The sequence below is a fragment of the Poecilia reticulata genome, linkage group LG9, assembly GCF_000633615.1.
Source record: "Poecilia reticulata strain Guanapo linkage group LG9, Guppy_female_1.0+MT, whole genome shotgun sequence".
Taxonomy (NCBI): domain Eukaryota; kingdom Metazoa; phylum Chordata; class Actinopteri; order Cyprinodontiformes; family Poeciliidae; genus Poecilia; species Poecilia reticulata.
In genome coordinates, this window is record NC_024339.1 from 17,401,109 (window position 1) to 17,528,563 (window position 127,455).

At 37.6% G+C, this 127,455-nt stretch overlaps 1 protein-coding gene and 1 long non-coding RNA gene across 5 annotated transcripts in view; one reads left to right on the forward strand and one right to left on the reverse strand.

Annotated features, from left to right (window-relative positions):
• The window catches only part of efna5b (ephrin-A5b), a 115,738-nt gene extending 76,282 nt beyond the window's left edge, over positions 1–39,456 (forward strand). Inside the window, exons 2-5 of one of the 2 annotated variants that reach the window (XM_008418319.2) lie at positions 12,423–12,715; positions 30,202–30,267; positions 30,628–30,693; positions 33,850–39,456. In XM_008418319.2, coding sequence (XP_008416541.1) covers positions 12,423–12,715; positions 30,202–30,267; positions 30,628–30,693; positions 33,850–33,974 — 550 coding nt within the window. In that variant the 3' untranslated portion in view covers positions 33,975–39,456. The remainder of the gene's footprint in view (positions 1–12,422; positions 12,716–30,201; positions 30,268–30,627; positions 30,694–33,849) is intronic. The other variant, XM_008418320.2, reaches the window with a different exon arrangement.
• Positions 39,457–53,375: 13,919 nt separating this feature from the next.
• Positions 53,376–121,465, reverse strand: LOC103470134 (uncharacterized). 3 transcript variants are annotated; one of them, XR_534455.1, is made up of 4 exons: positions 121,350–121,465; positions 117,146–117,268; positions 116,412–116,479; positions 53,376–55,416 (listed from the first exon to the last, which is right to left on the reverse strand). It is a non-coding gene; the product is annotated as an uncharacterized LOC103470134 (long non-coding RNA). The 3 variants fall into 3 exon arrangements; XR_534456.1 differs by lacking the exon at positions 53,376–55,416 and adding an exon at positions 107,138–107,711; XR_534457.2 differs by lacking the exon at positions 53,376–55,416 and adding an exon at positions 113,958–114,573.
• Positions 121,466–127,455: the final 5,990 nt, after the last annotated feature.

The following is a 127,455-nucleotide window of genomic DNA, read 5'->3' on the forward strand; positions in this document are numbered from 1 at the left end:
CGCATATCAATCGGCTGTTTGCACAGGTATATATAATTACAGCATTGCTCAGTAAAGATGAATAACACACTTTTATTCTGAGAACGCCTGGGGACAAACAGGATCAAGGAACCATGGGAGGGTTCAAACATCTTTCTGTCTGTTTAGCAAATGTAAAACCCTCAATGTTGCACTTCACTCCACTCTTGTAATGCCTAAAGACAGCATGTACTGCAATATTAATGCTTCTTGTATCCTCTCATTAAGTGAATTAAGTGAACCTAGAGAAAAGAGTTTGTAGTAAAAGTCCCGGGAAGCTTTCCTAAATAGTTTTAACTTAATGTGAAGGGTTCTCAGTTTATAGCAAAACATTTCCAAACAGTATTTTCTCAAACTACTCTTTTAAGGCTAATTTGAAAATATCAATGGGAATAGAGACGGAGATCAAGTAATGACCCTGGAACTAAAAGCATCTGGTAAAGGGCGAAATACAAAGATGGGCTTTACAAATGAGGAGGCATCTAAATAAGAAGTATGTGTTGCCGTTGTTCACATAAATGATTCACATAAATGGACGAGAATGACGTTGCTGAACTAAAATTGAGTTTCTAAGGACTTTTGGTCTTGCACCATTTTTATCTTTCTTCTGTGTGTGTATCCAGAGCCAGATTATCATTAATCATGGCATGCGTTTGTTTGGCATGCATTTCGACATAACACAAGTTAAAAAAAGAATCAAGTTATTGTTCATAATAAAAATATTTCTTGGTTCTATACTGTAATATAGAAGGTAAGGCCATCAGTCATTAGGTTGTTCGTTGTTTTTCTTTATCGGAAGCTTCAAATCCTGCCATAGGCAATAAAAGGAACCCTATTTTGTTCAAAGTGACAAAATAAGTGAAAATTCTAGCATTTTAAGATGATACATTTTCTCTGATATACATGCATGTGAATATTTAGTAAATTCATTTTCAACAGAGTAATATATTTATAGTTAAAATTTGTCGATGACTTGCGTTAGGACCAGTGATGAAAATCGTGGTGATTGAATTTTTATATCGACTATTGCCATCATTTCTAAATCCAACATATTTTATCGCAGACAGAGATTAAAATCTTAAAGGGTTTTCTCAGGATGAAATGTAAATCCCAGACAGAGAACTGAAGGGAGAAGAGAATTGAGCAAACTTCACAGGAAGACAATGGCTAGGCTATTCTTCTTCACGCAATGACAACTCCCAAAAGAGAGTGAGGTTTGACACCATGGTCTAGTAGTGCTTATTGCTTGCTAATCTAAAAAAATAAAAAAATTGAACATTATTCTTTTCCGATCTGCAGTCAATTTCTTGCCGCATTTGTACAATAAAGAGATGGTGAGATAAAAACCAAAAACAGATTTTTTGACTTCCTACTGTTCCTTTGCAAAGTGCTGCTTAAATTCCTCTTTTTAAAGCTTCTGCATCCACCGAAGGCCTCACACGCCTTCTGCAGAAGCTCACATTTACAGTAGTGTAGAATATATCACCAAGGGTTGAGAAATATGAAAAGAGGGCAGGGGTTTCAAGAATGCACCGCTTTTATAACATCTTGTTACAGCTCCATGGCAACCCTCCGCGAAGGCCAGAATGTGTGTAGGGTATGTGCTCCTTTATGTGTTTATGGTACAGATATTACGTGAAAAGGACATTTTAGAGTACTCTATATGTCTACTTGATCTGTACAGTGGGTTTAATAAAACAAGGAAGACTCTAGACTCATCCTCTTATCTTGTTTCCTGCACATTTACCCTAATAGGTGTGTTTGGTAAAGTTGACTTTTGTAAACTTTACATCATGTTGCAATGTTATTCGCTCATCAAAAACATACCTGGAGAGTTGCTTTGATTATTCCATGCATTTTTGAGGAATCTTTGACTCTCTTGCGACAGCCATTCTGGGGTGTCTAAACACTTGCTCTCACAAAGTGTTGCCTATTAATACAAAGCTCCTCCTTGGAGCTGCTGTCTCTGGTCGAGCTTCTGCCTCACAGCATCGCTGTGTGTTTTCAGTACGTATCATTTGAAATATTTCTCAGTCCTAAGAGCAATTTTTAAGGGCATAGTGGGAAGGATTGCTGTGATGACGTGCTGAAGGTGTAGTGTCGGAAAGAGAAGGAGCTTCTTAAAGAAATAGAGGCCTAATTTCATAGCACCATATTATGAAGTCAAATTTCTTTTCAGTCATGTTTGATATTTATATATAAAACCTTTTTAGAACTGATTGGGAATATCAGCGTTTATTCTACTGAGCTACTGAAATCAGGCCATGGCCAATTCAACCACAGGGAGGAGGCAGAGGAGCTGGATGTTTTCACAGATTATTTATCTTATACTAACAGGACAGTGACAGTTTTAACAAATATGTAAAGAACACATTTCTATGAAAAGTGCCTACTTTAGCTGATTTATTCCTTTTTTTTATTTAGTATATACGTTACATTTGAAAATGTATTATATTTCTGTGAAGTAATCACAGTGTGTATCACAATTGCTGTGTTTTTCTTTCGGTGGAGTCACTGCTTTTTTTTAAAATTTCGTTTTAGCTTTTGCACCAAGGACTTTATGCAACGTCGCTCACTGTTCAAAGAAGCAAACAACCTCAACCTGAGAATGTTTTTTTTTTCTTTGTGCTTCCACACATGCAGTGCACCACATCAGCTCTAATGACTGCTTCGCAGTGGCAAGTTCAAGCAGCTCTGTGCTTTTTGTGTGTGTTTATCCAAGCTCCTGTAATCTGTTCAAAGTAAGATGGTCTACTTCCAATTCAGGTCTCGGACAAAGACTTCAGCTCCATTCATTTACATGGGATATCACCCTCTTCTTTTTTTATCCTTTCTCTCTTTCTTTGTTTTCTCTCCCTCTTTCTCAGAAACATTAGGAGGACATGTTACACGACTCAGAGCTGTTTCATTGCTGCTGTTCTGTCCAAGCTGCCAAACACCCTGTCACCATAAAACAATGAGTTGTGATTAATGGCCGTCCCATCTCACCACTCAGTGATACATGACTATTAATTGATGCTTGCTGCCCGTGTATGACCGTGGAGAACTCACATGCTTCCAGAGGAAAGTGGGCCTCCACTCAGGTCCCAGTAAACATGTCAAAGTGAACGGTATTTACAGAGGGATTGAAGCGGGTTTGGGGGCGGCCATGATTCAGAGGAATGGCCCCAGGGTCTGACAGGATGTTGGGTGTGTGTGTGTGTGTTTCATTTTTCCCCCAACTCCCTTAGTGATGAGGGAAACACATAAAGAAATCCTTTTACACACAGATGTACACCATGTACACACATGCAGTGGTTCACACTCCCAGAGTGAGCGCACATCAGTGTTTGGCAGTCCAGCAAGTTCATGAGCTCAGAGGAAGTATCCGTCTGCCCTTTTTTTCCTCCCCCCTCCTGTTTTGAACTTAAGTTTCAGCATGCTGAAGCCCACTACATCAAACACTTACATTTCTGCACGTCATTCAGCACCAAAAGCAGAACAAGAACTTGTCTGTCACTGATCTTAATTCAGTGTCTCCCTTGGGCAAAATGAGCTTTGACAGACAGAAATGGTAGAAATGAATATTGTAAGATCACAGTCAATGGTGACAGTGACAGGATAGAGGGTGGAGGGGATGTTGAAAAGATGGAAAGGCTTTTGATAGGGGGGGAGAATGAAACGGATTTGAGAAAGAATTTCCCTCCCTACAGATACTTTGTTATACAGGGGTGACCACCTGTTTTAAGCCTCGAGGTACACCATCCATAAAGCTACAACAGATGGACACAATAAAATGGACCGTGACCGGCAGATGTGTCCGTGTTTGTGCATTACACCAGACAAGCCATATAAATGTGAAAATATGCCCTATATGCATCTTACATACAGGCTGTTAGATGCATGATACTCAATAGCCCTGATGTTACCGTGTCCTGTCCCCAGACCCCCTCCTGACGTTGTAAGCCCATCGGCCATTTAGCCAGTCAGGAATGTAGCTGTCAACTAATACAACGCGGTGACATTCTCACATGTTCCTCCCGTGTCTGATCTCTTTCCCCCAGTAGCTGTCTCTCTCTGTCTCCATGCTGTACTCGTCAAAATTTATGTTGCTTATCCAATCCTCATGGTTTTAGTTTCTCACATAAATATATTTTGTTAATTTCCTAGAAAGTTTTCCAAAAATAAGAAACATTTAAAACTTAACCAAACTTAACCTAGATAAAGGTTAAGTTTTGGCTAGTAACTATTTTCTTGTTACTAGCCAAGAAAATAGTTACTTGGATGTAAAATAAGCGTTTCTTTTACTCGATTGCCATTTTCCACAACGCAACTTAACGATTTTTATGCTTAGATTTTTAGGTAAGTAAATTAAGTTAATTTTCAGAATTCATGCATGTCTTACCTACATTTCTTTCTGCTGATCACTAAAACTTACAGAAAACTCTAGAAAAAAAACTTCAATTTTTCTCTTTTATAGATATTTTACAAATTTAATTTCTAAATGTGCTATTCAAGGTTGCCTCAATAGTTCTAAAGTATTTATTTACAAATGATGCACATTCTATCACACTTTTAGACATCTAAACATGCTTAGCGTCATTCAGTTCACTATTGTTTTTGACCACACTCCATCTCCACCAGTGTAATTAAAAAGCTATGCATATCACAGGAAAGTGATTTTGACACTTTCCCTGGAATTTTCTGCTGAAACAGAGAAAATGTTTTCTACAGTCAAAAAAATCTGAAATCGACTGATGGTGGAAATGTAATTTCGCAATCAGGATGATTGCGGAGTGGAAGTTTTATGGCGCAGTTGTCAGTTATTTTTTTTCTCCACACTTTTCTTCTCTTTTCACCAACACATTCCTTTAGCATCAGTAATCAAAAGATAAATATATGTCAGGAAGGTTAAGTCCCTTTTTCACTAATGAAATCAGGAAAATAAAGATTGACAAAGAGCAACAGGTTCTCTCCTCTCTCCCTCTGCCTCTTTCCGTCTGTCAGTGCGTTCTTTCTTTTAGCTCCCCCTCGTTTTCATCCTCAGACCCAGGCCAATCATCTGCAATTAGACAACTGTGCAAACTATATAGAGAAGTGTTTGCGATGTGTGTTTGCAGCGTATGTGTTGAAAGGTCATGAAAAGACTTTTTCGTGTGCATGCATGACTTGGGTTCAGTTGGAGTTCATCTGCTCTCGGCTAATCTTGTGTTCCCCTCTGGATCAAAATCAACAAACGAGTCTTTATTTTAGCGGCATGTACACTTGCATGGAAAACCGACACAAAAACTGGGAGTGAAACTGCAGTTTTCCGCAACTAGGTTTCAATGATTTTCTAGTTCGAGGTTACTGAGATTTTATGTATCGGCCAGCAAAACGATGCCTGAGTATGTACGAATTTCAACGGGGAGGGCAAAACTGTAGGCAGATCTTATTCAGGGTCATGAATTGAATTAAGAAGTTTATGAGAAAATGAAAAGAACAGAAAAGGGAAGGGAAGGGGCAAAAACATGACGGAAAACAGGAAAAGCAGCCACATTCACAGAGATAATCTCCTTTTCTGAAGCACTCATGGCAGTTTGTAATGCAAATAGCTGTCAGCAGTGCTTAAGTGCTCATGTCTTGTTCTTGTCAAAATCTCTTAAGAGCATGAAGGAGTTTTGTCATAGTGCATGCATCAGTTGTCCACTTTGAGTTCACATGATGTCATCAAACGTTTGCTGCAACACTGACAAATATATGGCTCAGCTTAAAAAAAAATCAAGAGGTAACCGTTTACATGGATGTTTTAAAAGTGGTTCCAACTTGATTAGGCTAACATTTTAGTCTTTTTAAGTTTAACTAACTTTTGCAGCATTAGAAAAATAATCTGACCATTCATATTTATTTTGGATTCCAAACCTGGTTGGATTTGCCTCCGGAAAAGTCCAAATGTTCTATTGCAAAGAATCGACACGGTGCCAGAAAGATTCCGTAAAAATGTTGGCATCACACAGCTTTTGTCAGATTTGTCTGAGAAATGGTATTACATGTTGATAATCTCCCATTCCACCAGATCCCAATGATCCTCTGTTATATTGAGATCTGATGACTGCAAAGGCCATGGCATTGGAGTACAATGAACACATTGTCTTATTCAAGAAAGCACTTTGAGATCATTTGAGCTTTGTCACACAGTGGATTATCCTTGAAGTAGGAATACAAATGTTGAGCACCAATACTCAGGTAGCTTTTGGGGTTTAAACAATGATCAGCTGGTTTTAGGGACCCAAAGTCTAAAAATAAAATGTACCCCACACCATTATACCACTGTCAACAGCAGCAGTCTAATTTGTTCATGCAAGGCTGGATGGATCCATGATTTTATGTCATTTGTACCAAATTCTGACAAGCTGACTGTAAGTCAACATATTTCCAAACTGTCTCAGTTCAGTTTCAGTTTGTCCCTGACATGAGTGGAATGTGGTTTCTGCTGCTGCATCTCATCTGCTTCAGTGTTGTTGAGCTGCACAATAAATATATTGAACCACAATCATTATCACAGTTTAGACATGCACAGAGTTGTTATTTTTTGCTTTGAAGCAATGGAATACATACACTGAAAACCAAGCTACTCAAAAGCTACAAGTTTTTAAGTTAAAAGTAGCCTCCCTTCATATTGACTGACCTTTTAAGATATTTTATCAGCTCAACAGTATATGTTCACGCATTAAACATATTTTTACATTTACAGCTCTTAAGCTTTTACTTGCCAACTCCCTGAATGTGTTTGTAGTGAAGAGTTTTTGCAAAATAAAACAAATAGAAAACACTTTTTTTTTCCGATTAATGTATTAATGGTTGGTGTTAGAAGGTGGTCTACATGTGAGTGACTCCATCGAGTGGTGGTATTTACAGTGATACTGTGCCTTGGCAACACATTGTGAAGTTCCTCTTCCTCGTCTTCGTTGAATCTCACTTATTCAGCTGGTTAGAAGGCTGGAATTGCTCCCCGGCTCTGCCTGCCACAGAGCTCCCCCGTCTTTCTCTTTCACTCAGGTTATCTGTCTTTCCCCGTCCCCCTCGCTCTCTGTCTCCAGCCACCGATGTTCGGCTCGGAGAAGTAGCTGATGGTGCCGCGTGTGAAGCGCGGAGGCCCCAGTGTGTGTTTGTCTCTGTGAGTGCGTGTGCCCCTGGTGCACGCCCTGCAATGTCACTGGGCTGTGTAATTGAAATGGAAATGAGCCAATCAGTGACTGCAGTGGTGTGCCACCTTTCGCTGCATTCACTCCACTGTTCCAGCTCTGCCAGACTCACTGTGTTTGTAACTCTGAGCAAGTTTGTGTGTGGGAGCTGACAGTACTTAGCTCCTGAGTTTTCACCAAAAAGGCCCTGTAGAGAAAATGCCACCATTGGTCGATAGAAAGGATGTCCCCCTCACCGACAAACACACACACGCTGCGTCCAGCTGATTTTTTCCATCTTTGTGTTGTGACCTACAGCTTATTGGGCCAGCTGTGGCATAACGAAAACATGTAATTATCACCATTTGACAATTAGCCTCTCATCCAAGTTCTGCCCCTAATTACCTATTTAACTGCTTGAGGGCGTCCGCTGTCAATCTCTGCTGCTACAGTTTCTCACAAGAATGCGAACAATTGCTGCCAGAAGTATGCCGTAAACTCCAGAGATCTGACTGTGGTTTGGGTGGAGTGTGTGCATGTGTGTGGCGTTAAGGGGGAGAAGATTGGGTAACTTTGCAAAAAACTCCACATGGACTTTTTTTTCCCTCCTTGAACGTACTTTAGTCCTGTCTCTAATTTGGAAAGCTCTTTTTTCCCTGGACTGAATCTCAGGCTTTTTTTTTTTTTTGACAATACTCAGAGGAGCTGTTTTTGAAATAAGGGAATACAAGAATAAATCAGACTGAACACTTTTATGGACTAAAGATGAAATTGGCCATCATGACAATTTGGGCCATATAAAAGTGGAATTTGGGAATTTTCCTCCCAAATTCCACTTTTTTTATTTTTTATTCACTCTTTCAGGCATTGCTCCCTGTCAGAAAAAGAAAGTATTCTAATGGCAATCTTTCAAACGCTTGTTGAAGTCTCAGGGAGAGAAAATCTACACAACAACTAGTTAAAGCTTTTTAGCTGGCCGTGCTGTCTCGTCTGGCTAATCAGTTTTTTGATCATAACACTTTAGCGTCTTAAACCTTGCATGTTCTGGAGATCTTATGGACATAACGACATAACGAGGAAAATAAAAGATTGTTTTAGCTCAATAAAGAGTCATAGTCGGGGTCAGTGAGTGTATGTGAAAAGTCAGACACCTGAGGCTTTATTTCACTGCAATCTTAACATAACTCCTTTCTGAAAGTACATTTGAAATGCTACATGCAGCACGTCTGTTGAGTAACAGACCCCGGCCTAATTATATCACCAGGTAGTGGGACTGATTAAGCAGCTAAAATCAGATTGTTATATTCCTGGATTTATATTTTATTGGGTTTCCTCAAGTTTCTGTATAATCTGAGCAAATTATTAGAAAATTTATAAAAATTGGATTCAGTTTTCTTATGAATTTTAGATTAAGATTATTAAACATGGGTCACGTTTTAGTGGTTTGTATGTGCAACACAGTGGCTGTTGTATGCTTGAGGAGCTTTTCTGTTTTTGGGTGAAAAACAGTTTCTTCTCTCTGCTAAAAAAGCGGGGAGTGTTTGTACAACTGCAGCAGCCGATTATGTCTCAAATTGCTACAGATGAGACATCGGCTGCATCTGAAACTGCCACATTACAACCACCATAACAAGATGTTTATGGGAACAATGAACAAAACAAATCCATAACATGCTTGATTTTCTCTAAACGGACTTGACTGCTCACACTATCAGGCCATCCATATACAGTTTCAGGGGGAAATCTCCCAAAAACGATGAATGTACGGTTGGATAAATCCCGCACACATATTCACAGAGAGCCTGGCAGTGGAATCAGCAGTATTGCCGTCTCCTCTGCCTTGTCATTTCGGACCAGATTCTTTCATTTCTCCCCACCTCATGTCATTTTCCCACTCTCACCCTCTTTCTTACTTTGTGCCATTAGCAGCTTTTGGCTGTCTCACTGCTGCTCCTTTGCCAATTTTATTCATTTATTTTCCTGGCAGTTCATTCAACTGATAACACAAACCCGATGCATGCTTGTGAATGCTCATCAGGTGTAAGGTGGGTGTGTTTGCCGCATAGGTGTCACTTTGTGTACGTGTTTGTGAGGCATGTTACAAATGCCTGTCCTGTCCCTTTTTATGAGCTCACTCACCCAAACATCCTCTGGCTCATTTGCAGTCAGGGCCACCAGCTACTATTCTGACTGCTGAGGCACAGAGAGAAGGGCAGCTAAAACATCACACAAACACACACACATGCATTCTCGCTGTAATTCTCATGCCGTCTCTTACACACGCGCACACGCGCACATACACACAAACAATGTGTGCACTAACACAGAAGCTGGGCCAAGCGGATGGGAGGATGCGACCATCAAGTCGGTGACATTTTGAAGCAGTGAGAGAGATGCATGGCTCTTCCTGGACCTCCACAGACATGTTTTAAATGAAATGTTACAGATGAGTTCCTCACTGCCTCGGCTATAAACACCCTTACCCTGGTATTTACCCTAGACGGGTAAACAGAAAGGGGAGAAAAAAACAACAACTTTTTAACCTGGCTCATGCTCATATATACACAGATGTGCATTAATATACAGAGCAGGGCCTGAGGAACTCGCATGATGACAATAATGAGAGATGGCTTGGCTCAATTTGTAGATTGATTGTTGCATTAAACATTCCATTATCCAAACATTCAGCTGAAGTGACAAGTGAGCGCACCCGGCCCGTATTCTGCTCAAATTGCCATTTGATCTTCAGAACAAGTGAATTTGGGTCGTGCTGGATCTCTGCACTGGAACACGCTCGCGCCGATCCGCAGCCTGCATCCAGAGTGGTTTTACTTAATGTTTGTTTAGAAAGCCAAGAGGACATTCTGTACACTCACCAACTACTTAATTAGGTAAAATTTACAAATCACACAGTCATATGGCAGCAATTCAGAGCATTGGGGCATCTAGATGTGGTGAAGACAACTGGCGGAGCATCAGAATGAGGGAGAAAGAGTATTTATGTTGTTCTGAATGTGCAAACCACATTCATGGTTTGCTCATCCAATTCCTTGTTGACATCAGAATAGAATGGACTGACGATTTCAATGTGATAGAAAGGGAATATTTCCTCAAATAACTATCTGCTACAGCCAAGTTTGCAGGGTACAGTTTCTGGGTGCACCGCATGTCAAACTTTGATGCAGATAGACGACAGCAGAAGGAGACCACACATGACTCCACTCCTGTAAGCGTAGAACATGAAACCTGAAGCTACATTTGAGGCTCAGCGAAACTGGACAATTACAGATAGAAAGACATTGACGGGTCCAATGAGTTCCCATGTCTGCTGCATGTTCAGGCGGCAGGGTTGGCGTTTGCCAAGAACCTCTTTCACCAAGGAAGGAAGGACTGTTAACTATAACAAAAGAATCAAAAATAAAATCTTGATATACAAAAACTTTCCAATTTCATTTTGTTTTTGTGGGGGGAGGGGACTCCAACAGCATTTTTTAAGAGTAATTCGTTGGTGTCAGAAGTTGGACATTTCACTGAAACAACATAAAGCAAATAAGTGAAAGATGAAGGAAATTATGACATTATAATGTATATGTTTTTCACCAGCATCTGAGGATGTTTGAAACATTTATTGAAAAGTCAATAAATCTTTTCCAACCCTCTGCTGTAATTTTCACTATCTTGTGAGGACTCATTAGCAAGCCTTAGATCTTTATAACCACAAATCTTGAAGCTCTGGAGTTTATAGGATAACATTATTTATGTCTCTTGCTTGCTCTGCATGTAATTAGAGCACTTGCAGAGTTTCTTAAGAGTTTTTTGAACTTCTTGTAACCTTGTTGTGTTATAATGTCAAAGGGTGGGTCTGAAATATTAAGTCATGTCCCCTGCATGGCTTTCAGTTAGTCACAGATAAGAGAACAGATATATGTCTCTTGAGATCAGAATAGCATGGAAAAGCCTTTTTTTCAGCAAATAAATTTGAGAAGTGAAACATATAGATTCATCCCATATTGCTATGTCTCAAATATGTATCAGTTTTCTTTTTTATGATTAGCCATTGAAAATATCCAAATTTAGTTTTTCAACAAATAAGAATCTTGAGATTGAAAAAAAATATATTTTTAATATAGAAATCTCAGCCTACTAAACAGTATGTTCATATACCAAACAGAATATGCACTTAGTACTTGCTCTCCAACAAGTTGTTCCTTTTAGAAGAATTACTGCATCAATGGAGTGAGGCTGTGTTTTTTTCTGTTATTTTTGCTAATTTTCTACTGTATTTTTTCCTTCCACCAAACATTCCATTAACATGCTGCAATACAGCTCACCATAAACCACCAGTTTATTCAGCCATGACCACACGAATAAAAGTGAACAAAAATACATGTAATATATTTATCATGGTGTTACTTAATCTTTATAGTAGGCCTATATGAATGTTTAATTTGTTGCCATGAACATGAATACTTGGCTACTGTGTACATACAAGCCTTAGTGTGCATCAACATTACAGTCTGAAGAATTTCAGATGTGAAACATTTTTTGCTTAGTGAAGCCCCTGACCAATAAATGAAAAACTCTCCTTGATAAACAGGAATGCGATCAACACTGAAACAGCTCTAATGCGGCCCACAGATGAGATGCCCGTTTGATGGGTGACAGAGAAGAAATAGTCTCTGTGTGTGTGCTGACGGTGACGGCGTGTGGCCTTTGATGAAACTCCCTGTACATATTGCAACCCTGTGACCCTGCACAGCCTGTTCTAGATCATTGCTGCTGTAAAGATGCTTCGCTGCACAGCCCTCGGAGACAGTTTGGCTTCGCATTTTTCCTATCGTGACATTTACGGTCTTGCCGTCCTGAAATCCTGTATCCTTCTAACCAGGTCTATTTTACACTCACTTTTTTTTTTTTTTTTGCAGTAGCATATCCTCAAGTAAACGTTTTCATTTTCTTGAGAGATCTAAAAATCTGTTTACTTGCTAGGATATTTTCTCTGGGCCAGATCCTCGTTTGCTATGATTTAGATGGAATGCGGTTGGTATGTGTGAGTAAATATGTATTGCAGGAAAAAGATTTATAGATAAACCAACTCATCTAAAAGTATTGGACCACGAGTGTGCGTGCGCTTATAAATTTTTTCAAGTACAAGGGGATATAAAAGAAGTTTGAGTTTATTCTGAATTCAAATGAAGTTTAAAAATGTTCAGGCAACTTTTAAAGCACATATGAACCCTTTCTGTTCTCCTTCTCATCCAGGTTCCACCGTGGTGATTATCACATCGACGTGTGCATAAATGACTACCTGGATGTCTACTGTCCTCATTATGAGGACTCCGTGCCTGAGGAGCGAACAGAGCGCTATGTCCTCTACATGGTGAACTACGACGGCTACAGCACATGCGACCACACCGCCAAGGGCTTCAAGCGCTGGGAGTGCAACAGGCCGCACTCCCCGAACGGGCCGCTAAAGTTTTCAGAGAAGTTCCAGCTCTTCACTCCCTTTTCTTTGGGCTTCGAGTTTCGACCAGGCAGAGAATATTATTACATCTGTGAGTACCTGTCATCCTTGCATACAGAGCTTTGACAAAGGAAATGTAACATTTTGTCACACTGCAACCACAAACTTCAATGTATAATTAATTGTTCATCTTTGGTAGAGAAACTCAAATTAGAGCATTGATTCGAGTTTGAAGCACAAGAATACACACAGATTTAGTGAACAAACAGCATCATGAAAAAACATACATTTATAGTAGTGAAAAATATGAAGTAATATAACGTAGCTTGACCTGACTGACAACGTTGCACCATTTTTCCCAGACTTAAGTTTTCTCAAAGGCATACTATTCCTCAGCCCATCTTTCTGTGTGCTCAATGCAGAGCATTGAAAGTGGTGTGGCAGCGATCCTAGCAAATACTTAAGCCAGGCTTTTCACACCATTCCTGTTGCTCACAGAAAACTCTTTTTCTTCCCTAAAATGGATGTGGAATTCATAGGGGAGTCCAAACTGAGACGGTTTGAATGTTACAGCTCACTTTCTCCCAGCTGCACAAAACCACATCTCAAAAAGGAGGGCCCGTCTGTCTGTCTGTCTGTCTTCTGCATTCATCCTCTGCCTCCTGCTCTGCTCGTGGTATATGTTACGTCGTCTGCTTCTTTGACAGTGGAACTGAGCCAAACTGAGTTCATCTAAAGTTAAAACCCCAGGGAAATTAGGTTTTATCAAAGCCAGGGTAATGGAGTAGAATGGAATGGAGCTGTTTTTTCTCCACCACAGACTACACCCACGGTTAGCCATGGGAGCCACAGTCAGGTGATGCGTTTGCTGCCGTTTCTTTACAACACATTGGTCTCAAGTATATCCTGATTATTGCAAAACAGATGTAATGCTTGGTTTTAGAGCACATGTGTCAAACTCAAGGCTCACGGGTCAAATCCAGCCCACTAAAGTTATTTAAATAAAACTTTGAGATAACAGTTGTGTACTAAAGTATTAAATTATCAGCCAAATAAAAGTTTTATTTGTCTAATTTACATTAATCTGAAAGATGTTAAATATCATTTAGTTTTACGAAGCACTGAGAATGCAGATAAATTTATATATTTTAACAGTTTAGTCAGTTTTATTAATACATTCTGCCACAATTGGCCCCTAGAGAACATTAATAATCTTAATGTGACCTAAATGAAAATGAGTTTCACACCCCTGACATGGACAAAGTGAGAAAGAAAAGCTTTATTGCACCTAGAAAATGCTTCTCTTTACAAATTGACTTCTGCTATACATTTTATTAAGGAATATCATAGTAAAGACAGCAGAATACAGATGCAAGAAACATTTTCAGATTGTTATTCTACAAAAAAACTCAACAAAAAAAGGGAAACCCATGTATCATTTTACTTCTGCTCCACACTTTGTCTTGGTCTATCATGTTAAATCCCTATCAAGTATGTTAACGTTTGTGGTGGCAATTTCACACAATGTGAAAACATTCAGGATGTATGGCTACTTTTGCAAGGCGCTGTGGCTCGATTTCTTGCCTGCTTCCTTCGCATTTTTCCCTTGCTATTTTTGAAAACTGAGCCAAACTCTGATCTGCTTTATAAATTGGCACCTTTCTTTATGAAGCAGTTAACCTGACAACCAGCCAAGAGCTCTGCGCTGTATTTATTTCATGTTTTGCTCTTTGACCATACTCGGCTGTAATTCATAGTTGCGAGATGAGGTGTGCTAAGTACATCAAATCCCACAGCCCTCTCAGTGGTGTCTCTCCTGTGTGTGCATACAAACCAGTCTCTATCTTTCGTCTCTGTCCTTTTAACAACCTGATGTTTGCTCCATTTGTCTGTTATAAGGTAACCAGATTTTCTTTGACTTTTACAGCCAATTTGCAATCCGCCAAAATGAGATGGGGGGTGAAATGAAAGTCTCGCAACTTGGGAGCATGGATGGGTGTTAGTGTACAGTTATAAAATGTATCCCCCCCGCCCCCCAAAGTCTCCAACATTTTTTTCCCATTTCTGTTGAGAGATGCTTGTCCTAAGGGCTGGATTAAATTACACTGCGACCGACAGGGTTTCCATGGAACGCATCCATTTTGCCATAGTGTGCCATATTGGTTTAGTGGCCTGCGGCTTCATTGGCTATTGAATGATTCTAGTGTATAGCCTCGCTGGCTACTGTTGCGGATATTAAAGTCATCCACCATGAAGCCATCTGATGTGATATTCCACCTGCCTTTTTGTCGGACTTGGTTCCCCATGAAAAGCAAAGGAGATAAATCTGATGGATTGGACAATCACTTTAGAGGACAAAATGTAAAGCTGAAGGAGGAATATTGGAAGGAAATGACATTACTGGATCCGCCAATTCATCTGCAGGTTTTATCTTCATCATCCGCCACCTTCATTGTCAGGCCTGCTCTTGTAGTTTATGAGTGTGTTTCATCACCTTACATAAACCCAAAACCCAATATTTGCATACAATGTCTGTCAATATATCAAGCTAAATGTTTCCCGTTTTAGATCAGCCTGTAATCAGTAAATGCAATTATTTCTATTTGCTAAATACGAGAATAACCAGAGACGGAAAGTTTTTAAAGTCAGTAATTTACATACATGCCATAGTATTTGGTAGACTTGCTTTTTAAACTGAATAAATGAGCTCAAACATATTGGTTATCTTTCCACAGGCTTCTCTCAAAAACGTGTTGATGTTTTGGTAAATTCCTCCTGACAGAACTGTTCTGAGTCCAGTTTGTAAACCTCCATTGCTCTCTCAGAGCTTTTTAGCTCTGTCTACATACGTTTTATAGGACTGAAGTGAGGATTTTGTGACGGTTGCTTCAAGACAGACTTTATTGTCTTTCAGCCACTTTGTAAATAGTTTGCCAGTATGCTTAGGGTCATCATACATAAAGACCAATGTGCACCAAGCCATCTGATGTCTTAAGTTGAATTTTTCCACATGATGTTTATGCCTCTCGATACCATCAGTTTTTTTTTTTTTTTTGTTTTGTTTGTTTTTTTAAGTACACCAGTCCTTCCTGTACTAAAACAATGAGACAGCATGATTCTGCCTTGGCCATTCTTCACACTTCGAGTCATTATCATCATTAGTTTTACAATAGTATCACATTTAGCGAATTTAGCAAACAATTTCAGTATTTTGAATTAATATGTATCCATTTTCAATTGTACATGTTCTCTCTTTGCAGAGCTCACCAATTATTAAATTACTGAAAAGGATCAAAATTCAATTAAAACACTTTTTTCCAAAAGGGAAATATCTGATTACTGCATAATATTAATCTGTCTAATCTTTTCAGGGATTACATATTTGGCTTGGTATTACTATAATAAGGTTGTAAAGAACTCAAAGAACCAAACTGAAAACACTGACTCAGACTCAATTATCTTTTGTCACTAATCCTACAAAAGTGAGGATGTCATTTTTTCTGAGATTATTTTTTATCATTATGTCTTTTTTTTTAAATCAGAAGATTTTGTTAACGAAGATTTCTGTTGCTTTTAAAAGTGAAGATAATGTGATGGTTCAGAAGGCTACTAAATTAATTTATATTACATTAATTATAGTCAAGTTTATGGATGTACTTTTAAGGCACACCTCAAATACACTTCTTCATTGTGGACATCATAGAAAGAGAAAAACAAATCAGCCAGCGTACTGGAAATAGAATTGTGGTCATCCACGCGTTTACTTCATCATGGGCACAATTTCCAGAATGTGCTACATTCATCTGTTCAAACAATTACATGCACTAGAAACACCACGGAAATGTCTATTCATTATGTAGTTCAGCTACTAGATTCTCTGTTCCAGAGCTGACGTGTTTTGTTGCAAAATGTGAGTTTCTGCCCCAAAACAAAAGACCATTGACTTAAATCTGTAAGACATTGTCATTATCCATAGTAAAACACGCCTTGTACCAAAGAGTCAAAGATAAGCCCGCAAAGAGAAGAAGAAAACAATCTGTACTCAATTACACCCATTCTGTCGAGAGAAATGGGACAAAATTCAAGGAAGTTAAAATTGTAGAGGAATAGCCAGAACATATTGTTACATAGTATAAAAGGCAATTCTACCAAATAGAACATTATTGTATGTGAGCTTCTGACTTTGACATTTTCCTGCCAATCAACAAGTATAACTAATGTAAAACATGAAACAGTGAACTATAAATATCTAGTTTGAACTGACTGCACATCATGCTGAATTCGCTGCGACTTGCTGTGATCCCCCAGTGGCACATTCAGATTGAAAATGTATTTAACAAAAGTTTAAAAGTGCATAACGTATGAGTCTTCCAACATTTTTCCACACGTTGGCATATGAAAAGTAAAAGCAACCTAAACAATATAGAATGAAATAAAAATCCATAGCAGTTGAAACAGATATATATTCTTACTACATCTCATTTGTTATGATGCAGTTGAATTCATTAGCCGACAAAACATATCATATGCTGCCACAAATCAGTTAATTTTTCTCCTGTTGCTAAAGATGGAAAATGCATTCAACGTTCCTTATCTTTTAGTGTAAGCTGTGTGTAAGTGCATATGGAGCAGCAGAGCCTTCATTTAACCAGAGCTGATGTTCACTGTCAGGACATTCATCTTTTCCTCATCTATATCAACTTTCTGTTGCCAAATGACTAGGGGGAAACGGAAAAGTGAAAACTTTGCCCTCCCTGACATGACCGATTAGCTGTCTTGTTTGTCGATGAAAATGAAGGCATCAAAACATTTTCCAGCAGAAGAAAAAACATTCACTAATGCCGTTTTTGCCCCACGAGTCTGATGTGATTTGTTGTATCTTAGACAGAATTAGGGAGAAAGGGACAGGGCTTTGTTGTTAATCTGCTGCAACAACAAAAAGCGGCTTAATCAAGGAGTGCAGGACACAGGAAATTCACACAAATGGAGGTCATAATTTTTATTTTTTTGTTCATGTCAGCTTTTCATCTTTGTCTGAGGCAGCTAATTGGAGACAGTAAGAGCGATAGAATTGGATCGGAGCCTGGATTTCTTGTGGACAACACTGGTTTCCCGTTAGATCAATGCAAAAGGGAGAGACTAAACAGAAAAGTCCACAAAGAAGGTAAAATTTGAGAGATTTGAGGATATCCAAAGATGAAAGTAATCTGGTTCCATATGCAAGTAATTCAGCAAATCGCAGCATTAGTCGTGGGCGAGTTACAGCTCTGAAGAGTCTGTCCACATCAGAGACAGATGGGATATGTGAGGACGGTGTGAGAACTTGGGTCATAGTTCACAGTGCATTCTCGGTTTAAGTGAAATCCGCCTTGCAGAACGCTGACGGGAGCACATTTTTCTAATACGGCCAGAATCCACAAGATTGTATTTGAACGATTTTAATCTGAAAAGGGCAGAAATCCAATATCAGTGGCAGCTCACTGCGAGGGATGAGTGAGAGGAGTTATGGCGTCTTTAGGCATATAAGATTTGTGGAAAGCAGGAAACGACTTGCTGTGATCCTCCGGTGGCAGATTGCCAGCTGAAAGCGTGTTTTCTCACTGACTGATTCGCTTGCCCGCGTGGACTGGAGGTGCTTCTGGAACAATCAATAACACCCCTGTGTACCTACGAAGTCCCAGGGATAGTCTGAGGCTGAAACCAAATGATCTCCTTCTAAATGCTCATCAAAACCCAGAGGGCGGTGATGAATCTGCCCACCTTAGATTATAAAATGAAAAAACATTCAGTGAGGTTTAAATCACTCCGGAGATGACTGCGGGCCAATATCCCTGTTGAAGAGGCATATGCCAGGCGTCTGATGGTATAACCTTGAGGAAAATAGCACAGTTTCACTGTATTACGGTATTTAAATAAAAATGTGAAGTTAAAATGTATGACATGTATGACAAGGCTTTTATTTTAGCCTTGTTAGAGTCATCATGCATCATTGGCTGTACTTTTGTTTTTCCAAACATAGTACTCCAATGTTCTGGAGAAATATTTATATAGACACAAATATGTGTCTGTTTTGTCGTAGGTTTCTCTTGATTGTGAAATGCTAATTTGCGAAGGATGACAAAAAAAAAAATCCTGCAAGAAACTGGAGCTAATATCAGAGTCTGAGTTTGATACCACTGACGGTGTACATCGAGGTGTAAAAAGACAAAGGGCTGGTTTATTCTAGAGGTAGTGATTGTTGAGCTGAGGTTGTTGAGGGTGATACGGATGTTAAAGTATCTGAAGACGTTGACGAAGCTCAGGAAAGGTCAGCTGACAGAGCTCATAGGCAAAAGCAGGCAAAAATAACAACCCTGAAAACTTTAAAACAACTAGTTTGTTAGTATCAGAGCCGTGTTTTTGTGTTTGTTAGTTGCACAGACAGATTGTTGTAATTAAATGTTGTAAACACTTCAGTTCCACTCATGAGCAGATTCTTTTGAACACATTTATGCACAATACTGATCTTAGTCTCAGGTCACACTAAGCTTTTATGGCATTTCATTTTCTAAAATTATGGGGAAGGTATGATATAAAATTCTGCTAGTGTTGAAATTGTAACTTTTTTAAATCTCGGAAAAGAAAACCTTCTTTTCTTTTCTTCTTTTCTTCATGAATACTTTTTCATGAGCTCGTATTAAGCTTCCACAAAAAAGCTCAGACGTCTTCTTCAAAACAGAGACTAGAGCTGTTGTTGATCATAAATCCTAAAATGTTCTTTGCCCCTTGAAGCTGCTCTCGAGGGAAGAAACAGGTAGAGGATGGAGCAGGGAGCAGCAGAAGGAAAATGGCATTAATGGACAAATGAAATAGAGGCAAGGGGGGGATGGCGTATGCAGCCCTGTGTTTTGTCGGAGCTCTGGGAGGCTAGCTAATAATGATAAAGAGTCCGAGCTGCTCCATTTGTGGTCCGAGGAGGGAACCTGCATATGGACACCATCATAACTCAGGCCTTTCATCCGTTCAGATGAAAAATCTACCCTGTCATCAGCACTCGGAGATGATCTGACTACATGGACACACTCAGACGGGCACACATGCCCTCCTTTTATTGTACGTATGTAAGCGGGCACATGGAATCGCCACACGCCTGCCTCGAAAGCCTTGTTGTATTCCCAATAGATGGATAGACTCTCCATCACCTTTGTTGCCCCTGGTTACAACACCATTACTTGTCCTGTGTATTCATCTCATCTCGCTTTGAATGTTAGGAGAGCTTTTACAACTGTAAGGACTGTAAATAGAACTGAACATATAACAAAATTTGACATCAAGCTGAAGCATAGAGAATGAAGAGAGGACGTTCTAAATAATACATCTAAACTGTTGCATTTCGTACTTTGGAAACCAGTGTTTGCTAATAACATTCAGTGTCCTGGGAAAATAGAGCATTGCAGTAAATTAATGGATAAATTAAACCAACAAAACTGTAATTTAAACATTTCATCTCTTAATACGTGCGTATTTGGAACGGAACGTATTTGGGTGGAGAAAAGTCAGCAGGCATTAAACAGAAGCCTTAAAAGTCGAAACTGGTTTTGCACAGAAAGCAGCAGGTGACTGTTGATTGTGAATTAGCAGCAACACAGAGCCCATCAGGACCTTTTGAAAGCTGTCAAATGTTATTAATCTAGGAATAGTTTCCACAATATCCAGCACTTCTACAAAACAGCATGGATTTTCCACCAGGGACCATCATGAGTTTTTGAGAAATAATTGGTACTACAGACTTCCGAGTCCAAATTCTCCCTGGCTACTTTGCTCCAAACATTAACAGAGCACCATTCCTTTAAACTTTTTCGAATGTTGTCTCATTGCAACTGCTAACTTGTATTTATCTTTGGAGATGTCATGTAATTGACTAACTCAATGAACCACATTATTGTGAGGTGTAAGAAAATGAAATATGCTTTTCAAACATTTTTACCAATAAAACTCTGAAAAGTGTGGCATGCATTCATATTTACCACATTTTATTCTTATACAGCTAAATACAATTGGTGCTACCAACTGCGTTCGCAGGTTATCTATTTACCAGTAGTATGGAGAAACTCTGGAGGACCTGCAGAGACCCACAGCTTCAGTGGAAACATATGTTGTTTGGATTACTATTAGTTGTAAATTGATTTTGAGCATAAACATGGTGTTTATTATAGAGTGGCAAGAAAAAAGGATGACAGACATGCAAAGGAAGGTTCTCTGGGTGAAACAGACCAAAACTAAACGCTATGGCCTTCAAACGTAGGATCATGTGTGCATTCAAAACGTTATATATGGCAGAAAACTAATATCTAACAACCTTGAACATGAGCAAACACCATAATCAAACCAAATTAACACATTAGAAAGACTTTTTAGCCAAACAACTTAAAAATACACAATTAAAAGTAAACTTTCAAAAGTATATCATATTCATATTTGCTAAGACTAAATATCATTATGGCCGTTTTATGCATCATGCAAAAACCATCTTAAATTTGTTTATGCATATTGTGTTGCTATATTAAGAATTCAAGTCTGAGAGGATCTGAAATAATTCATTTAGAAAAGAATCAACAGTAAGCTGAGACCAGGACAAGCTAATTGGAGTTTTAAAAGTCTCTTATTTGAAAAAATTAATTGGAAACATTTTTTTTCTAGGGTTAATCCAATAAAAGACCATAAAATAAGTCATGGTGCACTTGTTGACAGCACTGTTGTAGCCAGGCAAGAGAGAAAACTCTCTAATCAAGTTGACTGCCAACATAGTAGTAATAACTCTGCCTGCCAAAAAACCAAAGCGCTATGAAGAGCTAACAGATCAGAAGAAAACTGGGGGCTGCTGAGGCCAAGGTTCCTCTCATGCTGTTATGATTTATAACATACAGCTGATTATCATTAACTTCTGCATAAAAATATATGTACACGGTCTATGTGTTCTTTTTGTTGATTAAACATTTGACACAACAATGAATGCAAACATTTCACCACAAAGATGGGGTGAGTATGCTTCCATTTCGTTCTGACATGGTTGCTCTGAGATCAGGACTCTGTGGGGGTGAAAACATGTTTTTTCAGAAATCCTTTTCTTGATTGTGAAATTCTGTTTATTTTTTCTTGATAGTTATAATTTTTCACATTTAAAATGCATCACAGACTTACACAAGTTTTATTTTTTACCTACTTATATTTAATTTGTTATGGGTTTTTTTTCTCCATATTTGTCCTCTTTTGCAGAACAGTTTTTCTCATTTATTTTGTGAGTGGATGTTTAGTTGTACTTTGATTCTGTTTGAAGGGCTCAGTTGAGCAATAAAATATTATTTACAATTACATATTATTGTGTGGTAGCCTAAAAAAAACAACAAAAAAAACTCTCCCACAGATCAACAAAGCAGCACATGCAATCTGAGTGTATGAAGAAGAGTGCAATGATGACTTTAAGAGGCCTCGGGCTTTCAATCACTCCCTTTTCAACTTAAGAATGACAAGACAAAGAGAGATTTCTAACAGTCCCATTATGAAGTCTTTGAGAAAATTATGATACTTTAACTACTGCGGCATAAAACCAAAAATTAAAAAATGATATCTCCTCACCGTTGCACTCATGTACGAAATAATGGTGTGAGAAAACTAGTGCAATTATTGTATAATAAGCCATTATCTAATGCAACTCAGTCCCCTTTCTCAACTTAGTCGTAATCGCTTTCTTTGTCGCTGCCTGTGACCTTCTCAGCCCCATGTAGGAGACGTAAGAAATTAGTCGGTTACTTTCTACCGAGGATTGTGAAATGCAAGGAAAGAGCAGAAGGTGTGCAACAGCTGAGGGGACAGAAGTGGAGTGGAGGTTACAGATAATGTCTCTCTGATCTTCTTGTACACAGACGCAAACATGTATGACATGCCATACATTTTCATTAAGAGTGAAGTTAATGTCTTTGAAAGCTGTTTTGCTGATTATTCATATCACTCATATCGAGTTGCAGAAACACAGCGGTATATTTCTGCTAATCATTTTTGTTACTTTGGATGATTCAAGCTGCAGTCTGTGCCCTACGAGTTTCTACCATACTTACTTCACAAAGTCTTTGCCTGTTCATTTTTACTATTTTTTTTCCCCTTCCACATAATTTTTTATTGATACGATTAGATACGGGACTTTGTGAACAGCCAGTTTCTTAAGTGATGACAGCTTGTGGCTTGCTGTTCCTCTGGATGTTGTCAGTGGCTGAAGAGCTGTAAAGTTGGTCATAATTATGTAGATTATCACATGTTCATGATACCAAATTTATGTATTTATGTATTGTCATTTTCTGCTGGTTTTCTGAGAAGTTGAATCCCTGGGTTTTATTGGCTAAGCCATGATCATCAAAATTCTTGAAATAAAAATATATTTGAGTTCTACTTTTTTATTTGAATAAATAATATGAACTTCTTAATGATATCCTTATTGGATATTATCCTGTAAAGCAGAGGTCTCCAAACGTTTTCCTGTGAGGGCCACATCATTTTTTCCTTCTCTGGTGAGGGGCCGGAGTCAGTATGTAACAGAAAAGGTGTGATGATTGCAGGAGTGCCTAAATGTAAAAATGTATTGTTTTCCAGAAAGCGCAATCAAATAACCCTCTCTGGGTTCTTCACAGAAAAAAATCTAGGAAGGATTATAGTCCGTATTTTCCTAACTATGAGCCGCACTGGACTGTAAACCAGTAAACATACACATATAAGCCGCAGATATCTCTGCCGCTCCAGTTTTTCCACAGCGATGCAGCAGAGGGGGGCGGACAACCAAAATTTGAGTCATAACAGGTCAATTAAATCACATTTATTACGTTGAAAAAGAAAAGTTGCCACGTTTAGATTTAACTGAACTGATTACAGTAGTTTCCGAACGGTAACTGTAACAGTAAAAGTGCTGATCCTTCGTGTCCTAGCATGTGCTAAATGAAAATGGGCGCTTTCTTCTTCTTTAGATTTCAACGGCAGCTTGCATCCATTATTGTTGCACTACTGCCATCTACTGGATCCTACTATCTGTACCTCAAATTATCATAATGATCCCAGTATTATTTAAAAAACGACAAATCTTCTTTTTCCACTAAATGCTATTTAACTGATAACCAACATTCTCAAATTTCAATTCCCTATTAAAACCTAATTCTGTTTTAATGGGCGCTTTATTCTTTTATTTCCAATTTTGACTTCCAATGATTCACTTCCTGCTAAAGAGCCCCCTGGTGGTTGAAGAAAAATCCACATATAAGCAGCTTATAGTCCAGAAAATACGGTATATGAAAAAAAATCTGAATGCTCTCTGGTATTGTTCAGTGGGCCGGGCCAAATGTGGAGGTGGGCCAGATCCGGCCCGCAGGCTGTAGTTTGGGGATCACTGCTGTAAATATTCTATCTCTATAAAAATTGCCATAATTTGTTGAAGGTTGGATTTGGGATCTGTTCAGCTTCTGCCCAAAAGTAAAGAAAAAAAAAATTCCACAGGCTGCACAAATGCACAAATGCAAATGTGTGATGAAGATGGCATGAAGTTTTGGAAAAGAAACACTGTGTGTATTGGCTTTAACGTTCTTGGAAACGGTTCTGTGTTTGCTCAGAGTTCTGGACCTAAATTCTAACTTGGTTTGTTCGGTGTAATCCACATGAGTAATCCTGGTAAATAAAGGACAAGGCCAGCGGGCTGTTTCTTTTGTTAGCTGACAGGATTGGCTTACCCAGAATGCAGTAGTACTGGACACAGCACTGCTTCGTATTCAGTTAAGACTGGTTTCTTCCATTACCCGAGAATGGATATAAGGATTAGAATCCCATAATTAAGGCCATCTGACCATCAGGCTGATGTTATTCTACAGGCATTCTAATATGATGATCTTATTATATTCTCGCGTGACCGCATGCAACTCTCAGTAAGGCTTGAGCATTTTAAACTGGAACTGATTGAAAAGTTAAACATTAGTTTAAATAGCATGGTTTAAAATGGTCGTTTGTCATCAAATCTTGGCAGATTGGTGAGTCATTTGAGCATTGAGTGGGGTACCATAAATATGATGCACCATCACATCAGCCTGATACTGGATACACACCGATTACAGTTCTCTGGCTGACTTTTCTCTTTGTAAATCTTTACCTTAAGTTTTCAAAAAGGCAGACATTTTCTAATCCAGCATATCCCATGGCGGACAGACAGAAATTAAAAGATCAAAAGGATAAAGCAAAAGATCTTTGCTGTATTCTGTTTAGCCTTTTTGCTTTCTGCTGATCAACCCTCACTCTGCTACGGCCTTGAATGAATTACAGACATGTCCAGAAATGCGTTCTTTTATAAATAGCGTCTTACGCCTTTTATATTTCTTCTAATTTCAGTTTTTAAGTATAAATTTATGCTTAAAATAGCTTACTTGGAGTCTTCTTCCATATTGAGACTCAGGCTGCATTTTCACCAGTCCTTTTTTGTATACTGTAGTTGAATTGTTGTTTGTTTGCACACAAAGGTTCATTTTGGGAGGTGAGAATGCACAATCTGATGTGGACCAAAAAAGCTAACTCTGTTCCACCTAAAAAAAACCTTGGTCTTGGGTCTTTTGAAGTGAATGATAAGCGGACCAGAGACCAATCTGTAGTGCAGGGAATTCTGGGTAAATACAACTAAAACAAAAGCGTACATCTAGTGCTTGTGATCTTTCACCAAAGTCTAAAGAGAAATCTTATAACGATTAAAATCTTATTTCTCTTCATTTTCTTCTTGCATGTCGTGAAGGAGGAAGTTGCACTCAGTGTTTTTTAATTACATTTTTTTTTAGGTTTTTATCTGGATGACTAGTTTTTCAGAGAATCTATACATGCACCAGGAGAGCTAGCAGTTTCTGCATAACTTAATTAATTTCAACGGTGCACCCTGTCTACTGTATGTGCTATATTATTAACAGTGTATTAAATTTAGAATCTGTTTGGCATCAAAAACATCATCTAGTGTTATTATATTTTTGAAACTTAAATAATAGCAGGCAGTAAGATGATAATACTGTGCTGTGCAAAAATGTCACCTAATCTTGAGAAATGTGTTAATGTGGACATATAATGCTCAGCTAATTGTTGGACAAGTTCAATTCAAAATTTATCCAACAGCAAGTCAGAAAATTCAACCTCAAAATAAGGGCAAGTTTATCGAACATGAAACTGATGAACTTCATAAGAAAGTAGTAAAAGTGAAATCCATTTTATTTGGTCTCACTTCTGGAATCAAAGATTAAAAAGTCCCGTTTCGAACCTGATAATTCTGAAGCAGAAAATTGTAGATGAACGTGGATTTTATTTTTGCCAAATTATGCCTTTTTTTTTTTTTTTTTCAATCATTATTCCAGGCTTAAAATACTTTAAGAATGCATTTTTTTCTTGAATAATGCCCAGGTATGTGCAAGAAAAATGAAATGCAAACATCAGAGCTCTTGTGCTTTTCAAAGGCTGAACCGATGCTGATATCTTCATTCCAATTGATTTATGGTCATCTGCAACCAGTTACATTAGTCTAGTCCTATGATATATGGTGAGGAATTTGAACAGGGTGTGCAATATTGAAAATTGACCAGACTGTCAATGATGATCCTGTCTTGCTGAATATATCGCTTGCACAATTTTGGAGCCATGTCTCTTAAATCATCCATAAACAGTACAGAAGTTATACTCTGGTTGTCAATTTCTGAATGTAGCAGGCCCCAACTTCAATTTTTAATTCTCATCACGCAGACCTTGTTTTGTGTCTAGGATTTTAGCATGTGTTTTCTGCATGAAATTTCAGTTGCAATAAAGCTTGGCTTGGGCTGTGATTGAAACAATCCTCTGCCTAAGCTGCACTGAGCCCACCTGTTTGTTCTCCTGTAATTGGATTCTGCTTCATTCCATTTGCCTTAATGCTAATGCATAATGCAGTGGACCGAAGGAAGCAGCCACTACTAATCAGTGGACAAGGGATGGAGGAGTAGCCAGACCAGCCCCCCCCCCATACACATCCGACTTTCATTTCGGGACGTCTTATCATGCCATTTGTCCTTCAAAACAACCGCTTGTCCATGCTATGGCCAGAAATTCAAAGGTTGTGGAGCCTCAAGGTAGAGGGAACAGAAGGTGCTGAAACTGATCTGCAGTGTAAAATAAAACAAAATATAGGAACAGCATTCCAAGTAATTCCGCAAGCTTTAGTACTTTGAGCTTTAACTCATTTGCTATGAAATTTAGGAACAGAGGCGGCGTCTCACTGTGTGTATGGGAGCAGTAGCTGAAAAACAACGCTGTACTGTAGTCAAAGAAAGACTTACTGAAACTAAAATATTTGTCAATATTGCCTCAAAAAAGCCAAAAGCTGGTATTTTTATACAAATGTTTACTCATGTTAATTAATACACACTGTCCCTTAGCAAATAAATGCAAATTCCAAATGATTATGTCCCGAAAATTGACTGACTTCAGTCGTCAGCAGATTTCTTGTGCATCTTTGAAAAAATAAAAATGCTTCAAAAACTAAGAATACTTTTTCATAGGTAAGAAAGATCTATAATTAGGGTGAAATCCTAGACACACGGGCAGTTGTTCTGCTCACTTAGCTCTGTGCGTTTCTCTTATGTTGGAGTTAGAGTGTCATAGCTAAATCTATAAACATCACAACAGCTTCAGCAATTTGCTGGCTGGGGGAGGGACTCCCACATGCTCTCTGCCTATTGTCATCACACCCATCCTTCTTTCATGATCAGCAGCCTTTGCTAAGTGGCTGGTGTCGATGGCTGTGACTCAACTCAGCCCACAATGATGATGAAGATACAACATGTGGAGACGAGGTCTCTCTGTGTGTGCGTGTGTGACCGCGTACATATGTCTGTTAGGCACTTTATGGGCTCTCACTGCAAAGAAAAGAGTAAAGAAGTGGAGCACTACGAAAAGTGACATAAATTGCGTAGGTGCCAGGGTGTGTGACTCATTGGGTGAGCGACGGTCACCAAGGTTCATTAGCGTGTCATCAGCAGCCGCCACATGAAATAATAAGGATCACTTTCCCTCTGTCCCTTCTGTCGCCCCTGGCCTCCCTTCTCGCATCTTTTGAAGACAAACAGAGGCATGACAAACGGCATATCTGTTGTCAGGTGACTTCTCTTGTAGTGAAGGGAAAGATAACAACTGATGAAATGAAAAAATGTAATGACAACATGGGGCAGAGAGGGAGCTGAGTTGCACGAGTTAGATTTCATGAAATATAGGTAGTTGGATGCACAATCTGGTCTTGCTAAAACTGAGGAACACTCTGACCTTTTCCATATTTGCTAATCAATAATTTTCCCATTGCAAGCATTTAATGGTTGCAGAAAACATTTTTTTCAGAAGATCTTGCTTCTAATCTAAGGGTTAAATAATTGAAAATATCAAACATTTTGTTGGTAAAATGAAAAAGCAACTAAACATGTGTCACAGACATAAGTTGATAATTTCTAGCTCAGTATATTCTCAGTTTCTCAGTATACTCTGCTCTTGACAAGATCTTTTGACAAGGAGCAAAATTTTCTCTGAAATAGTATGGTATATGGCAAGTGCCCATTGCAAAAGCATTATTTGTTAGTGTTGGCATTCTTTTAACAAAATTTGCAAATTGAATAAACACCTGCTGATGCTAAATTGGATCAGCTAAAAAGACAAACTGCTGTGAGGCCTCCTTAATCTGATGCAATTATCCTTCAGCATGCTGATTTAACAGTTTAAAATCGAAATAGTTTCGATATGTAGCGTTTGTAAAATCATGGCATATATATCTAATGAACTTCATCAGTTCTGGCTGGATTATGATAACTTTTTTTTACATATTCTCATGCATCAGCGTAACAAGGGATTGTATCTAATCAAACAACACAATGTAATAGCTGTAAAGTGGAAGGTAGGTTTTCAAATTGACTCGTAAATAAAAATGTGAACTGTCAAATTAATCTGTAAATGCAAAGAGTACGACACAAACCCAAACCTACCAAAGTAAAGAGGTCCATAGTGAATCTGGAGGAGGAGSAGCAGCAGAGGCTGGCAGATAAAATTAATTCATCACAACAGCTGAAAGAGTCTACACTTTTCTCAGCTTGATACGAGGTCCTGAACCCAAACGCAGCAGCCTATAATTTCAAGACGGTGTACACTGCTGCAGTCATCCCCCATGTTCTACACTGACATATGTTTGACCCCTGTCCTGGTCTGCAGGAGACAGCACCTGCTGCCCCACCACAACACTATTAGTGGTCAACCACTCATACTCCCACATCTGTAACACTTGAGATATTTTTTTTGTGGATTTGACACAGTCCCCATGGTAACTAACGTTCTGGAGATTCACACCCCATGGACCTGGCAGGAAGGGTTCTATTTCCTGACATCAACCACAAACCATCCACACATGCACCACACACAGTTTATCCTTCCTCACTCTGGGTAGCGTGAAACCATGTTGAGGTTCTCATGGAGGGAAATACATCATTGTACATTGCACCTCCTTTGCACATTGCCTTATATATAGAACTTTTCACATTTTTTCTTATTGTAGAAACACAAACCTTTGTTATTAGCGGAATTCTATGTGAAAACCAACATGAAATGGTACAAAATTTAAAAGTTTAAAGAAACTGTTACATTTACAGATTTATTATATATGTCACATGCGTCTGTATTCAACCTCTTTCACTTTTCTGCCTCTAAACCAAATCCAGTATAAACAAATGCCTTCAGAAGTCCCCTTTTTATACTAAGTCCATCTGTTACATGACGGCCTCTGAGATTTGTTAGAAAACAAACAACTTCATGAGGACTAATGGACACAACAGAGCGGTCTTGGAGAAAACTGTGGAGAAGTTTAAATCAGTTTAAAAGGAAGAGAAATGAAACTAATTGCTTTGAAAGGTGGTTCTATAAAATATCGTCGCAGGAGTGCAGAATACACACACTTAAGATTTTCCCTTGTTCACAATTGTGTGCTGCTTTGCTATGGGCTGTCACGTGAAATTGCAGTAAAACACAATGAATTTGTTGTATCATAAAATGTTTAACTGTTGAGGGTTTTAAATGTTTTTGCAAGGTTGTGTGTATTTAACAATAAATTGCACAAAGCTTTTTCTGTTTTTGGACATGCTGATATGTAAATATCCTGGCCCTTCATGAGCTGCTACTGCTACATAGGTAATCTAAACTAGGGAAATTCAGCTGCAAGATAAGCTCTGTGCTGTTTTTCTGTAGAGTTTCCTGCACATCTGTAAATACTTTCAAGCTATAATTCCACAAAACCCATGACTAACCCTGTTTAATCCCTGTACCAGTCACCATTAACTATCTTAAAATGTTGTTTTCTGAATTACAGTATTTCAGAGCTAACTGCTGTATTAGATCTGATATGTATTACCTGACCTTTGCTATTCAGTGAATCTTTAACTGTGGAGTTCAAGTCCAAAAATGTTGCGTAACAGGCCGTTGAGTCTACATGTTGTATTAACAATATCAGCCATGTTTACCTGTGTCTGTTGTGATTTCTTTCAGCCTCCACCGTTGCTCCAAACGGGAAGAAAACATGCCTCAAGCTTAAAGTTTTCGTCCGACCATCAAGTAAGTGTTTGCATGCAACACAGGGCTTTATAATATAGCTTACCGAGGTACACTCTTGGACTGGAGACCAAAGCAAATTAGGGATGTATGGTTTCCTCACTTCCCCGTTTTACTGTTCAGTCATTGTTCAACACGCTCCTTTTATTTATCACAGACCTGCCTTCTAAGAAAATAATTTTATTCTTTTTGAAACATGAAAAAAGATGCTAGATTATCAAATCAATTGAAATCCTCTGAATGTTGCCATTAGCTTTGTTGCTCTGCGTGTTTGGGCTAAAGTGGAGGTGGGGGTACAAATGTCACTAACATATTTGTTGCATACCTGTAATGATTTCCCATTCTCCCTATTTTCTGTTGTAGACAGCTGTCTGAAAACAGATCGTGTTTTTGATATAGATGACAGAGTAGAAAGTACGTTACCAAGAGGTTAGTATGGCTTTTGGTCTTATTCACTGTGACCTCTTGCATGTGTCTCTTGTATGTCACCTTTTTTGTTGCTCTACACTGCATGTTTATCAAGCTTGTTTTCCACGTAATCATTTAAACATTTCTCCAAGATTCCAATTTAGAAATACTTTTTTGTGTAAAAAGTAGACAAGTTTCTATAAGTGTCTGAAAACTTCTTTTTTTTTTTACATAGACCACGATCAAATTATACTTAGAAATAAACACACTTAATGTATAAATCTATCCTAAATTATTTATATTTTGTGATTTATTTGAAAAAGAAATGATTATGAAATTCAGAATTTGAGATCATATATGCTAAAATCATACAAAATATAATTTCTTGAAATGTTTACGATTATTGTTTACAGATAATGGGAACCCGAAATTCAGAGTCTCCAAAAACATGAATATCATAAAAAAAGGCAATTAGTGGAAATTCACTGTTTCAGCGAATCAACTAAAAAAACACCTGAAAAAGTTTCCTAGGGTCCTAAGTGGTCTCTGAGTCTGGGTCAGTAGACTACACAATCTCAGGAAGAGTAATGCCCTAAAATATGTACGGAACACCATCACTGACACCCTCCAAAAGATGATTAAGTCACAAAAGGTTGTAGTTAAATAAGCTGTTTGCTCTCAAAGGTTTGTATTAATTTTACTCAAGTATTATCATATTAATCTGAAACACCGAATTTGAGGTTTCCATCACCAATAAGCCATAATCATTAAAATGGCAAGAAAGTGAGGCTCTAATCTGTGTAATTAGTTTTACTTTCTGAAATGGGTAGCAAAGAACTGTTGAAGTTGTTGATATTCAATATTTTTAGATGTATTTGTATATGAAAAATATTTTCTCGTTGTGGACATAAAAACTGCTGATGTTTGATGAAATATCAATTCGGCATTGTAATTAGTATGTTAGCTGTAAAAACCACAAGAAAAAAAAAATCATTACCTTATCTCTATGTGCAGAGTATAGGTATACATTCTAACAGTCTGCTTAAGCCTTCATTGACTTGCTGTTTGGCTCTGCAGCTCAGCATTGATTATTTGTTGTGCTCAGAATGCACAACATTTTATGTGTTTTACATGAGACCAAGTCAGTCACCAGGGAGAAACACACCCCACCAGCCACACGCTGCTGTTTCATTCTCAGCACCAGTTTACATTAAGGCCTGTGCCAACATAAAGAGAGCTCACTATAAAAGTATGATACAAAAGAATAGACTTGGAAGAAAAGTAGAGGAAAGTCTAAACTCAATATGAAAAAAAGTTTGCAACATTTTCACTAACTTAAGGTATTATAAGTTTTTAAAAACTTTTTCCCCCCCCAATAATTGAAGTGGTCCTTACATAGGGGCATCACCACGCATGTAAACTTTTAGGTGATAATAGAAGGCATTAAAGATGCGTAATTTATGATTTCCTATTAAATTTGATTGGTCTTTTTAATGTGTGACAGATTTAATTTTCAGATGCTGAAAGTCAAACTTTTTACAGTGTGGAATAATTGTAACTAACAGAATACATAATATAGGATGCTACAAGTTCTAAATGCTTATGCAGGTTTGATTGCTTGCCTCTTTGATTTGTGCTTGCTTGTTAATTTTGCTGTGCTGTTTGCATCCTTTAAAGGCTGCCTCTAATCAACAGAATCTAGCTCAGGTTTTGGCTAAATTCTATTTCATCATTTTCAAAGCCACTGAATTTAAACATTCAACCCCTCAGTTGTTGTTGCTCTGTCCGTCCAGTCTTTAAACTCATCTTACATACACAGTTGTGTGGTTATGTAAAAGTCTGATCGTCTGGTCTGTCTATCTGTCCTTGTGCTGTGCATGGTTCAGCTACTTTCCCACGGTGAAGCTGCACACAGATAACGATGCCAGACAGACACAGGCGGCCACTCACCTGGGAGATGAAACATTATACAGCAACTGAAGTTCAAATGGCAACTCAGACTTCATGACATGAATCTGAAAATTGTTGCAAACACTATTGTTGGTGAAACAAACCTGTGCTTCTTGAGTACAGGTTTGTTTCATATTAGAACCTCATCAAATAATTATGTTTTGTAATTGCATAATTACAAAACATGGACATCTATATGTCACACATTATATGGATTGTACACAAAGTGTTACATTTCACATCGTTATTTTGATTTTGAGGATTATGGCTTATACACAAGGAAAATCTGAAATTCAGTTATGTTAATGGCCTACATGACTGTAGAGCATGGTGCTGACTTGACAGCTGTGAAGTAGTCAGTCGGTTACATCCTCCACAAAAAGGTCTTTAATAAAAGGACAATCTGTATCCAGGAATATTATAATGGAAAGTTGTGTGGATGGAAAAAATGTAGAAGGAAAAGATGCACAACATAAACAGTTCAATTTTAAAGCACTGTCTTGACATACTTTAAAACTGTGCTAATTACAATTTTAGTGGCATTTGCCCATGTTACCCAGTTTAATTGGTACGGTATTGATGTCCATGATTAGCCAGGAAACTCACCTGACTTAAGCCCTTCAGACAGTCAGCAGGGTATTGTCAGGGGAAACATTATAAACAACAGGCGCAACAATGCAGAAGAGCTAATGTCCAAACCTGGTTTTGCTCGCAAACCAAAGCAACCGGGGCTTCCACCTATTCAAGCACATTAATCTGCACAAACAGAAATAATAACTTGGGAGGATTTTTAGGGAAAACCTATTGACCTCACTGCCATAACCTCATCACCTCCTTGCAGCACCACTTTGCTGCAGATATTATTCTGTTCATAATAGTGTACAGTACATGGGCATACTCTTGAGTAGAGTAGGCCCACCTTTGTTTTAAAATTTACCTTTTTAGTTTTTCTGTTTTTTCACTAATTTTACTTGAAATTGATTTAATTTATTGTAGGTCATAATCAGCACAACCAATATGAATGAATGCTTTAAATATATCAAGGTTTATGGTTTTTTTTATTGAATCAGTGAAATATATTAACCATTTTGGTAATATTGTATTACTGAGATGTGCCTGTATGTAAATAAAGTCTTTATATTATATTATTTAATATTTTATATACGTTTTATCATCATAACAGAGAAACCTATCAATTCATGCTGTATTTTTTTTTCTGTCCTTTAGATGAAACTAGCCATGAAACGGCTGCCCCTTCGCGGAGTGAAACGAACGCTGCGCGACGTCTGCAGAAGACAAGTTCTCTACTTGCTTTGCTGCTGGTCACCCTAGTGGGACTCTTTACTTTATAGCGCCTCCCTCTGTGCTGGAGGTCATTTACACCTAGCGTGGCCTGAATCTACCCTAGGCTGCAGGGTAGTGGGTGGGATTTGGGTGGATTGCATTTGCTTGATTGGGCATAAAAAGCAGGCTTCTCAAGAAAAAAAAAAACGAAAAAAAACTTTTTTTCAGAAGAAAAATTAAGTGGTCTTTCTCCTTCTGTGAGTTAAAAAAAGTTGATGTTAAAAGTGGGAGAGAAAGGAGAAAGTGGCCCCTCTTATACCTTCAACCAAGATGCCAAATCCCATTTTTTTGACACTTAGTGATTCTCATTTTCCCATGACATTTACCATCACGTTACATCGTATTTGTCATTGCAGCACTGATGTTTACCTATGAAAACTAAGTTAATGCAGTTCATTGTGCATACACACAGATGACACACCATTGCAACAATGCAAAAGCACATTCAAAAACAGCAGCCAATAGCAGTAGAGTTTTACATTTTTAGACAGTGGCCGTATACACAGTGGAGCATTGTAGATTCTAGGTGTTAGAAATGATTGTATATACGACAGATACATGGAACGTTTCCCTGAGACCTCTCAAGAAGCCTTCTAAAGCTTAGCTTAAACCAGAGATAGATGTAGTTGTTAAGTTTTTAACTAAGACAGAATTCAGAAATATGTGAAATATCTGACATGGAGCAAAGTGACTTACAATCCCTGTTTTTTTAAACATGGTGTCCTCTTTCTCAATACTATGATTAGGTGATGAACGTTCTGGACGAGCAAATCCTTTTCAAATCAGCAAGCAACTCTTTCTTTCTGACAAACCCAATAAACTTGGCCAATAAGACATTTCTAAAAAAAAAAAAAAAGGGTTCTGTTCACTCAAACTCACAAAGCCAAAACTAAATTGAAACTTTCTCTCCAGACACTTCGTTAACCACTGTTAAAATCGAGAATCAATACCTTTTGAAACTTGATAACACAATTTCACGGCAGCAGTCACAGCCATTTGTGCAATGTTTACTGAGCTGGGCCACAATTGTTTTCTCTGTTCCAGTTGAGCATTAGTCAATATTAACACTCCCATAAACATTTGCATCCAAAGCTATTTATTCCCTGGCTATTGATTGTTCAAAAAGGTTTACAGCTTAAACCGGGTGGTGTTTTTTTTTTCTTTTTTTCTTTTGCTAAACTACCAAGTTATTTGACTCATCAAACATTCTCTTTAACTATGCAGATAGTTTAAACTTTTTCAGATCCTGTCAAATGAGAATAAAAGATGTTTAATAAGACCCTTCACCTTACAGTACCACGCTTTTTTTTTAACATGATCATAGTTCAGTTAAATACTTATTAAATGCTTATCATGTTCAGATTGCTACAGCAGTTGGAAAAGCAGTGTGACAAATGCATAGGTCCAATTAGAGGAGTGTAAACAGAAACAAAAACCATATCCATTAAAATTAAGGCAGCTCTGTTCAGTTTGTTTATGTTACCACTTGGATTCAAAGTAATTTACTGATCAGCAGCAATGCTCACTTCCACAGAAACACAAGGGGAGTTTTTCATATAGGCAGTGTCTTATTTAAAGAAAGGTTTTTGCTTCCTTGAAAGAGGTAACCTTTACCAAAAGGGATAGCTCAGGACTTTTCTGTTAAAAGATCTTAAGCGGTTAAATATATTTCTCACAGTAGAGAACTCTTTGGTGTCTTCATTTGGTTAAAAATACCAATCAATCAAACCCAGAAGAAATGGCTTCAGAGTCTGGGTCGTCACAAATGGTTTTTTGTCGTTTCTTTTTTCACAAAAACTTTGCAAGTATTTAAGAGAGCTGATACTACAGTCAGTTCTTAACGGTTCTTATTCATTTTATTTTATTTTTTCCACAAGCAGTGAGTCAACGCAGAGCTACATCATTGCAACACTGTAAAATGTCTGGTTCTGCCGCATTAACTACACAAATATTTATCTACATTTTCCTGCAAATAGATTACCTAATATCACCATCTTAATTTACTGATGCTGTTTTAACAAGCAGAGTTTAAGACGGGGAACATCTGTCTTTGTACTGCTATTCCAACTTTTTGGTCATTTTGAGGCTCTGTGTTTTGAATTGCACAGATTGGACATGAAACTGTGAAGTTTGAAATTATTTTTATGTTTAAATTGGATGCAATCTTTTACTGGCTCAGCCACAGCTCTAGGTGAAAGCAGCTCTTTCCTATGGTTCAGTTCAAAGTTGAATAACAAGTTTATCTGTGCCAGAGCCAGAACGTGCAGCAATGGGGACAGAGACAAACTGTGAGGAAGACGCACTAGTATTAGTGTAACCTTGAAACCTGTTTCGGGTAAAAACCCTTAGAGGATCCATAAGTAAATTAATTTTCTTAAAGTAACATCAAGTCCATGGCAGTTTATCTGTACAGTGTTCCATGAACGCCTAAACTGTCCTTATATTTGCATTGGACAATAGCAGCTAATGATAAGAGAAATGGACATAATAGACAATCCCCTTCCTTTGTAAAACAAAATGGAACATGCCAACCATTTACAGTCAAATAACAACCTTATAGAATAGTAATGCATCATTAAAAACCTATAAAAATAGTGTGAATTAAGGCTATAATATTTTGACCAGAAATACTTTTCACACAGGACGATCAGTTGCAATGCCCTTCCATTTTTAGTTGTAAATAGTCGTCTTCTGTGTGGACGACTGCCCAGTAAAAAGAAAAAGTTACAGTGCTTTAAAGGTTCCCAAAAGTTGTATTAAGATTATAGCAATACACTTTGGTCTTGGCCCTTCTTTGACAAACTATTAGTCCCTGGAATGAGCTAATAATACGGATTTATGCTAAATTAAGATATTATGAGTACTTATGAACTTTTAACAGAACCTCACTTCAAAATTCTTTAGCTATGTCTTTAACTCTACTGAATCTAGCATCATATCAAAGCAGCAAGTTAGAAAACGGCTCGGAAAGATGGACAGAATGAGAGAAATAGAGCAAAAAAAAGGAGCACAGGAGCAATTGCGCGCCCACCTTCTGCTCCTACTGTTACTTGTTTAAGCGACCCCTTAATGAGGTTCAAAATGACAGGCACGCAGACCCCATGTTGTCGCAATGGAAGTTTTTCTGGTATTAAAAATAGATGACGGAAGGCTTAGTGGGGGCGTCTCGGAAGTGTAGAATTTTACTGTGGGGGGGTTTTAAAGCACCAATGACCTTGCAGTTCAAGAGAGCTGGCAAGTGAAGGAGATGGAGAAGAATTATATGCAGAGGCTTACACACACAAATGCATACAGGTTTAAAAAGATAGTCGATAAAAATGTGATTAGTGCCTAACAAAACACTTTTAGACAAAAGAACCTAAAAACTCATTCAACACTACAGGCCAAAAAACCTATTCAATTCAATGAAACATGCTGTCTAGCACCATTCAGCCTCAGAGGCATGCACTGTTTTGGGTTTGCTTTGTTTTTATTTTGTGACTGTTTTTTTTCTGTGCTTCTTTTATATATATATATTTTTTTTTCATTTCATTTCTGAAAAACAACGTTTGCCTTCAGCCATTTGTTCTTTTTATATACTGCAGTAACAATGCTATTACAGCAGAATAGCAGCTCAGCTACAAGAGTTAATATGAGACGAGGCCATTTAATGAGGTACTAATTTTCAGAATATCACCACGGGGATATGAGCACTGCAGAAGATTCAACATGGACGCTTGTCTGCAGGCTATAATCAGAAACCAGCTTCAGTTTTATAATTATCAACACTAATTGTCTTTTTTTTTCTTTTACTATCAATACCATAATTTTTTTTTCTGCACATAACCCAAACCTGGGAAATGAGAATCAACTTATATACTGGATACTGTGTATCCTGAGGTAGACAACCATACAACATAGTAGTGTTAGGTTAGTATCTGTTTTGTACCTTTCTGGAGGACAAATAAAAAAAAAAAATGAGATAGACCATTGTTAAAACTGTATAATTGTTATTATTGTTATGATGACAATGATTATGACTATTATTATTATTAGGAAAACTTCTCGATGTATATAGTGTTTGATATTAAAGTATTAATTTGGTTCTTATGTCTTTTCTAAAAACAATCAGATACCGTATTATCTCTGGGTTTTGCGGAGTGTGTACTGTTCTCAATGCATTGTGTGTGCTTTAATCCTCAATGCCTAAAGAGACTCTTGAGTTCAAACAAAAAGGGGAAACCTGCGGGAGCTGCGCACACCGTGCAGTTGGCTGGAACATTAGCCAGCGAGAGGCTCACCTCTTACATGTTTTAAACCAGTCACCATCTCCTCATGGAAAGATCCTGCCTCCGAAAAGAAGCATTTGGGACTTGATCGATGGCCTATTTGTACTTTTTCTTGCCTTCAGGATTTGGAAGCATTTTTTGAGTGGAAAGTTGGCTTTTTAATGGAAGGATCTCACCTGTTTCATTATGTGGCATGCGCATGAACTTGATAACATGTATAAAAAAGAAAAAAAAATATCAGAAGTTTTCAAGACTTTTTTTTTTTTTTTTGCTGATTTCTTTTTCATGCTGATGTATTAGATTTAATGGTCATTTCCATGTTGTGTTTTTGCATCCCCCATTTTCGAGTGATGTCAGAATGTGTACTCACACGTGACAAATGTACATACCACAAGCCATTGTTGGGAGATTTAAACTTGGGTTTTGTGAGGTGCTTCATTTTGTAGGCCAAAAGCAACTCTTACTTTTATTTTTCTAAACCTGACAGTCTGTAAGCATCCATGGTGTTCATCCTCAACTTGTTCCCTTCTTTTCCCTTCCCTCCCAGTAGGAGGGGTTTATGAGTGGATACATCACTGTAGACATTTTCCAGTGCGACACTGTGAGTTTTGTGCGTCTCTTTTTCTGTCGCCACAGTAAAAGCGAAGTGGCAACTTTGTTTGGCAATGAAGAGTGTTTCCCATGCCTTAGCCCCTCAGCCTCTAACCCATCTGTGTTCAAGACACTTTTTGCCATTGTGCTTGTACACAGAGCAGCTGCTGGCTTCGAAGAGAGTACAATGGGGCCCTTCAATTTTCTCTGTCTTTTTAAGAACCTCTAAATCACTTTTTCTTACTGTAGATGGTGGTCTTAGGAACAGTTCAAGGATTAGAGCGCCCCACCTAACAAATCCTGAACTGGATTGTTAGAGGGTGAACCCCATCATCGATCTATGCTCTGTGCGCAGGGTAAAGCTTCTCAGCTCTCCTCTTGCTGATAAAAACACTTGTTCGTTTTATGTCCTGCCTCCGTTCTTCTTGTGCTTGTGTAACTTCCACCTGCTGTCCTTTCTCCCTCACCTTTCAACTCCACTCCGGCTTTTCCATCAGTGGGGACTGTTTCCAAACTGCTCTTTTACAGTATATAAAATGAAAGAAAATTTGACAGGAAAATGATCTGTATTTGTATATACACGTGTCTGAGCAACTATGAGTACTACAATAAAACATTGCTTTGATTGTAACACTGTGTCCCAATTTTTATTTTCTGTGGAAAATCTAGGGTGTTTTTTTTATTTATTTATTTATCAAAAGCTTGAACAACATGTTTCAGATGTTTTTAGGGTTAGGGTTTGAATACAAAATAATACATACAAACCACTGTTAAAATAGACTTTGTGATGTGAAAATGAGGCCGGGGTAAATAATTTCAGAATTTTTTCCACCTTTAAAGTTGCACATAAGTTGTACAATTAAGCAGAAGTTAGAGATAATACAATGTGGTTGCTTCAGTTTGTGAACCTCTTTACAGTGAATGGGGATTTTGCTGTTTCCACAATTATTATATTGTATACTAGTAATTATACTTTCAAACTTAAAAAATATATGAATATGTGTATATATGCCATGGTTGTTAGTGTATTTGATTAACCCGAAAATAAATTTCAGCTGTTTTAATAGGCTTTTGCTCACATTTTCTCAGTCACATTTGGAAAAACTCCTAATCTTCATAGAGCTTCTCAATTATCACAGGAATCTGTTTGACAAAGGGTTTCAGTAAGGCAAAGGGAACAAATTAATCTGTGTGGTATTAGATGCACTTCGGACTGCACAGTAGCACAGTTGGTAGAACTGTTGCCTTCCAGCAAAAAGGCAGTGGTCTCAAATCCTAGCCTGTGGTCTTTCTGGCTGAAGTTGGCATGTTCTCCCTGTGCATGCATGAGTCAGACAGAACTGATTTTGTGTTTGGATCTTTGGTATGATTTGTGACGTTTGTCAAATTTTGTGCCAGACTTTGTTTTTTTGTTTTTTTTAGAACACCTTGGACTTGCACCTCGTGTCACTTAGTAATTTTTTATTTAAGGATCTCATCTGGAGTCAGTAAGCTTCAGTCATCCAAAAGCCAATGCTAAAAGAGAACAGAATACCCTGCCTGTTTAAAGGTGAAATGTAGCAGACAGAGGCAAACTTAACTATTCTTGTAGCTGAGAAAGATATAGAAACAGAGGTGGCAAAACCACCTCAGCAGAAATGAAGGTAGTTCTAGAAGAATGCATACTCTTTCCTGTTTTTATCACTCTGGGGCTGTAAATTGCTGAATCAAAAGTGCTTCCAAATCTTTGTGTAATTTACTCAGACCTGTGTTAGAAATCAGAGCACAGAGGCAGTCCATAAAACTTTCTTTTGATTCGTGAGAGATGAATAACTCTCTATAAATGTCAAAATTTCAATCTTTCAGGAGATTAAGTTTTAATACATGTTAACACTAAATGGTGTACTAATTTTAACGTAGCTTGCTCATGCAACATAATTAACACATCTCATGATGTGTAAAACTGTAAGCCACTATCATACATGCACACATGTTTTTTTAGCTTAGGCTTCTCCCTACTTGTCCCTCTACTACCTGTCTGCATCGTAAAATCCTTCCCTGCAAAGACAAACTGAAAGGAACATTATCCACCGGGATTGGAGTAACAACTTAAACCTTTTTCACATCAGTTGGACGCTAATGAGGACACCTAATGACCTTCTGTTGGACCCCATCAGTGCCATTTAGCTTCATCTTCCATTACCTCTGGTAATTAAGCTTGAGAGTCAGCAAGCCCAAAGGACAAAAGGGGAAGAAAGACGACCACGATCCACAAATGTTACGAAGTTCATTTCAATTTGTTCAAATAGCAGTTCATATTGTGTGAGACATCGGTATAATTAACCAGAATTAAATGGGAAATGGTGAAATAAAACAAACTTTTTTTTTTTGCTTTTGTGCATATGCAAAAGAAAAAAAAAACATGAATGCATGGCAACATTGTTTGGCTATTAGATGTGGGATTTTAACAGCTACACGTGTTGTAGAACAGACTGGTTTAATTTAAAGACGTGATTTGTGTCCAATCACAATATTATCCATCCTTCTTACTTTCCGTGAAAGGGATTACGAGTCGGCAAGGGCAGCAAAAATAGTTAAAACCGCTAATTAAGGTTTGGATTAATGGATGCTTTAACAGATTTTGCAGTCCACACAGACAATAGTTTAGCTTTACAATTGCTTCTTATGTAAGACCTACAAAGGTTCTTACAACTTTTGTAGTTTCTCTGATTTCTTTATTTTTTTTCAACACAATGATGTCTTAAGTAACACATTTCTCAACAAAAAGTATGATCAGTGTGAGGATAAACAATTTAGGATAAACAATGACTATCCTCAAGATGCACTCATATATCTTGAGGATAACTGGTTTGCATTTATGACACAGTATGATACATATCATACATCAGTCGGTGGATTCCAGGCTGATTTGCTCATATTAACCCTCTTGTGTGTTATATTTTTGGACAGTTTTGGACTGTATTTAAGCAAATGACATGTACATTTGCCAAGTTGTATATTTTCGGGAAAGATATTTTTTGTCATTTAAGCTAAATAGAGCATGAGACATAGGTGAAATAATTTATATACAATTGATTTACAAGATAGGAAATATATTTGCATTATCACGCGTATCTGCTTATGCTAATCAATTTGTAACATTTTGGTCCAGTAAGTGAAACTGAATAATATTATCAACCAATGTATATTTCCATCTGGCTGCTGTTCATGCATGAGTTTTGGTAGAGGGAGGGGCTGTCCTCAAGACAATGACATGATGTACACAGCTAAGCACATTTGAAGTCAGCAGGGTGGAGGTTCTGGAGTGGTCAAGTCAAGACCCAGTCTTCAGTCCAATAGAAAATAGCAGGACTTGAAAACGGCAATTCGTAGTCGATTCCTATGCAACCTGACATAGCTTAAACAGTTTTGCAAGGAAGAGTGGAGTAAACTTGCAGCGTCCAGATGTGGAAGGCTGATCGAGACCTATCCATGCAACCAGTTAGCAATAAATACTGACTTGAAAGGTGTGAATATTTATGAAATCACCCATTTTATGCTACATACATTGATTTAAATGTCATTACTTTGTGGAAATCAGTTTTCATTTTGATAGCAAAGCTGTTTTTGTAATTGTTTTGTTACAAATAGCAAAATTTTGGTGATCACAGTTGATAAAAACTATAAAAGAGTAAATCAGTCAAGGCAATGGAAAGCAAAACAGGGTCTTGGTTAATGTGGTGATAACAGCCATTTAATCATAAATGCATCCGCATCAGATAATAAAATACCAAAAATAAAATACAAAATAATGATTTTATGGATTTTTAAGAAAATCGTGGGATCATTAAGAAAAGGCTATGTTGCCAGTTTGTCATCAGTACTAAAGGCTTCTTCAGCAACACTCTGGGTTACAGTGAAGATTAAGTGCTCAGCGCTCCATAGGCTGGGGAAAAAAACGTGTTGATGCCAAAGACATGAAATCCCATCCAGGAGGCAATTCTATCCAATTTCATCCTTTTCCAAAGCTGAGACTTTTTTGAGCATCAGTGAGGAGGAGGGAAGAAGGAGTGTGGGGGGCTCTATGCCTGAACACACTTGAAATGATGAGCCAATTATCGTCAAGTTGTTCTTCCTGGTGTTATTAGCAAAGAAGGCTCCGGAGATGCAGGTGTGTGCGCGCTTAAGAAGACCTATAAAGACAAATCACTGTGCCTGATCATTAAATCTGGTATAATGATAGCTTTATGTGAAGATGTATCCCAGATGTACTATTAAGCTCTGAACATAGTCAAGGTCTGTGACCAGCAGCAAGCGAGCAATGAGCACTGGGATGAGATGGTATTCAGCTCAAAGCATGTCACCCTTGAGCTAGATACATGAATGTAAAAATAAGCACAGATTTACCTGAACCTTTGACTATTTATTTATTTTTTTGCTAGTGTWGCTGGAAGATCGAAGAAGTTTCTTTCTTAACACAATAAGAGCTCATCTAACAGTTTTGAAGAGGTCACTTTAGTGAAAAGATTCAGAAGGAGGCATCATTTAAGTCAGCCGGCTCACTTCTCCACTGCATGGTGTTTCGTTTCCATGTGAACAATAAGTTTGACTGACAGCTCCGAATGATGTCTTCAGTTAATCGCTTCAGTGGTGTGAAAAGGTCATAAATCACCCAATTACGTTATCCTGCCCCCACCCCCTCCCTTTATGAATAGATATTTTGGGGGAGAATATTTAAAATGCCTCCAAGGCATATCAACTTAGTCAACCCCATATTTATTGAGAGGGAGCTGCTGGGTGGCAGAAATAACTGATAAGCTGAATACATTTTTGAGTCTCAGCTGCACTGTGGAATGTCAAGGTGGGAGTCAGAGAGCTGAAACAGAATTCAAGGTCAGATTTATGACAACTTTGACAGGTTTTAAGAAAAAAAATGTTTGGAAAGAAGAAAAGCAATTATTTATGGTGGAAATGCAGCATGGATATAAAACATTGATCTGCAAAGGAAAATTAAGATCAATACTTTAGTAGAGATTTATGAGAAAGCCACAAAACATAACTGTTTAAAATCCCTGCTGTTGTCAAAGTAGGTGGGGAACAGAATGTCACCTGTGTTTGATCAATACATATGTACATAGAATAAATCCCTTGGTTTAATCCGTAAATTTCCAAAGCCTCAGAACCCAGAAAGTAAAGTACTCAGAACTTGATCCAGAAAAATGGCCAAAAGTTTCCAACTGAAAAATCTTCTAGTTTTTGAAAACCACATGAATATGCAACCATAGCAGTTGGATCCTGACTATTGTGCTGCAGTTACAGGGGGATTATTCTTAAGCCTCCTGGGTAAGGTCTGTTCAGGGTCTCTGGAGAGGAGGGTCCATCAGATAGTTAAGATTTAAGAGGTACCGTTTGGTTTTGGTTCTGGCTGTGGAACATTGGCCTAGCTCTACACCTTCAGTAAGGTTTTGGAGGCTGCATGGGAGTTTGACCAACCAGTGGTGGTTTGTGTTTTATGGATTCAGAGAAGACGCTCTGCAGTCTCCCTCAGTTGAGTCCTGTGGGAGTTCTTGAGAGTATGGGGTACCAAGCCACTTGATATGGACTTTTAGCTCTCTGTATGATTGGGGTGATAGCGTGGTTCACATTAACAGCAGTAAGACATACTTGTTTCCAATGAGAGTTGGACTCTGCCAAGATTGACCTTTATTACTGGTTCTGTTCATAGCCTTCATGAACACAATTTCATGCAGGAGATCAATAGGCTGACTGGAGTGTTGTCTGCAGTGATGCAAGCGCTGTACTGGGCGTGGTGAAGGACGACCTGAGCTGAAAGTTGAAGCTCTCAATTCACCAGTTGATCTACATTCCCAGCCTCATGTTCGGTCATGAGTTCTAGATGGTTACTGTAAGAGAATAAGATACAGCAGCCAAAATGAGTTTTCTCCTCAGGGTGTCCGGGCTCTCCCTTTTAAACAGGAAGAGAAGCTTGGTCAATAGAGAGGGACCCAGAGGAGAGCCGCCACATTGGGAGGAGGCAGTTAAGGTGGCTTGGGCATCTGGTTAGGATGCCTCCCTTGTAAAGTGTTCTGGAAATGTCCTAATGGAAAGACAATCAGACAATGTTGGGGGGAATGTGTTTCTCGGCTGGCCTGGGAAGAACTATGTGTTCCTCGGGAGGAACTGGCCCAAGTGGTTGGAGAGAAAGAGAAAGTCTCCCTGCTGAGGCTGGTACCTAAGTGACCTAATCCTGGATTCAGTGGAGATAATGGATGAATGGTCACCTGCTCATCACCAGTTAGGACTCTTCATACATAAATCCCCTGATCAATAGCTGATTTTTCAGTTAATCTCTTCAGATATAGCAATGTATTTTATTGCGATACTGAATAGCAATAAACTCTATAGACAAATATATATTACAGAGTGTGTTCAAGTAATTTTTGTGGTTAAGTTGCTCAGAGAAACAGCCAACAAATACAAATTAATATTGTGTGTCTAAGTTTCCTTTGAGAATCCAGCACTTGCAGGTTACATTCAACCCATGCAGAGGTCACTGCAGCGTTTTTCTCATGGCATTTTTTCTAAGCTTCTCACATGATGACCTTCAAGTGAGTTGCTGCAGCCAATCCAGAGGAGGATTAGAGGAAGATGTGATACAACTACAAAATGTCACGTTTATAGCTCACACATGACTGTTGAAAGTGGTGAAAGGTAAGGAACTAACTCTCTAAACCACATGTTGAAATAATGGTATTGCTAAAGCCCATGTGTCCTATATTGTGATATAGTAGTTTGATACACATTGACTGAMWGKMWKKAWKYWAWMATKRWWCYATWAAAAAAAAAAAAAAAAAAAAAAAAAAAAAAWACTGATTTCAGAGTGTAATCTGATGGATTGCTGCTGTGTGGAGGCAGTCAGTAGCAAGTATTTGTAAACATTGGACTTTCACACAGTGTTTCACACCATGTCTGATGTGTTACAGTAAATATTAGCACATGCTGAAATGAAAAGCTCCTTCCATGAAATGAAAGCTAATTTTTACATGAAACTGGTTACTATGGCAGCAAATCAGTAAGAAACAAGCAGAAAACAGTGGAGATGTTGGATGTTAGAATCTAGCATGATATATTTTCTCTTTTCTAAGTTTTACATCATTATGTAGCAAGGTGCGACGAGGGCCGATCACCATGATTATTTATATGACATGCTTTATATATGCACGTTGTATCATGGTAGTTAATTTTGGTAGTCAATTGCATGTTGTGCAGATAAATACAGATATTGAAATATAATGATTTTTTTATGTGTGTGATCCATCCATTGTCTATACTTGGTTATCTATGCATGGTGTCAAGGGATTGGGTTTGGGCGAGTATACTGGTGCTTATTTCCAATGTGTAAGAAGCACTAAACAGGAGTTAGACAATGGGAAGAAGTCAGAGTACCAAGAGGGAACACTCTTGTATGCAAGCGAGAGAATGTGCAAACTCCATCTAGAAAGATCCCACTTCAGGTTTTGAATCTGTGACCTTCTTGATGAATGTTAACAGTGCTAACAACTGCACTACCATTTTTTTTCCTATTACATATGTTAATTGTACGTAAAAATGGCTTCAGAAATTAAAATTATGTCCTTCATTACTGTTCCAATTCACAATATTGTTCAAATAAGACGAGAGGGGTTTGTCATTTCATTTGCAGATCATTCCCATTTGAGTAAATGTGTCACTGAAATGAAAATCCCCATCGAAGGAATGAGGAAGAAGGGACAGGGATATTACACCAACACGCTAGCAGTAGATCACTGAAGTCTTTGCCCTGAGGTCATAAATTATCATCTAATGATTTTGTCACTCTGTTAAAACAATAACATTCAGACCCAGTCCACATTTCTTTACCTTCATAATCTTTGATTTATGCTTTTAATTTTTTGATGGCTTGAAATGGTCTGACACTTGTGCCATTATGATGTTGATGGGATGAAATATTGTCACAATTCATTTTCCTTTTCAGGTTTAATTAGTTTACTTTAAAACGGCATCCATCACTGCTGCTGTGGATGAAATTCAGAGAGGACTTGGAGCAGGGGGAGGTTTGCGAGAGCGAATTTTACAGTTGACTTACTGGGAAAATAAATGCTGCCTGAATTATTCATGAAGCTTGTCAATCTGACTCTTAAATCAAAACTTTTTACCACCCTTACAATATATCATGCCACACAATCGCCATGTCTTCAAATGTGACTTAAGGTGAATTTATCACTCTTCTTGAAGGTCTACTGTATTTCAAAGAGGAATGTAACATTCCTCTTGTGTATCAAGACCTAGTGTATTGTTCTAGTTTTTTTTTTTTTGCTTACTGCCACTTCACAATAAATGCAAAAAGACCAACAACTAAAAACCCTCTAAAACTCAATGAAACTCACTTTAAAATAAACTTTGTGGTCCTCACACTTTCTGGGTGCAAAAATGATGAATCAACTATGGTAATACTATCCAAATTATGCATGAGGAATCTTATTACTTACTGCTGGACTTCATTAAATGTCATTATTCTAACATGTTACTGAATGGCATTAATTATTGGAAAATGGCAGACCTAATTGGTAAAGTGTAACTTATTTGGTTGTTTAAATGTGAGGGGAAAAATACATTTATCTATCTTGTTTCCACAGAGTGGACAGAGTATTGGCAATTCTGTCTTAGCTCTGTAATTTTATTAAAAGCCTGAGGGCCTGGCAATATTCACAACGAACATGCAAATGACCCTTCTAACTTCTGACTTTCTCTTTTACTCCTCATCGTGTTCGCTTACTCTTTATCACCCACACACACAAATCCAACCATATGATTTTTTTTCTATCAGCTGAATTACACAGACATTAAATTACTGGTTACAAATTTCTTTTAAATTAGTCTCTCATTTTTACTGAAAATGACTTTATTCCACAGGTTTAAATTGAAGTAAATACTAAGAAGAATATGGTCTATATTTTACATAATTCTGTTGGAAGGAGAATACATTCATTCATAACAGATAAAGGTGTGCTACTGATTTTTTTTATTTATTTGCATCACAGGGCAGATAAAAAAAAGATAAATTTTATGTTCACATGAACATTATCTAAGTATCAGGGAACATAAGTTAATATTGAAATATGACTGTATGCACTCATTTTATTCTAACTGCCAGTTCACATAAGCTAATCTTTCTTCAAGAATTGATTGCTGCACTGCAAATAGCATGCCCTGCTATTAATGTCCAATACCTGAACATGGGCTCACAAAAGTATAAAAGTCTCTAAGAAGGTTATTACAACAGTAAAATCATTCAAACACATGAAATACATTTTACAGCCATATTATGGATACAAGTTGTACAAAACTGTCGGACTGAAGCTGAAGTAGTCGCTGTTGTAGACGTCCCTGTTTCTCATGAACTTCAGATTCTAGTCTGTTTTTTATAACTTTCCAAAATCTTTTTTGGAAAGTTATATGCATGCTGAATATTTGAAATGCATTGTATTATTTCAACAAACTCAGGGAAGGTTGAGACATATTTTCTCAACACACTATAAAAACTGCTGGATGAAAATCAACCCAAACTAATTTATTATAACCCTGCCTTTGGTAAAATATGGACCCATCTGATGCAGGGTTGGCTTATCAAAATAAGGACCTGTTGTGGGTTTTAACCCAACGTATTTGGTTAGGTAGTGAGTTGACCAATGAATGATTTGAAAATAATAATCCATAACATAGACTGAGTTACATTTGTGTTATAATTGACTTTTATTGATAAATAATTTAATTTGGATAGTGAAATTCATTTTTAGTATATAACACTATACAACATATTTCCTTTGCTTGGGCAATAGTACCTCTTATTGTAATTATTGTACCTCTTAATTATTTTTATTGCTACTTAATTTTCGTGATGTTGGCTGAATCCAAAAACTATTACAATAAAGAGCACAAAATATAAAGTTATAAGTTCTACCTTATATGTCAAAATGTGAAAGCTGAACATAGCTAGCACTATCTTGTGCGAACTACTTAACAGGTAAAAGACTGAAGTTATAGTCATTTCAATCTGTAGAGACTCACACAGAGAGAGAAAAACAGCAGTTAGACAATTTTATTGGACCGAGAATTTGGCAATCATACACCGGCGGAAGACATGCGTGCTGAGAATCGCCGCGAGCTTGAATGATCGGCTCAAACGAAGCTCAGGTAGGTCTTCCCCCAGGCCCGGTCACTGGTGGTGCAGTGGAGCTTGGAGAGAGGAGTCTTGATGGGACCTGGCGGCATCAGGGAGGCTGATGGTCAAGACAGGGAGGAGGTGGGTTGAAGCACAGCTGAATCGGGTGGATCTGCTGTTGCTTCGCCTTTTAAAGGAGCTTTTGCAGGGTGATTGGGTCAAGGTCAGTGGTTCTTAACCTTTTTTGAGGTACCAAACCCCCCAGTTTCATATGCGCATTGAACCCTTCTTATCCCCCCCCCCGATCCCCCGCCGACACACAAAATACTTTGTGGTATTCTGATTTAGTRATGTAATTATATTAGTTGTGTAACCACCCCCACGCCACTAGAGGCAGTAGCAACCCCGAAAAGATGCGACTAAGGAGCAGATTTAGACTATAGAATTTGGTAAAAACTGTGAGCTTTGCTGAAGTAATTAAAGACACAAGTTCAAATCCATGCTGAGAGTGGAGCTCCTTCAATCAGTGCTCCTCCGCAGCACTGATCCTCTGCGGCAAGTGATGGCAAAGCGGCGCGTCATCACAACTTTACACAAGTGTGTCTTTACCTCCGCGGCAGAAGCTCCGCCAAACCCCTGAGACAGACTCACCGAACCCCTGGGGTTCGATCGAACCCAGGTTAAGAACCACTGGTCAAAGTGGAGTGGTGGTGCGTCCTGGATGGCTGGGGTGAAGACGTGGTGATAGGTGATGCCGGTTAAGGTGAAGAGTCTTACAGGTTGAATTTACGCCTAGGGTCTCATATTAACTGGTCTAGTGTTTTGCACTAGAGCCAAATTCACTCTTTCACACTCAGAAACACAAACTTACAGATTGGTAGGCAACATGGAGCCAAGTTCCTTTGTCCAGGGCCACACTGACATGTGACAGAAGGAAACTACATCTGCTGTTTTGCAGAATGACTACTCTTCCCATTGAGCCACAGTTAGTTTTCATCAGAACTCCTTATTCCTAGTCCGTCTTGTGTCCCCTATTTGACTTGCAACATTACTTTTTATGGCCCCTTTTGTGGAGTGTGCAACTAATAGTTGTGACAGACAATTGTGTGAATGCATGAAATTGATTTTTTGTTGTATATTTTTTTTGCCCTGCTTTGATTTGTACTGCTGTCTCTTATCTGTAAAAGTACTTAAAGAAAATAATTTTCTTTTGAAAGAATCAAACTTTTATATTCATGTAATCAGCTTAGATAACCTTATTTCTGGGGCACAAATTGTTCCAAACCTTGACCTGACCAACTTAAGCCAATTTGGAGATCACAACTTTGCCCCCTCTGGTTTGTACAGTATGCACTTGGCATGGGTTCATCACTTCCCTTTATGCTGTTCTTCCCCTGATGCTCCCATCACTCTAGAACAAGACACATTTGTATTCAACACAGCAGATGACCTTTTCAACTGCTCCATGGTCCAATTTTTATCCTCCCATGTAAACTGAAGCCTCTGTTTTCAGTTATTTTCACTGATAAGTCTTCCTTCTTCGGTCACAAGACTGTTTAGTCTGATTACATAGATCTCATTTCATATTATATCATACTTGCATAAATGCATGCTTTTACTTGGAAACACTGGTTTGAATTTTCCTGTAACTGTTGATGTCATTACAGAGTCCTCAGATCTTTGTTTGTGGCAGTATGTCTTCATTGGTGAACATTGTTTACATTTATCCTTCCAGGTTTTGCTTCTAAATGTTGACAGCTGTTAGACTAGTTTTCATTTTTCAGCATTTGAAGGAGATCAAAACTTTCTGTAACATATCTTTTCTAAAACCACTAAATTCTTCTGCTCTTCTGACATGGTTGAATAAAGCATAAATCAGTTATTGACAGCTGAAATGCGCATCTCTCTATGGTACCTTTTCAAATGGAATGCTTCAAGCTACAGTGCTGTGAAAAAGTACTTGCTTAAGTCTTCGCCTCACAGGGTTCACTTTTGTTCCATATATTCTCTTTTTGTAAATATTGGCTTACTGTGGTTGACTGGAGTCCCAAAGCCTTAGAAAAAGCATTGTAACCTTTGTGACAAATGACCGTTTTTTCCCCCCCGTTCTTTAATTACTTTAGAATGGGGCATTGTGTGTGGACTTTGAGTTGTAATAGCACTGTGTTATTTTCACAAATAGAAGCTTATGGTTTTTTGCAGCTGCTCTTTTTTTTTTTAAACGAAGTTGGAAATTATGTGATTTTAGTTGTATTTGAACATGACGTCCATGCATGTGCCTGTTGTTTAGCTTTATTTTTAAAAGTGTGGCTATGATAGAAAGAGGGAGAGAGAGAGAGAGCAGAAGGGAGAGTGAGAGGAAGAGAGAAGAGGAAAGACAGGAAGACGGAAAGAGGGCGACAACAAGAACAAAACCCGCACAGAGACAGATGAACAGATGTTATCTGACAGGTGCAGTAGGCCCAGCTTGGTGTGTGGGCAGCAGATATGACAGGGATTTTGCATACACTGTGTGAGCTAATGCTGTGCACTTCACTACCTGTCATGACTGTAACCTTATTGTCAGATACAAGAGAAGGATTAGACATGTTGATGTTCCATGGTGCTGATGTGTACACTGATCTTACTGTACAAACAAAACTGTGGTAGCCTAAACTTGTAGATCTCAGAAATTAAAACAATGGCTCTCCGCTAAAAGGACACTACGATTTCTGTGCTGCTCCTCAGGTGGAGCTTTTCCGTTTATGAAACGCCTCTTGTAAAGATATGACTCATCTAAGTACATCCAGAGTATGATAAGATCATGTGTTTAGATTAGTCATCATGACAAAACTTTCCTTTCAGTAAGAATGATTTTTCACTGTTGTTTTACCAAGGGAATCTATCCTACGTCAGTCGTTCACCACACAAAGTATCTTTGGTGTTTTATGAGTTGATTTTTGTGGGCTTTAAGATTTAGTGTGTTTATTTAGCACTTGGTGTGAGCGTGATGCCCTATTTCTGCCCAGTTATAAATAGGCCACACATGCAGGCGGGCCTCCTGGAAGGGGGTGATGACCAGAAGCAGCAGGGTCAAGGACAAAAAATGGCCCAGAGACACTAGATGCAGATAATTAAATTAGGTAACCCACCTGGAATGTAGCCGCTGAGTGAAGTGTGTGCAAGAGATTTTACACTTTCAAAGCAAGTGTGTGTTGAGGCTTTTAAGTGAGTGTGGTGTGGGCTGGTTGTGGGTTTGGTGGGTAGATGGATGATGACAGAGCAAAGGTGTATAGTGTGATATGCCTTGAGCAGGCAGGTGGTCCACTCTTCTGTAAGCTTAGGAACTAATTTCAGATAAAAGAGCAGTGAACTGTGGCAATATGAAGTTAAAACCACACACCCATGCTGGGATCTCAGGGTGTACTACTGTATCTGAAGATCAGAAACATGATATTTCAAGGATAAAACCGTAGAAAACTATATTTGTGCTGAAAGAGAAAAATAACCATTCTGTTCATGTTTTGGACTTTTGTAAAAGGAAAGGTTACAAAACTCAAAAAAGGAAATGTAAGCCCACAACATTAAAAACAACTGTCAGATACTTTGTAGGTTTCATATAGGATATTAAAACTAAATTTTAGTACTTTTGAGGTGGGACATTTGAGGACTTGGTATTCAATATATTTGATCATATTGAATTTGGGAGTTTTACAGACCCGTCTGAGAATAAGAGTCATTTCACATGGTAAACACCACTTGATGTTGTAGATAAATTATGTAATTTATTGTATTAAATCTGCATCTCTTTTTTTATTCATCTTCACATTATTTAGTTCCTAACATATTTGCTGTAGACTAGAAACTGATGATGTTATTGACATTACTGCAATAACGTCATTGACCTAGATTTTATGCAATGTTGCCTTTTCTTTTGCATCATTATGGTACTCCCACCACTATCTGTGAGATCTAGCATCTTAGCCAGAATACTGTGACAATAAAACACAGTGAAAAATCTTCCAGCTATCCAAATATCTTACTGACTGAAAATATTATGGCCAACCAGATTTTATATTTAAGTAGTAAATTACTATTGTAATATTTTTCTTCGCTTGATATTTGTCTTCCTTGCAGCCAGTACAATAGCCGTCCTATCAGGGTAGGACTGGTGTAATGTAGAAAGAGCTTAGTCTTTCCATATTTAATTATCAGAAGGTTAAGAAAGGAAGATTTTTAAGCATGTATCCCTAATCAATTGCCTTGTGAGTGTGACAAAAGATGAGTTGTAAAAGAGTTAAAAGAATAAAAACTGTGGTATCGGTTGTCTCTCTTTGTTTCTTAATTCCAGTGCTATTTATTGTAATTATTCACATCAGCGATGACAGATAATAGATGGTGATGGATAATATCTCCGCAGGAATATTCTGCAACAAATCTGTCTAGATATTACAGCAAAGAAGCAGTGACAGGTGGGATAAACAAAAAGTAAAATGAAAAGCACATAAACAATACAATTATCTATGTCTTGCATTTCTGCCCATCAATTGGCCAGTGTGTATGATCACAGTTTAACTGAGTCAGTGTGACCCTCAATGTTTGGCGAAATTGTACAAGGTTATGGTCTTTGTGTAAGCGGCTTGCTCTGCTGAGAGCTGTGTAATGTGGATTATGTGAGGGACTAAACATTATGGCTCGGCTTCGGCTCCATGCTGAGATTAGCAAAGTGCTTGAATAGGAGGCATTTCAATGATGAAACACACTCAGAAAAATCCTGCTTTAATACAACAGGTGCTGCAAGTAATAATTATAAATCAGAAAAAAATGAAAATGCTCAATTACAGGTTACACTCCAACAGAAACAGAGATGTTGTTCGAATGAAGTTTGCCAGCAGAGTGGCCCATCTTTCTTTGTGCCGCCGCTGCTTGGAGCTTGACGTCAACAGGCATTCAGTGATATCATCTGGCTTCGGTCCCCAAGTGCTGATGACTAATATTCATTTCTTAATGTTCATTCTCTGAATTCTAATAGTCTTATTGATTTTTCACTTGTATCGCCTTTACGCTGTGATGCTAATTTGTTCCATTATTTATTGCAGTCCTGGACAAAACAAATATTTTTTCATGGTCACGAATAATTGCATGAAAAAGTGGTAACCTTTTTCTTCTTTGATGTCAATCAATAGTAAGCTTTTACACCTTCGGATTTCTGCTGATTATCCAATTATTTTGGTGGTTTGAAAGGATTTGATGGCAACTGTGATAATTATGAATCATAGCAATATGTGGAAGTGCCCCCAGATGTTATTTCTCCCAAAAGAGGAATAAAGGCGTTTAAAGCCCAGTTCCTCTGTGATCCCACTGTCTCGCCGGTATCGATCAGACTCGCATCACTGCACCGTTTTTATGAGATAGCTTTGACTTTTCTATTACAGACATCATGTTAATACTGCCAAATCAATGCATATGAATATGGTGATGCTAGGAGTGTGGGCACACGAAGACAGTAAAAAACAGCATGGTGGTGTGTGTGGTCCCCCTGATTAGGCTGTAGTTTTCCATGGTGAGTGAAAGGAAGAAGAGGGAAAAAAAATGCCTGGGTTTTAGATCACCTGGGAGGGCTTTGAACTATTGTGTCAAAGACAGAAAAACACCCTTTTTGGTTCTCCCCACAGTGCTGTGGCACGCATCATAGTCACCAGCGTCAGAGATAAATGGACTACTGTGAATCTTTTTATGAGGGGGTATTTAAAATAGCAGAATCACAGCTCATCGTGGAAGACTGGGCGAAGCGAGTGTGGAAACTCTCAATGAAGTGTTTAAACACATGTTCTGGGCTGAGCGAGGCGGAGCAAGCTGTGTGGGGTATAATAACAAACAGGCATGTCTTAAAAGAGCTCTAATCCTGAAAGGATTACGGAGAAATAATCAGTTTAAGTGCACCATTACTAAATCCATTCAGGAAGACATAAAATCTAAAACATGTTTCTTTTGTATGTACATTTTGGGCCTAACTGTCCCAAAGGATGTTAATCTCTCCTCCAAGATAATGGCGTTTTCAGTTCATCTATTTCTATTGTGCCCACTTAGAGGGATGTAACCCTTTGGTCCTGAAATAAAGGCCATTACACATGCAAGAAGAGTCTCTTGATGGAAACTGATGACTCAACTAAACTGAAGCAGCCAGAGGCATCCAAAGACAGAAAATGAAGCAATAAAACGAAGAGAAACAATGCAAAGTAATACCTTCTCAGGTTGTGCTCGTACTTAATGGGTGTGTGAAAAAGATTTTGTTGCTCATTCATCAATTTCCCACAAGCGTGCTGATTGCATGGAGTGGATCCAACATGCTGTGAGATGATGGTAGGAAAATATTGCAGGCACGTTGGGAGTCCAGCTCCTGGAAGTCATGAAGATGCAGAGTCTTTCCAGCTGTGAAGCACCCGTGTTAACTATTAATCGTCATTCCTCAAGAGAAAAGCAAGGATCACAAAAACGTGTATAAACGTCCATGTAGCATCAAAACGAAGCCAATAATAGAGAATGTTGTCATGATAAGAATCACCTTTGCACGTAGCCAGTGTGATATATGACAGAAATTATTGTTAGTTAAGATTAATGAGAATAACTATAAACCTTTCTGCTTATGTCATTTGCATATTCAAATACCCTGATCATCACATAATTTTTACATGCACTGAAATAGACAATAGCACTTAATCTATGTGCGAAACGTTTACTGAACATAATTTCTTAAAGTAACTGTAAGTGGTGTGAATTGTAATTTGCCCTTACTTATGAATTTAGATGTTTAATAACCATTTGCAAATAAAAGAAAAACATGTTTCAAATAAATATCATCTAATAAAATCTATCTATATCTATTTGGTAACACTTTATTTGATGGGGTGTGCATAAGACTGACATGACACTGTCATATACGTGACATAACCTGTTATGAACATGAAAGTCTTTATGAATGTTTTCATGAAGTGTCATTCGGTAAATAATGACACTTTTAACGCAAAGTTGCTCTATTTATTGTAAAAAGATCCCGAGTCTATGAAACTCTCTCGTTGGAAAAATAACACAAAATTGATTTGAAGGTCAAGCACATATGTTTTTCTGAACAAACATACCCCATGGCTTGTGAGGAAGTATCTACTGACCTCAAGTACATAATTCTCCATTTACAGTAATCCAACCAAACATTAATTCCGGTACATGCAATAAAAAAGAAAAAAAAAAATCTGCAACCAACACTCCAACATAAGCTATCGGTCCATTGAAATAAAGCCCCTAAATCATCCGAAGTGAAGGAACACAAAAATTTTAAAACCCCCGTTCTCACTGAAGAACCCTTAAAAGTAAGAAAACATGAATGTCTCAACACGACAAATGAAATGACATCTACGTTTTCTGGAATGCATGGAAAAATGCAGAAAGGAAACATGTTTCCTACAGAAAAAGGCCACCAACACCTCATTACCTTTAATTAGCAGGGTGGTCGACCATAATGGCAAACATCTCTGTGACTTGCCCATTTTAAAATCCTGTGTGTGTTTTTGACCAAGATCTGCTTTAGATTGCTCCGGTCCCCGACGTCATTCCAAATGAAACTGACATGTCTATATGTGGATAATAAGCTCCTTTGGGGTGGAACTCTGTCCTACAGAAGACCACAAGCTAGTCCTTTACTTCAGATGATACAGGAAAACAAAGTTCTTTTGGGTGGAGTGTATTTTTTTGTATCTCAATTAGATTTTTTTTTTACTATTATTTTGTGATTTTTTTATATTTGGTGCCTCTGTTGCCATGACAGTAATGCGTAACCTATTTAAACACTCAAATTAGAGAGTCTTCCCTGAAAGCTTGTACGAAGCCTTTTTCTTCAACCCGAGCTTTCCGAATCCAGATCTGACAATATGAAAGCAGACTGAGAATCCCTCTTCTTAGAAATCTCTTTGATTTTTCTCTACCTTGTTCTTGCATGAGCTACTTCAACTGCTTTCAGGCCCGTTCTCTCAGGGCCCTGCTAAGTACCACTAATTGAGGTGTGCAGAGTATTTTGTTTTCATGAGGCATACCACTCAAGCCCCTCAACTCTCCGCCCGCCTTCACCCCACAAAGGCACAAAAACACACAGACATTCACATTTGAACTTGAATTTGCCCGGTCTCCTCTGGATATTTTATGCTTTTATTTCCGTTAATTGTTATGAGCTTCCCGTCGTTCTCCCGTGGCCTTGGTATTCACAGTGCCAGCAGCTCATCTCAAGGTCACGCAGCTGAGCTTTTGTTGTGGATTCACTGCCATGTCGTCTTTTCCCTTTACTTCGTATGTCTATCCCATCTTTTATTTTAAATCCAATAAATTCCAAGGTTTTTGATTGAAAAACTGTGAAAGAAAGCTTTCATCTCAGTTCAGACAGATCAATATAAGGCATCATGTTTAACTTCCAACAACATTCCTTCTCCTGTCATTCAATCCAAATGGAGGTCTCTATGAAATTCCAATGACTTGAATGAAACTGTAGGTCTTCTTTTCCCCCTCGTTCCCAAAAAGAGGCCAAATAATTCCCTGTTCAGAGGAAGTTCGCATTTTCTGGTTTTTCTAGGACGTTCATCTACTGGGGCCGTACAGTCACACATCAGTATTGTAGCCCTTGTGCACTCTTTTTATAGGTTCTGCAAGATGGAATTTTGTAAAAGTAGGGGAGCTCTACCAACCATGGGGAAAAACGTCTTATTTTGCTTCATTTTCCTTTATTTAATGCAACTTTGTTTTTAGCAGATATATTTGTTGTGCACACAGCTGTTTAAAGTGTAACTTGGAATCCTGTCCAAGCTAGACATTTTATCCGAGGTATTGGAGGGAAAGAAACTTCTCACAGATTATGTATTTTTCAGGATGTATTTTGACATGCCTTGTTTAGGAATTAACTCTTAGTTAAACCGTGTTTCTCCAAGTCCCTCCAAAATATTTTCATATTGTTATAGTAAAAATTTAATGTTTTTAATTACGTTCCGTAACAATGGTGGCTCTCAGTGAAACGGGAATAGCACATGTATATTCCCATGCTGTAATCACCTGTAAGGATCGTTGAAATGGTAAAGTGATCGATTATTGACAATTCTATTTCTTAGAAAAATCCCCCTGACATTTTTAAAAGTTAAAAATAAAAGTAAAATATGTATATAATCAGATATCTAATCTGTAGCTCTCACATTACCACAAATCTAAACTCAGTTTTCCCTCTCAAATCAAAGCAGCCTGATAGTATTTTCACAGCCCAGCTGTATTAAGATTTTTATCTTTCCTTGTTTCATACTTTACATTATATTCTTCTGTTTTTGTGTCCCTTTTACCTTCACAATCCTTGGGCATGTGCTCAGGATCCCATTGTAGGTTTATTGAGCCTTTTCCTTCATCTTCGTTTCCAACCTGGTCTCATAAGTGATCCAACGCAGGGAACCTCCAAACATCCAAAACTGTGTGCCCCATAGAGATCAGTACGACCCGCTAGTTTCAGAGTGACCTTTGTCAAGCTGAACCATTGTTATCCAGAATCCCTACTATCTCTCAACACAAAGACAGAGAGGAGCGGAAAGAGCCTGAGCAGACACACATTTTCCCTCTTAACAGTATTTGAAATTCCACATTCTGACCTTTAATGGTCTAGGAATGGTGTACATCAATCAAATGACAAAAAGATGTCATTATCACCACATGTTCACAATTTATCATAGATTTCTCTTTTTTTCATATCAGTTTTTGCACCAACTCATTTGTCTTTATTAAAAAATAAAAATGAAAAAAAACTAGTATGCCTAATCTTTTACTTTCTCCTACACTTAGAGATTATTGTATTATGCAAACCAAAAAATTATTATTCATTTGTCACCAGTGTAAAAGCAGAAATAACTATTATTTTATAAAAGCAACCCGAAAAAAAGCTTATTACTAAAGTTAACCATTTTATTGTCTTTTTATTTTAAATGTCCTACAAATAGTATACATTATATGTTTATCAGGCCAATAGTTTGAGTATATAATTGTGAAATATTTACTTGTGTAAAAAAATTAAACCTTTTTCTTTTTGCTCGGTCATCTTCAGACTCTCTTTAATTCTGTCTGAATAATATGACACAATTCCCCTCTGAACCCTGCTCTCTCTTTTAGTATGTCTTTTTATATTTTGGGGTCTTGGAATCACAAATAGTCTATTTCTTTCATCTGTGTGTTTCCTACAGGCAGCGCTCAAAGCTCTATGAATTCATATTCTGCTATGAATAAGGGCTTACTTTACCAACTAGCTATCTAAAACCAAAAAAACAAAACTGTGAGGGCATCTTCAAGTATTTTATTAAGTTAACTGAAAGATTAAACTTGGGTTTCAAATCTTACCGTTCCTACGTGACTACATGCTACATGGTGTGTTAACTGAAGCTGCCCAATCTGCTATCAAAAAGGGGAAACAAAGAAACTACATGCATGGGCTGCATCACATATGGACAAGTCAAAAAGAAACAATTGCCAAACAACTATTTACATCTTCAGATCTGTTGGAAACAGTTGTCAGTTTTAATGAATACATGTGCTACAATACTTCTACAGCTAACTGTATATTAGTGCAGCTGTTCTGTGTTTCATGCAAGATTGTGCGAAATACAGTGGAACATCTGGGTTTAATTTGTAATCTAGATTTGAGAATAACAGTAAAAAACGTTACACCTCTGTGATATCACTTACACTTGCTACCACTGTACGTGAGAAAACACATTAAATTGGCATTACTTTTATAATCCCTCCACCCAGTGTTTTATCCACCATCTTTAACACTGCTGTTCTGGCACGGTTTGTGTGTGCAGCTGTCGCGCCCTGAGCCAGGTCAGGTGAGCAGACTATCAGGGAACATAGCTGGTTTGCACATCATTAGCTCAGTGATCAGTCATTACCCTCCCTGCCAACTTCAATGGGCAATGCTGCGGCCTGCTGCCTCTGTTGTGCTTTTACCCAAAGGCAGAAAAGTTGACTTAAAAAGAGTTCACTTTGACTGAATAATTGTAAAGACAAAATCGTCATTGACTGATTGACAAACGGATATATTTGAGGAACAGCAAAAAGCCGTTGATGTAGAAGGAAACCCTTAAGAGTTGAGACAGATTCAGTCTAATTTTAGTAAAAATACTGATGTCATTGTTGGGTTGGATATAATATTTAAGCCACCAACTTGTTTTCCTTTTCTTACCGTCACTAGTGTTACTTGCACCACAGCTGGAGAAAAAAAAAAACCACACACACACACAAAAAAAATTCTTTACTGCTACCAGTCTTATCATTGCACACATAAAACTCTCTCCTGTAGCTAACTATAATTTTATATCCTTGAATCCAGATGTAGATGCTAATGTGGAGCAGGCCAAAAGCCAAAGTATTGTCTCTTCACAGCATGCTGCTGGATTTAATGATGAGTGGTTTTGTGTGTAGATATGTAGGGGGAAAAAGTATGGAGATATAAACCACAGGAAGCAGTCGTGTTTGTGAATGGTTGATAGGTTGTGAAAGTGAAGCTGCATAAATGCTTGTTCTTTTCACATAAATTGAAGAAGTTGGGAGGATTACAGATCACACTTCCCTCTCGGTTGCTCCTTCGTTGTGTAATTTTTAGTAAAGTGTTCATTAGATAATGCGGTCCAGAGGTTCAGAGTTGGTGTAATTGGCTGTTAGGACATTTGTTGTTCCCTATTAAAAAAAAAAAAAAACCTTTAATTCAATTACTGGTTCATTGCAACCAATATTAGCCTTAATGGTTAAAGTAATCGTCTGAGTTCCTCCACAGACAACATCTATCCAAATTCTGTCCTGAAACTGAACTTCACCTTGAGATTCGGTTAGTAAAGGTGACTGAATTCTTGTAATAGGGAATCTAATTGAGCAATTACCACAGAGGTTGCTTGGAAAATCACAATGAGAAAATTAGTATTGGAGAGGAGGTATTATGTATTTCACAAAGTGTCATTTTATTGAACAATCAAGTAACTATGTTGTTTTCAGTTATAACATTTCTCTATATACCAAACATAACTTTAAAAAACATGACTACAATTTGACTGACTGAAGTTTACCTCTGTCTCTTTAAGAAGCCCCTACTCTTTCTGACACTCTGCATTCAGCATGAAACCACAACAATGCCTTTCTATTATGAACTGAGTTTTCAACTGTTCTCAGGATCATTGTACTTAGAAGTAGTTTGTCTGATAAGCTCAGCAGAAATCCAGGGTGCTTTGTGTGTTTAATCACCCTCAAATGGCTGCTATCAAGGACTTCTCAAACATAAGTGAAAGAATCAAAGCAAAACTCCATGTATGTTTTTGATGAGGGAATTACATTCTACCATAACATAAAACCCAAAGTTGACTTTACATAATACCCACACCCACTTCCCTTCCTTTAAGAAACTATTTGATAATTTAGCTAAAAAAACTCTTTACAAAGGAGAAGAATAAATGTGAAATGAAACAGAAATGTTTTGGAGTCTGTGTGTAGGAGCTGTACAGAGTGTTAACTTAAAGCCCCTTCACTGAATGCCCTTTCTGTCCTTCTCTGTGTCACAGACCACTGGCAAGGAACTAAATAATAACATTTCACAGTTTCACTATGGGGCGCCATCTAAGGCATGTACCACTGTCACATGATATCACTCTTGCCAAGCAGAAGGCTGTTGTTCGAGAGCATGCAAATGTGCAAAGATTTGTGTGTGTATGCGTGTCTGTATGTGTGAGAGGGGCCTGTGCATATGAAATTACATTCTTGCGCGTTTGAATGTCACAGAGTACAATATTACGATGATGACTAAGAAGCTATAACCTTCATCAGGTCTGCAAAGGTAAAACATGTGTTTCCTGGGGAAGCTAACGTTCCACTCGGATTTACAGAGGGAAATGACATATCCCCTTTCTGACAAGGAGTGTTAAAAAGTGAAATGGGAATAGATGCTGAGACAAAACATACCTCCAGGGTACAACGACTAGTACCATAAAACCTTAGTCTAGAGAATGGAAACGGCCATCTAGACTCGTATAACACGAACCTTGTATAATGGAGGGAGGCTGGATTTTAAATAAAAGTATAATATAGGCATAGATTTACAGCTGGAGACAGATTCAAGCTAAAATCATGTACACAGAGAATTGAGTTGTTTTGAAACCTTCTCTGATGCAAAACGTACTCCTAAAACGCACTGGGTGTCGGTAAATTATGAAGTTACTTTACATTTTCAAGAAAGGCTAATTGATTCATAGCTATAGGAACTTTTACAACAAAACTACATGAGCAAGCTGTCCTTTAAATCCCAAATTTACTACAAGTAAAAACTGAAAGCCTGAAAAATGAAATAAAATGAAATGATATGAAATAAAAGTTGTATCAGCTTTTCTATTATTTCACAACTTGGATGAATAATTCGAAAGCAAATTGATTGCTTTCGAATAAATTCAAATTTAAAATAAAACCCGTCTCTCTTAAAGCAGGACATGAATCCTGTAAAATAGGATATTCCAGCTGGATCCACAGTACCTGATGTCCCACTTTGTAAATTTTTGACTTCATAAAGATATTTTTAATATATGGCAAATGTGAACACAGGAAAAAAAAAGGAGCAAAAACTTTTGCTACTTTTGCTAAAATCAGGAGATCAGGTTCAAAGTAGTAAACAGCTGAATAAGATGATTTTTTTTCTCACCAGCCAAAGAAAAACAAACAAGCAAAAAAACAAAAAAGGACCTTCAATGTTTGTACTTTTCCCCAGAATAAGTAAAAAATTAGAATCTCGAATTTAACTAAAAGAAACAACCTAAACTAAAAACAATCTGCTCGAAAGCAACTTATACTCAAACAACTTGTACTTAAGTTATTCTTAAATAAATTAAATTACATGTGCTTTACTCATAAAAAACTTTTTAAAAATACCTTAAAAAGGTTGTTTTCCATTTTGCATGTAGAGAGGACAACATTTGCCAGTTATATCAACTCAGAGTGAAAACATGTCAGTAAATCAATCTGTGATTTTTTTTAACTATCATAAAAATCAATAAAATTATTATGAGTTACTAACCTAAGCACACTGCAAAAGAAAAACTAGTAAAAATTATATATTTCGCTCAACATTGTAGCTGTTAAGCTTTTGCTTATTTAATTAGAAAATCCTGAAATTCTCCATTTTGCCAAGAAGGTGAATAAGTTAAAACCCTAAAACCCTGGAATTTGTTTCTGTGGTGTACGGTTTCACGTGTTGTATACTCAGCGCATAAACATTTTTTTTCCGTCAATGTATTTCCTTCCTAAACCAGTCAGAAGTCATTTCACTGTGTCAAAAAGAATGAGATGCTTGTCATATTCCGTCTGGGCCGAATCACGTCTGTCTGAAATGGCTGCTGAGTGCCACTGAGGGATGCCTTTCAACAGACAGGGGGATTTCCAGTAGCTGGAGGTGAAATAGTCCCTGGGAGGGGAAGCTGTGTGGCTAGATGAGAGGAAGGAAAACTGGTAAGAGGGGAGAAAAAGCCCAAAGGGCCACATTTCTCAATAACCATGGGCAATATGGCCTGTGCTGCTGCTCTCAACACATCACTCTTGACCTGAGGAAAGCAAGAGATTGGTTTTCTTTTAAAAATACTCCTATGTCAAAACATCATGAGATGTGTAATGAGTACACCACTGGCAAATGGCTTTAATTCATAAACTGATAATTGATCATTGCTTTTTGACAAGCAGATGTTGGGATAATGATCTAAGAAAGTTTTTTTCTTCTTATGTGGGATGACTAAATGTTTCCAAAAACAACTATGAAGGTTCAGGCTGAGTGTTTTCTGATGGCCATGTATGTTTGGAAGAATATAAAAAAAAAAAATCAGGGAATGTTGGAACGGCTTAAAATGTCCAATATCATGTCCAAAATCTTCCACAAAAATGCAAACCACAGCAACTTGACCCACAGCCAAGTTTGGCTGTAAGCATGGGAAGCTGGCTGAGATGAGTTTACATTGGTTCAATGCCCAACATTGGTAACATCAGACATCTTATAGTGAGACACACTGATGATGCTTTGCTGATATTTTCACATCTTACTGTACGTATATGAGTCTTAATGTATGCCTCTGTACATTTGTGCAACATTAAAATCAGCAAAGTCTAGTGATTGAAAATTCAGAGTTTGCTTCTTAAAGACCGAGTGTGTCATTCTGCAGCCTTCAAGTACATTTGAGAAAGTGCAAAAGTTTCTTGCAAAAATATTCATATTCATTGAATCTTCACATTTTTTCACACCACAACCACATTTGTATGCGATAGCATGAAGTGAAGTGGTTCGAAACTGTGAAATGGAAAAAAAGAAAAATGATGCAATACTTTTGAAGGCTATTTTACAAATACAAATCTGGAAAAAAAAAAAAAGGAGTCTGATAACCCTGAATGAAATGTAACTAATTTCAGAAGTCACATTAATGGGAAACAATATCCACCTGTGTGTAATTTAATCTCATTATGTTGATGCATGTACTAATGAGAGGTCAGAGATAAAGTTATGGAGAGGTTTGAAACAGAGTTAGGTCATTAAACAATATACATGGAACACTTTTCAATCCATCATCAAAAAGCAGAAAAATATTCCACAGCAGTAAATCTCTGAAGACAAAGCCATCCACCTGAGCAAACGGGTAGAAAAAGGAGAGCATTACTCATGGAAGCATCCATAACACCCATGGCGACTCTGGATGAGCTGCAAAAATCCAGAGCTCGGGTGGCGAGACATGTGAACCGGACAGCTATTAATCAGAAGAAGGAAGCTAACTTTCAAAGAAAATCATTAGAAATGGTTTGTTGTCTGCATATTTTATGGTCTGCATATTTTAGTGGGCACAGAAAATATGCAGAAGCAGCTGCTCTGGTGAGACGTTTGGCTTCAAAACACTGTGGTCTAAAATTAACACTGCACATCACCTCAAACACTCTGTCCCTATGGTGGAACAAGGTAATGGCGTCAGGCTGTGAGAATGTTTTTTTTTTTTCTTTTTCTTTTTCTTTTTCGGCACACAGAGAGAAAAAGCTGAAAGAAAATCTGATGCAGGTCACAAAAGGTCTTGATGTCGATGTTCACCTTTCAGCAGGACAGCAGCCCTCAACACATTATAACCACAGATGATGAAATTGTTTAGAATGGCCCAGTCAAATTCCAGAGCTAAACAATTAAAGTCCGACTGAGCATCTTTTAAAAAGAAGACAGTTTGCAAAAGACAGTTATCTCTGATGATGATTCTTTTAAAATGTATGACAGGTCAATCCTTTTGGGTTTCCTTCCACAAACATCTGATGGGTTAATTGGCACATTTGAGTTAATTGGAGTCACACATGTGGATGTACTTTAAGACCACACCTGACACACACTGCTGGTTTCTGTGTCCCAGAAATAAACGTATTTTAGTCCAAAATGCGCAGATAGATCCCAGAACAAAAGCCGAAGACTTTGTGTAGATGCTAGCTGAACCTGATACTAAAGTGGACCTGCCTGGCCGCCATGGTTACATCATGAGGAAGAAAGGGATAGTTGTACCATCCAAACTGTCTAGAATGGAGGTGGCAGCATCATGTTGTGGGGCTGCTTTGCTGCAAGAATAAGTGGTACACTTTATGAAATAGGTGTGAGTGGGGCACTCTACAAAATGGACTGAACAGTTCTTTCCGAAGGAATGAGCCGAAACTCCAGCAAACCATTGTACAAAAAAAATAAAAATAAAAATAAAAATTGCAAATAGAAATTATTTTGGTAATTCTAACTAAGCTAAAAGAGAAAAGTTATACCTGATTTAACTTCAGAGAGTCGGAAAAAATTTCATTTGCATCTTTTAGTTATAAAAGATGCAAATATCTTATTTCAACTGTATGTGATATTACATTTTGATCAACAACAGAAATTCACAATAAAATATATTGAAGTTTGCAGTTGTGTTGTTACAAAATGTTAAAACGTTTAAGGAGTACCTATATGCAAAGTGCTATTCTGTTAATGCATAATGTGTGTTTTAAAGTATTCTGTGCAATTTTGGGGGAGATTTATGTTTTTTTGTTATTTGTGCATATTTCTACTTCTACCAATATAAGGATTCAATTACAATGTATTTTATGGATTTCTATTTTTTTTTTTGCCACTATATTGTGAAAAAGATGCATGTTTTTGTTTCTCCCACTTGCTTATTTTTCCATAAATTGTCAAGGAGATTCTGGATGCAAACTAGCTTCAAGGCCTGGAAAGAAGGAATATTTTTACTGGCTCAGGCTTCGTCCAAAAGATATTAGCTGTGGAGAAAATGTGCTGAATATTACGGAGTCCACTATCCCGGGCCAAGAAAGACAGTTGGTGCAAAACCCCTTAACTGCTGTGCGGCTGTTGTCTCTCAAAATGTCAAAGCTTTGGTCTCTAAGGGTGCTCTATAATGCTTTGCCTCTAGGATGGATCAGAAAAGAGGACTGGTGAATTGCCTGGTCCACTGTCCAGCTCACTGAGTCATAACGGTAATTTAAAGTGACTTAGCACTTCAGGATCAACTCTGATACCCATCTCAAATTAAAATAAGAGTATGAGCTCATGTTCATTGGAGATGCTATTGGACACTTTAGTAGAGCCACAAACCACTGTTGCTTCCATTACTGTTTTATTCTTTTGCTTAAAAAAAAAAAAACATCTCAATTTTTAATTCAAATGCAAACAATAGTTATTATTTTGTACAGGGAAAAAAAAAAATCTCTGAACACATTTGCGACAAACATGCCATCTTATCAGACAAATGAACACTCTAGATATTTATGACTCTGTAAATGGAACTGGTTTATAGTAATCCATTTTCTTGAGAAATAAAACAGAGCCAGGCGTTAATCACCACACATGCAAGCTCTCAGATCCACATTCTTCAAATGCTGCTGCAAATGAGCCCTAAAATGTGCTTGATGGTCTCGCGTAGTTCCCTGATCTGCAGCGTCATGTATGGTCATGGCTAATGAACCGGAGGGGGAGAACACAACGGAAAGCAATTTGTAGCGTCTCATTATGTTCCCCATTCATTATTACAGCCCAGTTAATTTATGCTCTTTGGCCATTTTTGTTGGGTGTTTTTCAAGTGCGGACACATGGTTCTACTATGAAGAACGTTCTCTACCCACTGAAACCAAACACAACAATGAAAAGAGGGAAGATGAGAATTACAGTCCTTGTGAGAGTGAAGAAGAATAATATATCCCATGAACAGCAATGTTTAAATCATTCAACTCATCTTGAGATAATTTAAAAGAACAACGCAACGTGTTCAAATGCAGTATCTGACGAAGAAGAAATACTACAATACTGGAATTGTCTCACGTTCATGCCTTGTCTGACTGGTTCTTAAATACTTGACATCTCCAGAGATGATAGACGGTTAAAGGTTCAACTTCTCTTCATGCCAAAGAAAGTAATAATTAGGCCAAGTACCGTGTTGTGTAATTTAACTGCTAACTTTATGAGTTACAGGGACTTGTAAAAACAGTGTAACCTCTTAAAATGCTTCACATTTTTTCAAGTTACAGCCACAACCTGTAAAATGATTTATTTACATTTTACATGACGGACCAACATAATTTAGCACATACTTTTGACATAAAAAGAAAATAATAAAACATTGTCCAAGTTTTATATATGCAACTCCTAAAGATGCAGTAGATAACTTTTATAATAAAAAAAACAGTTTACATTTGTGTTAAAACTAAAAATGAATTGAGCTTTCTCCCTATGAATCCACTGACATCTGCAGAAATACATCACTCGGTCAGAAACAACCAATCAAAGCCAGAAGAAAGGTCTTAATGTTAATGATGCTTTTGCCTGATCACACCAATCTGCCTTGCTCTCTGCTACGCTACAACTCCTACACCGCCGAGCATTCCACTGTTCAGTCTAGTAAACATGGCCAGAAATGATGGCAGATAAACAGTTTTACTCTAACGGTAAGTTGTTTCTCTGCCATTCACACAGCTGCACGACACTGGCAACCTTGACCAATGCACACACAAGCATAACTTACAGCTCTAAGATCTTTCTTCTGGCTCTTACTGGTTGTTTCTGACAGGAGCCGTGAATTTCTGCAGATGGTAGTAGGACCACAGGGAGGAAGTAGAATAACTATTTTTAGTCTATTTTTATAAAAGTTATCTACTGCATCTTTAAAAGGCATGTCTCCACTAACTGCAAATGCAGAGACTGAGAGCAACCCAAGTTCAGTCAGTGTGGGCAGGATGCATAAGCAACAATTGTCAAGCCTTACTTTCCAGTCTTGATGTCTTCATTTCCACAAAGGGCAACATTTCTGTTATGCAACACCAATTATTGTAATGCTAATCGAGCTGTACTTTCCTACAACTCCTTCAGAGAAACTAATCGACTGTTAGATGCTTGCTTATTGATGGTCTCTAACAAACTTGTAAGGCCCTCATAGATAATATTCATACTGAGATTATATTACCAACAGGTGAACTCTGTTTACTAATTTGGTGACCTAAGATAATTGGTTGTACTGACTTTTATGGAGGGATATTAGAGTAGAAAACCAGACTGCACTCCACACTTTTCAGATTTCTGTTCGCAAAAAAAATAAATTAATTTTTCTTCCACTTCACCGTCACATGATGTGTTAATCTGTCAACTAAATTCCCAATAGAATACAGTGAATCATATAGTGTGTCAAAATATGCACAACAAGAAGTGGTATTTTGGAAAGGGATTGTAAAGATCAGTGTAGATGCTAAATTAAAAACAAAATCTATACAGTTTTTTTCTAAATATTTGTGACTTGAGACGCTTATCTGAGTCTGTAGTCAGTTTGTAGCTGCTAGAAAGAATGAAAGTCCCAAACCCACGGACATTTAGCCCTACTCTCAAAACAAATAAAATGTTATCAGTTTTGGCTGGGAGAATGCCTTTTCTCTGCTTAGAAATTGTATAGACCAGAAACAAAGATATCCTAAACAAAAGCTGTAATCAAGCCTCACCAGGGACAAATACACTGGTTTAGAATGACAGCTCTCCGCTTTGATTGATAACAGCAAAAAAACATGATGACTCCTAATCTGATGTAATTTTCAGAAAGGTCCTCGCTGACTTCCTGATGGGATCCGATTGTGCCTCCTACCACAAGTCAAACATGCAAAAGCTTTAAGACCAGAAGCAGCAACACAGAAGCTGATTTGTGGTCTGAGCACGAAGAAACGAGAGACTGGATAAAGTGTCTTTTCGTGTTGTGTAATATCCGACACTTCGTGCCAGATCTTCAGTCAGAGCATTACTCTGCAAGTGCTTCTTGTTGCAGACAGAGCGTGTTCTTGGCCTCTAACGGGGAGGCAGCTCTCCTCTGAATGTTCTCAGTGAGCTTCAAAGATATGAGATCAGACAGCTGCATGTCAGACTCATTGTCCTTCGTTAACAAGTCTAATTTGTGCCTCATTCTGTCTTCCAAGCTCTTCCAAGATCTCAGACAATCATTTTGGCCTCCAGTGGGATTGGAAGAATCATCATGTTGGCACCCATGCTTGCACCATCTGTGATGAAGAGGGCTGTGTGCTTATGGATCAATCTCTTTCTCTCCCCCTCTCTCACTCTCACGCACACACACATGCACACAGTTGTAGATATCCTTACCGTCTTGCAAAAATGTTCACACCCTGTTCTGTAATCATACACTTTGAGTTTTTTTTTTATTTTAATGCATGTGTGTGAAGTGGAAGGAACATGACAATGTAAATAAATCTGAACTGTGTTGCACATTCGTTTTTGGGGTCAACATCCAACTGTAAAACATAAATCTCACCATTTGAAGTATTATACTAGAGATTAAAGCTTTTAGCCAACTCACCTGCAGTTCCTTGACATGTCAAGACAGAGAAAGCTCAAGAACATTGAATAAACCAAATAGAGTTTGGAATCAAGATACTGCTGCAAATCTTTTGGAACTGTGCATCTTTGCAGAATTGTTCAAGATCCATCAGGTTGTAAGGAGCAATTTTCAATTTTCAAAGTTCACATCTTAACTAAATTGAGATGTGAACTTTGACTGTGCCATTCCAACATGCTTATCCTTTGGTCCAAATCTTTAGGACTCTGGTTATATGTAGAGGGCTGTTATCCTCCAGGAAGTTGATGCTCCTCCCTAGCCTTTGAAAGGTTTTCTTGGATTACCCAGTGATTAACTCTGTCCACCATCTACCTTGACCAGCTTCCTTTTGTTGCTGTGTGTCCACCATTTATCTCTATATGTTGGTATGATCAGGTTATGTGAACTGTTATATTTTTGTCAAACAGTTTTACACATAAACCACCGTGCTTGATTTCTGCCTCAGGAGGTGAAGGGTGGAACCGGGACCATGTGAGACTAATCACCTGAAAAAGCAGCATCTGGGAGGGTAACAAGTCTAAGAAGTAAAGGATAATTGGATAGTGAGAGAATAATAAAAATAACAGAAGGCATAAGCAATTAACTGAAAAATACGAGATAACCAGAACAACATCTAAACATAAATGAACATGTCTTGTGTTGCCAGGACCGTCTGACTTCTGGCTGCCACAAACTGAGCTGTGCCTGCTGAGTGTGTTTGGGGGCTCCAGTGAGAAAGGGGGGGGGGTCTCCACTACTTGGTGCTGGCCAGTCTTGTTGGTGGGAGCTTGGGCTGCCACCTTGGCTACATTTGACTTGCATGGTGAGACATGCTAATGTGGCTGGGTCGGTATGCCTCAGAGCCCCGTGTCTCCCTCTGTGCATGTTTGGCCTGCTGCTCCTTTGCTCTGCTGGTGATCTGCCTCTGTGGAGGTTGCATGGCTGCCCTGGGGCTGTGCATTGTGTTTGTCTGCCTGGGGCTTTTGCAACCTTCTAGAACCAAGGTCCTTTGCCAGTTTTGGTTGGTGTGTGTTGCAGGTTTTTTACTGTCCACAAAGCATTTGTGCTTAGGGCACCCAAATGGCTAGCAGCGGTCTTGAACACAGGTCATTAGTACCTCAATGTGACCTGCCTACTTTGATGCAAGTTACAGTCTTGATTTAATAAAGTCAGTAATGCAATTAGGAAACCATCTTAAGATAGCCTGTTTGTAGAGCAAATATTCCCTGGCAAACCAGGCAGCCATCTTCACAATATAGTATTAATATCCACAAAATCATGACATAACTAATACTTGCATTGACAATTTTCCCCACGTGAGCTGTTATTCTCTGCTGCACCTCCAGAGTCTCCTGATTAATGCTTCCTTTTCCTGACTTTTTAAGGTGGATATAAATAATTTGGCTAGCTTGACATTCATCCCATTGCAAGTCATCCATGATTTTACACTGAGTTTTGTGATTATTTTAAAATGAACATAAACATATAAATATAATGTTGCATTGTGGCCCTGGTCAGTGCACACATGTCCTTTAACATGCCCCAAAGGCGTTTTACTAAAAGCAATTTTTTTTTAACCATCTTCTTCTCTGAATGAGAAACTTTTTCACTGGTTTACTATTTGAGGGGGTAGCATAGAAAGCTACTGGCCAAAAAATTCACCAACGGCTTTGTAAACAAAGATTTAATCTGTTACTCATTGTAGAAATATCCCTTTATCTCTTTCTGTTGTATCAAAGATTAAACAGAATTTTAAAACATATGTACCATATTTACTGTAATAAAGCAAACATATGCATGTTAAGTCACCGTTCATTTCATCCAAAAGAATTTAGAGGTAACATGATTTGATTAAAGTTATCTGAACATAAAAAATTCAGGACTACTCTTGGCATCAGTGACTGGATATTGAGTCACATAATTTTGCAAGTAATTCAAGACGTTTCTTAAAAAAATAAAATAAAAAAAAGTTTAGAAATCCCAAAATATAAATGAATTTATGTGCATTACATGCATTTGTTGTGGAAGAATCTCAGATTATGACTGCCTAAGTTTCATTTGTGTTCTGTGCTTTCTAGCCTGTTGGATATTTGTCTGTTTTCCTCACAGAAATCACACCATTCACCGCCAAACTGTGGGAGTGAAACCTGCCACGGTTTTCTGCAAACACGCCCCACAAGCTCACAATGGAAAACCATCAAGAGGCAGCCTGAAACCACCATATGAGCACAACCTGCTCCCAGGTAGTAATTGTTAACACATTGAGAGTTTGTAAAACTGGCAGGAATCATTCCCTCCCACTCTAAGTTTTTTTAATATTTTCCACATGGAATAATTTTCAAAGCACCATGTTTTTGTCATTTCTGCACCCCATGTTGAGATGTTTTGAGGCAGTAACTCCATTAAAATACTACTTTGGGATGCTTCAAGTTTTATTCCCCGTCTTTTCACAGCTGTCAGAAGAACACTGTGTCTTGGTATGTGTTTTTAATCTGAGCATGAAAAGCTGAGGCAAATATTAAAATGGGAAATAAAACCACACAATGACTGCAGTTTTAAACAATGGCAAACAACTTCACTTTTATTTTGAGAGCACACAAACCCACACAAGCACACGTACCCATCTGCATTGTCTATCCTCCATCTGATAAATGCCACCCTCAGGGAAACGGTAATAAGTCAGTCCACCTGAATATTCATCCAGGGGTGCGCCGTGTGTGACTGGTGATAAAGCTTCACAGAAAGAGGGGAGCGTGGGGTACAGAGGGCGTTGCTAGCGGCACAAAGATGGCAATCACAGAGAGCATGCAGCTGAGGCAGAGAGAAAAGAGCCTCTTGAGACAAGAGGTGAAGAAAAGTAGACCAGATTTTTTACATAAGAGTTGTGACAAAAAAAACTTTGAACCTGCTTATATAGCGAGTGATGAGTGAGTTGGATTTTTTTTTTCTTTTTTAACAGATGTTTAGGTTAAGGGAAGAGAGGGGACCTGAGGCTGATACCCAGTAGACAGAGCATGACTTGAAAAGTCACCTGACTTTCAACATTTTTGTTTTGGTTAAACTTAAAAGGGTTATGGTCTAAAATCCTAATTTCCGTCAATAATAAAAAACTATGGTTTTAACCAAAAATATTATTTGCTGTAAAAAATATTTTCATCTGTGGAGGAACCCAACAGAAAAGTGATGCACTGGTGCCAAGACAATTTATTTTATTTTATTTTATTCATTGAAAATAAAACAGCTAAAAAACAATAAAAATAATAGTCATGTCAATTTAAACAGCAGATAATAGATGGAAGGACATTTTTAGCATTTTTACCAGGTTAGCCAATAAATGTGGAGGGATCTGATAACCTTCTTTGTTTTGACGTTTCAGTATAAGAGTAAATTATTACTGTTCCAACAACACGCTTTGCTCCATTAGTTTGAGTTTTACTGCTCGGGGCTTTGGTTTTACACATGATAAATATCTGGGAAATTAACCACCAATCAATGAATTACCTATCAGTGAAGCAGCAAAAAAAAAAAAAAAAGTGTCATCTTGTTGAGATCATGGTTCAGAATTAGGCTGATAAACCTGTAGAGCATCAGGTCTGAGATAATTAGATATCAGAGACTAGTTTTGCCAAAAGAGGAAAACTGAAAACTGAAACAATAAAAATGACATAATGTCTAAACTTAAAGATTACACCTGAATTATAATGTGTATTAAATGTTTAAATAAAAAAAATTGATTTATGTTCTGCTTTGTATGCTGAAATAAGCAAATACATTAGCATTTTGACCTTGTCCTCCACTGCACTCTGTGAATGCAATCACAGCTCAATTAAACCTGAGTCACGCAGCTACAAATAGTCCCAAATAGCCAGCGACCAATGACTCCTGTCAGTTTAATAGGATGTTTTCTGAAGCTGTCGTGTAAGTTGCAGAGTACAACCAACCTCCTTTAATGAGATATGCAAATTCTTATTATAAACCCAATGACGCTGCACCATAATTAACCCTAATATTTGAAAGTTTGCAACATTCTCCCTTTTGCTTCTTCCCTCTACACTTCACTCCTTTCTTTTGCATATCTATTTTGTGTATAAAGCCTAGCTAATAAAGTGAAGGTTTTTACATTTCTAACATTCCTGTCTGAACACTTTTCAAAATGCAGTTTATTACATTACAACTTTATCATAGTATCCTTACATAAACTGAAAATAATAGAAAAAAGGGAATTTGCTGTGTAGAGATGGAGAACTGAGTGAAATTGTGATTTTCATGGTTTGTTACAATGAGATATCTTTGATCACAACAATTTCACAGCTGTTCTGGCCTAAATTTAATCATTGGCTCCCAGAGATCAAAACATTTGTGATTCATTACATAACATGGCAAAATATTACCTCCAGTTAGAAGTTCTAGTTTTCAAATTCAATAGATAATTTTAAGTGATATCTATGTATATTATAATTAGTAAGTGTTTAAGGACAGTATCAAAGATTTTTGCACACTCTGTAGACGAGTGTTTTTAAACAATGTTCAATTTGTCTTTTTTTTTTTGTCCAACAGCAAATAATTTAAAGCAGTGAACACTAACCCTTTTGAAACTTCTAGCTACTTCAATGATGTGGAGCGCCATAAGAAACTACTGTTCCATTCTTTCATAACTCTTCCTTAATTGGAAATTTTTGGCCAGATTTTTTGGTGATTATACATTTTAGATGTGGGTTTTGGGATGTTTAAAGTGTACTTAGTATTAAGCTAACTGTGGTGTATAATATCCAAAGTACCAAGTTATATCCATACCTGCCGCTTCAACCTCCATTATTATTTCTTTTGTGTGTAGTCTTATTCTTTGAGCCAAGCATCTTAGCCACCATCCGGGCAACAGAAATATGTTGTCTGGTACTTTGATACTGGAAATGCATACCATTAATTATGTGAATGCATTTTCCCATTTCCATTACAAGGAACACAAGCTCAGCAGAGAAATTTACAGTCATTGCATTCTCATTATCTCTTCTTTTGTTCTGTGTTGACCATCCTCTCCTTCCAACTCATTTCCTTACTCCAGTCATTCAGATCCTCTGTGGTTTTGCATAATGCCTTTTCCTTTAAAAGCCTTGTTGTGTGCACGTGATGGACTGAAGAGAAACACTCTGATGACATCCCTTGGGGTTTTCAATCTGATTAGTTTACAAATCCATCTCAAACACCTTATTGCTGTTGCCTAAGGGGCCAGCATTTTATATTGAATTGATGGACTTAAAATTACTGCAGCTGCGTCTTTGATTGTAGTTGTGCTAGACTGTAGCAATCGTGGCACTGCTGTTTAAAACACCAGGCTCCAGCTCTTTACACAAGGTTTCTATTTCAGTGTCATTGTTCTTTTTAAAAGATGAAGGGAATTTACAATGTCATTAACATCAAACGTACGTTAGCTTCTCTGTTGATTTAAGCGTGCGCGTTCCAAGTGGAAATACAGCAAAGACAAGAAAACTCAGTTTGAGCTAAGTTTCCGACCAGATTTAGTGTAGAAATCTATTATCTGTTGATAATGCTTAAACTAAGAGTAAATTAACAAATCTATTGATAATCAATGGCTGTTTTCGGTAAAGAACTTCTACGGCTTGTTCAGAAGAAAAAAAAGTCAGGTATCACCATGTTGATTAACTTTATGATGCCTCTTTATGTTGTTGTCGTCAGTCAGGACCAGTGTTTGTTTCTCAACCATGATTATCCATTTCAATGACTTGTCATGTTATAATCTTTCCCTATTTGTTCCAATTTAACATAATGGAACCAATAATTATTAAGCTGATGTATGTGGACTTACTTCTAATAATGTAAAATATAGCTCAATGTGTTTATACACTACTCTTTTATTCATGCGCCCTGGGAATGTCCAAAGACTCAGTATTTATGGACCAAAGTAATATGTTGCATTTCTAAAATGGGAGGAGTCACTTTTTAGCAGTTAAAAGACGGATAACACTAAGGCTGAACAAAGGATGATAACGTTGCTCTGTTTCTTCCTTTTTATCCTCCGACCTCGCTGACAAGTTAAAGCTCGGTATGTTGGATTTGGAAATGGTGGAAGCCTGTTGGAAATCTCAGAGTCAACGTATCAAATTCTCTTGGGAATGCATCCAGCAAGTGATTCAGTCTGCATTACACATTAGCACGGGCCCAAGCCTTGTCATGACAGGCTACAACCAATTGTGATTCTGAACCCTGCGATTGCTTTTGTTTGACACACTCAGTGAGGCATAACATTTGCTCCTCATTTAAATATTTCAGTCCCACTCAAAGCAGGAAAAATACTTGAAGTCTGTTCTTATGACTTTTCATTACAATAGTTCTTTGTATCAGTGGCAATCAGTATTGACATGCCAAAGCTTTGCAAAAACTAAAACTTGGAAATAAGCAATATACCTCTAATTTAGGTCTCTATGGTTTTTACTTTTAGTTAATCAAAATATTATTTTATTACTTACTAAAAATGATTGTTGTACACCAGCTCATGGAAACAAGAACAATCAAAAGGTCTGTGTACATTTGTGTAACAGTGTAATTAAAAACGATGCCAGAAACAAGAATACTCCTGTTTTTAGTTCAACATTAGCAAGATCTACTAAAAACAAGATAGACTTTCAAAATTTGACGTCACAAATAAATTATGCAATTCGCTAATGCAGAGCAAGCTTTTCCTTTCCCACATCATATGACTGTCAGACTAGCTGAAAAGCAACTTTTCACCAAAATCCCTCTAAGCTCAAAATGAGCATTTCTCCTGGGTCAGTGTGAACCTTTGACTCACTGGTCTCCTTTGTCTGGGCCAGGAGTGAAAGAGCTGAACAGCTGCTGGCTGTGATCCATAAACAGAAAGACTGAGGTCCTGATTGGAGCAGTGCATGATGCAACATCAAGCTAAAGTTTCAGCCGTTTGCATCAGAGATTAAAATCACACAACACAGGGAAACAGAAGCCAGATGGTTAGTTACCTCCCAACCTTGAATATGAGTGTGAGGAAATGGAAGCATGTGCCTGCAGCACTTGGATTATTCATTCTTGTGTTTAAATGGGTGGTCCAACCAAGCTGTTGATGATGAACACGTAAACATGTTGTTTTGAGCAAAAGTCTATGCCTGTAATGCTAATGTGTAATGCAGAATATGTGAAATACAACAGATTTTTTTTAAAACCCCCATCTAAACAATTGTGTGAATACAATTTGAAGAAAAAGCTGATAAACAACCAAATGGAAAGAGTAAAACACCACTGCAAACATGCAAACTTTCCAAGAGATGACAGCCCACCTAAAACAACAAGCTGACCAATGAGAGCATCACTCAGAGAAACGGCCAGGAAGCCCATGATGCCACTCACAGAGCTGCAGACATCCACAGATTCTCAGAGAGGAGAGCCTGGAGAGAACAACTACCACCAGGGTACTTTACCACTGCAGGTAAAATTTGACTTATTTTACCTTGTGTGTCCCATATCAAATTTGTTTTCACATAAAAGTCAAGCAAAAACAAACAGTTTGCGTTTGTAACGAGAACTATCAATTGCGTTTCAATATGAAGCATCAATTTTACGTAAAAAAAAAAAAAAGCACAACTCCTCCACTGCACATGCAGACAGAAAAGCCTCGCTAATATTTGAGAACTGCTTCAGCTTGACAAATTCACAGCTCCCTCTCTCCTCTGAGAGAACTTTGTGTTGAACTTTTATTTGTTAAGACAGCCACTGTATTGGCTGTTACACAGATGGGCCACCCTGTCTGCCATAACAAGGTTTAAATAGGAAGAGATGAATATTGAAGGGGAGAAGCAAGAATAAGCCTAGTGACTGAGGTAGGGTAAAAACTGACAGGACAACCCATTGGAGGGGAAAGGGACAACTGACAAGCCTCCAGCCATTTGAACCGACTGAAGGTATAAACCCAGATCAATACTCTGCTAAATGGCTAGAGAAGCAAACTTCCTTTACAAGCTTAGATTTTAAGCTGCTGTTGGAACATCGTTTTTAATTACTTTAAATGGGGAAATACTTTAGTGCTCCATTGGTCTTTAGTAAAGAACAGAGGGTAATGTATAAAATGTAATTAAAACTCTGTCTTGGTGTGTAACTCAGGATAGGAAGTCTAAAGAAGGAAGACAAAGTTAAAGAGGCGGATCTTGTAAATTATAAGTGCTCATGATTAGATATGCTAACTAAAGCAACTTTGCTCATCTCCTTACGAGAAATCTTTCATTTGCTTGTTTTAATACCTATGGAGACAGTCTTTCAGTAAGACTGAATAACAGCTCCAGCAACCAACCTATGGATTTCATTTTACACGTTTCCAGTAAACTTTGATGATTGGCCTCGGGGACGAATGTGTTTAGCCACAGGCCATCTTTTCTCTCTTTTCATCTCTCTTTTAGTTCCACTGCCTACATCTACTTCTCTCCAACTCTGTCCCTCATTTCCCCCCAGGTATCCTGTCAGTCATCAAGGAAATCAGCAACACCTGTGTGTTCACAGTGGTCACAGCATTGTCTGTCGGTGTTCTGTTGTTAATGATCAGCAGTTTGTTAAATTAACAGGCAAAACATATAAAAACATCTGTGCTGCTTGTGAATTTGATGACGTGTCATTAATATTTAAGAATATGAAATAAATTAAATGTTGTGCAGAACCAAAAATTCCTATCATATTATTCTGCATCTACCTTATGTTTTATTGGCAGAGGGAGACATAATACCACAGAAAAATAGTGCTATGTCATCTTCTTGCACATTTAACATTATAGTTTACACCATTTTAGCAACACAAATTTTAGGGATTTTATTTTCCACATTTTTCTTTGATTTTTTTAGAGTTTCAATTTCAAATTGTCTGATTTGGTTCACAGATTTTGGGTGTCATTCCATAAACTTCTCACAACAGTCTGATGTAATTTTGGTTCATTTCTTTTCACTGAACAGTGTCAGGTTTGAGGGCTGCCTTCTTCACACACCTTAGGAGACTTGCCTGCAAATGTTTTCTGGGACTGAGATCAGGGCTTTGTGATGGCCACTTCAAAGACTCTACTATACTGTACCCAAGCTACTTTGAAAACACTTTGGAATAATCTTAATGTGTTGTTGGGGATTTTTTGTGGGTGTGTCTATGTGTGGGGGCGTTCCCTCTGACAAAGCATTGTAGGTACGGTGAGTTTAATATATTGTTGTGCATCATTATTTTTATATTATTTCTGATTGTTGAGGTAGACGCAAAATATTTTTGGATGTTTATTGTAAGTTTGCACAACTTTGCTAATTCATTTGGGACAGTATTTAATTTAGCCACGTTAAACTTATACATGTTTATGAAAAGACTGTGGAAGTGATGTATTCGTTTTTTGTGTGTGTTTTAGTTTCACACTTCCTTGGATTCAATAAACCTGTGGATTAAAGGTCAACTTTCCTCAGAGTCTTGATATAAGGAAGAGCTTAGCTGTACCGTATAGCTGCATTTCATATGGCGAAGGCAGTATACTTAGGGTTTCCATCCATTTGGAAGATCCATTTATGCCCAACCCCAAACATGGCTGAATAACCTCCTTAGTACAGCATTACGTTCTAAAGAGGTCTGATCATGAACTATTTGATTCAGATGTGTTGAGCCAGAAAATATCTAAAACAGGCAGGTCCTCGAACAGGCTTTGGACTTAACTTTCCACACAATGTTTCAATCATCATGCACCCTAATCTTATGACGTGTGAAAGTCCCTGATGCAGAATAAAAACCCCACATGATTCTGCTTGAGAAGACAGCAAGTCCCACATCCTTGATCCTAACATAGTTATACCATACAGAACAGAAGCACATGCATGTTTGAAAAACATGGCTGTCCCAGAAAAACTCCCCACATTTTCAGCAACATAACATGCTTATTTCACCAAATTTGACAAAAGAAAAAATCATTTTAAACAACCAGCTGTGTCTTTTCTCAGTCCAAACAAAATCTGCACTACAAGCCATCGTCTATGGTTGGATGTGACAAGGATTTTAACCAACATGCAGGGTCTCAGGAGCAATTCTCTCAGTGCGACAACTAAGTCTGGTGTTGAGCTGAATTAATCAGTGTTGACAAGAGAAGAACTCCCTCTGCTGTTTCCAGTCCCCATGCATTGTTTGCCTTATCCTCTGATTACTCTTGCTTGTGTGATTAACTAATTGCACCCAGTTATGGTTTTTGAAATTATTGTTTAATTTAGAGCAATGAAAGTGGTGTTCTTGGCATCAATGCCAGAGGTTTGTGAAAATTACAAGACAAATTGGAACCCATTATCTGGAATATGATAGGATGGAAAGAAGTATTTTGATCTTGCAGTGTGTCAAAGGAGCCTTATTGAAATATGTAATTTACAAACATTCAGAAAAGGCATTAAAAAAAGGGGGAAAGCCTGCCAGTATGTATTTTTAACAACTTTCTTTGCTTTTTTAATAAAAGTAAAAGCACCTTTTTTATTCAGTTTTCCTTGTGTGACCTGTGCAATGTCTGATAACTTTACATTGTCTGACACAGATTTCCACTTGTTTGAAAAAATAAAATACATTTGGCTCAAAATGAAAGATGATATCCAATGACCTTTTCAGTCAGACCCATCTGCATTATTCAAACAGAGCAGATTTGATGTGGATTCAGCTAAATGGCGCACATGGATCATGATTTATTCATCTGCTTCATGAGCAGCAAACATCTAAAAAGAAATGTCGAGAGGCTTGTTGTTGAATTGGGTGGATAAACCCACTGAAAAACAAGATGGTAATCAGAGGAATTCTGAATTGATGTTTTCAGCAAGGAATTGTCCAACAGCTTTTTGACCTGTACTTTTCAAAAGTGTCCATTTGAAAGTAAAAAGTCAAAAATAACTTTTTTTTTCCATTTTAATGAAAAAGAAAAATGTAACTCAAAGAAATGAAAGAGTAAAATGGGAAAACTAATATGTCTGTAAATTAAGTGTGAGGTGTATAATCAATGATGTTGCAACACTTGCTAAAACACAAAACGACAAAATTCCAGCCTCATAAATGTGAGGTTTTTTTTATGTTAACAAGAGGTATTAAAGACACAATAGTACTCTTAGATATTTGACTAATGAATGGATTAGAATCATATAGACTAAATCTGACTAAGTCTACAAACTATTAATTTTGCTTAACATTCGAATAGACTCAGGAGCCCAATTTCTTTTCCAACAAAACCTGAGTGTTTGTGCCAAACTCAGCCAAACAAAGGGAAATGTGTTGCACCTGCAGGTGGCTGCATGTGTTGTCTTATACCCAAGTCATCTGCTGTGTACTCCATATATACCGCTGACCTCTGCTCTCATCTCTCATCACTCCCTGCAGCAACACTCTCCAAACCAAGCTCCAAGTCAAAGTCCATGTGTGTTCAGGGGTAGACATCCTTACCACTGTTGAGAGCTGCACAGCAAAGTAAAATTTCATATAATTAGCCATGTTTTACTGTTGTTGTTTGATGTCACCCATGCAAAAACAGAAACAAAAAGGTTTAGTTGTTTAAAGCAATTAACTACTAAGCTGTTCTATATTCAGCCAATGAACAGTGAAACTAACCCAAGGTATTCAGACTCTTTAAACTGCCGTTCTAAAATTCAAACAAGCGTTCAAAGGAGTAGAGAATGACAATGTCTTTTCAGACAAAATAGCCTCAGCTGTGTTTAAATTCTGCTTATTGTTGACCAATTCTTAATTAAAATTTTTGTAAAAGTGCTACCATAGATTTTGCTCGTTGTTCCCCAAAACACAGTTTCATAGTGAAGGCTTTCTAAAGAGATGACGATCAATAAGTATTTCCCTTTTTACCTTAAAACACTGAAGAAGACTCATACATGCAACACGACAGGGTATTTTATCAAGTGTGAATTATATAACCACTTCACAACAGACACAAACAAGCCGTTAACTTCATCACTAAGTTAGATGAAAGAATTATGCATCGCTCTGTGACTGGCTGCCTATGGTTTTACAGTAGGACTCCCTCTGGGGCCCACACAAGCTCAGACTGCTCAGTGTCCTCCCCGGCAGTCTGTTGAACATCTAATCATTTCTATCCTAGTTACCTGCTCTGTCTGGTTTTTACTTTGTCTCCAGGGGGAAGACTAATGTGAGCTTTACACACATCATCCTGTCAGTCACTGGATTTAATATATCCATCATCTTCTGAAAAATGTCTAATTAGGTCCATATTTCAGAGACCGCTTTTAGGAAAAGGTTGAGCTTCTGTCTATTCTGAGACCATCTGCAGAAGCGATTAGAGCTAGAGTGACACAACAAAATTCATCAATGACAGAATTAAGACTTCTGAAACAGTTCGAGGTGTTTCAGCTCCAGCTGGTAATGTAGGTTTGCATTACACTTGGAACCCCGTCAGTGCCATTATTCTTGTGTGACTGATTCAGACGATTACACATATCAGTGAAATGCATTCAGCAGCCACTGTATTACTTGCACCTTACAAAATACCAGATTGAAACTCCTTTGCCTTCAGAACTACCTTTGTTTTCATAGCATTGATTCAGAAAGATGTCGGAAACATCCCTCAGAGTTGGTCCACATTGATGCATATTTGCCAGCTGCACATTCATGAAGGGAATCTCCTTTTCCACCACATCCTAAACATACTCCAGAGGAAAGAGATCTGGTGCCATGGAGGGCATTGAAGTACAGTACTCCATTATGATGCACAGAAAATCCTGCACCTCATCATTCCACCACTTGCTAGTAGCAATGACTCCTAAAGATGCAATCTAAAACCAACTTCAGTGGCTCCTTGCGCCAAGTTATAAAAATCCACATCTGTCTCAGTGAATGCTGCTCACTAAAACATAAATTTTAACAGAGCGTCAACATGAAAAAGAATCAAGTCAGAAGTTACAGTGTTGTTTTCAGATAAAGTTTCTAACCTCATCATAGGTCGCCGTCGTTGTTGTGTCTTTGGCCACGACAAAGTAGATCTAGGTATAGATCTGAGCTATGCAGCGTAATGCTAACTAATGCTAACAACAGACAGCGGCCTCTTCATTTGCTTAACGGGGCAGAAATGCATGTGGTAAAGCAAAAATAGAATAAAATAATTAAAGAGTAAAATTAAAGAAACTAATGCACCTAGGAGTAAAACATAAAAATGCTTTTAGAAAGAAGAAAATTTATATTATGTGCTTTAATTTGTTGGAACTAATCAGAAAAAAAATCCAAGTAAATTCAATTATAAAGCGTGAGGTAAAGATCTTCTTTTGTAAATTAATTTGTGCATTTTAAGTGTTTTAATTAATTTTTTATGTCACTTATATATTCCTGCTTTTATTTTTAATTATGACAGTTTCCATTCTGTCATAATAGAAGCTGTTATGACAGAATAGTATTTTTATTTTGACAGAAACTATTATGACAGGATGGTAATGTAACAAGTGGTTACTTGAAATACTGTTTAAAATAAGAAATGGGAACAAACTTATCCGTACATCATATGGTGAATATGCACATCTAAGATAATGAATAATATTCTACAAAAAGATTCAGCTTAATGAATATATTTTAAATAAGGGCTCCCATCATGACAAATAATGTGTGGCGCATGATACAACCATGCCAGTCCCCTTAATAATGTTTGATTAGCAAAGCGCATACAAATAGCAAAACTTTTATTGGTCAAGAAATACAACACTAAAATATTTCTTGCAATATTGCCTGTAGTTAATAGATCGTCAAAGGATTTTTTTAGTACTAGTAATATAACATGTTAGCAAAAAGTTATCACATTATTAACTAAAACATTTAATTACTGATAAGTTGTATCCTTAGTGGCTTATGGTTGTATCTATAACTAGCCAATATTACAGCCTTTTAACACAAGCATCCATGGTACGAACAAAGTTACTTAGCTCTCCCTTCCTCTTGAATGTGGTGCTTGGTTTGAACTTTGCAAACCGTCCTCACCACATGTAGAAACTCAAATGCACTGGGTTCCTGCCATGGGAATGGGTAGTGCATCTAATAAAATGGCCGGCGTGTGTATTTTCAGTTGGACCAAAGAAAAGAAGGGGAGATGCGGGGGGTGATGGATGGCGGAAAAGACTGTTTTGGCTGAGAAGTTGCCTCACATGAAGAGTTTCATGCTGTGACCATATGCTATTCCAGGTGGACTTGGTATCCAGGCAACTGTATCAAAGCAGTGGGGGCATTTGCGATTGAATCCAGAGGACTTTTCAAACAGAGGAGTCAGACAGAACAATGCTGCTATCATCTGTCAGCAGGTAAGATCACCTGGTTTTGCTGAGCTGAACTCTCCTTCTGGCAACTCTACAGGGAGCTCATTCAGACTCTGGCCTGCCTTGGAGAGACAGTCGCACAAGGTGTCTGGAGAGAACACTGGCATGCCTGTCTCATTTTCATTTTCAGGAACGGCAGAGTATCAGCACATTCTGACTCCCAGCCAGGTGCTCCATACAAATGAGGAAAAATTAAAATGGAAAGAAAGATGAAAGCACACTGGGCTTATGTTTCTTTCAGTAATTAATCCCAGTCTCTGCTTTAAATATGGCTGGCCTTTAAGAGGACTTAAGTTATATGGTAATAGCATTTTGTTGGTTGTTAAAAATAGATTTTTTTTTTTCAAACCTCTGGTGCACAATTGGCAATTGGCTTTGTTTTTAAGTCAACTTTATTTGTTTTTGAGTATTTTACCTTTGTCTATAGAGACTTCAAAGATATTTTAATACCAATGTAAAGCCTGGCTATATTTGGATCAAGCAGGAGTCATCTCACAGAGTGCTTCCCTCTGCAGGAAGGTTGAGCCAAAAGGGAATGAGCCCAAGGTCAGAAAGCCATTTGAAATATCTCCCATAAGTAACCATACTCCTGAATCTGACCACCTGCCACTGCCACAGTTCAAACTGTAAATTAGTGGTGTTCAAACTTTTGACCACGTGGGCCCAAATCACCAAATACAAGTATTTATAAAATTTGATTTTAGGACGGCAGATGGTGTTTATTAAAAATTACCCCCAAATATAATTGTTTTTTGTTTTTTCTTCACCTGCCTAACATAAACTAAAATAATATTTTTAGTAACGTGAACAACGTAGTCAGTTGATTGCTTTGTTCTCTACTTAACCTGAGTAAATTAGCTAAACCTAGGTAGGCGGCATACTGAGGTATGAGCAGCCCTCCAAAGCAAAAGAATAAAGTCACAGTAGATGGAACAAATGCTGTAAATGGGTCTAATTGTGCTGATGAAGTAAACAAAAATCAACCCCATGAGCACCATTGTGACAGCAAGTTGCTGCTTTTTCATTTAGCACACAAAAACCTATTTTCCATAAAGACACAATAAGCAATTTGCACTATGGTATGGAACATGCTGAATGCTAATCACATCTGTGCACCAGTCTATTCAGCACAACAATATCAGCAGTGCCTGTTAAATGCTTTATATAATAATGACATTAGCACCACTCTTTTATTTAACTCAATCCATCTGGATGTGCTACAAGCAGCAGCTCTCTTGTAAATGTTGTGATTAAAACTGAAACTGAGGCATCGGCAGTAAAATTATATATATATTTTTTGCTCCTTTCTGGAATGCATCCCAGATGACATGAATGCCAAGTTTTAGCATTATAATGATCAAACAAGGAAACAAAAGCTAAAATCCTCAGCTGTGTGTGTATGCATTTTATTAAAATTCCAATCACTCCACAGAAATATAAGGACAATAGCAAAAAAAAAAAAAAATCAAAATCATCATATTTAAATTTGATTTATACTTTTAATATTATTGGGATCTTAAAACGTTTTTAAATCTGCTGCATGATGAGTAAATAACCTGGCAATCTGGATGTGGCTCTTCAGTGCCTTAACTTAAACAGCCAGTGGTTTTAATTGTAAAAGCAACAACAATGTTTAACAGTTTTTATCCAATATTTGCATATAATTTTACAGAATTACGCTTATGGAAAAATATATCTTAAAGACCCTTTAAATATTATATGTTAAATTAAGTTAAATTATACAATTACATTTTAGAATTAAACTGAAACTAGGTAATTTGTTTTTTATTTTTACAATTATGTTGAGGACTAAATCAGCTTTATTTTAGTATGTATTTAGTATTTAATTTAGTATTGTAAAAGTTTCATGCTTGATTTTTTATTCTTTCAAAAATATCCAAAAACAAAAGTAACGTGATTATGCAAATGCAGGTAAATAAATGAAGAACTTTATAGGATGACTTTGTAGCTCTGAAAATGTTAATCTTGTAGAAAGGAGAAATGGTATTAATCCCAGGAACAGATGGTCCATATATAATAAATACAAGCTGGTTTACATCTTTTTGTATCTACTATATACAAGACAAAACTATTAATTTAAGCTAATTACAAGGTTCAAACAGAAACAGAGAAATTATTCTTCTGACATGCTTCTAAGTTTTTGCAGAAAAATAACTACGAGGTCAGTTAAAACAAATAAAATAAGAAATGCTCACGCTGGAAACAGCAGTTGCTTTTTTGTTGTTTTCTCAGCACACTGAGGCCAGACTCCTCGGCTGCAGTCTGTCTCTAATCTTGCGCAGTCAGGGCCTGGCTAATAGGGGGGGAAAGGAAGCTGGTGTAGGCAGCTGTCTCGCCTGGTGAGCGTAACACACTAACGCCCCGTGTCTGTTGCTCTTTTTCATGGAACTTATTTCACATGAAATGGACGGAGATCAAAATGCGGATGGTGCATATAGAGCTCGGCCCGGGTATAATGAGTAACAGGTTGTGTTTGAGTTCCCCCTGCACTGCGGCCGACAGCTCCAGATGAGCCTGAGTGCTTTAGCAGGCAGCTTCGGATCGAGCTCCTTTCTGATTTTAGAAAACATTTCCATTCCAACTGCTACCAAATGTCCCAGTGTGAGAAAATATAGTTTTGCGATTTTTATGTTTAATAGTGGGAGATGCAACACTCTATACTGGGTCATTAAAAGTATTTCAACACCAACAGATTTTTCACTTTGCTCTTTTTAAATGTGTGTCTTCAATACTGCTGTGGAGGAAACCGTTTTAATACAGTCACATTGTGGGTTTTAATGGATGAAGATAATAAAGCAGCATGTCACTAGGATTTAAATCCGGAATTTGGCTGGACCACTCCAAAACCTTGATTACAGGGTGGCTGCCCTATAACCTGTGTTTAAGGTCATGACTTGATGGCTGGTCATTCTCCTTTAGGATTTGAAGCTAGAGAGCAGAGTTCATTCCATTACAGTAAATCATTCAGGTCCTGAAGAAGGAAAGCAGACCAAGACTATCACAATGCTGCCACTAAGTTTGATACAATTTCTTTTTTCTGACATGCCAAATTAGTTTTACCCCATCTGTAACAAGATGCACACCCACTTTTCCCCCCAAAAGTCTTAGGGATGATGAAGATATTTTTAGGGGAACGTGAGATGAACCTTTGTGTTGCTTTTGGTCAGCAGTGGTTACGTCTTGGAATTTTCCCACAGATGCCATTTTCGCCTAGTCTCTCTTTCTTTGTGTTGCTTGGGATGTTGCTCTTGGTTTTGGATGAGTCGCTCCTAGAATAGCTTAATAAGCCATCCACTCTTGGAAAGATTCACCGTCTCATGTTTTCTCCATTTGTGGATAATGGCTTGTGGATTATTACTTACTGGTGTCCCAAAGTCTCACAAATTGCATTATAACCCTTACCAGCTACATTTTTCATCTGTTCTTGAATTTCTTTAAATCAGGACATTGTGTGTTTTTTTTTATCATCATCTTTCAGCCACTGCAGGTTATCAGACATATATTTAACAAGGAGGAAAGTTACTTTTTTAATGCAGGGGTCAGATATATTTGATATTAACTAATAAAATCAGCAGAAACCTGTATTTTGAATTTACTCAGGTTATGGTTTGCCAGATATAAGAATTTGCTTAACCCTAATATTTAATTGGGGCAACAAAGCAAAAAAGAACAAATCTGCAAGTGTGCACATGCTTTTCCACAGCACTGTATATAATCACAATGTAGTGTTAGGTTGGTCTGAATGAATATATTAAAAAAACATTAGGAGCAAGACAGTGGGCATGTGTGTCATGTTTGATGTGGTTCGTTGTTAGTCTTTGACTTATGATTGAGGCTGCCACCTTTAGCTTCAAAGGTCTTATATGTGAATTCTCGAGTAGCCCTGCGGGGGTCACCACATTCTTAAGAGAGTTCCGAGTAACATGAGAAATGGGTGGAGGAGAATAGGGAGGAGAAGGGTAGCATACAGATATATCTAGAGCACACAAAAACGGGCTGACCACAGGCTATGGATGCTTGAACCTTGTGGTAAACTTGGGAAATGAGGTTGCCATCCCTCTCAATTTTCCCTTCAAGAAAAACCACGGCTCATATGGTAGAGATTGATCCCACAGATCAAAGAGAATAACCAATTAGACACAGCCATTCATTTCATTAGTAATCTTCCCGAGATCACTGAAGAAAAGGTTAAACAGGAAGCAGTTAGGTGACATCTGCAGGTGCAAAGATTAAATGTTACCCTCTGCACACTTTTCTCCTCTCTGCAGCAAATAACGGCGGAGTTCTTGTAGCGATTATATTTCAAACAACCAACTCATTTTCTAATTTTGGTGGATGTTATTATCATAAAAGGGCATTTTTAAAGGATATGAACATGTAAGAGTGTGTTTTTAAAGCAATTTCATGTCATTTAGACCAAAAGAAGTCTATCCTTCCCCCCTGGTTTGTCCCGTCAGACACTCAAGAACTTTGAACTCCTACAGACCTCAGTGGGGATACATGTAAAATCCTGACCCAGAAACTCTATATAGATGGGTTTCATGGTGGTGATACGCTAAGAGGATGACCAACTGCAGTTCACAGTCTGCTAAGGTAAAGAAAATGTCATTGCACAAAAGTCTATGTTTAATCCAGTGAAGATAATGAGTAATGAGAACGGCTAACAGACAAACATGATACTGCTACAGTTAACAGCAGTAACTAACTTCTAAATCAGTTGCATTAAATCCAAACAAAGCTGTACAATACTGGTATTAATATATGATTCATGGACAGTACAATATAACTGCCTTTTAATTAAAATTTAAAGGTTTTTTTCAGTATTTAAAGTATTTTTATGATCTCTTTCTCTCTCACCGCCTACTACTTGCAATCATAATAAATAAATAAAACAAGTTTGCTACTTTAATCAAATTTTATTTGTATAGCACATTTCAGGAGCAAGGCATTTCAAAGTGTTTTACATAATTAAAATAAAAATAGCATGGGACATTGAATAAAGTGAGAAAGAGAAATTTTGAAAAAAATAATAAGAACATTAAAACCCGCACCCCTTTTAGGACTTGAGTTAAACGACGTGATGTTTTAATGTCTAACCCTCTGGGACTTAAGTCAAAAACACCGTTTGACAAGGACTCCAACCTCTAGGTTTTACACTTTCATTAAACTAAAACCAAAATGTTTAGTTAGCAATAAGTTAATTAATAGAACCAACGACACAAGATGACAAAAACTGAAGGTTGAGGATTCTTCTTTTTGAAAACTCAAAGTAGAAATACAGATGCAACATATTTAAAAGCAAACAAAAACATGTCATATGTATTCATTTACAATATTGCTCTGGATAAAATTACTATGCAAATACAGCAGGCTGGTTGTTATTACTGCAGGATATGATGATACAGAACTGCATTTCATTAAACTGGTTATGTAAGATGTATAAAAAATAGAAAAATCAAAACAGCTTAGCATTCGTCTTTCATGGATGCAGTGTGTCCCCATCTATTTTGGACACCACTATAAGCATGATCCGCTCACTACACATTAGCCACATCAGTGTTGAAGTAGAACATAAAATCTAATCAACAGTGCCTAGTTTCTTTGATTTTGTGCCTGAGTACATGTGAGCAGGATTGATGAACAACACAACACCATTTGAGAAAAAAAAAATCCCTCTCTTTATGTCGTGCTCTTAACATTTTGATACACAGCGCTGCTACTGATGATATCCCTACAGAGGACAATGGTCCGCTGACATGCTCGCTGGGCCAGAAACAAGCTGACAGACTATGCCAAGTATTCAGTTTCAAACATCAGAGCACACATCTCAAAATGAAAGTTTCCCCTCATCCTTGTTTTACTACTACACCCTTTACTCATCATCCCTGTTTTTTTTTTTTTTTTTTTTCTTGCTCTCTTGTCTTGAGGGAAAGGGCTCTTGTAACCCAACAGGGAGACACTGATCCCTGAGCACAGCATCTGCTGACAAGCCAGCCTCCCATTCAGCCTTGGCTGGAAGCATGGGCCGCCGAGAAACCCGATCCAGCTTGGCAGGGTCTCAACAATCGCTTCCTGCCCCATCCGGGCCCACACAGCTAAGTACTCTTAATTAAAGAGGTTAACTTGTCTAAGATGTGACTGAAGAAAAAAAGAAAAATGGAGAACAATCGAATCGCTGTTTCCTTTTTTTCTGAACAAAAAAGGTTTCCTCGCTGACATGGCATGATGTGAGCTCTGATACTTAAGTAGTTACATTAGAAGAGAAGCAGATAAAGTATCCTTTTTAAATGTCTCTTAATAAGACCCGACCACCCCCATTAGGTCCAGATGGACAAGTAGAAGAAGCATGGATATGAGAGAAGAAGAAAATTTATCTTGTCCACTTGGACAGCTTTGCTCTCCTCTTTGCTCTGGGAGCACAGGGAAACTGTAACTGCGGAGAGAGGGGGGGAGACGGTGGTAGATTTTATTATTCTTTTTGGTTGGTTGTCAGCATACATATTAATGAAGACCTAGGTCAATGCCAGAGACATCTGTATTGGCCCGTGGGGCTGCCTGCTAAACGCCAGAGAAATTAGAAATGTAAATTCATACCCAGAGATACAATATGAGAGATTCTGTGTTGTTTTAGGCTTTTGAGCTGCATGAGCCTCCATTCTCTGGAGGCAGCCCTGCAGAACAGACTATTCATTGCAGATCGACCAGATTGCAAATGACACAGCGTACAACAGGCCTGTTGTGTCTCTACAGCTGAACATGCAAACCTCATTTGATTCGGCTGCTCTGCCTTCCTGCCATCTTCACCACTATAGGTGTACGTTTTAAAGTGTTGCTTATGTGTGAATAAAATTTGTGCAGCATGTAAATTCAATTTGCAAAGTGAAGGCATTTGTTTTTATAAATTATTTTCCCTGTGCAGTGCAAAGATTTAATCATTTTTTATATTTTAAAAATGTTGTGTTATGGCTGGAAAATGTGATAGAGTAATGCAAGGCATTGCATACAGGACAATCTAAAAAATCATTTTCAAAGTGTTTTCCAAATAAAAATGCTATATATGAAAAGCATGCATCACATGACATCCCCTAAAAACAAACTAAGGTTTGTGGTTAAAAAGAAAGGAGTGAACAGTTTTGCCGAGGACACAATTAAAAAGACACATAAAGGCCAATGAGATGCATATCAAACACTAAACAAAAGCAGTTTTCTATATTTCTGTTCATTGTCATTATAAACACATTCTACTCATTATCACTCCAATGACCATTTCCCCATAGAGATTATTAAAGTTTTATCTTTTGCTATTTTAACTTGAAAGCTTTTTCATAATTGCATCAGATATCATTTGGGAACTTTCTAATCCCCTTCATGTCCTGCTTGTGTATTTAAGCAGCGGCACATTAAGCCAGGAGTACACACCGTGTGACAAAGACAAAGCTCTCCCCAAGTGTCTATTGAGAGCTTCCTTATAAAGTCAGAGCAACACCTCATCAATAAAAATGATGCCGTTTCTCAATCGTGTTAGGGTATCGATCAGGAAAGACAGTAGTCACCTTTAATGGAGCCTCAGTGGACCGCCGTGGGTTCAGCTATAAAGTCCAATATATAAATTCACCTGACAAATGTTACAGTAATTTTGTCAAAATATACCTGGTTGAGGAGGGAGTTGCAAAGTGGGAGGGCGGCTCTTGGGCTTTTTATCATTAACTGTCAGGATCAACGTCATATTAACACTAATAGCACTTAATGATTCTCATTTAAAGAATTATTAAGTCTTTTATAAAAATAAAACTTTTTTTCTTTACTTAAGTAATGAGAAAAAAAATTGTAATAAATGGAATTGGGAGCATGACTAGAAATATATTGTTGTGATGCCAGGGTAGAATGCATTGCTGTTCTACTGCTGTTGTTGTTGGTCACCTTCCCGTTTCCTTCCTGCTTTTACCCCGACGGGATCGATGACCAGAGGAGATGGTAATCACCACAACAACATGCAGCAGCACAACTCATTAGTGTACATGCAAAGCTCACACCGAGATTCATGCCTGCATTTTAGCAGAAGCACATTAGTCTTTGCCACATCGTGACGAAGCACCATCATTGATCCAGCACCTGCCCAGTGGGGTGGTGGAAAGTGAGCAGCAGCTTTAGGGAAAATGTTTTTGAGCCGCTGCAAATTCTGGTCACCTCTCTCTTCAGCATCTCTTCCTCTCTCAACCTTCTCGCGTTAGCCTTTACGTTTTTTTTTTTGTTTTTTTTTGGGTAGAGGCATATAATAAGCCATGATTGTTGCTCCATCTATGTCTTTTTCCCAGAGACAGCTCATTTGAGATGTCCAGACCCCCAAATAGAGTGTGCATGTAAAAACTCATTACTGCTGGCTGATGGATGAAGCCTCCTTTTTCCATAGTGCGCAGCTGTAATAAACAATCAATGAGGAAGCATATGCAGCACAAATCATCCTGTACTCAGCTTCACTGGCATCAATATTCTGTTTGAGAGGTCTTGTTTTTCATTCTCAGGGTCAATACCAATAGGTCAGTGTGAAGATTGGAGATCCTAAGTGCACACTTTGTACTGTGCTAGAGACTCATGTGTTTTCTTAAAAATGTTCATGTTTATATTTTTGCACTTCAGTGTTTTGAACTTCATATGTCATTAGTTCTAACATATTAATTATGGAAGTGTAGATGTGCATAAATTAAACATATATTTGACTTTATTTATACAAATTCAGTCTTAGCTGATATTGCATAATTCCAACTGACAGTTTAACAATGAATTTATCTCTACTTTTTATTCACTCAATGACCACCTTATTATGTACACCTGTTCAAATGGTTGCTTAAAGGCGAATCAGTCATATGAAAATATCTGTATGCATTTCGGTATCTGGACACACTGAAGTCCAAACCAAGCATGAAGGTATCATGTCAATATGAATCAATATATCAACAAAATATTTACATCTTCTTGAATTAATGACCAGATAAGGCAGTTCTTAAGGCTAAAGTGGATCCAATCAAATACTAGCAAGTTGTACATGATAAGGTTCCCATTGAAGCCATCTAAATAAAACATTTTTGTCAGCTGTCGGGAGGTAAGCAGCACTCCTAATATTTTTTGATGGCCAACAGCAATGCCTGGCCTTCTAGCCCATGTTCAGTCTCCACAGTAACCAACTGTTGTACTTGAAAATATGAGGCAACTTAAATTACTGCTTTGGATATTTAGTCAGATGTTGATCACAAAATCATCATATAGTTTACAAAAGATACACTGCTTTGTCACTACACAGAGAGAAGTCAGCTGCCTTTGTTAAAAGTACATCCAAATGGATTCAGAGATGTTATGTTATTTTTGATATGGGGCTGGTCAGAAAGAAAAGCAGATACTGTGTACTTGGAACTGTACTGCAGCCGAAAAATGATCCAATCTGTTCTCCAAGGGATAACCAGAAACAAGTAAGAAATGTAAATATTTTATGCGGGTCAACTGTGGCCCACCCTCCGTCTCCAAACACATCACATTCAACACATCCTCCGCTAGTCAGCAAGGTCAGCCGGGCTGACTCCTCAACAAATGCTCCTCCAGAACAGAATACATGCAGTCATATTAAATAAATTTGAATATTATTGAAGAGGTAATTTATGTCAGTAACTCAATTTACTCAGTGAAACACAATGTGGAATAGTTACACACACTGATGTTTCCAAGCCTTTATTTCCGTGATGATTTTCCACTTCCAGTTAATGTTCATATTTAATAAGTACTTAGTTATTTCCAGAAAGGTATTTTTAATTTGACAAACGAGCCTCTTCAGAACACTTTCTTTCACAATTGAGGGTTATCTCATTCTTCCATCAAAAAATTAGAAAGACACCTTTTTTATAGTGAATTGTGATAATAATAAACATACTCTGGAGCATAAGAGCCTCCTGTGTATACAGACAGTCCTCAAACCAAGGAGTGAATAAACAAGATGACAATGTGGAAGTGTATAACTTATATAAGCATTTTAAGGTAATAAGAGTTATGTTCAGAAATGTTCAGGGCTGATTCTTATTGTGTTTAAAATAAACAGCACTTTATACCAGGCTTCCTGGAAAATAGAGTAGCAGCATTTCCACAACAATGTTTTTCTTGGATAAATCTTCATGTTTTTAATTAATATGAAGGATAATAGAATGCTTTTCTAAGCAGTCCACAGCCAAGAGACCCAAGATACTGCTTGAGTCAAAGAGCTTGTAGTGGGAAAATATGAACAATCAGTGCTTTGGAACTGATTACATTTAGAGCTCAGAACATCTGCAAGGGCATACCCACTTCCAGTAAATACTGCCTCCTACCATATGATAACTGCTGGCTTCCCCCACCTACACACTGTGTCTGTATAAAATACAATACTTAAGACAGCACAGAGGATTATGACCTTTGTTCGGTGTGTAGTGCTGTGCAAGATAGCACATTTACTCCTTAGGGTTTCTAAAAGCCACATAATCTGTTAGTCCTGATACACCCGGAGAACCTCAAAAACAAGCTTTGACAAAGACCAGCTGTTACATAACGTCATGTTTTCCGTTAGACTATTTTCCTTATCAGACTCCTTCTAACACGAAGTTTATTATGATGTCCTGAATCATGAATCCTTAGGGGTAAATAAAGCCGGTTGGTCAATGGCTTCTTTAAAAACTAGTTCTGTATTAAATTTACTACGTACTTTTATTTTTTTTTTATTTACAAAATACATTAATCTCCCACTCAACACAGTTCAGCTCTTCCCATCTTTGGCAGCTGAACACATTAACACCAAGGTGCTTGATGTTACCATGACACATCAAATGTCTTGTTATTCATAACAGTTTTAAATCCTTAATATTAACTTTTTAATGAATGACTTAAATATCAGAAATGCAGTGTGACATAGTGCTTTAGGAAAGTTTAAGGGGCCCTTATAAAATTTTACTTCGATGTTCACAAACTTAATGATAAAGAAAATGTGGCTGGAGATATTTTCATTGGCAAAATCCTAATTTGCAATATTGAATAATTTTCTAGAAAATTGTGTAGTATAACTCAATACTAGAAATGTAGGTTCTGGATCTGTCCATCTTTTAAAAGGATCAATAAATGAAATATTTGCAAGAATTCAGATTGTCAACTCATCTTAAATATATTTGTATTATGAAAATTAAATTTACTTACAACAATATTGTTTTCCCCCCCCCTCTCCCAAACTATAGAAATGTGTTTTTTTGTTTTTTTTACCAAGACTCCAGATGCATAGAAAAAACAGGATAGAGTCGACTTAAAACTTTGAAAGTTTTAAACTTAAAGTTGGACAGATATTGCAAAAAAATAATTATTATTAATTTAAAAAAAAAAGTGTAGCAGTAGTTCAGTACTATTTACTGAAAACCAATTTTAAAACGGAGGACATATTTCCAAGAATCTGTTGAGATTACATTGATTTTTTTGCATCAACTTCAAAGATTTTATTTTTCTCAAAATAAAATTTCATTTGCAGAATACAAATCAGTGCCACATAATAAAAATGATTTTACCGAGGGTGATGCAACATGCTGTCATCCAACTAAAACTTGCCTGGAACTGAACAAAAAATTCAGTGGAAATATGTTTATCCCTAAAAATCTGATCACTGTAATGATCACATTAGGATTTTATCAGAACCACCTGCTATACATGCTAGACTAAACAACAAAAAGATCCTTGCATACAAACAAACACAAAACATTCCTGGGGCCCAAACAAGGGATAATTCCGTTTACATCTGATAAAATTGAATGTTTAGAAAGCACGGAAATGGAGTAAACACAATTTGACATATCATAGAACACAAGCTATTACATATTCCATCCGTAATATGCACCACAGCTGATGAATGTGTATTCTGAGGCACTCTTTTGTTGTCATGTTCTCAGGAACATAATAATAAACAACTGGCATTAAATACGTTGCATCTGGCTTATTGTAAAAAAAACAATGCTTGTAATGAATGTGAAATTTTCACAGAAAAAAAACAAAAAACGGTGATCTGTTTGGATGATTCTTTTCATTCATTGCCCTCCTCCCACTTGTTTAACTTTGTTTGCCAGTACCGTTTCCTATGCTTTTTCTCAAGTTCTGTTTTGCAGTCCCAAATCTAATTTGTTACCACTGAGACAGCACAGTGGGATATATAAAGCAGCCACGGCCAGTCTTGCCATATCCTAAATCTTAACCGTAAGTCGTCCAGCAACAATATTTTTTGTGGCCAAAACTGTTTCTGAAGTCATAACTTTATGTTATATAGTGCATTTCTGCAGCCATAACTTCTACTGCCCAAGGCGCCAACACATTCGTGAAAAATTAGGGTTTTATGGCTTCATGCTTTCAACTTTGACTTTATGCTGCACAAACGTGTAACATTTAAAGCACTTTTGTTTTTACTAACGCTAAAAGATATATACAAATAGCATGTATATTGAAAATAAGATATATGCAAGCCAGCCAAAAAACTTGATTTGATTGTGACAGTAAACAATAGCGTCATGACATAAATGGATCCTCTTTGGATAAGGAACTTGAGTCATATGGCGCTCAATGCCGCGAGCAAACGACTGATGTCTCATAAAGCACAGCAAGCTTGGCTTGACATATGTTTTCTCTAAAATAGACATAGAATAACTGCTCAGGCCTTGTCCAAAATATGCCTCTCTGCCCAATGCAGCAAGCTACATAAGAGGGTCAAAAAAGATCAATTGTACCCTCTCTGGTTTTCTATCTGTTATTAGTTGAATACAGATAAAAAATAAAAATAAAAAAAACATGCATTATCTGTGTAAAAATACATATGGAATTTTTTTCCTCACTGGCTGACATTACATCATACTATACACTCCTGTTTTAGTTTAGTTGTGACTCCTAAACATTGTTTTTCTTTGCTAAATAGCAAAATATATATATTAAAAAATGTAACCTTCAAATTTTGAAGTTTACATTCCATTTTTCGTTGGTGTTTGGTAGTTGCATAAAATGTGCGAAAGGTCAAACTTTTTTTAATAGCCTTCCACAGGATTCTTAGAATATGTTTCTGGGATTTTGGTGCAACTGAGTAAGTTTCTTGCTTATCAGATCTTCCCACAATTTTTTTCTATAGGAATGAGATATGGGTTTCAAGATTGCCTTTCCAAAATGTCAACTTTGTTGTCTTTGAGGTGCTTCCTACCACCGTTGGTGGTATGCTTAAACTCATTGTGTATTTGAAAGACCCGTTTGTGCCCAAGGTTCAAAACCATGGCTCATACATGGCGATTTTGGATAATATTTCTCCCCAATGTTCTTTCCACAAGTTTCTATCTATTTTGTAGTTCTGCAACACACCCAACAGCATGATGCTGCCTCCTTCATATTTCACATCTGACAAATTGAGCAGTTTGTAGGCATCTCCCTCCACCCACTGGAATAATAGTGTCTTCTTTGCTGAGTGCTTTCAACCCAACTTGCTCATTACTATAATAATTTACCAAAAGCAATATTTAGAAACATAAATTTAGGAGGTGAATGTTTATGTTTAAGTTTATTAATATTATTATTTTTTTTTTATTGCCTGTTTCTACATGAATTTTTGTTTGAATATGGGGCGAAAGGAGGAGGAGCTCATTCAGGGTACTATTCATGCAAGAACCACCACTTGCTGAGGGTATTCATTTGTTCCACATGTTGTCAATCTGGCTGGTGTAATGATGTTGTGACCCATGACGCAGAGCAGCTAACTGCCCCATCTAAAGGAATTAATTGGTGGACATTCAGTCTTTCCAGCAATGTTGGAAAAGAAATCTGCCTCTGAAACGTGCTAATTGGGATTTTGTCGGGAATTACAATAAAAATATTCTTGCCATTTTAGCCATTAAAAGCTCCTTAATGGCCGGAGTGAGAGGATTTGGCTTTAGAAACAGGGATTTTCATAGCTGGCTAAATGTGGTGTTAATAACTGCCAGGGCGATTTATGAATACTGTACAAGAAGTTGACATTAGGTGAGGTGGAAAAGCACAAGACTCATGTGACAATGGTGAATGACTTGACAAATTTACATAAATGACTGAGTTAATTTTTTTATTACAATATGATCAAAGTTGTTGCACCTTATTTTCCCTTTGTATTTGTTTAATATTTGTGCTGAATTTTACTTTTTAAAACATAGTTTTTGCCCAAGTAATACTTTGTATCTTTAATTTCAAAGTATTTCTGAGTAATGTTTGGAAAGACAATATTGTAATCTTCGTTAACTTTTAGTTCAGTATTGAGCTGTATTAAATCATACAATTTTAAGGTTTGCAAATTAATGATCATTTTGTGGTTGGATCATAGAAAACTCCATCATTTCTAAGCATTTCAGCTTTTTATGTGGCAATATAAACAAGTTATACTAGTTTATTGTGTAATTTCATTGGGTATATGAACTATAGATTTCACTATGCAATTTGTGTAATAAAATGTGAAAAAATATGTTATACACTTATGAGTCACTCATTTTAATTTGTTTTACTTCATTATTTTGTTTCCAGAGAAACCGGTCTCATTTCCCATCAGCGACAAACTTTGAGATTCAATGTAAATAAATTGAAATCTGCCAAGGTCATGGATATTCTTTTAAAGTTAACTGAAAATAGTTTACTTTTATGTCAGTGTATTTCTTTAAAACCCTTCCCACCATACACAAAAAATACACTTATTTATGAGAGCAATATAATAAAGTTTTATGAACAAAAGAAAAAACATTGATTCAATTCTTGATGCATCAAAAATACTATTTATGTAGAAAATAAAAAGTTTGCAACCTACCATAGAACATTGTGGTATACCACAAATAACCTTAAAAAAAACATCTGAATAATTTATATTATTGGATACATTAGGACATATGTTTTTAAATTAAGCATAATTCATTACAAAAATTTAGGTAATCAAAATTATTTACTGAAAACTGCTGAAACTTGTGGTAAATATGTGCGCTTTGCACTATATTGCACTATAATGTAAGTGACGTAATATTCTTGATTTAGAACATAAAATAACATTTTGATACATGCAAACATTACATGAATTTAACTGAAGGTATGATTAAAACAATTTAATTATGTGATATGGGTAAAATTTTCTTTTTCCTCATTTACTTAGTTGAAATAAAAAATGTTGAACATTTTTCAGAGAAGTTTCCTGGAGTAGTTTGCCGTTCGCCAAATCAGAGCGACAGAGCTGTTCAAACAACAAGACAGACACGTAGATCTGACTTGTGAGAAAAGGATCTGAGGAGAAAGATATTCTCCAAAAGATTAATGTTGTGAAAAAGGGAAACAGCTTCTTCAACCCAGTGAAGTCAAAGCTTAAGCAAACAATTTTAGCCCAGGCCCACATCTGGGGTCTTACAATTGAGCCATTAATGTGTGTGTGAATTGGAACAGGAACGCGCATGGAGACTCTTTTCATCCAAACACAAACACACATACACAGCAACACAAGCAAACATTCATGCGTATCTGCTTTGTGTCCAAGCAAAGCACTTTCATTAAATCCTTCATCTTTCCCTCTATTATTAACGAAAGATTGTACTTATGTGTCCCTATAAATCAATGTAAATGTTCCTAAGTGATGTTCAAAGAGATTTCCCAGGTGCCCGCTCCTCCTCTCCAACATGTGTTAATATCATTACTCAAAAACCTCCTCCCATCCTGTCAGGGGAGATTTTTCCTCTCCCCCTTGTGACTCTAAATTAGTTGATGGGTATTTATTTGGCATCTGAAATGCTCCACGAGTTTAAGTACATCAGAGGATAAAAAAATAAATAAAAAATCTTAGTATTATAAAACCTCACGAGTAACAAAATATATAAAGCAACCCCCAATGCAAATAAATAATTTTTGCTGTAAAAAAAAAACAAAACATGTATGACATGTTTTTTTCTTCATGTCTTGAACAAACAATGAAACTCAGCACTAAATAAATAAATGATGCATCTTTGGATGCAACAATTTATGTAGCTATAAATATTTTAGGCCAGCTGTCTTTGACTTTCTGCTTGAGAACAAGGCATTATTGAAGAAGGAGATCAAGTGGCTTTATGAGACAGACATTCACTACCGTCTCTTGGAGCACGACTCAGTTCAACAATTATGCAAGAAACTAGAAAAATGCATCATGGATTTATTTTTAAATTTCATTGCTGGTCAAATCACATGAAATTAACTGAACTAAGTAATTAGCAATAAATAACTTGAAGTTGAATTTGACATCCATCAAATATATTCATAAATGATATTTTCAATAAAGCAACTATCTGCAAAAGTTGTTTAAATTTAAGAAAGTTGGGGTATTTACTCTGATTACTACCATACCTTTAAAAAGCTCAAGACTAAAATTTTGAAAAGTATTTTTTCTCCATCAATTGCTCGCTTTGCCTAATATATTGCCAGGTGAAATAGAGACTTTTTAAACTTGTAAGACAAAGTTCATAATAGTTTCTTACACACAATGCTAAACTCACATTAAAAAGGTGTGTGTGTGTGTGCCTGTATGCATGTTCAATATGAAGAGATTTAAAAAGTCAGAATAATTGCAGCCATAATATTAAATAATAATTAAATCAATAAAAATATTATTCTGACACATCATATTAAAACATAAATAAGCTAATAAAACCCAGGGGAAAGAATCTAAAATATACCAGATTATGTTGTCGTAGAAGTGATGTTGGTTTGGTTGACTGAGTAAATGCAGCTGTGTTAAGCGGGAGAAGGTGGACATACACATACTAAAAACTATTACACTCTAAATGTGGATAAGATTGCTAAAGAGTGCAATAAATTAAAGAGGGGAAAAAAATAAATGACATTGAATAAAACTGAATATGCATACATTCAAATCACTGATTAACCTAAGATGACAATGAAAAAATGCAGCATTGAATATAAATTGAATTATTTTAAGCTAAAAGAAATAGTGCAACAAAAATAGAAATAAAATAAATTTAATGGTAAAATACTAGTAACTTTTCCTAATTGCTAAAAGACCATATGTCTGTACAAATCAAAAACATGTAACTGAAATCAGAAATGAGCTCATATGTATTAGTGTATCAAAGTATCAAAGCTGAAAGCTCACTCTTTTTATGGCCCGTTAACACAACAACAACTATGCGCTTGATTTATTGTATTTTGAATAAAGCAGACATTTGATAAGGGACCATCAGCCAAAGTTTGCACATTTTATGACTATATTATATAGTAAAGATTTTTACGAGTTTGAACAGATTACTTTGCATGTGTTTGAGTTTAGAAAGAAACTACGCATTCCCTGGTCAGACCTCAAAGTGAACCAGACAGCAATAGCCAGTAAAAAATCTGATCTGTACATGCCTTAAAAACACATTTGTGACATGATCTGATGCACATATTTTCTTTGCTACAAACCCCATACGTTGAAAAGTGCTTGTGTGTTCCTTTTCTGAATGAGCTGCAGTGAATATGAATTGGACTCTTCTTCCATAGCACATGTGACTTGCAGCTCAAAAGCGCTCCTCCTGAACACCTACTGTGCTACTCATGTTACACCTTCTGTGCAGTCATGGTATAACCCTGAAAACCTCTCAAGTTCTGTTTTCTGTTTGTGTTCTTCCAGGGTCTGAATGGGCCTGTCGTTCATCTCAACGCAAGTGTGTGTGTGTGTGTGTGTGTGTGTGTGCAGGCTCGTGTGCAGCGCTGCTCAGACCCGTCTCCAGAAGGAAAGATAACAATCTGTTGCTTTCCCCGATCCCTATTTGGGTCTCTGAATTTGTGAAAACATGCAGGCATGGTATGTTTAATGGTTGCAAAATTCTTTCCAGAAAATATACAGGAGGGGAAAAAAATGTAAAATAAGAAAAGTGAGATTTTGCAAATGGTCTACCCTAAATGTGTCTTAATAAGCTCTGTGAGCATTTCACTAGTTGAAGCCTGGCACGTTAATTTAGCTTGTCTAATCATGACCAACTATGTTAATATTCTAAAATACCCAACATCCATTATTCTAAATAGAAAACACGTTTTTCCTCCACTTCAGACTCTCCCCTCCGCCCCAGTCCTTACATACCGCAGTAATTTTAACTTCATTTTATAATGTATGACCTCCTGCATACTCTCGGAGAACTACATTCACACCCCACAGGCAGACCTCTTGAAAATAATCCGGTAATTCACACGGGGACAAAGCTACATGCTGATGCAGTTTTTCTTTGAACAGTTTTTGCAGAACTGTATTACAATTCTGCTGTCACAGTCCGACTCGGTTGGTAAAGTGTAAAAATTATGTTGTCCACAAAGTTTTACAAACATACAAAAATGATCTCAATGGCAGTGTTGCCCTCAGAAAGCTGCTTCTGAAGGCAAAACAGACAGACCACAGCATATTAGAGTTTCCTCAGTTACTTGTGTGTAAAGTGTGTGCACTCTCATTTGTAGGCCTGCATGTGTGGACCAGAGGTGTACTCGTAGCGTTTTTTTTTTTGTTTTTTTTTGCCAAGGGTGGCATGGAGTGGGGGAGGGAATTACACCAGAAGGTAGAAATAATGGTTTCTCTTGTGCTTTTCTGCCTTTTTGCATCTCTAGCAAAAAGTGATACTAGTGTTTCTCCAGTTGGCCCCTTTAAGAACACAGTTAGTTTATAATCTCTTTCTCACTCTCTATCCCAACACCATTACATTGCTACCATGTTTCACTACAGGAATGATGTATTCAGAAAAAAAGCACATTTAGGGCAAAAATGTTAATTTTGGTCTCATCTCACCATGTGAGACGAATACTTCCCGTTATAGTTTTTTTTTTTCTTCAGATTAGACTTTGTGGGGGGAGTAGGTATCCGTTTTGCTCAGGGCTCCATTCATGCAAGAAACGCCACTGTGTGTGTGTGTGTGTGTGTGTGTGTGTGTGTGTGTGTGTGTGTGTGTGTGTGTCCAGGCCCATCTGGCTTTGATTACGGCCTGCACGATAAAATGGAAGACAGCTGAAGGCAGAGCTGGAGCTGCTTAGCGGCTGCCGACAAATGAAGAGAGACCAGGAAGATTTTTATCAAACACACATGATTGCTGGAGAGGGGGGTTGCCATTTATTTTCCCCTGGATGGCAGCTTACACACTGGAAGAAAAATGCAAACCAATAGGAGAGCACGTCAGCATGTTCATTTCAAAGTAATCATGCTTACAAAACAAAGCTATGGGAAAACAGAGGAATAAACACAAGACAGGGAAGAGTGAAGCCCAGAGAATGCCTCTGAAGGATAAACAAGAGGAGGCAATAAAACAGCAGTAAAACTCGAGCAAAATGCTATCTTTGACTTTTCCCACTGTGGTCTTTAGCCGGTAGTAATATGTCATGCTTTCATTGTGCTTCTAATCTGATAAAGTTTTATGGTTCCTCCTGCTATTAGTGTCATCCATTGTCATTTGAGGTGACAGGAATGGCAGCTTGTGGCGCTGACCTCTTAACGGCGCTCACATTCCCTCGTGGACGGCGGATTGAGTTAAAAGGAGCGCCTTTTTACTGACATCAGAATTTATCTAAAGAGGAGGAGGATGGGTGATCAGTGAATCCTGCTGGAGACGAAGGAGAGAGGGGCTGATGTAGTTCCACCACATTTTGTCTCCCCCAAGAGGAATTAGTGTTTTTTGTTTTTAACATGCAAAGGACCTCCCTTTCTGAGTCGTTCTGCTCCCCCCCCCCCTTGTCCCGTTCGGCAAAAGAGAGACGCCACATATGGTCCTAATGACTCTTTTTCTGTTTCATGAGACCAAGTTATTGCATGCATTTTAATTTTTTATTTTATTTTTTTAGGTGGTCTATTTTGCGTCATTAGTTAAAGTCGGGAAGTAAATTTGGTTCTACAATTTAATGTGTGTTTATTTTATTATGTATCCCATACATGACTTCTAACAACAGGAATCCAGCAGTCTTAAATCTTGTTCATATGCTTGGGATTTATGTGTCGTTTAGTTTTTCCATGCTACAGTAATCCATGGAACAAATCTACAAAAGACAATAATTCCACCAACCAAAAGCGTTTAGGCTATAGGAAACTGAAAAGAAAAACGGAATAGGCAGCAGGAAAACAAACTGTACCTCGTGTTACAATAGGAGTTTTATATGCTGCAGAGATAAGCATCTTTGTATACAGCTCACCTCAGTCAATAGACTACTTTGTATAATCACCTTTCACTGCAATTACAGCTGCAAGTCATTCAGGGCTACGACTCTGAAAGCTTTGTTGCATCTAGAGACTGCAATCTGCCCATTACCATTCAAAAACACTCAAGCCTTCAAGTCTCATCACATTTAGGTCTGGACCTTTACCAGCCCATTCTTATACACAAATATGCTTATATTACAGTTAAACAGTTTCAACTCTTTCACAGAACTGCTGTGTTCAGACAGAGATGATTGAAATATTTGAGAAATGTGAGGGTCATATTTGTGGTGCATCTCCTTCATGGTCTTGCACACAGGCTTCTCGACACTCTTCCAATGGGCCAGCAGACTGAGGTGCATAATTAACAGCTGTCCTTTTACAAGTTTCTCCCACCAGGCCATTAGATCTCTGCTGCTCTTGCAGAGTGACTATGACCCATTTTGCTGCTCTTCTGATCAAGCATGTCAGAGGATCATGGAGTTCACAATGTGATGAAAAATATATGACAGTGATCTTGTTGCTGATATGGCAGGACTAAGTACTATTTCATTGAGAAGCCTCTTTGCAATTAAGCAAATATTAATTCATCTCTTTCCCCCTGGGCTTAACTAGTTAACTTGGTTTCATCAGAAAGCATGCTACAACTTGTTTGTCCCAAAACTGGCATTTATAACTTTAGATCAGGGGTCCCCAAACTACAGCCCGCGGGCCGGATCCGGCCCGCCTCCACATTTGGTCCGGCCCCCTGAACAATACCAGAGAGCGTTCAGATTTTTTTTTCATATATTGTATTTTTCGGTTTATATGTGGATTTTTCTTCAACCACCAGGGGGCTCTTTAGCAGGAAGTGTGTCCTGTAAACTGTGGATGTTTTGTTTTGCATGAAGCATTGCTGCCATCTGTTGGACTTTTGGGGAACTGCTCGACTTTTATGTTATGTACGGTTATGTACGGTTGTTTGCCAGCGGTAGAGCAGATGAACACACGTGTCTGTTATGAACGCCGCATTCCAGGTCGAGTTCTTCGAAGCAATGCCTGTAAGTAGCAACTTATACTTCAAAATGAGCCTTTATGTTAACATAGTATGTAACTTGTTTATTGAATTAGTTTTGGAAATACCTGCGGGCGATTTGATTATGTGCTACGTCATTGCTAACTAGCAGGCTGCTACGATTTCTCAGGTCGTTACATAGCATTGCAGCTCATAGCATTCTGAGGTAGCCGTTGTATCAGTTGTACTATGTATCTGAATATAAAATACTTCTGTAAGCTGCTCTGAACTCATCCTGAGTTGTTTGTGTTTTGACAGTTTCACTCCATTCTACATGGAAATAAAGGAAGAACTAATTAATCCAGACTCATGTGAAAGGAGTTTGGCTTATTAGTTTTGGTACAAGACACGATAGCGAGACCATTACAAAGTGAATCTTTGAAAATAAAAGAAAGCGCCCATTAAAACGGAATTAGGTTTTAATAGGGAATTGAAATTTGAGAATGTTGTTGATCAGTTAAATAGCATTGAGGGGAAATGCTATTTAACAGTTTTTAAAATAATACTGGGATCATTATGAGAATTTGAGGTATAGATATTAGGATCCAGTAGATGGCAGTAGTGCAACAATAATGAATGCAAGCTGGTCTTGAAATCTAAAGAAGAAGAAGGCGCCCATTTTCATTTAGCACATGCTAGTAGCAACACGAAGGATCAGCACTTTTACTGTTAGTTACCGTACGGAAACGACCGTAATCAGTTCAGTTAAATCTAAACTTGGCAACTTTTTCTTTTTCAACCCTAATAAATGTGATATTCAATTGACCTGTTATGACTCAAATGTTGGGTGTCCGCCCCCCTCTGCTGCATCGTTGTGGAAAACTTGGAGCGGCAGAGATATCTGAGGCTTATATGTGCATGTTTACTGGTTTAAAAAAAACTTTGGGGTTGTGGTTTATAGTCCGGTGCGGCTGATAGTTAGGAAAATACGGATTATAATCCTTCCTGGATTTTTTTCTGTGAAGAACCCAGAGAGGGTTATTTGATTGTGCTTTCTGGAAAACAATATATTTTTACATTTAGGCAGTCCAGCAATCGTCACACTTATTCTGTTGCAAACTGACTCCGGCCCCCCACCAGAGAAGGGAAAAGTTATGTGGCCCTCTCAGGAAAAAGTTTGGGGACCCCTGCTTTAGATCAATCCAGCTCTCATAGGTGAATCTGTTTAATAATTAGAGCCTGAAACCTAAAGCTGATGCAAACCGTTTTCCTTCAAGAAGTTTTTTTTATCTAAAAATTTCTCAATATAAACATTTTCAGAGATGTTACATTTAAAAAGCACATCCAACTTGTATATGTGTAGATTTCTATTTATTGTGTCTTTCAAGACAAAAAAAAAAAATCAAGGCAGAAACAAACTCTCCAATTGAACTATTTGTATCTGCGTTCAATGGCACCATGTCTCAGAGTGGGATGGTTTGTTGAAATGAGCAGCATTGATTTTCCAAAAAACAATGTTTTGAATAGAACCAAAACATTCAACTTGTGCGTCATCTGACCAGAGCATCTTGTTTCATACATCTACTCTGCTCATGATTTGCTGCAAACTCAGATTTTTTTTTCATTGTTTTCTGTCAGTTCTGGCTTTGTTCCAGGCAGTCTTCCATAGAAATTTACACTGAATTTTATTTACAATTTTCAGAGCAAGAGATCAAATGCCATAACCAAAATTTTCAGACTTTGATTTCTAAAAATATAAAAACTATCTATTGTTATTTTAAAGTACCTTTTGTTCTCACAGAAGCTGTGACGAAGCAAAGTTTGTGTTCGGAACATGACAAAATGTAGATATTTTTTGCAAGGCCGTGCGTACTAGTCAAGCGTGAGATCACCATCGACTGCGTGAACATCAGCTGTTTTCAGGGGCTTTCATGGTCATTTACCACGCTGACCCTAAAGGTGAGAGTGCGCTGTGTTTTCAGCTGTTTTGCATCACAGATAATGAGATGCTCCCTGAACCAGGCAGCCACTTCTAGTCTGGAATTGATCAATGAGACCTCCCTTTCTTTGACCCTTATCTGGTGTTGGGCTTTTCATTGTTGCTCTACATCTGGAAGAAAGATCATGTCTTTTGTGTGGAGGTTTGGATGAAGACGTGACCGGACTCTAATGTCTGGTGTGTTACTGCCAAGCCACCGTAGTTGCTCACTTCCTTGAGAAGAAGTTTCCATCTGGGAAAAAAAAAACAGCCATTGATGTCTGACATGCCACAGTTTGGTGATATATGAACTATGAGACAGGGAACTCGAGTGGAAGAATGCACTATTTGTGTTTCCCTCTAGCTCATGTGATAATACAAAAATATGTACAAGTTATTACCTTACCTAATCAGCTGAGGCCCTTCTGTCCTCTCAGTGACTGGTATAATTTACATTAACTCTAACAGAGTGAATTTTTAAGACCAAGGGTTTTTTATCAGAAGGTTGCCAGAGGGCAGTTTTAAAATCCCGACAGCGCTGCTGTGAAATGGCCCGCTGTGTCATTGATATGTCCCAAGTGAGGGATAATGACAGTCAATGTGTTTCCATCAACACAGCTATTAAGTTAATTAGTAGTTAATCTTTCTATCGAGCTATATTGGCTGGAAAAACCAAAGTTTATGTCACTGGATATTAATTGGTACAGTTCATTTCTTAACAAATGAAAGGGGAATGTTAATCTACAGTGTAATACTACTTTTCCTTATGTGCTCCATTAAAAAGTAAAGTGCTTTTAAGAGAACAAACAGCGAAAAACTACTCCCGACTACAAATAATGATCATATTAATAACACATATGCTGCAGGCCCGGTGGGAAGCCCGGGCACGTCTGCTTCTGCAGCTCCCATCTTCTGCAATGACCCCGTTAAGCCTTGTAAATTGAGGACCATGAATATCAGTAATTAGCTTTCTTGCTTTAACAGCATTTGTGATCACCACATTCATCTCGCATCCAGTGCCCGCTGGCAAAAACAAAAAGGCTCACTAGGCTAAATTTTCCAAAGATGTCTGGGTTCTGTTTCTGTAATAAAATGTAATTTGTTGTCGTGCCTCGTTAAAGTCCAAATAAAAGCCAGAATATTTTGTTCCCGGGGAAATAAAGGTGCTTGCTGTGCAGCACACTGGACCTGGATATGACTCATAAAACACAGTGGTGCATGTGATTATAGATTTATACGAAGCCTGGATGTTGCTATTGTTGATTATGTGTGTTGTGTGTCAAGCTGTTAAAACACTGATTGCACTATGCCCTTTGTAGGCATATATCTAGCTTTACTTTATAAGGACACAGTCGTAGGTTTGAGAATATAAGTGTATTTGCCCTTGGATGTGCAGTTGCTCTTGAGGTTTGTCGACCTCCACTGCAAATTTGGTTTTGTTTGGCAAAAACTTGCAGATGTTTCCAATAAACAAAGAATAGCTTAAATAGCTCAGCACAAATAATATTACAAGTGATTTCTATAAATTGAACTAAAAACAACCCTTTTTAATGAAAACTGCAGTTTTTAAATTAGTCACTCTCTTAATGATGAACATTTCTTGTAGTTTTTTAGTATAGCAGCAGTTTGCCGTTACCTGCTGCAATGTGATTCATTGTAACAAGCTTCTGACACTAGCAGGGAGAACATAATATGAATAGTATATGAAAAGTTATTTTCAAAGGCTTGAATAATATTGAGAATGTTGTAGTCGTTGGAACTGAGATTCTATATAGAATTTGGATAAAATCCTTGTAACAGTTCTATGGTCTTGTGTAATTAAGTTTATTGCAAGCTCACATAAATCTTGCCACAATTTAAAGCAACTATTTCCCATAAAATTATTCAGCCTCGATTTCAATGGTGTTGAAAGATTTTTGCTGCAAGTGTACGTCTATTACACTCGCAGACAAGAAATTTCCATAGCTTTGTGGCCACCTCGTTTCCACTTAAAGTTAATTTTAAGCTCCAAGACAGATATTTATTTGGTGCTGTGAAGTATAAGTGACCCTTAAGGGGTCAAAGTAAGAACTGAGCTCAAATTCTAACATAGTTGAGGTGTTTTATCAGTCTCATGAAGTTTAAAAAACACATTACTGGTTTTGAAAGGATGTACCAATTTGCTACAAATTACACACTATTTTTCTCGAGCATGCCATCTGTTTGAGATCAGAGCTCACATAAATAATCTTTCATTATGACAAATTGCATATAAATTGTAGGGTTTATGAAGCATGGAATTTCAGAAATCAAACTGTAAAGTAAGATCAAGCTTCTCAGCAGGGACATTTCATATGCAGTAGTTAGTGAAATAAGGACAAAAATGTTAATAAAGACTAATAATGGACTTCACATAAAGTTTTCATTAAGACATGCATTATGTGTCATATTTCTAAATCTATATTCACTTTCCATTACCAGGTTTGAAATATATATTTTAACAAATTAGAAGTTACAGAAAGAAAGAAAAAAACAAAAAGCCAAGAAAAGACCTCTTACTGCACAAACAACTTGATTACTCTGCATAATTACCAAGTGTTTCAAAATTTAAAAATAGTTGCACTAAAATCAGATCAATTTGGATTATTTTGCTAACCAGTATATATTGCAAGCCAATATGTCGTTTTGGCTTTCAACTCACTTAACTACAAAATGAAAATGTATCTAAACCATACAGAAAATGAATATTTAGAAATTGCTGGCCAGTCAGTTAATAAGCAGCCTCTTCTGGTGAGAACTAAAATCCCAGATGTTGTAATATTAATACCTAAAGTAAAAAGAATACCATAAAATCATGTCCTGACCAAGAAACCTTTAAGAAAAATAGCACAAGCAAAAATACTCAAATTACAACAAAGAAAATTAAAGCCCAACAGCATTAAACAACAAATTCATACACAGCGAGTCTTAGTTCTCAGACATCTGCTCCGTCAATGAGCCTGAATAAATTTGTCTCAATAGGCCCCCTTTCACACACTGAAAAAAACAGAAGTTTTACTAATTCATTTTTATTGGATTACCTAAATGGGGCTGCATTTCACTGTTGCATGAAAAATAACACTGATGTAAAAATTCTAAACTTCAGCACAACTGCCGACATCATTTTTACCCCCATTCATCAGCACTACCCCCACCCCGTGTAACCGGTTCTTCAGTCTCGGCCACAAGGATGGTTTTCCAATTAGGTCCAGAGTGTAGCAATCTTATTTATATTCATAGTTGGTATAAATGACAGGAGTGATAATAATGATCATGATATGAGCAGAGAAAAACAATTACCGTCACCACCATCATAAATAGATGTTGCAAAATTCTCTATCATTACAAAGAAATGCCACAAAACACTCTGTACGCAGCCGACACCAGGCAGACAGAGGGGGAAATGGGAGATATGGTATGGTAGAAGCAATTTATTTTTCTTGATTTAATGAAAGAACTGTTTGCCAACTTTTTTCAAAAAGCCATTCGGCATGTACTTCAGATGAGTGGCAATGCAGATGTGTTTTTGGCTCTAAACACTGATCAGTCTTTTAGTGGTTTGACTAAAATTGACTTTCTTGCAGCCGTTTCAAATAGTCTGCAAACGTCAATGGAAAACCGAGGTATGGCATGTTAACAATTACTTTAATCTGTGAAAAAGTTTACTATAATCTTTGCTCCGACCCAGCGTTTTGCACTTTTGACAAACAATACTAGAGAGACCTTGTGCACAAATGTGAACGGTATTGCTTCCATGCACCCGACCACCCTTAAGCCTGCTCACGCACTCATGTCTGCTGCAGCGCTTGGGTGTGTACGTGGAAAACAAGGAGTGCAGAGTTAAGAGGGTATGATTTATAGTGCACTGCAGGTTATAACTCATTTCAGAGTGAATTTCCTGCCTGTGTGATTGCATCCTTTCCTAATGCCCTTGACGAAATGTGAAGCACAACCGATGATCCATGTCTAAAGACAGACATTTTTTGGGTGTGACTTTTGAATCTTTGCTTATAAATTACCCCGTTACAAGGCGAGTAAATTGTCCCATGAAGACAATAATTCTTACATTACAGAAAAAGCCTGCAAATGATTTGGGCCCATTACTGGATATGATACCATCAAATTTATCAATGAATCAGAAAATGGAATGGCTGGATGATGATCCAGTGAATCAAGAAGCAATGCCTGCTTGTCATTTTTGATCTTTTTACAGCCTTTTAACAGACAGATTAGATTTTACAAGGGATAATGAGCCTTCTGAAACTCAGAAGCATGAAGACAAAAAGAAATGTCCCTTTAACAGCCTGCAGTGGTTACACATGGGAGAAAGTCCTATCAAAATATGTAATAGGGATCATTTTTATTAATTCATCTTTTATATTTTTACTTTCTAAATAATTATTAAAAAAAATAAAAAATATAAAAACAAACAAGTCTATTTTGAATTTATTATGCATGAAACCTGCAGCACCATCAGAATATGAGAATATCACACAGGACACATGACGAAATTTGTTATCATATGGTCAAGTCAAAAGTACTGACAGACCAAGAAATTTAAAAATTATTAAAAAAATAAAACCCAAGAAAAAAAAAAGTACTTTTTTTTTGCAAGAAAGGGTTCTGATTATTCATCGTAGACCCAAAACATAAAAAGAAATTTGCACATGTGCTGTATTAAACGAAATAAATTTCGTTTTCAGATTATTTTGGGTTCGATTGAACAAATTTATTCCCAGCTATAAAAACGGGATGTTTTTCAAAACGGATGCTATAGTCATGTCTAATAACTCAAAGAAAAGCTGACTCGGGTGCAGCGAAGTCAGCTTTTCAGTAAAAGGCCTTTGGAAAAACACGGCACTACTTATTACAACAAGTCAAACAATTTTAGCCTGATAAATAAAAGGTCTCCATCTGGATCAAGTACCTGTGCTGGATGTGCCAAATTTGTGTCATTTTTGAATTGTAGCCCAAGGCCCACAAATGGTCCCCGAGTCGCACTGTGGACTTCCTTGTCTTAAGCCATCCAGCTGATGTATATGTGTCGTTGCTGAAATGCTATGCAATGCTAAAGCTCACGGACTGAAGACTGGGAAAATGAGAGTTAACTATAATCAATATCCTTTTTGCAGGTTTCAGCAGTAGTGTTTTACCATCAAACATTGTTTCCTGATATTATGCAAGTTTACAAACAACATTATGGCCATCAAAACTCTATGGAAAAAAGCTGGAATAAAGAAAAAGACATTACTGAAAGAAAGCCACGTTTCCAGAAGCAATGTAGGGGATGCCGCATTTATGAAAGACTGAAAACTGTAGGTCAGAATTTGCATCTAAAGTGAGTATTTCTGATAAGATAACTCTTCCTCTGGCTTTTAAGGCTTCCACAATTGCTATAAAGTCTGATGATGTTCTAACAGATGTACAGTTCATGAAGGACAGAAACACAAGTATCATGGATTAACTCTGAAATTATCACACAAACATTAACACGTACAGAGCATGGCACTCCATGAATCAGCAGTATGTCCGTTTTCTCAGGGCAGTTCAGAGAGGGTGGCCTTGTAAGACTCCAAATGAAAAGCCTAATGTTCAACTATTGATCTTCCCTTCTTTAAATTGTAGCTTATTTATAGCTGTGACTATACCGTTTTTTGTTTTTTCCTGAAAGAGACGGGAACAAATAAAAAGTCAGTCCAAGAAGAAAAGCAACAGGCTAGCAGGCTGGCCTAATGTGCCCAGCACCAAGCAGGTGGAGAGACAATAAGGAAGACAAACAGCTGCAGGGGAAGGAGACAAACATGGAGAGGAAAGCAATGCTTCAGTCTCGTCTTCATAAGATACGCTCACTTCCTCAACACACCCCCCACAGCAGGAGATGCCTTGCTTCCTCTTTCAATTTAAAGCTTCTGGAACAAATAAACTCGAGGGGATGTGCCCGGATCCTCTGAGGCATTGTGATCAAGGTTTAGTCAAATCTTACATCTTGCAGTAATAACACAGTGATCAGAGCCTGTTGGTCTCTTGCTTTATTAAAGAAAAAAAAAACTTAAGTCTTTAATCAACTTTTACTTTCCTGTTCAACAGAATGCTCTTTCATTGAAACCACAAATCTTCTTGTGTTAGTCACCTCAGCATGTAACCTGTCTGAAGGCTCACTTTGCATGTTGTGTTAGGCTGTTTTACATAGTGTTTGCTTATATATCGAAGATTTAACAGCTTTTAGAACTACTATGTCTGTGCTATGTTACAGAAGGTCAAATGTCTTGCTCAGAAAATGCCATCAAGAAAAATGGTTGTGTGTTGTTTTGTGAAGTCGTGCGGAATTTTAGAATCTTGTTTGTTAGGAAACTGTAATGTTACCCTTCTAATCCTAGCTTTAAAAATAAGTCAGACAGAGAAACATAGCATTACGTTTGGCACATAAGACTCTTTACTGCAGTGCAACCAGACTTTTGTCATCAGCAATTTTCTACCCCAACATACCGTGTTATAATATCTGGCATTCTTGACCCTTTCCAGTAGCAGGCAATAAATATTATACAGACATCAAAAAGGAAATAAATGTGAAGCTGGAAACTAGCTGAAAACTATTTCACTGCAGCTAAAGGAGTCCATTTGTAAAGCACAGATAAAGAAACGAGATTTGGAGAGCTTATAGAAGAGATGGCATAGTTTTATACTGCTCGCCAGCTTTCTTGTATGTTCTTGGGCGATGCTTGGAACATGGTGAGCTGCATTTGCGACATGGGTGAAAAGCTGACTACCAAAACAATTAGGGGGGGTTGAAACGACTGCTAAAAGCTTGTCATGGAACTTGTAATGTCCCTATCAATCTTGTACGGTATTTAATGTGAATGGGACCTGAGAGCTGAAAGCTTTTAGAAGTGTCAGAGAATGAGTTAGGATCTACTACACACTTTAATTTCCAGTATAAAGAGTGAATATTACCATATTTAGAGACCCCCAAAAAACTGACATTGAGAAACTATGAAACATAAATAAATCACAGTCAGCCTATCCATTGTCTAAAAAGCATATGCATTTCTTAAAAGCTCACTTTTAAGATGCAAGAAAAGTCCTTGAATCCACATCCTCTGAAAGAGAAAAGGATAATGAAGCGTTATCTCACGCCACAGAGAGCAAGTGACTTGTACTCTAAATAAAAAAATATTTACAACACAAAGGTGTTTAATGGGCATTGGCAGCACAGTAGAATTGTGGACTGAGCACTCTTATTTTCTTCAAAGTTCTTGTGATGCAAGAAAAATGAGTGAGGTTCATAAAAAATGAAAAGGTGAAAGAGGCAGATTTCTCCTCACCCAGCAATTATACTCCCTCTATTGAAAACTTGTATGCCCCAGGTTTAAGAAACAATTGGAAAGTCTGTTTCAAGGAAAGGCTCCACAGTGGCAAAGTTGGTAGAGCTGTTGCCTTGCAGCAAGAAGGTTCTGGGTTCGATGTGTCTCTGTGTTGCCCTGCGACAGACTGGCGACCTGTCCAGGGTGTACTATGCCTCTCGCCTGGAACGATAGCTGGACAGGCACCGGCACCCTTCCCGACCCCACTAAGGGAAAAGGGTGTACAGAAAATGGATGGATGGATAGATGGATGGGTTTCAAGGAAAGTAACAACCCCAGGCTGAATGATGAGGACACAATATATTTCATGCCATGCTTTGACAAGAAATTGTAGCAGTCTTATAAGAATTTTTTTTTTAAACCATGGTTTCAACTGGGATTATGTTTTTGAATCTCAGAATCTTTGCAAAGAAGAAAGATCATCTTTCTTATAGTCTCAGCATGCTAGTAAGAAACAGGATTTTGGCTCAGCTGAAAATGAAGGGTTGTCAGTTTGATCCCATCATATGTTGACATAAGAACTAGAGAAGAAATTACAATGAATAGTTGATAATCTTGCCAGAAATGTCGATTTCTGAATTACAGTTTTGGTCACGGGTAGTCATTCACCACTGTGACAAATTATAGGTAGACTGGGCATTTCATGTTACACTTTTACCTCCCTGGGCAGTGGACCGGTATGTTAAGTCTCCAGGTTACTGATCCCAGACTACATTTCTCCTTTCACAACCACCTTGGTACCTCACACTTCAGCTGCATCTTTGCTAATACTACATTCATTTTTGGACAACCAGAGTGACTTTCCTGCTTTAAGAGCAGCTTTTTGCACAGTTTCTTTCTCTCAGGCTTTTTTACATATTTCTCACCTTCTGGCATGGAAATAGATATAATTATCAGATGCCTACAAATCAATGAAAAAGCAAGTTCAGCACATCACAGACAGATTAGATATTACAAGGGATCATAAGGCTTCCGAACTCTGAACCATGAAAAGCAAAAAATATTGTATATTTTTATATAATATTTCTGATAGGAAAAAGTTCTATCAGAAATGTATACATCAAAATATACATTAAGAATAGTTTGTATTCATTCACTTTTCATCATGTTTATCACCACTAATTATCAGTACTAAAGCTATGAAAAAAGAAAAGCTGTCTTTATGTTAATAAATTTGTTATGTAGGAGGCATATGACAAAGGACATATGATGACCAAACCTTCACTTTACCATTACAACTTTGCTCAGTTACAGTAACATATAATCATCTTTCTTGAAGATTTTACATTTTGCACCATCACAACCATATTTTGTGATACAAAATTTCAGGCCTTTGACCATTCCTTGGGACATTTTTAGCTGCTTCCATTCACTGCTACCAAGTACTACAGAACCATTGCACAGCTAGCCAATGTGGAAACTTCTGGTGAATCAATTGCTTGGAAAAAAAATTAACAGCTATAGTCAAAAGTAGTGTTGTTCATATCTAGAGAAGAAATTGCAATATTTAATTGAAACTCTTGTCAGAATTTTAGCCTTCTGAGTAAGTTTTTCTGTCGCATATAATCACTTACCACTGTGGCAAATTACAGGTGCACCTTTAAGTTTCTAGGACGTCAGTCTCTGAGATACTGCATTTCTCCTAAAAATAAAAAAGAAACATGAAAATAAAATTAGTCATCTTATGCCTCAAGATCTATGAAAAAGAAAATGTGGGAAAAACAATATAAATGCCTTTTAATGTGCTAATTGTCTATTCTATCCATGTATTTGAACATGGCATCTCCTCTCTCATTCACTTAATATCAGCGTATTTAGCAAGGTGAGTCATTACAACAGGTGACAGTCCAACTTCAACGCTTAGAAGGTGTGATGAAGTACAGGAACCCCTAAAACGCACATCAACTTATTTTCAACAACAGTTGGATCTCTGTCAGTGTTACCTGCTACTTGCAATTTTCATTTTTGGGGTGCAATCCTGCTTACATGTATTGCCATGTGAAAAGCTAGATGCATCATTAGTCACTTCACTATGTAATGAATGATTTTTCTGTTTTCATAAAAAATTACATCATGTCCCTGTACAATTTCTACCTATTTTTGCTCACTTGTTGTTTATTTTTTAAGTAATTTGGCCAAAAAGGTCAACCACTCAAAGTTCCTACAGTGAAACTCAGCACAGGTGTCTAAAAATCCCCTTGAAAGGCATGTTTACACAATTGTGAAATGCAAGAGACATTTTGACCTGCTGTGAGCACCTGGGTGTCACAATATTACAAGTTCATGTTCCAAGGCAAACAAATTTTACCTGCTGACGCCAAGGCTAACACCCAAGGTCTTCCATCACTGCTTGGCGGGTTGCTGCCTTGCTGCACTGTATGCGTAGGATTTTGGACCCCGATGTGCGAGTGTGTGTTTTCACAAGAGAAAACTGAAACAGAGAGAAATGAAGAAATTTCTGTGAGGTGTTACAGGGAGTAAAGTGAGACAGCATGCGGCGCCGTTTTCAGAGAGGGAGAGAGAGTGACATTTCTGCTGAGCAGTGGTCACCCGTGGCAGCCGATGGAGATGCACATGTGACAGAAATGCTGACCCCTTTGGTCAATGTAGCCACCAATCTGCTGACATCTCAGATTCTGCAGGTTTCTTGCAAATTCGAGACCTGCATTTCCAGCGCTCAAGGCGACAAGTCATTAACCTCATAATGCATGTTTAGACAGCAAATACGAACAAAGACTTCTGCACCATTACAGTCCAATGCGGTGAAGGACCTCTGCAGAGCAATCCAGATTTTGAGGTACTTAAAACTGGCTCAGCTGCTTGGTAGCATGCTAAATCTGAGGATCTCAGAGGGAAAGCTGGCTAATTCATCCAACATCACTATGAGCCCCTCTACCCTGCAAAGAATATTAATCAGTGTATGTTCCCAGTTTTCAAGCTGGCACACAATCTAAACAGATGATGGATGGAGCACCAACTGGGCTATCTCACCCCACTCTCCTCTCTCTTGCCTCTGCTTCCGCCAGATATGAGCCAGTGAATTATTTTTGGACTAATTCTGTTTTATTGTCACTTAAACTTTAAAATTGTTCTTGTTAGTTTTATTGTGTTTAAGAATAATGATGTATGGTTTTTGAAAAGCCCTTAATGGCCCACTCTTAAGTGTTACCAAACTAAAGAGCTACACAAAAAGTTTTTTTCTCTAAGTTTGATAGACAGTAGAGCGTTTTTGTGTAAAATTAAAAATGTTCGTACATCTTTAATTTATGTCAAACACCCTGCGTGCTTTTTTAATATGTATTTTTAATATTGGTTCTGTGTTGTGAACTGGGACAGTTCCTTCCTCCCCAAGATTATTGAGTTCCCCTCATAAAACATATTTTAATTCTTTTAAAATGATTTGATGTTTGGCAAACATATTTTGTTAGATTTCTTAGAAGTTCTAACTTAATAACATTGAGATGTTTACATTTATTGGATATTTTTGTACACAACTATTTGAAAATTATAATGGCAAAAAATGGAGCAGTGGTCACCCGTGTCAGCCGATGGAGATGCACATGTGACAGAAATGCTGACCCCTTTGGTCAATGCAGCCACCAATCTGCTGACATCTCAGATTCTGCAGGTTTCTTGCCAATTCAAGACCGGTATTTCCAGCGCTCAAGGCTCACCTAACTCAACTATAGTATCTAATCATGTCAGATGCTCCAAGCACAAATTTCTAAAATTTTGCTCGTTCCGTGATTGACTTACCGCAAAACATGCCTGCCTCTGCTACTGGAACGTTTTCTGTACTTCTTTTTTAAATTAATAAAGACATTTCTTGAAACGACTGCGTGCTTAAGACAAACTATTTTAGAAAGAAAAAGTATGGATTGGAAAAGCTGTACTTTCATTTTGTAAAGGTTTAAAACTGTGTGTACCTAACAATTCTAATATGCATAAAAGAAACTGAGTGGGTTTCATCTTATCACATTCACTGCTAATTGCAGTGGAGCCTTGCTTCTCAGGTAAAATATTAGAAATTTGATGAGCATCAAGTATTGATTTAAAAGTGAAAGTAATTTTTTTTTTAAAAAAGGAAAATTTCAGTTTTAGGCATTCTATGCAGGAGGCCAATGCAGTATTTGTGGCAAGCTTTATGATTAAATGCAGGAATTTAATAATGTATGACTTTTTAAAAGTATTATTTCTTGAATCAAATGTAAGAATCATTCAAGGGAGAAACATAAATAACGCAACTTTTTTTCTTTAAAAGAATGGATATGAAAAAAAAAGTTGTAGTCTTTTGTTTTACTTTAATCTTAGTCTGCCTGCTCACTGTCAGTCTTCATTTCTCTCCTCTCCCTACGTTCCTGCAACCTGATTACTTTCAGAGCTCTGATAAGAGACTGCTGATTTTATAAAGCAGGCAAAGAAGGACTAAAGGCAAAAAAGGAAGCCCTTCATTGCCGGCTGACCTTTTGCTGCACAGAGTGTGTTTCACCGTGCCTCATTTCAGCTGTGGTCACATTAGGAACAGCACTTTATTCTGACATGTGGAATTCTTCACACACAGACACAAATGCACATTCCATGGTCTGCATGGTGGTTATTAGTTTGGCATGGGGAGCCAGAATGACATCATGATGCAAGACGGTGGTAAACAGCCCTGATTGGTGGACAGCTGAGCCTGCCAGGAGAGTGGTTGTCTGTGTTGGTGGTCCACGGTCTACTGCTAAAATCCTTCCTAACGGTGACGAAGCTGAGTAAGTGAGGCCCCCTGAGGTTAAACGAGCTTGTGCAGGACCGCTGGGACTGATTAGACCATGTGGGTTTGTTCTGTTTGTTTGAAAAGAATTACCTTGCATCTTTTTCCATTTAAAAGCATCGTCTTGTAAGGGTTGACGTGTCATAAATATGTGTTCTGGAGATTTTCGGTTGGCTTAACTGGGATTAAACCGTTTGCTGCTCTTATTTAAATAAAGGGTTAATGTGTTCGTCTTGAGAGTTGTTTCGTGTTGGGTAATCAGAATACGGCACTGCAATATTTCGATACGTCAAAGCAGGATTTTATTTTTGTGTGGCGTTTTATTGCATTGTCAATTTTACAAGCCTTGCCTGCAACATTGTCTGGACAAAAGCTGCAAAGGTGGAAAAATACAAAAAACTGGACTGCTCAGAGAATAAACACTGCAACACTATATTCATACACTCCTGAAGATTTTACATATTTAAGTATTTTCACCTTTCATCTCGTATGATGTGCAAACATAAACAATCCCAGCTGCTAAATGTTCAGCTGATATTGTCATCATCACGGTGACTTAGACCAGAGCCTCAGAACATACAGATTCAACGATTTTGCCTTTCTGGTAAAGCCTAATTAATTAAAGCCAGGAAGAAAATGTTCTCCTTCAACTGGGAAATTTAACTTAATCATTAAGCCGACTGGTAACCCTAAAATCTCTTCAGACATCTTCAACTATATCTTGAGAACATCTCCAGACGTCTCTTGATCTCTAAAGCCAGCATGACAAAGTTATATCTCTCTTGGGTCACGTATTTTTTTCTTTTTACCATCAGCAGTGATGACTTTATGAGCTTCTTTTCAAATAAAACTGCTTCTATTAAAGAGAAGATTTATGGCATTCTTTCGAATAATGTTGCTGCTATACCGTCAGATGTGGTAGGCTTAATAATAGCTTCTGAACCTGATTTCCCTTTAGACCATTTCAGTCCTGAACAGAAACAGCAGCAGCAGGAGGAAAAGCTCGCAAGAAATGTATAATTTTTGAACTTTTGAAAATCCACCAGCCCAGTATAACTTTACTGTCTGCTGGTCAGTATTTACTGGAGGTGCCTCGCTCAAAGTGCAAACAATGAGGGGACCAGTCTTTTTCTGTTGCAGGCCCAACAGAATGTAACACAATAATATTCCCTTCAAGTTGTGTGTGCCATTTCCGACCTGGTTCTGTGCAAACCCAAACTTAAGACATATTTACTGAAAAGGGATTTGATGTTTAACTTTTACCATTTTTATATTTATTTTTACCTTTTTTGACTGTGGTTGTCTTGTAGCCCTGTTTTATTGTGCAGTGCATTTGTTTTATCCTCTATAGCACTTTGGTCAATGCAGGGCATTAATACATATGGATAAAATTTATTACTATTATGATTAGCCACTGAAGAGAACAAACTCTGTGTAAACAGCTCTTAAGAACAGTCAGTTTTAGAGAGCAGTCAACCATTTTGCACCCCACCTCATTCTGTCCCTGATTTAATTTAAATGATTTTTAAAGTGGTATTGTAAAAGTTACAATATTTAATCTTTACTTTAACATAAAAATAAATGAACTGAAAAACCTTGAGTCATAAATCCTGATACCTTTGACAAATACATAATTTTTTTAGTCACCAAATGTCTGTGTAGCTGTTTGCTAGCTTGCTTATCCATCTATAGCCTCTGCCTTTGGAGCTTGTACATTTTGGACCATACAGAATTGTAAGACTGATCATCATGCTCTTACCCGTTTTGTGTTAATGAGGTTGAATTGAATTTCTGTTTGTTACAGCCCGCAGTGTCTCTCTGCTGTCTTCCCTCCAAGGGTTTGGAGTGAGATCTTCTGCAGGTGTTTGTGGTTGGCTTGATTACTGCCTGCTGCCACACATGCAACATTCTCTTTCTCCCTCCTAAGATCCTCATTTGGTTTGGGTTGTATTGTATGGTTTACTTTGGTTAGTTGTGAGTTTTTGAATAACCTGACTTCAGTTTCTTATTCCAGATATTCCTTTTCCGGTTTTATTTCTTTAGTATAATAAATAAATTATCAGTTTGTTACAAGTGAGGCAATCCTTGTGTGGTCTCCTCTTATGTTGGCCCACCAAATGAGTTTGGTGGACGTAACACTGCCAGAGTCATGCAATTGGGTTTTTCTGATCCTCCCAGGCAGGATGACTGGCAGTTTACCTTTTGTAATGCATCATGGAGATCTAAACCCCTACTGTGGGGCTTTGTAGTTCAGAGAATTAGAATCAGCCTAAAAGGTTGCGGAAAAAGCCTGGCAGATTGCGCTCTGTGGTGCACCGACAAAAAAAAAAAGGGTGAAAGTTGCTCCAAATTCACTTTGAAAGTTTGAGCTCAGACAAAAATCCAACTCTGCCTCGCTTCCAAGACATGGATACATGAACTCTGAGTTTTATCTTGGTATGTCAATTTGAGTGGATTATCAGTGCAGATCATCTGTATGCGTTTCAGAAAAGTCATTAAGTCTTTGCACAGACATTTGAGAAACGGTGATTAAATGTAGAAACAGTTTTGCACCTGTATGGTGTACATAGTGTGAGAGCTACAGTTGTCATTCCATAAACTTTTTTGACATGTCCTAAAATTTATTGACATTGCTGCACAGCAAAGCAATTAGGGAACTTAACTGATTTGAATGCTTGTTTAGGTTTCTGGACTAATCTGGCAGGGTTTTGTTTCTAATTGTAATAAAAACTGAATATTTTTAAACTGGTTTGAAACTTGTATCTGCATCAAGAAATGTATACTTTTGTGTAAAGTTCGCACTGACAGCAATGGAACTTTAACAACTTTTTTTTTTTTTAAATACTTGTGTACATATATACTTACTTATTCATACTTATTTTGGACAAGCAACCGACTTTCTGTCCTACTTTCATAATTATCTCTAATTAGCCCCCGCTCTGATGCAAATATCAAAACTATTTCCTGAAACATCAGACATGCAATATAAATATGTTTTAATCAAAATATGGCCACACTATCAAGCTGCAGGGTTATTTTAAGATAAGAGTTTGGCCTTTTGTTTGCCAGATAATAATAGAGTAGATAATGAATGCAGCATGTCTAAACAATAAATGAAAGCAAATCTTTTAAATCCAATATATGATTCATAATCCAGAGAATGATCTATTGCTTATGTTTCTTTCAATTATTGCTCCAATAGTTTATGAGGCCTAACTTTATTTAACCAAAGGGTGTGATTTCATTTTCTACTCACAGAACAAACTCCTGTGGATGAAAGTCAGTTTTTAAATTCTGCAGAGTTTTAGTGCACCACAGTTTAAAGTATGTCACAGTATTAACAGATTTAAAAAAAAAATGCATCACTGAAAACATCATCCCCTTTGTGAAGGATTGTGATGGCAGCATCATCCTGTGGAAATGCTTAAAGACAGAGAAGCTCATCAAGGCTGATTAAAAAAAACTTCTTTTTTTTTTGGAGGATTGCTCTACGCTTAGCTAAATCTGTCTTCCGGAGACTGCAAATGACAGAATGGCTACATTTACTCACGTGCAACTAAAAGACAGGTTACCAAACTTCTAGTGAGACTTTTCCGTCAAAATACACATTCTACTTGCAGCATCTACTTTAAGGGAGGAGGGAGGAAGGAGCCTTACTTAATTTGTTACGTAAAACAAATACTTAAAAGTCTCAAGTACCTGCTTTGAATTTTTCTGTCTTTGCAAATGCAGTTTGGGATTGGATGCTCAGCAACCAGGGGCTTGTAATAGTGTGTGATCCTTACATTTACATGGGCGTGTAATTGTTGAACTTAACAGTGTGTTCATTCATTAGTGAGTGCTTACCTCCTCGGTCTCTCTCCTCATCTCTCTACATTAGCTCTGACAGTAATGACTTGCCAGGCCTAACCTCTTAACTGGCTTGATGCATGGTTGTGGGAAAGGCACTCTCACTGCTTAGTTAAAATGGAAACATGCCGGTTCAGTGTTCAATTTTTTTCCCTCTCCAATCTTTCCCTCAATTTCCTTTCCATTTGAGCATTTTGTCCTTTGCTGCAGACATCTGCACAAGTTATGGCAAATAGCTAACTCAGGATTTTAGCTGCAGATAACAATTTATGATATAGTCTGACTGTCTAAGAATGATTGTACCAGCACAAGTGATTATATGCCGCTTGTTTTAAAATTTAAAATTATCAAACATAAATACAAAAGACAGAGATGCGGAAAGGACAATCTTTTTGTCAAACACCCTGCTTTGTCTGAATACGTTTCAAATCCGATGACCTTGGATTACTCCCTGCCAGTCCCTAAACTGCAGCCTAAGCTGACCATCAGTGTAAAAGGAATGAGATTGCAAAGTTTTTGTCTGATCACTAGTTATTCAATCCTCCTTTAAAGTAATGCTGAAGCTAATATATGACATGCTACAAGAAATCTAGGAACACATTGCATGAGCAGAAACAAAGAAAAAAAGATATTACCCACAAATTTATAGTTTTTTTTATATACTGCTTAAAATAATGAAGAAGCCATCCTATGCTTTAAATAGCAGTTTCAGAGGTCACAAATGTTAAACTCTGTGTTTGAATTTGACTTGTTTAGATAATACATCTAGGCTGTTGCATGGCGTGAAGGAATCTCACAGCTGATTAGCACACTGGGCTGTATTAGCTATCCACACACTTTTAGTTACTGGTTTCAGCCAATAAGATGAAATGTTGAAAGAAACATATGGCTTCTTAATATTGTCATTACAAATCATAGCATGCCACTGGCGTGCAGATCTGAGCCCAGCGCTGTACTGCTGCAGCTGTAATGAGTATGACGGTAACCTGGCAGGTGAACAGTCGCCACACTCACTGATTTTGCATCTAGTAGCTGTAACACCTAAAATAAAATAATTATGCATGTTGGGACTTCTTTTTGCTGAAAGAAAACACTAACATGTTATATCTATGATTATCTTCCACTTATCTGGAGTCGGGTTGTAGTTTTCTTTTTATTAGTAAAGTATTTTGAGAACCATGAATAGCTTTGTTTTCAGTTCAAATGCATGCAATAACTTGCTATGCCTTACATTTTAACTGTAGTCGAATCTCGAGATTTATAGTTATCCTTTAAAATTAGACATATGCTGCAAAGTCAGTCATATTTAATGACAACTTTCAGCCTTTAATGCAATTTCACTTTGACAGATTTTATAAGGTGGGAAACACAGGTTCAGTTTTGTGATTTCTGACTGGACAGCAGAGATAAGAGAGCCCAAATAAATCTCCATCCCATAGAATGGGTTGCAGTGGCAGTGGAAATAAAGAGGTTTTGGTTGGCCAGCCAGATGACTGACGTCTGGTGCTGTTCCCACATCAGTGACCAGTAGATAAACCCAGGATTAGGGAGAGGGAGATTTTTAGTGCTGCACACATGCATGCATACACTTTTACAAACATGCAGATGTGAATTTCTATTGTCCCATAATTGTACGCAAAATGAATACAATATTCACTTAATGCACCAAAATACACATTTTACGACATATATGTGAATGCTAACAACGCTAAATAAATGAACATAGTTAACGCCTGCAAAGTTGTAAATGTGAATCTAAACCTCTTGAATTGAACACAACTCCCCTCTCCACCTCAGAAATCACTGTATTAAAGGCGTCAGACTTTTAAAAGGTTTGGGCTGCACCAAAACAGAGGGGAGAAGGATAGGAAAACAGAACAGTGAAGATGAAGGGACAGCCGGAGCAGAGGGTGGAGAGATCCTATCAGAGATCAGAGATCCCGTCTAAGCTGCAGATCTTTGTGCAATGTGAACTCCAGGTAGCCTGACCTCAAATGATTCCAGTCCATCGGTGACAGAAGGAAGGACATCCAAAGAGAGATAAATACACCATATGACTTCATAAGGCATATACCTCGTTCTATATACTAAGGAGCAGCATGTTTCTACAGGTTGGAATTATAGGATTTATGTGCCATGAAAAACTGAATAATAAGAGGATTTAGGAAAGCATTTCCAAAGACAAACTCAAAATATATCTATTCGACACATACTGTTGTAAAGCTTACATTTGTTCCCATGTCCATCTGTCGCAAAACTAAAGCAAACCGCACCAGGGCCAGTTTCATTTCAGTTAAAAAAGCAAAACATGTGCTAATTAAATTTATTCAAATTTCAATCTAAAAACAAAAACACAAATCTGCTCTCCACAGATGTCACATAAAGCATCATTAGGAATCAACAACCTGCTAAAGTATGCAACAAGCCTAATGATCATTAATTAAAACTACCCGGTTCCCTCAAATGTGTGGTTTGATAGGGAGACGTCTGTGAAAGACTTTATTTTTACTAAAACAATATGAAACTATTGGATCAGTATCCATGTGTACCAAACAATATAGCAAGATATTATACTGTATGAAAAATGCTGCAAGTGGAAGTCATCAGACCAGTCAAAGCTTTTCTTTATCTGTTGGTGGGTAGTTTTGATGAGCCCATGGGAATTGTAACTTCAGTTTCTTATTCTTAGCTAACAATAGTGGCTGCTGGCCTGGAATTTTCTACTATAGTCCATCCACTTCACCATATTACGCACTCAGAGGTGGTAATCTGCAAACCTGGGCTATTTTTGCCCTTCTGTCATATCAAACAAGTCTCCCCACTCCCCACCCACCTCTGACATGAACAAAGCATTTTCATCCAAACTGCTGGACATTTTTAGACGCTTCTCTGTAAACCCCAAAAATAGTTGTGTGTTAACATTCCAGTCACTTAAATTCTTGTTTCTCTCTCATCCTGAAGCTTGGTTTGACTTTCATTAAGTGGTAACAAGCAATTGTGGAAGAGTACCTTAAAATTGCAGCTAAAAGTACCTAAAAAGTGGATTCATTAATGGTGTTATTGAAAATAACCAGTGCAGTCAGCTTTTTAAATAATTTGATACAAGTTTCCCCAATGGCTTGTATAAAATTAGTGTAGTGTTACACAGACTGTAAGCACCAGTTCCTCATAAAACAAGCACAACCTACCTTCTGCTTCAAACTTTAAGGTTCTTGTGAAAGTGCAGCTGTGCACTTTACCTTAACAGGTAAATCAGTCCACTTTTATACTTATGGAAAAAATACATTTTTCTTTGTCTTAAGTTTAAGAATACATAACTTACTGCTATGCTAATATTATGCAGCATGTTGCCTATTAATAGGGTTTACCAAAACAAAAATGAAGGCCAGCCTCAAGTGCTACTTGATCTCTTTCAAGCATACACCCGTTTAAGGACAGCTCTTCCCTTCACTCAGATTTACATGATATTGCTGCTGGCTGTTGATTATCCCTTGAGGATAATGTGAAGCAGTTATGCGAATGCTGCGCCCTGGAGAATGGCCCTTATCGTCAATGGCTCTGCAAAACTCCAGCTGTTTTTTAATTGGTTGCCAGGGTGAGTGAACAACAAGTACCTCCCAGCAGTGCTCTGTTTGGTGATAGAAAGGGAGTAATGTGTGGCGTGTGGCCAGAAACAGCGAGGGGGCTGCCTGGGTCAGTAGACTCAATGCCTGCTACTGTTAGCTTTCAAACTTTTTCACTAGGGAGCAAAGATCTACATTGGAAATGTTGTGTTTGCCCTAACTGAGTATGTGGGCGAGTAGAATATCAACAGAAATTCTTTATATATTTCTTGCTCTTGGATTTTGGCTATCAACCAGCAAGTTCAAGCGCAGTCTGTGTTTCACAAAAGAAGCACCAATTCAGAATTTCAGGGCCAGTAGCATCAAAAGACAGAAAATAAGACGTTTCCCCAAGTATAAAATGAATATTGCACATAGCTACTAGAATAAATTAATGAGGAAAATCGTGGTTTA